The sequence below is a fragment of the Dromaius novaehollandiae genome, chromosome 2 (genome assembly GCF_036370855.1).
Source record: "Dromaius novaehollandiae isolate bDroNov1 chromosome 2, bDroNov1.hap1, whole genome shotgun sequence".
NCBI classification, from domain to species: Eukaryota; Metazoa; Chordata; class Aves; order Casuariiformes; family Dromaiidae; genus Dromaius; species Dromaius novaehollandiae.
In genome coordinates, this window is record NC_088099.1 from 151,006,032 (window position 1) to 151,150,210 (window position 144,179).

General features: G+C 39.7%; 2 protein-coding genes across 5 annotated transcripts; one reads left to right on the plus strand and one right to left on the minus strand.

The window, feature by feature from the left end:
- The first annotated feature begins 12,574 nt into the window (after window positions 1–12,574).
- EBAG9 (estrogen receptor binding site associated antigen 9) lies at window positions 12,575–33,292 on the plus strand. 4 transcript variants are annotated; one of them, XM_064507810.1, is made up of 9 exons: window positions 12,575–12,782; window positions 13,703–13,804; window positions 18,235–18,410; window positions 19,331–19,428; window positions 23,862–23,940; window positions 24,066–24,224; window positions 26,194–26,301; window positions 27,189–27,280; window positions 32,744–33,292. In XM_064507810.1, the coding sequence occupies exons 4-9, from the start codon at window positions 19,346–19,348 to the stop codon at window positions 32,862–32,864; spliced, it is 642 nt and encodes a 213-aa protein (XP_064363880.1). In that variant the 5' UTR covers window positions 12,575–12,782; window positions 13,703–13,804; window positions 18,235–18,410; window positions 19,331–19,345; the 3' UTR covers window positions 32,865–33,292. The 4 variants fall into 4 exon arrangements, with proteins under 4 accessions (XP_064363880.1, XP_064363882.1, XP_064363881.1 ...); XM_064507812.1 differs by lacking the exon at window positions 18,235–18,410; XM_064507811.1 differs by lacking the exon at window positions 13,703–13,804.
- Window positions 33,293–38,373: 5,081 nt separating this feature from the next.
- Window positions 38,374–80,646, minus strand: SYBU (syntabulin). Its single transcript, XM_064507808.1, has 7 exons — window positions 80,515–80,646; window positions 79,849–80,047; window positions 66,593–66,790; window positions 45,302–45,404; window positions 42,671–42,874; window positions 41,479–41,628; window positions 38,374–40,470 (listed from the first exon to the last, which is right to left on the minus strand). The coding sequence occupies exons 1-7, from the start codon at window positions 80,539–80,541 to the stop codon at window positions 39,357–39,359; spliced, it is 1,995 nt and encodes a 664-aa protein (XP_064363878.1). The 5' UTR covers window positions 80,542–80,646; the 3' UTR covers window positions 38,374–39,356.
- Between the last annotated feature and the right edge of the window lie 63,533 nt (window positions 80,647–144,179).

The window sequence follows — 144,179 nt, forward strand, 5'->3', positions numbered from 1 at the left end:
AGATCTTCAAACTTACCATCTTGTATCATTATTTCTCTGCTGAGTTTTTGAGGCAGGCATTGTAAATCAGAACTCATCCCTCAATGTTGGCTGAATGGCAGAGACCACACTCCTACTATTAAACAAATATTACTGTAGCACAATATACCCTATTTTGCATGCCTATAAAATAATATGACTAAGTTTTTCATGGCATGAGAACAAGTTGGGTGGCAGAAAACTATTCAATATGATTTTAGTGAGAAATTTAGCAACTGTTCCAAACTGCCCTGTGAAAATTTGCTGGAAAGAGTTACTGCCTTCCCAACAGAGGTCAACAACTCTTGTCTCAAAGTGACAAAGGTTGCTGTCTGATATGAACAACTGAGCGCGGCATGTTACTGTGGGGAGTTGTGTTAAACAGATCAGGGGAGCCTCCGTAATGTACTTAAGTGTAAAGCATGTTTGACAACATGCACAGATCCAAATGACACTAGAGTGGATTGGTCAGAGATGTCCTGATAGATCTTCTAAGAATGACGTTAGGCCTGGGTTGCTATCTGATGGGACTATCAGCAATGAGAGATGGTTTCTTGAGGAAAACCTCCTATTTTTGCTTTAACTGTAGGTTTTATTCTCAGGTGAATGGGATGGCTTTGTTTTGTAGACTGTTACCTGCACACTCCCAATTTTTCCTAATCTGACTGAGAATTGAAAACAACTGGTAACAATCAGGATTCAGCCAGAACAATATTGTTGATGATTTTTTTTCACTCTGAAAAAGAAAATCAGTGTTGTTAAGGTTCCAAACTTCTTTTCATATGCATATCATTCACTCAAAATTTCAGCATTTTCAAAGTCATGAAATGAATCTGTTCCTTACAGGGTTTTGGTAAACAGGGCCAAGGACTAGATGGTTAATGTGACAACTTAAGATAGATGTAAATTACATTAGCTGTCGGTGTATGATTTCTTTAGATGGTAGCCATATATATAGTCTAGCAGCTAATTCAGTTTGCTTATTCTGTAGACATGCCTATAATAAATAGATTCTGTTTGTACATCGGCATTGAAATAATGGGTCAGATAACAGCTGGAGTAAATTGGTATATCTCTGTATGTTCACTAGACTAAATTCTATGTGACAGTAAATTGAATAGTTCTACTGACGTCAATGAAAGACCAATAGAGAAAAGTTAGCTCATCCTCTCCTTTAGTCAGGCCCTCAGGGCTCTGAAGCACAGTTTGGAAAACAGAAGCATACAATTAATTGAAACTATTTAGATTTTAATTTGTTTGATAATTATTTCCATGTGAATACTTCTCCATGTTGACATTGTCCAGTTAAAAGAGGTTATAAAGCAGTAACATCACCAAGGAATTGTACTGACATATCAAACTTACAGTTGCCTGCCTTCACTAGAACCTTATCATTTTGCCACCATAGGTTTTCCAATTGATTCTGTATTTGTCTTGTATTTCTATTATGTTTTTTTCCTTCTTCTTCATTCACGTTTTACTGATGTAATTTTTTAGCATGGAGTTTTATCATTTTGAGAACAGGTATGTCTGAAGTCTGTTTGAATGCAGTAAGAATGCATCAGTGCTATTAAAAATTTCTTGTTGCTTCTCAGTTCTTCTTTCTGGAAGGTCCTTTAGGGTGACAGCTCTGCACTACATTGCCTGTGTCCTCATCTTCTCTTTCACATAATTGAATAGAAGTTTAGTTGTAAGGTTTGTGGCACGTGGATAGGTTAGCTCTATCTTACTTATTTTTTGACTGAGTTTTCACTGAAGCAATGAAGAATACCCAATGCAAAAGCAATGAAAACCTGCAGGCTCTCTTTAATTTACAGTAATAACTATTTGCAATTGAAATCAGAATTGTGTTCTACTTGGCCTATTTTTCTCAGCTCTTTAGTTTCTAAAAGAAACAGCTGTGGTTGCAGAGCCAAATTTTTTGCTGAAGCTCAAAATGAGGAAAAGTAATTTCCTTTCCTCACAAATAATTGTTACTTTACTGCTTCAGTATAATGAATAGGTTAATCAGCATTCTGCTTGGAATCAAAGAAAGTCTAATCTTGCTTCAGCATATTTCACATTTACCTTTGTGCTTTCCATCTGAACAATATTATTCTTAAAATGTTCTTTACATTTACCTTATAACAATTTAAGTGATTTACTAGTAGATCATTAAAAAAAAGTCCCTCTATGAAAACCCAGCTGGTTTGTGTTAACATTACTAGGAAAGAGGCTATCCATTATTTCAATTATTGATCTAGAGGTAAATACCAAGTTGCTTTTGATAAAATCTGTGGTTGGCACACTCATCGTTGAGTAATGATGAGGGCAGAGCAACCTGTCCTGTTCTGTTGGCTGGCTCCATTGAAGTGTCTGTGCACAAACTCATCTCAGTGCTCAGAAGGTGAAAGCAACACTAAATTCCTTGGAAAGCAGTGATTCTGAAATTCATGGTGAAAAGCTCATCATCTGTTTCCATATGATCTTTGCATGTATTCAAGCAGAGATGAACATAACACTGATCTTATCTTTGTCTACTGTATTGATGAGACTGATCCTCATGATGTTCAATTTGCATTTTTGAAAGGAAGCAGAAAAAATAGAGTGGTTACAGAAAGGAGAAAAAAGAATTAGGGCTAGCATTGCTCATTAGGCTCTTTACTGGAAAAAAAAACAGAGAAAATACAGTTGTGGTGCACCACAAGGTCCACAGAGAGAAAATACTAAACAAAGGGTATTTTAACAGAAAAAGATATGGACCAGTAGATGGAAATAGAAATCTGACAATTTCAATTTTTAAAAAATATAGTGTATATAAAAGTACAGCTGCTTAGTCACTGGAACAAACTATAAAGAAACATGGGGCTCCTTCATTTTTCAGTGCTTTCCTGAATACCGGTGCCTTTCTTGAAGAGCTGCTTTAGCCCACAGTTACTCAAACTTTCTGGATCAGGTCTTTCTGTGTTCCCTGTAGTTGGCAGCAGGAGCTCAGCTTCTTTCAGCTGAGAAATGAACACCAGCTTAAATACTATGAGTTTACACTTACTCTCCCATCCAGAAGAAACAGAGGTAGCCACAAAAATTTAAGGTGCAAAGCAATTCACTGGCTTGTGTAAATGGCTTCAGCTTTTCTTCACTCCCCTGTTCTGGCAAAGCTTAGCAGCATCTGAAATGTTATTTTCTAACACTTCTCAGTATGAATCCTTCAATGAATCCTAAGGACTGTGCTCCCCATAAAGAGAAATGCTGCTTTCACTAAACACAAGCAGAATTTTAGTCTCAGTACAGGTGTAATTGAGTGGAATATAATGCCCTAGGAGGCTATGAAGGAAATCTCAGTTGCAGTTCAGCATTACAAAATCTTTTAGTTGTTTGGATTGAAAAATGCTCCCATCTAGCTAACCTGTTGGTTAACTTTTTTATGTATATTTCATTCTGAGATAAGTTTCTGCCCAAATCCTGTATCAGATTGCTAATATTTGAGTAGTTCAGATTGCATTTCAAAATACCTGTTGATGCTTTTTTTGCAAGAGGGTGTCTCATTATATAGTCAATGGGTAGAAGAAGACTGTTCTCTTTCCCTCTGTTGAATAAAGATCAGAAAGAGTATTATCTATGCCTAGTTTTTACCTATTGAATGCTGCAATGATAAAGATGGCTTAAATGCTTCCTCACTGTCATGAGGCAAAAGGGGAAATTTAATAAAAACCGGAAGATGTATTCCCTGCTCATTTCCTTTCTTTAATTGTTGTGTCCCCCAGCGTACATCTATGAGGTTATGCAGTTAAATTAAAAAATGGTTGCTCCCCCTCCAACCATCCCCCTCCCGAGATCTAGATGTCCCAATCCAAATTTAATTGAGACAGTAAAGTTTGTCCAAAGCTTACACTGATTTTAGTGAGATTTTGGGAGCTCAACACTTCCAACATCCACATAAGTGCTCAGGTAAGAACCTGAGCCCTGCTTTAAAGTTTCTGATCTATGAACACAGGTCTTTTTGCTGAGTTGGTTTGATTTAAAATGGGAAAAGAAAAAGGAAGACTCATGATTTATTTAAGTTTTTTTCTGCTAAATTCTCTTCCTGACTTTAAAAGAATTCTTGAAAGGGGGTGATTAGATATGACAAAAGGTATGAACTTCTTCCAGTATTTTCATGAAGAAAAATCCCTATTATCACAAACTGCCACTGTTCTGCATTATAATGAATCTATTCCAGTGCAAAGTGTAAAATTACCTCTTCCTTACTATTATAGTAAAATATATTTGGTTTCATGTTTAAAAAAGGAAAAGAAACTTGCATCTCGCCAATAAGTGGACATTTTTCTAACAAATAGTGAAGTATAAAGAAACAAAGAACAGCTTCATGATTCCCACCCCATCCCCCCAAAATAGAAGGAAAATCTTTTCCTTTCCTTCCTAAATGCTTCCCCCAACAAAATTTCTTTACCTTATCTTTTCATGATATGCAATGTCTCTTCTATTTATCAAAATGCAAATCACTGAAATGCACACACATGCATGCATGCACATACACAAACATACCCATGTAGCTAACTACTGCTACAAAGCAATCTTCTAGAAACTCAGGTATTTAGAGGATTTGAATTCAAATGCAAACACTATGCCTAGGATCCATCTTCTATTAATTTGGTGATAGTGCACAGAAGTCTTACTTCCTTAACAAGAAACATATGGAAGGCTGCACATGTAAGTCAAGGAAAATTACTTAATGGCTATATTAAATACTACATGAGGGAAAGAAAGATTTTCTATGCAGTAATGATGTGATAAATTGGCTGTATAAAGAACAGGTCCCATTAACTTCTCCCTAATTTGCAGCTGTAGAATAGGAGAATTGTGAAGAAGACAAAGCCTAAGCTTTCTTTCCATATAACAAAGTTAGGGAGTTAATATTTTTCTGACAATTCTAATATTCTTTTCTAGTTTAGTTTATGCATCTGTTTTTATCTATTGAATTTAGCAGTAAAAACTAGAGCCAATATGGAACATAATCATCTAAAAAAGATTTTAAGTGGAGTTTAAATACAGACATCCACATTTGTTTTTTAGAAGCTGCTCAACTGCAACTACATGGCAGTTACATAAATTCTTAAGAACTGTAACTGTAGATACATTTATGGATATTGGAGTTCAGTCTATTTACAATTCTGGCATTGTACATGTTGGAGTTACCCTGTCTGCAGCAAAGTATATGCAGAGGCACCTGCAACTGGCACCTTAAGGAAATTGGGATCTAGACGCAAGAAAGGAATGCTTAAATCCCTGTGAGATCTGAATCTTAAGCACACCTATCATTTATTGATGGGATTGCATTCCTGCCAACATGCAGCAGCAGCAGCCATTGCTTTCTTTAAGATATGGCTGAATGAAGAGGAAATAGTTGGGCTAACTTGTGTATAGAGCCTAATAGGTAAACCATGTAGTCAAGATCTAAATACTAGGTAGATCAGTCTTTGGGCAGAGGCAGGGGCTCCCCCAAGATATAAAGAATCCCTCAATTTATATCTTTTGCCTCCTGGTAGAAAGAATAATCTTAGCGACAGGCTACAGGCTTTTCTGCCAGGAATCCTGGCAGAAGCCTGAAGCCTGGCTCTGTAGCCTAGTGGTTAGGTCACTCACCTGGTGGGGAGAGAGCAATCTGGGCTCAGGTACCTTCTCCCAGCATGCTTTCTATCTTTAATATTAACCCATCATCATAAAAATACAAAAACAGCCTAAGAAGAAGGAGCTAATGCTGTCAGCAGGGAGAGAAATGCAGGATCTTTTTCCCAGGAAATTTCTGAGCATCGAGCTAAAGTCATACATTCTTTATCACCTTAAATTCCCTACAGCACTGAACAAACACACACATCTTTTTCAACCTGAGGGGAGTATTCTTTTAAGATGACTGGGGTTCTGCCCCGCAAAAGATCTTGCCAACTGGCCAGGCTCCAGTTGGGAGGTTACTGCCTACTACAGAGATGCCAAAAGGAGTCAGAACTCTGGATCGTTCTCAGGGGAGCAACTAAATCTACGAAGTTCTGCAGACAGCCAAACCCCTCCCGCCTGCCCTGAGCTCAGGGAGACTTTCACACTAACTGCTTCTCTTGGGCAGCTCCTGACCACTGTTTCCAAATAAAACAGCTGGCATGTGTGCCTGTGTTCTCTGATGTCTGAGTTAACCGTAGTCCATAAACATCTTCAGGGTTCAGAAGACACAACTGATAATACAATCCAATAATGAGATTATTTTAATTCCAACAAAGTTATATCTTGACAATGTTATGGAGGTAAAAGAATCTGAATTTGAAATTTAGTCCTGAGAGCTGACTTTTTATATGAAAATACTCTTCTCCCACATTTACATCCTGCTATAAAAGCTTATAAAATTTTCAATAATGTGCTAAGGCATGTGGCCTTTTCTTCCACATAGACATAAAAAAACTGGGGGCAAAGAACAAGAATCTAACATATGGTTGGCCATAATAGGAGTTCCCATTGTAGGAAGAAAAATTTGAGCTTCAGTAGCTGAAGTTTATCACTGCTTTCTCATACAGCCTAACCCCCAAAAGGGGACCAGAGGTGATTATTTAAACTTCCAGGAAAACCAAACCCTCTAAAACTCACTTTTCAATTATGCAGTCACTAAAAGAATATTTACATAAATTCATCATGATAGTTTAAGTTCATTTTCAGAGCACGACTATTTAAATATTATGATGGTTATCTAAAGACAAACTGAGGAGTTAAATTACGTAATCAAATTCATTTCTGGTATGGAGATCAAAATAGTTCTGAAAACCTTTGCTCACATTGCTGAATTGTCTGAGTAATCTCAGATAAATTTATTTGAATATAAAAAATTCAAATTAGTCACTGTTTGTCAAGTAAAAGCCAGCTATGTGACCAGAAATCCTATATTTCATAGTGAAGTAAAAATTCCTATCGCATTTTGTAAAAATCATTACTGGGCCTGTCCTCAACTGTAGGCTAATCATACCTAGCTGACCCCTCCGGACAGTTAACAACTGACCATTGGTCTCTGACAACACAGTCAGTGTAAGAGCCATTTGGGGAGGGACTGGTGGGTCGAAGAAGGCCTAGCAATATGTCATATTATTTATGCCTTAATTTCCCAAGCTCGTTAGTAAGCCCAAATGTAGCCTTGGTTTTAACGGAAGGACAATTTCTTGTGTGTGCTTAAATGTAAGCCTGGAACCAAGAAAAACTGCCTTTCAGCCTGTGGACTGATGGATACAACACAAATCTGCAGTTTTACAGCTTCTTTATTCAAATGCCAAGCTTAACTCAAGGTCAAGTCTAACCTAGCCTTAATGATATACCCTGCGACACTACGGGCATGATCTGTAAAATATAATACTGTACTGATTTCTGATTTACTTTCATAAGATACTTCAGGAGTGTTGTAAACCAACAGTATCTTGAACTTCTCGGTATTTACCTTCTCTAGCTCTAGTGCTAATTTCAGCTTTAATCTTAGTTAGGAGGAAGTTTCATGTCATCTAGTGATCTGACATAGCTTCGCACTTGTCTTTCACCATAGTTTAGGCAGGATGCAACATAAAGGCTGATCTTATGCCCTTACTTATCTAACTAACCCTAACCACGTGTTTTTATGGTATTATTGAATAGCTTTGCCTTTACTCAATATCAATGAAAAGAGTTTGAATCAGTTTGTCCAGCCTAGAAAATATTAACCTCTAGATCTTTACTGTTAACCACAATACTCTATGAAGTCCTCTCATAATTAAGTTTTTACATTAGAAGATTAGAAGGTCCAACGCTTTGGGGGAACCAAAAAAGAAGGCTTTAATATGCAAATTTAATATCCATAATGTCTTTTGACAGTTTTGAATATAATTTCAGAGTTGTTAAAAGTGAGTTTGTTGAATTTTCCCACAAAGGCCTTTCACTGAGGAATTTCTAGAAATTTCCTCTTGAAGGGCATTAGGGAAGGCATTTAAGGTATGCTGGTAGAGGCAGCAAAGGGTACAGCTTCAGCCGTTAGGGAAGATCCTTAATGAGAAAAAGGTTTTCATGATTATTTGCCTACTTACTTGGGAAGGAGGACAGATTTTAATACACGCTAGATCTGCACAGGTTACCTGAAGGTGCCGAAATGCCACGGACGTTTAAAGAAAGGAAAGTTGTTGTTGGCTCCCCTGGGTTCCTTATGCTTTTCATTTTGAGCTTCTGGGAAGGAACATATTCCTGCAAGAGTTAACCTGATCATTAAGTATCCCATACCTGCACGAGTATCTACAATGTCTTGACTGGCCTAAACTTAGGCAGATTCTTTGGGTGATACTTTACTTAGATATTGCCAAAAAAGTAGCTGCTCAGGAATACTACAAAGGGATACAAAAATATATGTAATGATGGAACTGTCCTTTCATCTAGAGTTAAGATGATTGATGATGAATTTTCAAAGAATAAGATATGAATTCTGTAGCAGCAGTATAGAAATTGACTTTTGAATTTGACACTAAAAATCTTCAATTTTTCTGTGGTTGACACTATAAAGCTGTACTTTGACCAAAATCAAATAATCAAGATTAAAATCTCTTCCAAAAATGTGAATCTTGAGTCATGCCACAATTCAAAAATACCATAAATGAGAAAATGTACACTTTGATAAAAAGTTAGCGATTCATAGCTTTAATGAATGACCGAACAGTGAGAGATGGCACTCATTAAGTAAATGAAGCACATAAAAGGAAAAATTCATATTAAAAGAGGGATTGCATTCTTTTTATAAAGAGAATGAAGTTATTAAATGTCTTGCTTAACAGAATGTGAGTTATCAGGGATGGCATCCATCCAGTGTCTGTGGAAAATTAATCTATTAAGGGATGGAAATCACTTCAGCTATATAAAAGTGACACTAGCAGTCTTGCAAAGTGTTAGGTGATATGACTGGTACTTTTATTCTCTAAACAAAGTATTAATTTAAATAAACCTAGTTCCATAAGAACCATTATTTGTTTACTACAGCTATACTACACTCACCGTGACAATGAAATATATAAGATTTAGAAAAATCTTTTTGGGAAAACAAACTGATCCAAAGGAATTCTCTTCATTAGAGAGCTAAAGGTTAATGACATTTTCGAACAGAGAAATACTTACCCCTGAAAAGATTTCTTCTAGCAATGAAGTTATGTTTATACTATTCCTGAATTTCAAGTTGCATAATTATGCTTTTATGAGGACAGTTATTCTTTATTATCAGTCTGTCAGTTTCCTGTTTTTTTCTCATTAATGCGACAATCACATGTAAGTGTGTTGTGCATTTAGGAGCATAGTGTGGGTGGGCCAATCTGGCAGTTTTTATATTAAGTGTGGGTGTTTATATGCATATTTTAAAATGTTTCATTCTCAGCGTGGCTTATTCTCTATTGGGTATATAGGCTGTAATGTTCAAAAACTGAATGTGTTTTCTAAGGAAATGCCATTGGCTATCTTCACAAACCCAGCTGTCCCACAGTGCTATGCTCATGGTTTTGCTTTCATGTGTGAGGGCTGATGATGATCATTTTCATTTCTGCTTCTTTAGACAGAAAGCTATACTGAAAGACATAAATCTTTGCTACATGAATGGTTTTAAAATGGTGCTTAAAATTAAAAACCTTATGGCATATATTGAGTATCTTTTACTGAATGCAGTGTCTACATGCATAATGGTGTCTGGGCCTGAGGGAGCTGCCAGCTCATCCTGTCCCTGCCCACCTCTCAGGCCTCTCCCACCCTGTCCAGGCCCAGACCCCCATTTCAGCCCAGCCCGGGGCCGTCAGTCCCACAACGCCACAGCGGTGCTGGCTCCAGCCTCGGCCCTGCCCCTACCCTTGGCCCTGACCCCTGTCCTGGCCTTGGCCCATCCCCATCCCTGCAGGTGTGCCCGATGCTGGGGCTAGGGCTGGCAGACCCCGGGTGCTCCACACCCTTGCAGGTAGTAGGGTGGGCCCTGGTGGCCAGATCCAGCCCTGCTGCCCTCGGGAGCCCCTGGCACTACCGGTGCCCCAGACCCCAGGGAGCTACTCCCCAGAGGATTGTAGAAATGGATTTACAGTGTCTGTCAGCATTTGAGAAGAGGGAGATGAGTGAACCCAACGTGACACCAGTCTCTCCCTAAAAGAGCCATCCTCCTGCATCTCTCTCTTCTGTGCCTGAAGTAGCTGTATAGAAAACAGCAACCAGCAGGGAATGGCATCCATGCCTCCCCAAGCAACTCCTGGGTCAACACCTCTCTCATTACTGTGGTGGCTTTCCTAGCAAATAATTCCTCCCTCCACACACAAACACACACAAATGGGCTGGAAGAGGTTTGCGCAAACTGCACGTTTGCAAGGACCTCCGTTACCATGGAACCTACTCAGAAGATAGCAGAGGAGCACTTAATTTTGTCTTTCCCCTGCAATGGTAGCTCCCACTCCTAGAATGCTCTAACCACTCGTCAAGTTCTTCTACTGAAGATATTCCTCTCTGAATGTAAAATTTAACCCTTACTGGTGAAGGACATGAGTAAAAGTATAATTACAAGGACTGGTTTAAAACAGGTTCTAGCAGGAATTGAATCCCTACTCTCCCCACTGCCCTAGCCAGTACCCTAGTCACTAGGATACTGCATCATTCTTTTCCATTGGCCTAATGAACCTTGAACTATCCCATGTAAAGGAGAGCATGCACATGAGTTTGAAAGCATTTTGTAGCCTTGCAGCTATTAACCTGAAGGTAGGAAATATAGAGGAAGAAGGAACTGAACCCATTTATCTTCAAAAGCAAAATCATCCGAATCACCAAAGACTTTGAAGGACAACAGGTGGAATGATCAATGCTTCCTCCTAAAGAGGAGTCTTGCTTCAGTGTTTCCTGACATATTTCCACACTCAGATGGCCTTTAAGGATCCTGTTCTTTAGTACCTGAATTTTCACAAAAATTGTATAATAGTTGTGATTCCATTCAGTGGCAAGCTAAATGCTGCAGCATTCAACGCTACAGCATCTGGCTTCTTTGATGGAACTGTGTTTGCAATCTGATGGAGCTATTTCAGTGCAGCATAAAAGCCTTTCCTAACTTCAATGATAAATTCATCTTCCTGATTCAACAGAACACTTTTACAGTTCACAGAATTAAAAATCTGGGAATGTAGAGGAACGACTTTAATACATTTATCCCAGAGTTAAGAATCTCAAAATATAAATGTGAACTTGGTGTCTATCAGTACGAAAAAGAACTGGTAAAAACGCTCAGAAAGATGAGCGATATAAAGAAAGACTAATATTTAACATCATTAAATGACAGACCCATTATTACTGAAAAATGAGTATCTGACAACCTCATCAACTTTACCAAAGAACGAAAGCTACTGCCACATGGTAAGTTGAACATCTAAGGAGAGCTCTGGCTTATTTCTCTGTTTTTCATGATCAGTCCTGTAGTCTAGTGCTCAGGACAAACGAATCCCTGAATCCCTAGATATGATGGGCTAAATCCCCTGGGGTTGGCTAAGTTAGGCAGAAGATACATAATTTAAAGTGATGTGGAACTATAGAGGACTGAGAAAGGTTTTCTCTGTATTAGCTGTTAGGAAAAGTGAAAATGCAGGTACTTGCACTGGCAGGACATGTAGTCTTTAAGGAAAGATATTTAAAGTAACAAGGAACCGAATGGTACAGCTCGGAGTTGTAACAGACTTTATATCTGTGCTTTTTTAAAAGGGGCTAGGAGTCCTGGTCAGAAGGGAGCAAAGTTTCCATTTACCTGATCTACTGAGCTTGTTTAATGGTGTAATGCAGTTTGGGAGCATCCACACAGCTCAGAAAATCTTACTTTAAGTTACTTTGTATCTTCCTCCTCCCTTCTTCCCATGCGAACAGTTTATGAATAAACTATATTGGGAGGCAGGCTGCTCGACAGGCACAAGCAGCTTTTGAAGAATCTACTTGGGCAAACTGAGACACTAGCACGATCTGATACCAGCTGAGGCAACATCCTGTCAAAAACTACTTAAGCAATTTTATTTTAGTAACTTCCAAATTTATAGCACAGATGCCAGCCAACAGCATAGGAGCATGTTCACAACCGCAAGTGCAGCATACGAATAACATTACATGAAGGCCTATACTTATTTGCCCCAGCTCCCTGAAGTAATGACCCGGCTTAAATTCCTCTGGGGAGTGGCCGGGTCGCCTTACTGTGTTGAACACAGCGTGTAAATGCTAGAGCGGACTTCGCTTCAGGAGCGCCAAGGGCCTTGTGCTGCCGCCTCCCGCCCCGGGACGGAGGGCTCAGGCCTGGCAGCGCGAGCGCTCGCAGCAAGAGACGGCCGGGCCGCTGCCGCGTCTGCCCTGCTCTTCCCGCGGCTCAGCAAGCCGGGGGCGAGGCCGGAGGCGGGACAGAGCCGACGGGCAGAGCCGAGGCAGCCGGGAAGCACGCGCGGGGCGGCAGCGGCAGGCCGCGAAGCACCGGCGCGTGCCCGAGCGCCGCCGCCCCTCCCCCGCAGCCGTTAGCCCCAACGGCCGGCGGGCACGCCCCGTTGGCGGCGCCCGTTGGCGGCGCGAGGGGAAGGGGCGTGGCCGGAAGGGGCGGCCCCGTCTCCCAGGTGACAGGAGCCGAGATGGCGGCGCGGGAGGCTATGGCGGCGGCGCGGCGGCGCGCGCCGAGCTTTGAATGAGGTGCACCCGGCGAGGGCGGCGGCTGCGGGAGCGGCCGGCTCGGGCCCTGGCGCCGCGGCCCCGGAGGGGCCTCCCCCGCGCGGCAGGTGAGCGGAGGGGGACGCCGCCCCTGGCGCCGCGCCGGCTTCCGCCTCGGCGGGCGGGGCGGGCGCCCGGGCTCGGTGCCTGCGGCCGACCTGCCCGCCGGCGCTACCCCCGCGGCTCCCTCCCAGCGCCCCCCTCCCAGCGCCCCACCCGGCCGGGGCCGTGCTGGCCGGCGCCCGGGCCCGAGGGAGAGCGAGGCCCGCGCGGGCTGGCGTCCCTGGCGGCGGCTGGCCCCGGGGCCCTGCTGGGCAGGAGGGGGAGCGGGGGAGACTCCGAGCTGGGCGGCGCGAGAGGCGGCCGGCGAGTCGGTAGGCAGCGCTGGGAGGTTTGGCGCCCTGCTGGGGCCGCGGCGGGGAGGGCGCCTTTGGAGCTGAGGGGGTTTGGGGGGGTTCGTGCTGCTTTCCCTGGGTTGAGGGCTCGGTGGGACCGCGCGCTGTGCGGCTGCCTGGCCTGAAAACTTTCTGTGCTCATGCTTGTTCAGGAACTGCATAAAAACTCACGTGAAACTTGTTTAGGAAACATTTGCAGACTTAAGAATCTCTAACAGGTCATGCAAAACTTGAGTGCTACGGTCTGGTTTCTGTTCTGTGTCCCCAGTGACACTTGGGTTTGTGCTTGTCGTGTAGAATGATAAAGCAGTACTACATGGCCATGAACTCAAGATGCCAGTGCCTCAGTTACACAGCTCATGAAAAATAATATAGCATGCTGCTGTATTCTGCTGTCATTCTGAATATTTTAAAAATACTAGTGTGCCCTGTAGAGATTTCTTTAAGCCACCCTGCACAGCATGTCTTGCAGTGTATCTTGACTGTAAGCACTGAATAGTTGGTGCTTGTAAAGACAACAGATGTTGTAGGATGATTTTTATGGTAGTAACAATGAAAGTGTGTTAATTTATTGTCTTTGACTTTCCATGTAGATACAGATAACTTAAGTCCAGGATGACTATTAAAGGCTGGAACAGAGCTGGGGTCTCTTGAACTCAAGTTCTGTGGTCTGAGAACTTCTCCAGTATTGCGAAGTGAGTTACATGAATTAGTGCATTATGTTAAAGACTTCATGCAAGTGTGAACTAAGCTATAGTGTAGTATCATGGAACTGTATGACTTCAGGTATTATATTCTGTATGATGACTTTTTCAGAAGGCAGTGGCGTATATAGACAATAGATTATCAAGGAAGAATTACTGTGCCTAGGCGGTCGACATAAATATTCTGGTTTAACTAATGGTGCTGTGAAAAGCAGAACTTATTCTAATTCAGAGCAGAAAGCTTCAGGAGTTCATGTCATCAAGACTGGAAATATTTAGTTTATTGGGGAGGAAGAGGTGAAATGAGGTGGCATTACCATAGTGGTTTTATGGCTCCAGGAGTAGAGGTTTTTTTAAGTTTAAACTCCGTATATAGTAAACTGAGTGTTGGGTATCTAGGGATAATTTAGGAATGGAGAGACAAATCCCTTCCTCCATCAATTTTGCTGTCTTCTGCAGCTCCTAGTAACCTTGAAATTATTCCTGGATTCAAGCGCTCTGGGTGACTTAACTCACTTCCATAGAACATACTAACAGTTGTGTCTCCCAGCTACCACATCGCTTCCTGGTTAGGATGCTTACACTGAAAGTGGGAGTGTTAGTGTTGAAACTGTGGTTCCTTTTACTAACATCATCCTAACCACCTACCTATGGTTAGGTAAAGGAGATACCTCCTGTTCTTTTGTTTGTATTCTGCTCTTCACTGTAACCCGATAGTGCCATGGCTTCAAGATGGCCATGCTGCTGTTAAAGCTATCCATTTATCAAACTCAATGGTAAAGACATTGACCTGGTAGTTTTTTCCTCTTCTGTGTTGCCAATATTATGTTTTTATAGCAAGTGATTTTTTAAAAATAATAATTAAAAGAAATAAATTAACCCAAAAGAGGGGAAAAGAATATCCTCATTAGGATACAGAATCATGGTTACTTTTTCTGACGTGCAGGAGATGCTGATTGTGTCTTTCAGTACCTGACTGAATGCTGCTCTTGAATCATTATGCTCTCCCCCCTTTTTTAATACAAAATGTCTTTGTACATCTTGTAATATACATGATTTGGAGGAGTGTTTGTGTACCTGAAAGTAAATAGTTTTTCAGCTCTATCTACTGATCTTCATAAGATTGTATCTCACTGTAAACCTACTTTGGTCATCTTCAGGCTGATTAACAATTTTAGTACCACAAAGTAACTTTATTTTAGAATTTTATTGTTTTTTGAAATATTATTTAAATAGTATTTATTATGTGCAATTCGATAAAAAAGAGGAAGTTCTCTGAGCAACATCTACTCATTGTACAGTAACGAGCAGTGAGAATCTTGCTTGTGGCACCTTCTTTCACTCACTTAGCTGGACCATGTGCACCACAACTGACTTGCTAGCTAGAGTGGATAAAGTCCGAGTTACCAGGAGTTCCAAAGCTGCTCATGCTGCAAGCTGAAAGCAATGTCAAAATGTTTCAGTTCAATAAAATTCAGAATTCTCTCTCCCTTTACTATATTTCCTCTGTTGAGCTGTAAAATATTGTCAGGGCTAAGTTGCCTTTTTCTTCTGACTTATTTATACTGTGTTTAACATCTTGCTGCTATTGTGCTTTAATCCTTCCTGTGCTCATCTTCCATGTGAACAAGTGCTGTGACTTTCTACTAGTTGAAGGCAGTATGAACCACATCTTCCTGACTAAGTTGAAGTCCTGTTAAATTTGGGTATCTGTTACAAAAGTGTTGCACTGGCTGCCAATATTAAATTAATTAGGATTCATGTCCTGGTTTAAAATAAAATCTGTTTTAATGAAGCTTCAAAATTCCAGTTGGTAGTAGGCTTGATAAAATGTTATACGTTAGAAGAATTACATCAATCCAAATAATGAGAGATGCAAAGCTCTATCCAACTTTACAAATAGGAAACTGAGGCACCGAATATGATATGCATAAGGATGTATCAGGCTGACAGTTGACAACTGGATTGGATTTTCTTAATTCTAATCCAATGTTTTACCTTTCACTGCATCTCTTAAGAAATATTCTAGGTTTCTTCCTGGAGCACTGCTACTCTGTATTCTGTCTCAGTGTAGCCCTGTATCATATAGGCTGCCGATGCAGTTTTAGCTCCTTTTGAGATGGATCATCAGGGAAAGACTTATGGGAAGAAAAGGGGGAAAGAACCTTGTGGCCCTTCCATTTAGTATTACCCTGTTCAATTTTTGTTCCTGTTCATGAGACAAGCTACATGGCTGTGCATCCTTCCTTTCTAGCTGCTGGAGAAAGATTGACAGCTTGAGAGGAATGAACACTGTTTCACCTAGCAAGTTCAGTGTAATGGTATCAGGTGAATTAAGTTTGCACTAAGCTCAGAAAATATTAAGTTCCTTGAACATTTGCACCCATGCAACTGTTTCAGAAGATAAAATTATTACCCATTGAGAAAATTCATTAGTAAAAAGGTTATTACTTTTTTAAGTTATCTTTCTTATTCGGGAGCACTGTCCTTAGAACAGTAATGCCAGCATTTGATGCACCCTTTTAGATGCTGGCGGGAATGCTTCACTTGTCCTAATCTCAATCCAAGGAGTTGCTTCAAGATTCTTGTTACATAGTTTCTAGCATATTGCTAAGATTAGTGCATATTTACTGCTTCATATCTTAATTAGCAGTATAAAAGCTAGATATGCTGCTGCAAGCACTTTTTAAAGTGGAATGATTGCTGATGTTACTATGGCTAGCTGATAGCTTATTGTTTCCAAAACTCTGATTGTGTATCCTACAATTTCTGGTGTACAAGGCTTAATGTAACAGGGAAGACTACAATCACAGTTTAGAGAAGAGGAAGGCAAAACAGTCTTTGCTATCTTGAAGGGTTTGGCTTCGCCATACTTAAAGTACAAATATGGTAAGGGATTGTGTCTTTCTCAGCATAACTCTGAAATATCCATATCAGACATGGGAAGCGAAGGTGGGGAGGAGTCCTGAGTGTTGCAGGGAAGGGAATGAAGACAGTTATTGAACCTTGACAAAGAGGTGTATGTTGAAGGTGTACTCATTCAATGACCCAGGAAAAAAACATGAATTTTAACTTCTGGTGGCTAACTCTTGTCAGCAGTGAACTTCAAGGCAGGCCAGACTTTCCGTATGGATTCTGTGTGTTTTGTTTTTTTTTTTTTTTGTGGAATGTGTTTTTTTTTCTTTTTGTTTAACTTTATATTGAGAAGTCAATGCAGTATGCAACTCAACATCAAGAAAAAATTATAGAAGCTGGAGATGAATTGAAAAAATGTCTTATGTATAAATGACACACTTTGCTGTTGTTTAGTTTTAGTTCTGCACTTGGCTAATAAGCTTCCCAGTCCTGCAGGTTCCATGTTGTTTGTACATAGTATTGAAGAAATTTTTTAGTAACAGTTGCTTCCTAAAACAATCTTTTCAATCAATATTTCTGTTTTTAGTATAGCGTCTGCCTGGACTATCTAGTTTGGCCGCTCACTAGGCTAAACTGGGAAAATTGCTTCACTCTTTCTGGTGTTGAATATGTTTCTCTCCTGGCTCCCAGCAACAGAAGAGTAAATTCTGATTTAAAAAAGGGTGGGATGAGCCTCTAAACAACTTTTCTTTCAGAAAAGATATACCCTTATTCAGATTTCCACAGGTCACCTGTTCTTCATACCTGAAATCCTAGCTAGATGGCTTCTAGGTGTGTCTTTTTAAAGTAATAATTTCTTTGCCACTTCAGTGTTACTTTGTAATAATCCCTAGCTTTAGAATAGGGAACTGTCCATCTAATTGCTCTTCACTGTTTTCCTCACCAATTTCCATGTGTCTGAATCCTTCAGATTCTTGACCGATATATTCTTCTGTTACCTACATCACGTCAAAATTGCATATTCCAGAAGATAAGGAAATGTGTGAGCACAATACAAAATGATAGTCCTTTCTTTAAAACTAACAGCTAAATGTATTGGATGATGTCTGCTGTTCATACTTATTTTGGGGAAATTTGTCTGCTTCTTGTTTTGCTCTGGATGCAAAACAAATGCCCACTCCTGTATAAAATTCTCTGTTTTTTAGTCTCTTGAGAAATGAGATTAAGGCAAAACTAGTATTTGAAGTTGAGGTAAAATGTGTCCTATGAGGCCTTTCTCCTGAGCTACAGCTTAGTAGTATTGTCTATATCCTTGTGGTTACTTACTGACTTATGCCTTCTATTTTGCAGTAGAAGGATCTGTTTGCTTAATGGCCTTCCCATTTAATTTTCCATGGCAGAAGTTTCTTGTCTGGGCTGTATATGAAGTAATACTTACAGTGCCATATTACTACAGTGTTTAATACTAGTTATATTATCTGGCAAATGCCCACCAATTAATAAAAATAATCTAAGCTCCATGAAGCTCACAAATCCCATTGTGTACCTTTTAATAAAATCCTCAGGGCAGTATTGCAGCAGCCTACCTATTGATCTACCTTCCTGACTCTTCCTAACCTAAAGCCTGGAGTATAAAAAGTGGCTTAAATACCACAGCATATTTGAAATCAAGCTGTCCATCCATGGAGCACTCATGGCCTGAGGAAAATGCCACAGGGCTGTCGTCTCTTCTCACCAGGAGGTATGTTAAACTTGCAACGGAAAATGTTGTTACAAGTCTAGCTGTATATAAAAGCTACTTGTGTAGCCTAACTTCTTCTTCTTCTCTCTGAAATACTCACCTGTAGGAGAGGTGAAAGGATCCTAGAATTACAGCAGCTTATTCTGACTTAGTGTCAGACTTAGTGTATACCTATTTGGGGGGATCTGTTGAAATAAATGTGGCATGCTGAACATAAATTCTCTAGATGATCAAATTGACCCTGAAAAATAGCAGCCAGCATAAGTGGCATCAGCCGGAGATCAAGTTTTGCTTGGTTTGGTTTGCTGCCTTGATCCAGTCTGGCACAGAAATATTGACATAGCTAGGGGATTAACTTGTGCTGTAGTGCACAGAGGATGAATAGAATCTTTCTTTTCTGATGATTTTTCAGCAATACTGATCTCTAAAATAAGCAATGTTTGTTCTCATCACTTATTTCCTATTAAGGTCACTGGAAACTTTAAACAGCCAATTTTGGGTTTCGACTTCATGGTGGTTTCATAAAAATGTATAACTGGTATATGCAGGACTTGCAAGTGTGAGCTTCTTACTGGTCATAAGTCTATTCTCCTTGCAGTTGTTGCAGTGCTGTTGTTTGTGTGTAAAATAGATCAGCTGTACAGAGTCACTGCAGCTGATTGCCAGCAGTTCCCATTTAAAAGTGTCTTTAACTGTGACTTTATCTATGATTTTGTTCTGTTTCTTTAAAATACATTAGGTGTTTTTATTATTTACATCAGTGAAATGTCCTGATAAATAGACAGGGTGACTCTCCCTTCCAGGTACCTCTGCTGTTTCCTTGCATGAAATGCTGCTTGCTCATGAGCAAGTAAGGAAATTGGCTTTGACAACTATGTAAAGATGTGGTATGCTCAACATGTAACTTTTTTCTTTTGCAGGAAGGGGTTCTCACCATGGCCATAACACAGTTTCGTCTCTTTAAAATCTGTACTTGCCTGGCAGCAGTGTTTTCTTTCATTAAAAAGCTAATATGCAGGTAAACATGTTTTATGTAATTAGGTTACCTTTTTTAACTACAAATTACTTTTCTTTCCTTCTCACTACATGTGCCCACCTCTCTTCATAGTTCTGATTTTACTGCTAATTACCAAGCAATCAAGACAGATAAAACTAAATCAAATTCATTCTTGAATCTGCATATTCCCTTGGAGTTCAAAAGTCTGTATACTGCTGTTGTAAGTATCAGTGTATTTTGTGGCATACCAGCTTTCATAAGGAATGTTTTATAAACAGCTATGACAGGGATTAAATTTGTCTTTTAAAACTGTCCTGTGACAAACCTGAAGAAAAATTGTTCTCCAATTTTTTAAAAAGTATTTGCCAAGTGATGTTTTGTGTTTTTAAAAGGTTCAGTTAATGGCAGCATCTGCTCTGTCATCAGTCACTAACTCTTAACTATAAATATAACTGATTCTCATCATGCTTTATCAAAAAACAGTTGCCTGGAACTTAGGTTCTTCTGTCTATTAATGATTTTTTTTCCCAAAAGTTTGGAGGACAGTGATTAGAGGCTAAGAGAACTGCCTTCCTTTTACTTTATTTTTTAGATGAAGGTATCTTATGACTTACAAGAATATGTAACAATACTTTTATCTTTCTGAGTTGTGAACTCATGAACGTGGCAATGTAGTTTGTAATAGTTTTCAAAAAAAGCCCCCAAGAATTATGCCTACGTAGTAGTAGTGTTCAGCAATACCTGAGCTAGATGTTCTCAGTACTGTGCTATCATCTGGACTACTGTTTACTTCTTGTCAACGATACGAAATGTTGTTTTATGCAAACAACAGTCTGGAGAAATGCATTCTGCTTTTATATATGAAGACTACTACTTTCCCACTGAGCTTAAGGGATGTCCAAAACATGACACAAAATAGCATCTGAACTGTTTCTCTTCCCTTCACCTTTACTTGTTCCAAGAATAAGAGGAAGCTTTCAGCTGACTGATAAATTCAGTGTGGAACTACTTAACTTTTAAAAGGTTACATTTTAATGCTGCATACAGCTATATAGTTGTAAGCCTTAGTTTTGTGACTCAAATTCCAAATTAAATTAAGAATACTTGCTGCGTAAGTTCTAAAAGAAGTTGGAACACTGAGTTGATTACAACTTCCAAAACACGTGGTCCCTTAATCTCTCAAAGTATTAAGATAGCTTTTGTAAGCAGACAATTGTTTAGTAGATGTAGTGACAGTATTTTCCTTCCTTATTAAACTTTTGAAAGAACTGAATCATTGAAATAGTTGAGGGACTGATTGGGAGTAAAAAAGTAGGAGAGCTGTTCTTTGAATAATGATTAGTTAAAGGATGAAAATTTAAAATCTCTCACGTAAGCAAAGTGGATCAGGCTGGCTCAGTCCATTAATCATGGATATTTCTCCTGTTTAATATCAGCTGCAAAACAGTTTGATAAATTTTGATTTCTTGTAATGCATCACTGCATCTGAGTATGTCTGATAACCAGCAAATGTGGTTAGTATTCAATGGAAATGAGCTAGTACTTATTCAGATTACGTTGTTTAAATTAAAAATTAATTTAAACTAGTATCTGTAAAGACTGTGCTACTAATTAGTAAGGATAAAGAAAACCAAGTGGTCTTGAGAAATTTGGCCTTCTAAGCAAGAATCAATATCTGTCTAATGATAGTTGAGGTACAACTGTTCCTATGAGCCTGTTTATCTCTCTGTAGAAAAGAGATGTAGCCTTCCTCAGTGCCCTGTTCGGTGACAGAAGCTGTTTCCTTCCTCCCTCACACTTGTCACTGTTTTGGCTAGATCCACATTTGTTATATACCACTGATTGGGATCATTTTTGTGTCTTCTAGATCAGGTCTCAGGCGTAGCTGTAGAAGAGCAGTGCCACCTCTCCTTTATGAGGGTCTGGGCAAAGGTTGAGACAACTTGATTTCTTTAGTTACTAGGCCTTTGAGAACTTTGTGTATCAGAATTTCCCAAATGGTCAAGAACACTGCATGGTTTCATCCGGGCTCCAGAAAGCTGATCAGAAGCAGAGTCAGGCAAAGAAGTCAAGACTCAAAGTTTTAAATACACTGTGCCTTTTTCTGTGGCATGTGCTGTGCATTAACAGTGCTAGAGATGCTGTAAAGATCTTTGACAGGATTGAAGTTCTGGGCTTGCAGAACTTCCAGTGAGGCTTATTTTTCTTACCAGCGAACAAAGATTTCATTTGGAAAAGTCTTGTTGTAAATATCAATTCACAGAAGCTACTTAGCCTGTATGTAGACCAATTTTTTCCTCAAGATTAGAAAGCCAATGTAAACTGTTCATATATATACGAAAGTATATATAACTGCTGAAGTGGTGGCTTAAAGCAGTATTAGAGAGAAGTATATATATTGTGCAAGTTTAAAGGATGATGTTTCTAAGCTTGGATTTCTTTTAGAGATATCGGCTAAAATCTAGTCAGCGTAAGAACCAGAAGTCTCTAATCTGTTCATTCTTTTTTTTGTCTGTTAGAGAATCTAACATCAAATATATGTAATTATCTTTCGTGCAAAGGGAAGAGTAAAACAGATCTTACCTGACTGCATGTGTAAAGGCAAACAGTCCTGGTGGAAAATGTAATTGTTCACCCTTCAATAGTAGATTGCGTTTGCTGTAATGACCCCCCCCCCCCCCAAGTATTTGTGATGCTTAAATTTGGTTCTGTGTAATCTTTTTGTGTAGGCATTTGCTCAAAGATTAAACTTATGCAAATGCCATGTAGGATAGAGTTTAGAATTATAAACACACCAAGATAGTTGGCATAATTGCGCATAACTGTTTCTGAGCTACCTTCATTTTGACTACCTAACACTGTAGAGTTCAGGGGCTTTTTTGTTTTGTTTTTGTTTTGTTTTTTTATTAAAGCTGCCTCAAGACTGTTAGACATTTGTAAGTTAGTCTTAAACCTGAAGCATGTAAGGCTCTCCTCTTGGAATTCTTTTTTCGCAAATAAAATGTAACTTCTTTTTGCTTTCAAGGCAGAAGTATTTCTGTGTGACTTATTGTCTTTCCTCATCTCTACCTTTTCAATATTTCCTGTTTGGAAAAGGTAAAAATAAATTTGAGCAGTACTAAGGTACTTCCTTATTTTTAAATTAAGATATTATAAGGAAAAATCAGTTACATAGTTATGTTTAAGGCTGGAAATTTTCAGCGGATGGTCGGTCTATATTGGCACCCTTTCCCATTAGATCCATATTACTATAAAGATTTTCAGAAATCAATTTATAAAATTATGTTAAAGGTTTTCACCTTTCTTTATCCCTAAACTGAGTTTTTCAGTTGAAAGGAATAATTTCTCAATTGACTGGAGTTAATTACATAAAACTTGAAAAATTTGACATAAACACCTGATCTCCCATAAGGCAGACATCTGTTGGACTTCAAGTAGGAAAAATGATATCTGATTACTCATCAGTGTGCAGCAGAGGTTGCATTACACATGACTGAATTGTTCTGAGCTGACGGTAGAATGTTATGTAATAGTAAAAATAATGAATACACACTCCAAACTGTACTTTCCTTGACGCATTCTCCTCAGTAGTAATAAATAAATCTTACTTTTCCAAGTCGAATAAGGCCAGTTATCTGCCTGTCTTGCTATAGGACACTATGCTTCTTGCGGAAAACATGGGAGTGTCAGTATGAATTTCTTTCCCTTGTTTCATAGGTATTTAAAATACAGCAAATGTCAACTAAATATATTTTAATTATTATTGTAATCTTTCAACACTGTCATTAAGTAAATATCAAAGTGTCTTATATATAAGGTACAAGTGTTTGTCTTCAGTTAAAATTATTTGATACAATTGCTGAAACACCTTCATTGAAACAGTATTCTTTAAGTAAGTAGAAGCATTTATTGAACAGAAGCTGTGGACTTTTATAGTTTTGTGCTACCTCTCTTTAGACTTATAAGGAGAAAATGCTTTAGAGGAACTTTCAAATCAAGAAGCTCAGAACATGACTTGTAAAACACAGCTTAACATCTAAGACTAATAGAAACATTTCCCAGAGAGCTTCCAGTGGAAATGGTTATCTTTGAACAAATTTAGATCTGTAGTGTTTGCTTCTTAAGCACTGACAGTCTAAAAATTGAACCTGACTATAAATAAATGACTGAATTAACTAACTTGTCTCTGTTCAAACTGTCATGCAAATCACGGCTCTGTAAGAAATATGAAAAGTAAATCATACTTTGAAATTCTTATGAACATTCCTTTAAACTCTTACCGCTGATGAAATTCCTTTGTTTAGCAAGACTGTTATTGGCAGTAGCTAATACTGAGGTAGTTTAAGCACTTAATGTATGACTACTTTCAGTAATTCTCTTCTCAGCATTCCTTTCTTTTTTAACTTAGTGCTCATGTTTTCAGAGCTTGGAGGAATCCTACATTTTTCTTTCAGGTCTGGAAGAGGGCGAAAGTTAAGTGGAGACCAAATAACTTTGCCAACCACAGTGGATTATTCATCTGTTCCCAAACAGGTAATTGCTAAAGTTGTAGGTGACTTAGTAGAGTGATTATACCAATTCTATTGTCTCAGTAGTATATAATAAGACAAGGTTTTATTTGCAAATAATATTAACTTGTATTGTTCACTTCTGTTTAGCCAGAAGTAGAAGACTGGTCTTCATGGGATGAAGATGCGCCTACCAGTGTGAAGATTGAAGGTGGGAATGGTAATGTGGCTGCTCAGCAAAATGCTTTGGAACAAGTGGAACCTGATTATTTCAAAGACATGACACCAACTATAAGAAAAACTCAAAAAGTAGGTATTGAGCTTTCAACCATACTTAGTGTTTTCTTTGCTTTAAAATAGGCTGTAAGTAAATCATAAAAAAGGTGTTTTGGGCAAAATTAAACTGTCCTCCTGAAATGAGATTAGATGTTGATGTCTAGCTTAACAGTCCAATTACAAATCCTGACTCTTGGAGGTCTTTCAATATGTGATGCTAGTTCACGTTTACGTCTTTGGTCTCAGTGTTCCTGGAAACTTCTAAGGCGCTTTATAGTCTGAATGTTCGGGAAATATAGGGGAGAACTTTGAGAACTCTCATGTCAACTTCATTTTTGAAAATAGTACCACTGAAAGATGGCACTTGTGCACATGCCTTTCCATTGTTTGAAGAGACCCATTCCAGGTCCTGGTCTTACAGAAGTTTGAGGTAGCTGTACTGCTGTTCAAGAAAACAGTTTTGCTTTTTTCACCAAGCTATATTGGGAGGGTGGTGGTAGGGAGCTGATGTTTCAAAATAGCTTGCTTTTCAAAGATCTGATTTTCTTTTCAAGAAGAGGCACAAGTACATCTCCAAAATAGTGTTATTACTATAAACAAATATTAATTAAACATATGTTAGTTACAAGTTTAGTTTTTGTGTAGCTTTGAATCATCTGGAAAACCTTTTTCACCATGAAGGCAGTCAAGCATCAGAACAGGTTGCCCAGAGAGGTCATGCAGTCTCCGTCTTTGGAAGTTTTCAAGACCGAACTGGATAAAGCCTGGAGTAACCTGGTCTAACCTCAAAGCTGACCCCACTTTGAGCGGGTGCTTGGACTAGAGATCCTGTGATCCTATGAACCGGAGATGATGTTGGAGTCAGTTTTCAGTAGATTCAGGATCTGCAGGATTCTGTGGATTGAATTCCTTTTAGGATATTGATCTTGCAAAATCTGTGGGGGAGGGGGGTGGAGAAGGAGTGGGGAGGAGATAGACTTCTCCTTTCTATCTTATGGCATTTTTCACCAAACAGATTGAGCCTCAGATACAGAACCAAAACTCAAGAAGGGTCCATGCTCCTTGAATCCTATATATTTGGTTTAGTTTAAACACATCTCTAGGATTGACTGCAGACACATTAAAGATCATACCTTCCAACTCTGCCCTGTTACCACCTTTAAATTTGAATTTGCAGTTGTAGTTTTGCAGTGGGTGGGGTCAATATGAACTTCAAGGTCTGAGGTGAAATCTCCTTGTGCTATTGCTCATACCTATAATGTCTAGATGTTTGTACAGTCAGTGGAATTGGGGATCTACCTCTTTTGGAAGCAGCACAGACTTAAAGGAGACTAAACAAAGCAAATGAGTAAGCTCATATTTTGAGCTTAAGACAAAAAAGGGATTCATGATCTTAGCAACCATGTTAAACTTACTAATTAGCCTTTCAGCAGAAGCAGTAGTGCATATTTTTCAGTAAACCAGTACAGACCCAGTTGATGCTATAGTGAGTTATTTTCTGTCTACTGAAACTCAGATTGTCTGCACAGCAACACTGTTGTGTACCTGAGATAGCTCATGTTCCGAAGTGGTATAGCTGTTTGGACAATGCTATTTAAGGGTAAGATATTGTTCTTGAGGATATCCTGGAGACCAGATTTCTCCAGGGGAATATGTCATTGGTAAATCATACCAATACTGAGAGATGTGGCTATTGGATCTTTAATTCTTTCTGCCCTTTCTCTGTCTTGATGCAGTCATAGGTCTCCATGTCACTTGAAATAAAGCTGGCTTGGGGGGTTAGGAGGATGAAGACAAAGGGTGGTCTTAGGTCCCTTTCGCATTTGGCTTCTTCTGCGAATGAGTTGATTTAGCTGTATAGCTTCTGGGACCTGAGCAGATTTGAGACACAGTACAGGGTTGTGTAGCTGTACCTTCCTAGGTGCAGAGTATCTGATCACCAAGGAATCTGTGCAGTGCTCTAACTCAGTTCTTTTCAATCCTTTTTTTTGAATGATTTCAGATAGTTATTAAAAAACGAGAGCCGTTAAATTTTGGGATCCCAGAGGGAAACACAGGATTCTCTAGCAGATTAGCAGCTACACAAGATATTCCTTTTATTCATCAGTCTGTAAGTATGATCTAAATACTGATCTTTCATTTGACAAGTGAATTACCATTCGTTAGGAGAAGAAGGTCTGGTGTATGGGGAATGGGAGAATATCTGTGGGATATTGTAAATGCTTTTAAAATTGAACATTTGGTTCAAAGCAAAGTACCTAATCCTAACTAATTTATTCTACTGAGAAGTTTATCAGATTAGGGGATAAAAAGGTAGGAAGCCTCCTAAACACCTGCGTATTTGTAAATCTCCTAAAACAGTGGACTTTTGTGGTTTTGGATAGTAAGTTCTCAACATGAGTAAAGGTTTTTTCTTGTAATAAGGCCTTCGGCTTATCTTTTCATCTTCATTGTATGTTCTTTCCTTAAAAATATGCCCAAGACTTTAAACTTTTTGCCTCTAAACAAGGTGCCACAAAACATTTTTTAACTTTGCACCACATTAACATCATGCACATAAGGGTCTAGGCATGAAGCAGAGCAGAATAGTCATAACAGCCTTAGAATAAGAATTAGAATTATTTTTATAATGAAAATAATTTAGAAGAGGACTTGCAAGTAACGACAGCGCTTGGCAAACCAGTGGATGTACATGTTGGTTTGTCCATGGAACTTCCAGAAGTCTCTTAAATTATTTGCTCAACTTATCTTCCGCTTCCTAAAAATGCATTTCAGTACTTCCATCCATCCTTCCCCAGCTGTGAAGAATCCAAAAAGCTATACCAACAATAAGCTGAAAAAAGTCATTACTGGAACATGGTAAAACACATGGATGCTCAGAAGCACTGTCATGTGTCAAAGGTTTCTGGAGATCTTAAGCCTCAAGGTTAAAAACAAAAGTGTTTTTATCTGAGATTTCCTGCATGTGCTTGTAGAACCTTTTTTGTCTTGTTTCAGCCTGAATTGGGAGACCTGGATACCTGGCAAGAAAATACTAATGCTTGGGAAGAAGAGGAAGATGCTGCCTGGCAGGCAGAAGAAGTTCTTAGGTAAATGAAAATAGGGTAACACAGTATAATTTTTTTCTCCAGTGTTAAGATATAATAATCTTAACTTTACTATGTGTTAGACTTTTATGTTTCCACGTAAACTTTTACATGCAGGAGAGTAGGATCTGTTTTTTGTTTGTAGTAGGGTGTGGGGTTTTGGGTTTTTTTTTTTTTTTTTTTAGTGCTAAGAAAGGCTAAACAATTCTTTGGATAAACAGTTTTTATGAATCTTGTCTCAGTGTAACTGCTGCTTTGCAGAATGCATTTTATATCTAATCCAGTTAATTTAGTATCTCAACTAGTGGAGAAAATCTGAGAATCACCAAAACTGCGAATGATAAATTTAAGAAACTCACTATATAGAAGTAGCATGTTTCAACTTGATTAAGTAAAATACTTACCGCTGGATGCCCTTAAAGATTGTAACCATGTGCTGTCAACTGAAAAACAGTTGAGGCTAGAAGAAGTGATAAGTAAATGTATTCTTGGAATCCCCACAGGTGCCATTTTCTAGCCTTTTCTAGCTAACTTAGCTCACCTCTAATGCTTGTATGTAAAACCAATCATTTGTATAAAGTAAGTGTGAATACCTCATCTGTTCTTGTATTCTGTTCTTGTCACTTGGCAGTTAAGTTTCACTTCAAGGTTTCATCAAATTTTACTTGCTTGCTACATGATCAGATAACCTACATCAAATGGCTCCAACATCCTTAACTGCTTTCACTTTACCCCTAAAATCATAAATCTGTGGCCTTAGTGTGACAACTGTGAAATAAGGACATGATATATTAAAGTCACTATAGAACTGTGAATTTTTAAGAAAAAGTATTTTGCAGAAAGAGGATTCTGAGCTATTTATTGTAATATTATATGAAAAATTTACTTTTTTCATCAAGTAGAGTTAGAGGAAAGGGAAGTCACTAGCAAGCTTCTGATGAGTTAATGATCATAAACTGAACTAATTCTGATGCTTTCAAACTTGCTTGGCAGCAACTTGTGAAAATGGGGCTGTAGTGCAAGTAGTTTTTCGAACTTAATCAGATACTTTCAGGTGCATGTTCTAGTCATATATATATATATATTTTTTTCCCCTCCCTCCCACTGCTGAAACTGTTTCAGGTTCTGTCTTGCACTAATGTATCATAAAAGTGCAAACCATGTGATATGTCTGAGTGACATGCCTTTGGGGTGATTTTGTTCCAAGGACAGTATTTTTTTCCTGTGAGGAATATGAACACACTCAGTAAGATCTTTAAAGTACAATACACTGAGCCTAGAATATGCCTTTCATTTTAGTTTGTCTGGTGCATCAATAATCCCCCCCCTTTTTTTTTTTGGATTGAAAAATGAAACTGCAACTACTTTTTGCTAGCTATGGATTCCGCACTATTTTACTGAAACTGTACTACATTATATTAAAAGTGCTTAATTGTTTTAAGACTGTAAAAACAAGTACTCAAGCTTGCCCAGGCATGGACTTGTCATATAAAAATTAGCTACTAAAAGCTGGTATGCGCATGTGCCAATTTATCCATGTTGTGGACTCTTATGGGGTGGTGAAAGGCACATTGTTTCCCAAGTGTTAGGCTCATGCTCTAGTACACTGAGAGATACTCAGATTTAGAGTTCTGGAGATCTCTTATGGAGGAATAGCAGTGAGGTTTCATCCAGACTTTGTTTTTGGAAATGTCAGTTTATTTGGTTGAAGCTCTTCTTAATATTTCAGTCTAGCATATTTTTACTATTAAAAGTCTTCAGCTCAAGTGGTTAACTTTCAGTTATTCAGGGAGGGCAATTTTCTACTTGTTTTAGTAGGGATGTGTGAATATATATACACACATGGGTATGTGTTTGTGTATGCATGTGCAGATATTTCAAGTAAACAGAGCAAGAGCATGATCAGAACTGTAGCTATCTCTATGACATACCTCTTGGCCAGCTATGAATGGCTGTCTCAGTACAACTGATCACTGTGAGTTGTATCCCAGCTGTGAAGTAAAAGCTTTGTTTAATTCATGACACATTACTCAGATTACTGCATTTTTGTGTAACTGAGGAAAATGCAGGCAGATTTTTAGCAAGAGCAATAGGAAATATCTTCTGGGTTTAGGATCTCTCTTAGAGTAGAGACCTGTGGTGTATTTGACTTCTGATGCTTAACATGCAAGAGTTCATGTTACTTGACAGGCCTGACTCCATCTTCAACAGACTGCATTCAGTAGGAGATCTCAAGTCTGTTCTTAATGCTGAAAGACAAGTGTCTTGGCCTGTGAAATGCTCTGATGCTCTTAGACTGATGGTTGTTCAAAGTCTGCCTAACCCTCCAGCAAATGCTAATACTAAGTTACTCCAGCAGTGCTCGTCAAGAATGGGTGTGTTTTTTAAATAAAAAGTAAGGATCTCCATTAGCTAGGTATATCTAGGTACCTATTGGTGCTTGGTTAATATTCAAAAGTGTCAGATTGGAATAATTCTTTGTGTAGTAATGGAGTGGTGATTAATCATACTAAAATGGACTGTGACTTCTTAAAAGGCAGGAAGGCTATATCCTAAGGCCTTCTCTCTGGAGATTTAATATATATATGGTAGCTGAAAAAAAGCCTGTATAGCAGGCCAAATGCTTCCTGGAAATCAAAGCATGCAGGTAAATACTAGGAAAGACAAGACTTAGGAGTAGGCTGCTATTGCCTGAGAAGTTTGTGTAGTCTGCTTTTCTTCAGAGCAGGGTCTGGGCTGGATGCACTGAAATTTTTTCTAGTCAATGGGTGAATCAGTGTGGTAGACAATAACCTGGCTTTTCATTTTCTTTAGAATTAATTGAAGTTAGTTTTTCTTTAAAAAAAAAAAAACAAAAAACCCAAAAAAACCCCCTACTATTTGTAGAACCTATTCTTTGTCTGTGCCCTTAGATTCTCTAATACCATTGAAGGTTTTTTCCAGCAGGAACAACAGCTGAGCTAATCGCTCCTTGGCTTAATAAGCAGCTATGTGTAAAATAAGACATGTGTGAAAATGTTTTTTTTGCTTTTTTTTTCCTGTTGAAGTGAAAGAGTAAGTTATAGGAAATCATTCATCTCAGTTATTCAGAATTATACAGTAATTCAAAACACATGGGGACAAGAGCATCTTTCCACTAACTGTGTTCTGATTATAAAACACAAAATGTATAAAATTATAATTAGTGTTCTACCTCCGCTAACCAATGAGAGATTTAGTTTTTTGGGTATAACTCATATTATGAATGCAAAGCAAGATTAACATCAGTGGTGAATACTTTTCCTGCGTTAAGCAACTTACATCATTCCATCTTAACTGTGCTGAGCTCCTTGCTCTGGAAACCCCCAGAAGTGAGGCAGATATGGGTGTAGTTCATTATAGGTACTTCACTGAGAAATGAAAACTCCCTGAGCCTGAAAGATACTGAGTTTATGTTGAAAACAGTAGGAAGTTGGGAATGGAAATTGGTGTTTTGGATAATGATCAGCTAAGTAAAATGGTAGCAACAAGGTAATTATTTATGGTAAACTGTTTATAAACATTTTTTTCTGTTACTGTACATTACACTAAATGAATAGGGGCTTCAGTTCCTGTATCTGAGGCGTGGTGGAGGTCTCTTCTCATTTGGATGCAACTCATTTGGATCTAAGTCTAGTAATATTATTCAGCCAGCAGAGGGCATAGAAACCACTTTGAGGAATCTCCTCTGTGCAGAGGAATGCCCTGTGGTCTGCAGCTTACAGAAAAAATAATGATCTGCTATGACTTCTCTCACTTTACAAAAACAAATGAAGAGTGGCATTGCTTAATGCTGTGTGTGTGTGTGCACGCGCGTGTGTTTTTGTTTTGTTTTTTAATGAAACTCCACTGTCTCGACATGCCTGATTGCATGTGTTGCCTTTTCACCACTTCTACTGCATCAGTTTGGATGTGGATGGGATATAAGAAAATCTGCTGCTGTGAAGTGGCAAATATGTTATTCTGCGTGCTAAACTGACAGCCTTGTCAACTATCTGCCTTGGAGATGGCTGGCCTTCTGGTGGGATGCAGAATAGCAGGTCATGCTCTCAGAAAATGTTTGGGCTTCTATTGACTTCAGTGGGAATGGGAATTAGGTGCTCACATGCCTGTAGATTTAGATCTTGATACAAATGACCCTCCATAAGAGCAGAGCAACTTAATAGAGTATAGGAAAACTTGTAGTCTTGTAGTTTAGTACTTGTAGTAATGAACTAATGTAAACCACAAAGCTATTTAATAAGTATAATCTCTTCTCCCTCCACTACTTACCTCATATGTAGGCTTTATACCTTAATATTTCTAAGATTCATGGCCCAGTTTGGCCATAGTTGGGAATCTACAAAGAAGGTTGCCTTAGGTGATGATGATTTCTAATTCTGTGTATTACACATTTGAGTGGAAATACACTGATAATTTAAATTAATATGTTAAAAGGTAAGTGCCTTGTCCATTAGATTTTTAATTTTCTTTTAATGACCTATTTTTATTCTTACTGAGTCAGTGTTAAATGTCACCTTTTCAAATTAATCAAGCTTCATTTTTATTTTTAAGCCATCTGGCAAATTTTTCATATCTATTGAACTGAATCCAGAGCAGGATTGACCTTCTTGCACTATTTTATGACTGCTTGTGAAATACAGGAGGGAGCTACAATCCAGTTGCTGCCCCTGTGCCACACAATGATGAGTTCTAGCTGGAGTGGGGGAAATAAAGTGAGCGCAGTCTGGTTCTCTAGTTAGCTGTGTGTTTGTTGCAGTTGAAAGCTATTTCTGTGGACAGATCCTTTGAGCTGGCAGATAGTAATGTCAGCAGTTTGATAGCAGTGACAAGAAATAATGCTTAAAGAATACACAGCTGAAGACTTCTTTCTTCAGCTTTTATTTCCTAAAGGGTATTGTTTATATTTGTCCTGAGCAATAGAGTACATCACAAATCCTGGACAGGGGAAAGGGAATATTAGAAGTTAGCACCTCAGGAAACAGGGAAGTCTTTGTAGCACTTGCATTACAAAGAAGGTAGTTATTTATGCCTTTGCTTGAGACAAAGGGGAGACAAAACTCAATGTTCTAGGCAAGTTGAATTGTGTTGGTCTAAATTTGAGGAGATAAGTGTGATTTTGTGACTCTTGCAGCTAGATGGATTTTTCTAAATAGCTTTAAGCCTTATAACCCTCCTACACTCACACTGGTTCACTTATTTATTCTGAATTTTTGAGAATGGAGTAGCTTTTAGATGATAAAATATTTGAAGAACCATTACTGCCTTAGATTAATCTGAACAAAGGACAGGTACTCTATCACAATAAGAATATTCTAACTGCAGTAGACTTTGAGGCTCTGTTTGTATTAGCTATAATAGTCTGTTTAATGGTAGAAACTTAAGGTATAACTATACTGAAAACTAGACTCCTGTTTTTAGCAATTCATTTTTTTCCTCTAATTGCAGACAGCAGAAGATGGCAGAAAGGGAAAAGAGAGCAGCAGAACAACAACGAAAGAAAATGGAGAAAGAGGCACAAAGGCTAATGAAAAAAGAACAAAACAAAATTGGTGTTAAACTTTCCTAACAGAAACCAGTCATCAGTGGCAGTGCCAGTGAAAAAGAGAATTCCAGCTCTACAACATATGCATTATTGGTATTAATTTAAGTATTTCTAGGACTTCAATGCACTGCTTGGTTTTAATGCATTCTTCAGGTCATCTTGGAAGCCAGAATTCTCCTAAAATACCTTGAACTACTAGTGGACAGATCTTTGATGGGGTGGGGGGGGAAAACCACACACAAAATCATGCCTTGATGGAATGATGTTTCCTGCAATAGCTCTATTTTGGCACCCTTCTCTGCAAGAAAAGTGATTGAACAGGGATGTTGATTGAGAGACACTCTTAATGAACAGCTCAAACTTAGAAAAGGAGTGTAAATATTCAGTGGTGGGGAATCTACTGTATTGTCTGTGCTTACCTGAAATATGTAATTAAACAGTTTTAAAGAAAATTTTGGTTCATGCCTGATATAGGAATGTCTGATTTTGCCTTTCTTATAAAAGTATTTATAAATGCTTCAGTGTTTTCTGTGGGCAGTTGTATTGACCTGTGCAGAAGAAAGTGACTTGTTGTGGATGACCAGATCTGCTGTTGGTAGAGCATACTGTGGTAGAGGACACTAATGGAATTTCTTGTCACTTTGCAACTTGCAACTTCGTATCCTACCATGCTTGTGTACAACACATTGTAATGGCTGCACCTAGTGGCATCACTATACAACAGTGGTGCAGTCTATTTACTTCTTGTGAAGGTTGAAACAATCAGTATAGGGGAGTGATTTAATACTCCAAGTCTTAATCACTGTTTGTATTGGTAAATGTATTTGTATTTCTAGCACAATTTCCTTTACTTGCTAGGGTTAAGAAAATAATAAGCACAAAGCATAGGGATTTTAGGTAGTGTGGTTAGGTAGTGTAACTGAGATCACTCGTGCCCTCCCTGTTGATGAAGCTGGTCTGGAAGTTCTGTTGAATTATCAGCATTCCTCAGATTCCATTTTCCTAGTGGTAGATGTCATTCGCAGACAGGTAAACACTTAAAACATGTATTTGCACAGGAATTCCTCTGGGAAAAGTGTGCAAGGTAAATATGCAGTAGAACACAACAGTCCCATGATCTAGTGAAGGAGGAAAAGTTGATGTTCACCAGGGGAAAAGGTGTGTTGGAGGAGGGGAGCCTGTGTAGCTCTTAATGTTCAGCCCAGAGCTTCAGTGAGCATCTCCTGCATATACTATTGCACAGGTGTGATTTTTTTCTGTCAATTTATGATTCGGTTATACAGGGGGGTTTATTGTGTGAAAGACAGGCAAAGAGAGCAAATTCTCTCTTTGAGATTTGTTTCCTGGACGTACAGTGAACAGTAAAGTTGTAAAAGGGAGGGAGGGACTAAATACACTCCCTTGCAGACTTGCCAGATGCTCTTAGAGCAGCTTGGAGGTTGTCCGACTAGATCATGTGTCCCTAGAAAAACAGAGGTTTTAACCAAGTTGTAAGCGGGTTCTGACACAAGTTTTTTTTAAAAGGTTGAGAAAGCAAGACAGAAAACTTTACCTTTAATGGCCTCGGTGATGGAGAAAAGTTTAAAAAATGTTACGTCTGCTTGTCCTGTTGCGACAGAGCCTAGATGACTGTCTTGTAGCTTCTCAGCTAACTTGATAGCAACTTTCAAGTTTGAATGAAGTCCTTTTGGCCCTGAGGAAAAACTTAGATATCTCACAGCTTTCTTGAGAGTTTTAAAATATGTTTTAGAAAGCAAAAAAGGGAAAATTAACTATAGAAAAATAACTACAATGTGTGTATATTCTGCACAGTTTTTCTGATTGAAATAGGAATGGATGGCTAGCAACTGTGCAGACTTTAAATAGCTATATGGTAAACCTACTCGTAGTAAACACCTCTAAAGTATCTTAATGGTCTAATGAGAGATAAGTAGAAAGTCTGTGAATAAGATTTTTTTAAAAAAAATCTGTGTCTTTTAAAATGCACCGAAGAAGTGAGGAGGTACAAGTTGCAATTGTTTCAATATTGCTTTTACTTGAACAGGGCAGGAGAAAGTAGATTTAGAGAAATCTGTATTGCTTATGATAAAACTTATTGGAAGCTACATCTCATTAAAAAAAATTGAGTGCTTATTCTTGCCACTTCTAGGAGAGTACAAAGTAGATACTAATAAATATTCTCTATTTATTGAAAAGTAACAAATCATTAGCTAGTAAGTAATAAATTTGAAACATGGGCCCTGAATATGTTATAAAAGTGCTTTTCTTCTTTTAGCCATCAAGTATGTCAAAAAGCATTAGCTGCCTTTTCCTTATTACATGTCAGCCCTCTTGGGTTGATTTCCCTGCCCCCCCCCATGCCCGCCCCCCCAACCCCTGCTGCATACTGGCACTGATTTGCTGTTCTTCCCTGCCATGTACCTCCCCATTTTCCAGTTCCAGTCTAGATAGCTGAGCACTGCTGCTCTAGAAGTTACTCCTGTCTCATCTGCCATATTCCTGTATGTCCTGGCATAAAGATAAGAATCTGCTGTTCTTGCAGGTATTGTCTTGCATATTAAAAACCCAAGTGCTGTTATCTGTTTCTTCTTCTTTCTTCTACTAACTGTCCCTACTAGCTGCTTTTTATTCTCAGTGGATGTCAAAACATTTTTGCTAAACCTTTATATAGCTGCCCCTCTGACGATATATTTTCCTCAGTTTGAGTTCTTGTGGGATCTTGTACAACATTTGGATACAGTTGTTTTCATTCTTTCCTGTTGCCACAGCCTCCTTTCCCCTCTATGCACGTAGCCTGTTTGCCATTTCTTTTTTTCCTAACTAGAATCTGATCTTGATTGCTTTCAGTGTTATCCTTGACCATGCAGGACTGACCTGCTGTGACTGGAAAATCAATCATTCTTCCCTCGACTGTGCCACCAATGTTTGTATTTGAAATATCCTGTGCTCAGTTTATCTGTCTGAAGGGTTTTGAAGTAAAATGCTTGTTTGTTCTACTCACGTAGGACACTACATAAATAAAACATGGCCTTCATTTTAGTACATTTCTAGAGCTTGGGATTTGGGAGATGTAATGATTAAGTTATTCTGGGGAAAGGGGAGGGGAAGTTAAGAGTTTTGTGAGTGCGGACATAGGTAAGGATACAGGTGAATCTTTTGTGGGAAGTTGGACAGTCCTGAAGCTTGAAAGTTTTCTGCAGCTTAGGGATGTGCTGGGAACCTCTAAGCTGTATGTTAAAAAGTATTTTCTGTTCCTGGGTTGGAAAGTAAATGGGATTATTAACAGAATTTGGTTCAGCTGGGGAAGGAGCTGACTTGGTTCCTATGCTATCTTGCAAGCTTGAATTTAAGCACACACCTGCTACTTTACCCTAAGTCTATGAGCTGCTTGTCCTCCTGGTCTGTATGTTTTGAGGCAAGATTTTTCAGTGCTGTATGGGTGTGAATGTTTCCTAAACTCAGAAGAAAGGATAGATTTTTTTTTTTTTACTGACTAGAACTGTTTGGAGACTGATGGTCCTTCTAGCTACTCTATACAGCACTCTGGGGATCCAGCTGACACATGACTAACACTTGAGCCAAATGTTAGAGAAGGGAAAAAAAAATTAAGATGGTCTGTCTGCTACAACTGCTGGGATGTTCTCCTGTGGATTGAGATTAAAAAGGCCAGTTCCCCAAGGTCTGGGGCTGGAGCTTGGTACTTCAGGCTTGGTACTTCAGGCCTCTTACAAAGGCCATTTTGGGCTGTCTATATCCTTGCAGTATGAAAGAGGAAAGGGGGAGACTTGGAAGGGATCTGAATTTTGAGTAGAGATCAGAGCAAGGATTTTTATTGCTCTTGTGATGGGGACTCTGTAACATAGTTAGAATCAACATAGTCTGAGCATAGTTAAATACCTTTTGAGAGAGGAGTGAACAGAAAGATTTTTAGGGGTAGGAAGCAACATTGATGTTATTCTAGTGTTAGTGCCTTATATCTTGAACAACACATTTACACCGCTAAATGGAGCCTGCCAGAATCATGGTTTAAAATGAGTTCAACCCCTGAATTTTTAAAATTTAAATGTATGGAGCTTTGTGCTGCTTTGCCTGCTTGCTACAAAAGAAATCTATGCAGTTGCAACTGAATGCCTCTCCTAAAACTGAAGATTATTTTTCCCCATAAATTATTTTCTATTTTGCCAGCACTCAGTGTAGATTGCTTAAACAGTAGTGGAGGTAAAAGATAAATCCAAAATTGTAGTAGAAATGCTAAGAGAAAGGCTAAGAAATTGTTCTCTTAGCATTGAAGAGCTGTATTTTGAGGTAGGAATAAGACTTTTTCCAAAATGTTTTTCAGTCCTGAGGGGAGATACTTAGGAATGACATAATTCTGATGTTAAGTGTAGAATCTGCATTAAAAAAACAAAACAAAACAAAACACCTCTTTAAAGCAACGGTGACCTTTGGATACCTATGCATTGTGGTAGTGGTATAAGGCAAATGAGCCAGCAGGGACCCAACTGTGCATGAGAGCATTGAAGAAGGTGATAAGCCAGAGAGGGCAGAACGCTCTCATGGCTGTCTTCATGGACTTGTGCACAGTCATACATCACATAGTCTGTTGGATTTCCTTACTATAATCCTTAAGGAACCCACTTAAATCTTTGTTGCAAACAAGTATTTCAGAACAGAGGTATCACAGGGATGTAAAAGATCACTAATACACTCCTGTAAGCATCTGTGTGTGTATATGTGTGTGTGTGTGTGTGTGTGTGTGTGTGTGTGTGTGTGTGTGTATGTATATATATATATCTTGAATGCCAGTTATTCCTGCTCCCTTGTGGTTTACTACTAACTCCCTTGTTCCCAACAGCTGCAAAGCAATGCATGAGCACTGTTGGGCTTTGCAGTACGCCTTCTGCTCTGCGCTGCACGGGGGAATGTCATACTTGCTTTGCTGCAGGGGAAAACAGGAGGACAGTGAAGCTTAAATGTCTAGAGGTATTGTTGAAAGTCTGTGTGGAGCCGGACTAACTGGATTATCATCTCCATGTCATGTTGCCGTCCTCTGATCTATGCACAGATCTCAAGTTTTGGACATGGAGAATTTGTGCTTTAATGGCCACAGTACATCTCGGAGTACGTACTGAGACTGCGTGACTCAGCTATGTTAAAAAGGCTTTCTGGATTTTTCTAAAATGCCAGGAAGACTGATACCCTCCTGGGAGTGCAGAAATAAAAGCCTACAGGTCTCCAGAAGCTTGTGCTGGGTTAAGGATGAGGCCACTTGAATCTGCTGATGCACTGCGTGGGTGAGTCAGAAGGGGCGGCTGTGGCTCTGCAGACAGCACGGAGCCTTTTCTCTTGCTGAGTGCTTCCACTTGAAGCCATTATTAGGTTTTCTCCATCCAATTCTGTTCTCAGGGTACTGATAGCTCCTTACGCCCCCATACAGTTCCTCCCCCCGCTTTGTGTGTGCCTGTGTGGTATCCCCACCAGGAAACTGAATATTCTTTTTATTGCTTTTGCTACAATAAAATACTCTCCCACGTTTTTAACATGCTTACTGTATTTGTGATTATAAAGGTAATTTACAATAAAGCAATTAAATAACCAATAAGTTAATACACAATACATTTATACAGAGTATTTCACAGGGCTTGAATGACTATCAAGTTCCAATACATTTAAGACCTTAAAACAACATTAATATTCAAAGTGTATCCACATCCACATTTATCATTGTAACAAGATTCAAGACTCCCAACAACTTATATTTTTGGTTACAGTCCCTTTATACGCACAAGACCGGTGGAATGCTCGAGCAATTGTGTAATTTAAAAGAGCACTACACGAGACAGGCATAAACTATGTGCTGGAAGCTGTCTTGGAAATATGAATTTTCTAAATTGAATTGACAATTCAGACGACAAATGGAAAGCGCTAGCATGCTTTCAAGAGTACATGTGTGATACACTTAGTGGAAACAAGTCTCCATGTCACTTAACACTGTAGTTTCACAAATGTTTTAGGTTAGTGCTGCCTATAGAAAGTTCCCACCCTCTGTGGCCATTCGTTCCTTTAGGCAGCCTTGAGCCAGCATAGGGCCTTTGTACGCTTGCTCAGTGAAACAGCCAGGGAAACGGACTGACCTTTAAAACTAATTCAGCAAACAAGCACACAAAAGTGGTGGCCGTAATTCTCCTTCATTTCCCTGATCGCTTCTCACTGTGCAGATGTGGTGGAACACAGAAGACACCAGCACAGGGGAGGGACATGTGGCTGGGAGCAGGCAGGACTATTTCTGTAGGCAGCGGTATTAGCCTGTGCCAGTTAAAAACATCTTGTGGAGCTACACGGTTCAGCTTCTCTGTTTTGAAACAAGGAACATGTTTCGAACCAATTTACAGTGCAAATCAAATAGTCAAGAGCAAAATAATGGATTCTGCCATAAAATACAATATCTTTTTATGATCTATCTCAACCTTCTTTCCCTTTGCCTCAGCCAATTGGTGCCTGGTAATAGAGTGGGATTTAGGTTTTGATATTGAAAGGTGTACGACGTAGAGAGTGCAGGGCCACCAAGCAGCAGCCACGAAGCAATGCTCCGATATTATAAACGGGATCTGTTCCTCCTCTCTGAGTACTGAATGCCCACAGGATAGTTGGTACAACAGGGGCTGCTACAGCTAGAAGATCTACAAGGAGATTGCTACTCCAGTATCTCTTCACAATTCCTGTCTGAGAGAAAGTATTGACATACCCAAAAGCTTCATCATGAGGGTCTGTAAAATCAAGTTCTTTCATGAAACGGTTTTCATTAACTCCGCAATCCACTTTGCTGCATGGAGACTCCATAGGAGACAAAAGAATGGCAGAGTTTGGATCACTTGGAGTTAAGTCTACTACTACACCAGAATCACTGAAGCATCCAGAAGGAAATTCATCCAATTCCTTTAGTACAGAAGCTGGGCTTAAAGGACTGCTATCTTGAGATCTGAATATGTTTTGAATGAGCTGCTCCACATCAGGGCTATAGGGCACCACATCAGTCTGGATGGCCTGTTCCACCACCATGTTGTTGCTGCTTTCCTCCTCTTCCGGGGAAGACATTAGTTTTTCATCAGGAACATTTTCAAACACCTCTTGATTCACAGCAGGACTGAAGAGAGCTGGATCACCCAAGTCAGAAGTTGTGGTGGTCAAACTCTCTTCAAACGAGTCAGTCCCGTTAGCTGTGTCTTCACTAAGAAGCAGCCCACTATCTGCCATCTCCTCCAGCGCTTGGTCCTCTGTGACTAGGCTGTCTGACATTTTGGAATACAACACTAACGACTTCCCTGGTGAGCCACACATGTACTCCAGACACTGCTCGTCCCTCAGAGAGCCATTCTGCGCCATCTCCATGCTCTGAAGCAAAGACTCCAGTTTCTTGTTTTGAATGTTTATGTCTATGAAGTATTTCTGAATGCCTTTGTCTTTCTCAGCCAAGCTGTTTTTCATGGTTTCAATAACCTGCTTGAGTTGTTTAATTTCCTTTCTTGCTTCCTTTAAGGCCAGCTGCGCCTCCACACGATGACACTCTTCTTCAATCCAGTCTTCCCTCATGCGTCCCAGCTGAGCCTTAAGCTCTTCTATTTCTGTTTCCCTGTAGCAAAACAAAAATGTTGTAATAATTCTGCTTGGGCGTCAATTAAAGAGTCAAAGAGAAGTTCCCCCGAGCTGGAATGGCTGCGCTGCAGAGCTGCTCCAAGGAGGAGGCAAATTCCTCTATGCACCATTTAGTGCCACTTCAGAGAGAGAATTGGCAGAGGTGCAAGGAGGCTGCCAAGACAAGCTGGTTAACTGCTCTCTGGAGTCCCTGACCGCCCCACTCAAGCAGCACATGCCTGCTTTCCATGTAGGCAGCTCTGCATGGAGCAAGAGGCTGATGCCTTGGCTTGCAGGCAAGTGGGGAGCTACAGCTCCTAAGTGAGATCCAGCCCTTACGAATGCGGAGGTCAGGCTATCCTGAGCCAGACACGGGGCCCCTGGGGGTCCCAAGAGTCTGCACTGGGATTCTGCTCAAATGCCTCTTTTTGCCTGATTGGGGTTCTGTGTGATGGAGACCCAAGCCTCAATCTGCACTTTTTAATTAAAGAAACTACATGTGTTGCTGTGTAACGCACATTGTCACTCCTTTGCTCAGCATCAGTACAAAGGTATGCTGTGCAAATTTCAACCTAAGCAACAAAAACACAGGCAGGCACATGGGTTTGTATAAGAGCTTTTCTTTCACTGACTGAGGTGGAACAGAAGACTGAGGTGATACATATTTGCAGGCATGAACTGTCTTCTGTATAAAAGGTCCTGATGCTAAATCCAACTGATAAGAAATGTCCTCTTGAAATATTATTCTATTAGGCAAGTTCAAAGAAAGGAAATGAGCCGATCATATTCATCAAATTTATAACTAAACTGAATAGTACATATTCAGTGAACAGGCTATGAAACCTGAAATGCCTAAAAACAACTTAATCAGACTGACCATATTTTAAATTCCTTAGTTAAAACTTCCGTGAGATGAAGAAATGAAAATATTCAGGATTCTCCCTCAAATCATTCCGAATAAATCTGACCCCTTCTTTATAACTCTGATTTCAGAAATGAAATGTACCTTTCTTGAAGTTTGCTCTCAGATTCCTTCAACTTTGTTTTTAAATGTCGTACTGTAACTTCTTTCTGCTGCAGAGGAGTCAAATACTGCTCTGGATTTGGTGGCTTAATGCCATGATTCTCACCACAAGACGTGTATCTCCCTGATCGCCTGAAAATTAAAAAAAAAAAAACCAAAAAAACCAACCACCACATAACATCACTCCGACAGTTCTTTAGTTTTGGCAGAAAGAAAGATATCACATTGACTGATACAAAGCTGAGTTTACACTTGATTCATTTTGAGCTTCTCTCAGCATCAGCACAAGTGACTCAGCCTGGCAAATCAAAGCACTCGAGGAAACTGCTGATTTGTGGCTATAGTAAAAAATTTACTATTTATTGTACTTGGTTTCAGTGCAATTACATCAAATGAGATATTTGACTTTAAAATACCTAAACATCCTCTCATCTAAAATGGGTGGAGTTTTCAACAGCAGACAGCAAGGACACTTGCAAAGGCACTCTTACTTACTAACTAAGTTAGTGTAACAATTCAGTTTAGATCCATGTATGAAATATGAAATCAAGCACAGTGAAAGTAGTTTCATGCTATCTATCTCAAGATATATATCTGGCATGCCTGACAGTGAGTTGCCTGAGGGACAAAATGAGAGAGAGAAACAGCAGCAGAATGGAAGCCACATCCAGGTGGCAATTCAGTCTCTGTGATACGTGAGACCTCCTGTGGAGGTATCTGTTTTCTGTACGTGAAACTGCATTCTTTAGGTAGGTGCCTAAGGCTAAGCAGGGTGAATTTTTGCATGAGTATACACTCATGCAAACCCTACTACATCCAAAACTCTCTGAAGCAAAATGAAGCCTTTTATATGAAAGAGCCACTAAAGCCACATGAGAATTGATGGTATGAAACCACATGAAAGACCCTGCCTTGGAGTGAAAACCAGCTACAGGAGACCTTTGACTAAAAGTAGCACTGAGTTTTACAGTGCTGAAACAATCAAAGCTTTCACACTAGGAGAAAAACGTGGGACGGAGAAACTTGCTGACTGTCCAACAACCAATATGAAAAGTCACACCTATGTTCAGGAGCAAGATGACTTGCTCCCCAATCCAGAGAGCTGATTCCACATTTGAGGGTGGAGAAGGTAAGTCAGTGCACCGAATACTGGGAGGATGAAATAAACACTTGCCTCATTACTGGGCTGCTATCACTTCCTTTGTATGAGCCTGAGTTACTGCTACTGGCTGAAGAAGCTCCATAATTCTGATGGATATTAACAGGACTCAGCTGATTTCTGCAGAGTGTTGACAAAAGGTCCTTTTCACGGGAAGTAGGTGGACTGCCTCCAGACTTGTAGGATGAGGATCCATTATTCCGACCATAAGAGCCACGACTGGAGGGGGGACCAAAATGGTTAAAGCATATTAGATAATCCCCATCACACAACCCATTGTGTGTCTTATTTTAAACACAACTTTGTCTATCTGTCTAAAACAGATAAATAACAGTGAGTGCCTGGGAAGAAAGAAAGTCTTGATATCCTCAGCCACTGCACATTCTTTCATTGACTGTGAGGGTCTTAGTTTGAATTACGTGATCCAGGGAAACCTCTGGCATTTTCACATTTCTCTGTTTATAGTACAATTTCCAGTGATTCCATCAGATCATCCATGTTCTCTGAACCGCTGACTCCTTTAAGTAACTAGAGGACTGCAATCTTGACTAGTTCCAAAAGACTCACATTTCAGCTTTTCCCTGCCAGGCCTGCAGAGAGATGCCTACCCTTGGAGGCTGAAGGAGGGTTCTTGTAAGAGTGCTTTCACGATCCTCAGCAAGCAGCTTGAGGGATCACAGTGTGCAGCGGAAACAGATTTTGTTAGAGCCACTGTTCTTTTGTGCCTTTGGCATACTGGGTGCTTCAGCTGTCATTGTCAGCTATTCATTTTCTTAGATATAGTTTGAACCCTACTGAGAGAAGGCTGAAATGGTATTAAAATAGACAAAGAAAAGCACAGCTCTTTTCTTTCTTCCAATTTCTCTCATACATATCTACCTTTCTTTTCCCAATATTTATTAAATAATCTGATTGTTAATTGTGTGTGGTTGAAAGCAATTCATATCTGAACTGTTCAATGGCTGCCCAAAAGCTATGGCACTCTGAAAACAGCTTTTAGAGGTGCATTTTTATTTTGTTCAGTTAATTTGCTTTCCTACTGTGCCTCTACTTTCATTTTCTCTCATGGAATTTGTTGTACTAAACTGTAATAAAGGAAAAAGGGCAGGTTTCAAAAAATATGGAAAAAGGCAAATCCAGCCAGTGAAGGAGAAGGATAGAACATAAAAAACAAAATACCATAGAATTACAAAGCAAAATCTCGTCTTAAAATTGTCTGAACTGGTTTCCTCCCTTCTCTGAAAATGGAACACTTTATAAGGAACAGATGGTTGAGTGGCTACGCTGCAAATCTTCATCACAGTGCTGTGGTTTGGGGGATTTTATAATTATTTTACAATAAAGTGCAGGACTGTGGTTTGTGACAATACGGAAATGTTTCATAGCGAGTTAAGTCAAACAGTTAAAATGAATGTATTACAAAGAAGACGTCTCTTCATTTTGTACAGTACAGCATCAATTTTTGTGTAAGGCAGAATCTGCACATAATGTAATAACAGCAATGCATTTGGAGAAGCACTATTATAGAGGACTTCTAGCCAATTAAGTAGGGCAGTATGGTCTAATTTAAACCTATATTTAAACACAACAATATATGCAATTACATATTCTCTTACTGAAAAAGTAAAGGTCATTTTAGGACTTCATATTATATTTAGTGCTGCTTTTTTCACAGCCAGTACTTTACTAGTTAGATTTATTCTAGAGAGAGCCTAACTACTGTTTATTTTTCTAACAGTCTCATGACACGGATAGGAAACTCTTCATTAAGCATCATTCTGCTGATCCCTGTACACTGGGGCACACTGTGATCTTGGAGAAGCCTGTGTGCCTTGAGCATATGGGTATCCTGCTGTCCTTCCCCTGCCGCCTGCCAGCTCCACTCTTGTGATTGCACAAAGGGCAGGAAACAAATCTTTCAGTTTGAACTCTTTCCACCCACTCAGAAACTGCAATCAGCAGGGATTGCGTGGGCAGAGCACAACGTGCACTGCTCTATCCAAACTCCCCAGTATTCAGAAGCAGTTCACATGTGCTATGGAAAAAACTAACAGAAATCTTTTATGAAATGTTCATTTAGATAGATGACTATGATTTTTTTTTAATTGTGTATAGGTTACTCATATAAAGGTTAGACACAGGTGCTTTAGAAATGATCATTTAAGGCAAAATTATCAGCTTCTTCCTAGGAAAAATAAGCTCATGACCTGTAAAGGTGTATGCTGAGCTGACAATTTACCACAGAAAAAAAACAAAGTGATATGACCAGAAGGTTAAGGTTAATCGGTTAGAAGCACTGCTGTTAACTAACATATATCCAGCCGTCTCCCCCCCTATTCCAGCCAGTGCCTTTTTTACCTTACCTGATCGAATCACAAATGCTCGTTATGAATAAATAACAAAAAAGTGCCAGTTAGCTGATCTTATGGCATATTGACAATTTTTGTTGTCCAAATACAGCATTTTTGTTCTCTCTCATATCGCAATTCTGATTGGTGTAAGTACTGCCAGAGAGCACACTGTAATCCAAATTGTTTTAAAACTCACAGTAGTGATATTATATGTATTAGCTGCAAGGCATTACAGAGTAGTCTCTCTCTGCACTAAGCAACCCTTGAAATATATAGCACAAATTGCTTTGCTTACTTGCGAGAAAAAGAAGATCTTTTGCTTCCAGCAGCAGACATATGGACTTCAGGAGCTGAAATACTGCCTGTGCTGCTTGAAGAGCTAAAATCAGCTTCACTCCCTGGAAAGGAAAAGGAAAGGGTAAAACACGATGGAAATTTTAACTCGAAGACTGTTTTCAGAATAACAATGAATCACAAGCATCCTTCCTTTGTCTGTCTTGTGTGAATTTTAGAAGTTGCATGAATTTTCAAACATCCCTGAGGACAAGCACTGGACATGTTCCAGATTTTCAACAATTCCTCAGAACTGGCAATTCAACGAGAGTAGAAAAAAAATTGGGCAGAAACTTCTTCTATGGAAACCATTTTAGAAGTAGGCTAAAAGCATTAGTTATGACAACCTGTTTGCTTTCTCACAGTTATCAATATACGAATGAGGCTGCTGATAGGGGTCCTTCAAAAGCACAGTGATTAAGAACATACAGTTGTTACTGCATTTCTCTTTTTTTAAACCACTGGGAAGTACCACTTACTGGGGAGAAAGCTTGTTCTTTTCTGCTTTCTCAGATGATATATATGTATATAGGTTACTAGAGTAAATATATGTATATATATTTATATATGTGTGTATATATGTATTTAGATTTTCATGTGGCACAGAAGCATAGTAAGACAGTTCTAACAGATTTTAAATAATCCAATAATAATGCGTGGCTCTCAAGTGCTTCTTGGGTGTTAAGCCATACTATCTGATTACTGACTGTCTATGGATTACAGCTTTTATTTTCCAGGCTCTGTTATATACACAAAAAATGCATTCCCTTTGCTGAGGCCAGAAAGTCTTATCATCTGGAAAAAAAACCCTGAAGAAGTTAGCTTTTTTAAATCTCATTTTGTCACTCAAATGGCAAATTTTCCAAGCCATATCCACGTCTAATGCTGCAGAGTCACAATGACGGATAATAACGTTATTTCAGGGAATGGAAATAACTTTCTGACACACTTTAACAACAGCTGGTCAGCAGGAAGAAACATCATGATTTACATAGCATCTTTCATTTGGGAATTTCAACGCACCTTGCAGCCATTGACTATCCTAGCATTACCCAAATCACACCCAGAAGTTGGGGAGGGGATCTGCCCAAGACCATTGAGCACGTGCATGGTGCCCTGGCCCCACGAAGGTCCCCACGCACAGGCGGATCCTTCCGGGGCCACCTAGGAAGCCAGGAGGAACAGCAGGAGGCCACCGAGGTGATGAGGCCAAGGAGGTGGGCACCTTGCTGCCCTCCCAACGCAGGGAGGGACACCTCCAAGCGGGGGCAAGGCTCCCTAAGGAAACTCATATGGCAGACTTCCTGACAGGGTTTATACCCTGGTTAGAGGCTTCCCAGCAGTTTGTACCCTGGCTCTCCCACGCAGCCCCTGCCACCCTTTGCTGGCTGTGCTGAGTGGTGGCCCTTCCTGTGTGTCCTTCAGAGTTGCCTCCACCACCCTGCACAGAAATACCACTCAGGTGAGCAGTTGGAGACTTATCACAGAAGAGCTTCTTTTTTTTTTTTTTTTTTTTTTTTTTGCTATAAACCACTTTTCCACGAGGGGGAGATGCAGCTACAGCTACTGTGATAGCCACCGTGACAAATAAAACCTCTAAGTTCAGAGATAGTTAAATCTTTAGCACAGCTGACTGGCACATCTCAGGCTCCTGAACGCTCTGGACTGCAAAAAAAGGCATTGTTAGAGCATGTTTTCACAGACACAAAACCATTTAGCAAAAGATGTTAGCCGCTTATGGTCACAGTGGTCTCAGAACATACATCCTCTGATTTAACCCAGTAGAGTTTCCTAATTTCACAAAGTCCAAGTGTCAGAACATACATTACTCATTAGTCCAACCTGTACATTCAATCTCAAATACCAACTGAGAAGAATTGTTCTCTTTTTGGCAAGGAAAGCACTGCCCTTCCTGTGATGTCTTCTTGGTTGTTTGAGTGCTGCAGGATTCGGCAGGATCAAGCTGGTTTTACTGTGTTTTTTTTTTTTTCCAGTTGCAAGTCTATGAGATATAAATCAGATCACTTTTGTTTACCCTTCACAGACATGGAAGCGAAGAAGTTTAAGAAACTCAAGAACAAAACCAAACTCAAGCTATTTCCAGTTATTAACTGGATGCTCTTGCGATGACAGCACAGAAGCCCATTACAGAGGAGTCACCAGAGGAAACACATTTCAGAGTCGAGTCTTGGCTGTCTTCATGCTGAAGTGCTCTAATTGAAAAAGCAGTAAAGACACACATTGTTTCTAGTTATTTAACGCTCTACAACATCCCGACATAAAAGGTATCTACAAACTACAGTTTTTGGAAGGGAGGAAGTCTTTCCCAGCTAGAATTGTGGGCAGCAGTAAGGTTGCCTTCCAGATAACCCTTGGCAAACACTTCTGCGGAGGGTGGGAGCAGGAACAGAAGCAGCTGGAAGCCGGAGGTATTGAATCTGTTAGTGGGGTGTGATGAGAAGTCTGTGACAGAGCGGAGAGTTCTGCCTATTAAATAGTAAAACTGATAGACCAACAGATCTCAGAGGAAACGGATTTTACAAGAGGAGTTTGATCTACATCTGACCCCTGAAACAAAATCTCTGGCTACAGCTGGTCTGTACCCGGGTGTCCTAGAGGAACTGCAACACTTTGGTTCAGAATGTCTCAGAAGGCCAAATTACCTTCACAGGAGGCTCATGTTAGGTGCAAAGCTGGGCACCAGGTGCAGAGGGCAGCCTGAAGAGGCTGCTTTCACCTAGGAAAGTATATTTTGGCCTTAACACAGAAACACAGACACATACTCTGAAACACAGAGTACATAAAGGCGGCTTTAAACATCAGCCCCTTTTCCTCTGTGCTTCTTCTACCTCAGCCCAGCCCAGAGTATTCCAAAGTCTAATTTCAAAACAGAAAAATGCACAGCCTAGTTCTTGAAAACGGTATCCCCAGGATCCAGTCTTACTGCTTTTAATCAATTCCATACCCGCTATAACATCCCTGAACAACCAGACCCATGGTGACCTGTGTCACTACAGTCCTAACCAAATAGGAACCACATGCAAAGATAGGGAGGGCAGGGCAGGAGGGCAGCAACAAAGCCACATTGGTTCATAGAATATTTATATCATGTCTGCAAATGCAGATGGCAACTATCCTCTCCTTGGGGAAGCAAAATGACCGTGGGACACAATGTCTGACGCTGCAATAGAGTTCTCCTGATAAACAAAAAACATCTAACAGATTAAAGTCCATACAGAATACTGTCTCAGTATCATGCTAATCCCAAATTTAATTTTACAAACAGGACCTGAACAGGTAAACATGTCACATCATAGATTTCATACCTCCAGTGTTCGGGCCCCCAACACATTCCTGCCCTTGCGAGACGCCAACAGCTTTCCCAAGCAAAGCACTGGCTCCTACACAGAGAACATGAGCCCGAGCAGAGGCTCATCTATGATTAAGCAGACCACAACATAATCAGATCGTGTTATTGAAAGCATTTCAAGGCAGCAAGGCTTAATAACAGCCTCTCCCTGACCTGTTTGGCTTGGAGCGCGGTGCCGGGAAGGGCTGCCAAGGCAGGTACTGCAGATAAGGTTTAGCAGAGCCTGGAAATGCAACCAGCTCAATTTCTGAGGTTTCTGAAAGACTGAAATACATTTGAAACAGGAACTGCTTCTCTGAAGCAAGAATTAACCTCTCTGGCCCCAACCCCGATAACAGTTATGCACATCCTTAACACTGAGCACAGGAGACTACTCATGCTTAAAATTAGGCAGTATATATTTATAGGATCTTCCAGAACTTTTTGTAAATTAAAGAGGTCACAGTTAGTATTCCCAAGTGTGATAGCTGATGTTCAAGCCAGCTCTCATGTAAAAATGCTTGACAGTAATGTTACTAGGAGACTTTTAAAAATACTTTCTCCCATTTGGTAAACGTCTCTATGTAGAATAAGGCATTTACCCATACATAATATAAATTGTAACACATCCTTGTGGGTAAGTATTACTTCCATCTTCCAAATATTTTAATGAAGAGATGAACGTCCTTGTCTGACTAAGAGCAATACAGGCAGGAGCAGAGTACGGCCGTTCCCCAGCCGCTCTCCAGGCTGTCCACTACCCAAGGCAGCCTGTTGGCTATTTTTGTTGCTGTGACAATGTGATCGCAAAAGCTCACAAATTCAAACAGCAGAACAGCTTCAGAAACAGCATTAACCATGAAAGACACTGACATTTCTGAAAAACATACTCTTCTGTCCTGAACGGCTATAACACTTGCTTTGCCCTGGTCTGAGATTTCCCCATTTTAGAGGATCACATTACCAACCCCTTCCTGCAAGACGCCGCACGTTGAGCTGCCAGCTTCAGAGCTGTCTCGTTCGAAACTCATTCATACATATTCTTCCCTGTTCTCAGCACTGGAGCCCCAACAACCTGCCGGCAGGGCGGCTGACGTGGGAATCGGCGCTGAGGGAAGTGCTCGTGCCCCACGTGCAGCGTCCGAGGCTGCGGGGCCACGGCTCCGGCCTTGGGCTGCTGGGGACACCCACGGCCCTCGGAGCCCGGGGAGGGACGAGGTGACAGCTTGCGCTCAGCAGTGGTTATGCAGATGGACGGCCAGCACGGCACTGTCACATTTTCCAGAATCTCTCCTTGCCTTGAATGGAGGAATGAGGTAGTGCAGCACGTAGCACCGTCCCCACGCTTTACTGGCAAAAGGGACACAGCACCAAGCTAAAAATACGCTGTGGACAGCATCAGGCTTTGTGCTTTTAGCCTTCTCGGCTTTTTGCTGCCCTGACAACGCTGTGACCGTCACACGGCCCTGGCTGAGACGGCGGGGAGGCGGAGGCGTGCCCGGCGGGGCAGAGCGTGTGCCGTGCCGGCCTGCATGGACACGGCAACGCAGAGAGGGAGGGAGGCGACAGTCTGCTGTGCACGGCTTCTCAGCGCGCTGGGCGCTGGGGATCACCGACCTGGGAACCAGCGCGTTCCCGCCGGAGCCCTGCAACCCACCGCGCACCCTAGCACTAACTACCAAGGGCAGATTTGCCAACCTGTGCATGTGGTTATATTACAAACACTGCATATATATTACACAATACATATATTACAACTACATTACAAACTTGAGGGGTTGAGCAGAGGGAGAGGGAGCTCATTGTGCAAGGGCAGTGGGGTCTCCAGGGATGCTGGTACGTGTTTATCCAGCTGGTGCATTGCAGCCATCGTGCCTACGTCTGTGAGCGCAGAGCAGCCACACCTTTAACTGCGCTGTTCTCTGAGAATAATGATACGCTACCGTGATCATATAACACATATAATTAGCAGCTTTTACAGGTAGAACAGGCTAGATGTTTTGGGGACACCACAGCAGGCTGCAAGCATGGAAGTGCCACATCATATACATATGTGTATAGAGACAGTATGCGTATTCCTCACACGGAGACACACAAACATCCACACGCATGCGGAGTGTGCAATCCAATTCTACTGCTTCTAGTCATTACGGACAGCCCAAATACCATGTCATATGGCCTTCTGGCCTCAGATGGTACCAAAATTACACTTGTACTTTAGCATTTAATATCTTTCCTTCTTTAAGAATAAAGTTGGAACTTTTTCACACGCATTTTACTGATAAGATTAAAATACAGAAAAAAGGGGAAAACTTCAAGCAATATTTGTAACAGGCACATTGACAGCTGATCAGCAGAACTGGACTTCCAAAACTCAGGATTCTTATGAACTTATTAAAATCTAGCCATATTTTGTATGTCATTTTTATTTACAGCTTCAGTACTGATCCATAGCTGCCAACTTATATAAACCACAGAACTTACTTGTCTTGAAACTCTATAAACAAGGACTCTTTTATATATATATATATCAGTCTTGATGCTGGGTTTTGCATTTAGTCACCCAATGAAACAGAGCTGTAAATAAAACAGTGCTGACAGAGACAGCTTGTCCTCAAGATGTAAAGCACTTAAATTCTCTGAGCTTACTTGCCTTCAAAAGCATCCTATTACAGGGCAAAAGGACCAAAATATGCATACACATTCACCAGCCCCATGCAGCAAATAGGGAATTAAATGGCGCACTGCCTCTGCAGATAGTTTTCTCTAGAGACCCCAGCATAATAAAAGTCCAGCAAAGCCATGAGAAGCAGCTAGAGAAGTAGAGAGGATTCACTTGTACTGTACACTATTGAAGGGATTTGTATTTCTAAGCGATTTAGTTTCATTTACCTTGAAACCTTTAACACAGAGCCACATCTTTAGTTCTAACTTTTCACAGCATAAGTAGCGTCTCCAGGAAATATTAATGAGGCTCCCTTTCGACTGAATATTGTTCCTGCAAGAATATTTCTGTACGCAACAAGCAATCCGAATCATTATTCACAGACAGCCATAAAAGTAAGAAAAAGGGGCTGGAAAGAAGTGATGAGCTTGCTTTAGTATTTCAGGCTTTTTCTTCAGATAACACCCTTAAAAATGACTTGTTTCAACGGCAATGTCTCCCGCCAGGAAATGTACTTGCTTGCCAGCGTGACGCCCATAAGGGGTCTTGATTTCAGTCCCAGGTCTTAGACTTATTACGTATTTGACTTATTATTACTATACTTGAGACTTTTACCTTAGACTTACTATTAGATTTTATATGAAACAGTAATCAGACACAAATAGAAATAATCCTGGGAGCAAGGAACAGGACACAGGAACCTCCCCTGCACGTGGATGCTCTGATCATTGGGCTACAGAAGCTCCTGCACGTTCTCTTTCTGCCCGTGTCTCATACCCTGCACTGCTATGAAGTACATGGGATAAGCTGGGGATTCCCACTGGGTTTCTGTGGTTCAGGACCTCTTATGAGAGGTGTGGATTTGAACTCCTTTGGTCTAAGGAGGGCACCGAACTCAAACCTTTCTCATGGGCAAATGCTCTAATGGCTTAGCTGTTACACGAAACGTGGAGGTACCACCAGTGCTGGCCACATTTTGAAGGAACAAAAAGCGCTGGTTGCCAATATTCACAGACAAGGCCTAGTGGTGGCAAGGACGTTTGGAGTGAATTTGAGGCATATGTGGGCACACTCAGGACTACAAGTAAGTGGCTAAGGCCGGGAGCCACCCCTCTCTGCCATTTCCTACAGACTGTAGAGGGTTTTTTGGCTTGGTGTGCTCTCAACTATGAATCCTGGCCTTCCCTCATAACGTAGCACCCCCTCACCAGATTGCTATCTGTTTCAACCAAAAGTAGCTCAGATCTTCTATTTACCACATTTCAGCTGATTACATGGTCCAGTAACAGCTGGTGACTTGGGAAGCTGGCAAAAGTGCAGTCAGAAGGGACATGGAACAAAAATTTCAGTCCGAGTCCCCATAAATTATTCTAGCCTGCTGGGTGAGTAGGTTTCCAGCTCGACGTCAGATAGCAGATCTCAGGCCCAAACTGCAATATAGGTCCAGTTCCCTGCATTCGGATCTGTACTCGAGTTACAAATGATCCCTTCAATTCACACTGCTGGTTGTATAATCTAAACTAATTATTACTTTTGATTTTTGCTCATCTTGCTGGTTTACTCATCTTACTTTCGAAGAAGGTTTGTTATCAATTAATGTAATCAAATTTTTCTCATCAAACAGCTTTCTGATCTCATCTAAATCTATAGTCTTGACAGTAATCTGAAATACATTAATGCAGATTATGAGCACTGCAGATCTCAAAATGAATACAGAATATGGGTGTATGCTGTAAAAACACAATCAATTAAGCCTTTCCTTAAACACACTTGTCACTACAAACTAATTACTGATACTGGCTGAGAGTCGTAATGTCTGTTCTGCATATCACTATGGTCTAGGTTTGTATTTTTCTTGATTGTAGTCATTAACCTGACCTGGGTACTTTTTTACTAGAGTATACAATTTGAGCTGTTCAGACAATACTTTTAAAATGGCTCCCATAATTTTCCCCTTCTCAGCCTGAAACGACCCTTGTGAGGGGGGAACATCTGTTCACAGAGCAGAAAGGAAGAGTCTGGGGAACTTATCTTCCCGCTCAAACAAAGATGCTCTTTGGATCAGAGATGGAGGGATGCTACTTTGCTGCATCAGCCAGTACCATATGTATTCTCTTACTACAAATGTTGAGACTGGACGTTTGAAAAATACACTGATAGTGACATAACATCATACTCAACTTGCATTTGACAGTTTTAAAAAATGTGTGTGTAAATGCACCTATACACAGATGTCTTTTATGAGTGAATGTAACCTGTCACTTCAGGAGAATTTTTAATATACCTGACATGGTGCTATTTGGTCCATTGCAAGGGAAATGAACAGGCTGGGCAGGAGTATTTTTAGGAGCTGGAAAATGTCATCTTTGGCAGGGATGACTTAGCAGTACCCAGAAAGGGAGTGAACTTCATCACAGCCTGGGAAAACACCCTGACCCTCCTGTCGCTTTGGTGGCAGATTTTTAACAAAGGCCCTTCAGAGGCTCATTCAACACATCTTCTAAATCTGGTTCCAATAAGCAAGGAAGAGAGAGGCTGTCTGGTTTATAGCAATTAACTATACATGCAAGCATCCACAGTATATATGCAAATGCAAAAAAAACATACGCTAAATCTGATTCAGTTGAAAGCGCTTGCACAATCACCCTTAATATGAGACATATGGGTTTCATTATAATGTAAATAAAACATTTTTAATCAGTTTGACGTGATTTCAACAGAGAAAAAACAATGGAATGAGAAACATATTTGAGAGGCAACTAACTAAACAACTCTGCAGTTCCTAGGACAGAAAGCAAAATTTGTCATAATCTAATCAAACATTTACTACAACACACACATTGAAATGATTACAAAAACTAATTGTGTTCAAGTGGCATCTACTGAAAAGAACAGCAAAACCCTAGCCTGTATATTGATTGGTAGCCTAAACTATAATTTTTAAAGTAAGAAAGTCAAGGTAGTTCCGAGGCAAAATGCTTCAAGTTATGGCTGCTGTCATTTGCTAGTTTTTTTTCAATAGCACTTATCATCAAGAAGCACTAATTACAGACATGGAAACTGTGCTTTTCAGCTTATTAATCCTTGAGGGTTTGTGGTCGCACTGTATCCTTCTGCCAATTCTAGGAAGCCATCACTGCCTGCTCAGTTCCTGGATTTCGAAAGCTAATAGCTTACTATTACTTACAGAATTTCAGAAGTGAGGAATGAGATCTGTAACAAATTGCCTCAATATGAAACAAAGACAAGGCTCACAATATTAACAAAACAGGAAAGAAAGCCTGTAGAATTTTCATTTCCTATATATATATATATATATATATATATATATACACACACACACACACAAAACGGCACATATAAGACACGCTATCATAAAGTAGCTTTACCATTTTGTTATTTGCTGGTTCGATGAGCAGTATCTAAAAGCATGAGGATACAAATGCATAAATACTGCCAAACTCCTGGACCCAGCAGGGCAATTTCAGAAATAACGCTCTCCCCAGCTGCCGCCTGGAGGCTGCCCAGCCTCTCCCCGTCATGTCACCGGGGCGCAGGCTGCAGCCGGCAGCAGTAACCGGGCGAGCGCTGGGGCACCCGTCCCCTGAGCACCCGTGTCCTCTGCTCTCACCCACAAACCCACCCAGGCTGGGACACCTGCCTCACTCCTCACTTCCACACGGGGAAATCCAGCACCTCTGAAGTGCCCACAGCCTCCCTCTCCACCAGGAGACCCTGCCCACGCGACGACACGCGGGTGCCCGAGCGCACACGACTTCTGCTGCAGATGTTCCACTTCCCATCGGCTACTAAAGACGTGTTGGGCAGAGGAACGGGCTTGGGAAAACTAAACTCTACAGTCTAAAGTTCAGGGAATCTGGGAAAATGGAGAATTCTATCTGCTTGTTCTTCCAGCTGTTAGTTTTTATCTTTTATTTCGGTTTATTTATTGGAACAAGGACGGGAAACTTATTTCTCCTCCATCCTAGGCTCTTCCTCAGCTCAGAATAGTAATTTAGGTTGAGAACCAAAATGGCACTTACTTATCTAAAACATAACTTCACCAGTGTTTTGATATCTATGTACATAAAAACAAGTAAAATACCGCTACTTAATCAGGTCAAGGGTCCAAAATGCCACAGCCCTCTGCAAAGGTCTCTTTAGTTGCTTATGGTTGAGCTGCCATTTTTGATTCCAGTCATCATCAATTTAGCTGATGTCTTTATAACACAGTGAAATCAAATAAGTGAGCTTTGCATGACTGAAATAAAGACATGCCCTTAACTTCCCATGCCTACATGTATATATAGCTATAAAAACACAAAAAATTTATTGACACGTCCACTTAGTACTGCTCTTTTAAAAGTAAGCACTCTGAAGGAAACAAATATTTGTTAAAATACCCAGTTTGCTGAGCACTGAAAATGTTTAGGAACTGAAGCCAAACTTGGCCAGAAAATGGATAAACAGAATTTTTTCCTTTTTGTTTGAAATGATGCTTTCATTTTGAAAACTGCCAAGTTTTTCTTTCTCTTTTACAAAGGATGCTAAAACATTAAAAACTCTTCCAAACATAAATTCTAATTCTAGTTTGAATATCGTCTTTGTTCAGTCTGAAACAAAGGTTTTCTTTACTGTTTTGATTTGGCAACAAACCCCCAAATCAGTTATTTGCACAGCTCCACTTTGAACATAATAAGATGAACAAAAAAGAAATACTGGATGTAAAGGAAAATAAAAAAAGGAAATAATCTATCAATTCTTGAGTAAACGTTGCTCAGAAAACAGTTTAAGTCCCAGGATTCTCATTAAAAAGGCATTAATAACCTGGAAGAAATCCAAAAAAGGTCAACAATAATGATAATAGGATTACAGAGCAATATTTATGAAGGGAGATTAAGGCAATGCAATTTGTGTATCCTAAGATAAAAAGAAATACTGGCAACACTGTGTTTATCATGGGGAGGAAGAATACAGCTGGAAAACTGTGTAGAAAACAATGCAACAGCAACACAGGAGCCTTACTGTGATGCACATTATTTCATGAATAATGACTTGAAATAAAAACTGAAGGTTGGTGGGAGTTGGGCACAGTAAAATTTAGCTGGAGCATATTCAGAATACTGTTAATGTAACTGGGGAATCAGAAAGCTATTTTAAACATTGACATAAATAATAGAGATTGCAATTTAAAAGCAGAGCACAAAAAAAAAAAAATCTCCTAAGGGAAGACTCCTAATGGCCTCTTATGTATGCACAGTATTTCTTTACAAGTAGGTGAAACAGGCTGAAAACCACAGAAAACAGCCAGGAGGAACAGAAAATTCACTGGAGTAAATACACAAATTGCATAGCATGTTCTAGCTCACACATCTTTTAGAGCAAACACTGACTGTGTGCAGTGTGTATGGCAACAATTTATTTTTCTTTTTTTGGGGGCGGGGGGGGGGGGGGCACAGAGGACCTCATATTCCATTCTGGATTAACAGAGGGTAGAAAACCTGCTTGAATACATAAGATTATTTTTGACTAAAAATGACAGCTGTTGCCATCTTCCACACGTGCCTCAACTCTGAACCCTAAGCCCTGTGGCCATTCTTATGCTGGGACTCAGCTGCCGCCTGTTCCTGACGCAGGACCATGTCCCAGACCTCCTTAGGAGACCTGCCCCAAAAGGCATTTGGAGCTAAAAGATGATGTGATGATACGTGTCTCATCCTGTGCAGCAGCCTGTGGCTGTGGCACTCCCTGTTACGGAGCCTGCCTATGGTCAGAGAGCAGCTTTAAGGACCAGTGTGCAGAGCACCCTGGAGTGAGAGTCTCCCGTTAAAGATGGATGTCCCATTTTATGTAAAACTAGAGCAATATGAGCATAATTAATGGGCCAAAGAAAGAGGTTACTTAATTACACAAAGTAGAACAGCTCCCATGGGAGAGTGTGAGTCCCCTCAGACTAGCAGCCTGGTGACTAGGGCACTCTTCTCACACGCGCTGAAGTCCATCGTCCAACAGAGGCACAAACAGATGCTAAATATAAGCTTCTTTCCCCTCTCCCTTACTGAATTAGGTAATAGGGGTCCCTCTATTTTTTGTGAGAAAGGACATAGGCACTGAGCTCCAGAAGATGATTTGTGCCCATGACACTTGATTGTGGGCAGTCTGTACTTCCAGTCCAGCATTCAGCAGTTACTTATCTTTGATAGGTGAGGTTTAGGCCTCTGCCCTTTACTTGCTATTTCCTCCAGAAAAAAAAAAAAAAAACCAAAAAAACCCTGTGTTTTCCTTTGCTGCTTGCTGGCTTCTTTATTAAATATGTGTTTTTCACCTTAATGCCGGGGCATTTGGTGTGCCCGGAGAGGGAATCTCCCGAGCAACAAGAGATGCATGTTTTGGGAGTCTACCTCCCAACCACTAACTGCTTTTGCGTCTACTAAGCAGCACCTGAAAGAGGTTTTAGAAGGTGATGAATCCCAAGCTTTGTGATGCAAAACTAAAAAAATGGGGTTTTTTAGGCCAATATAGTGTAATTGGAACTTGCACATACAAATTCAAAAATACGGAACACTTTGAAGTCAAAACACTCTATGTAGCTGCTACTTCGCCTGTTTATGTTTGAAATAAGTACTTGGTTATTTGAAGACATTGTCCATAGCAATACAAGGAAATTTGTTTAAATTTGAAGTTTATATCTAATATATATAAAATCCAAATTAAAAAATAGTGATATAGTAACATTGTTTTAAAAACTTTATAACAGTCTTTCACTCAAAATATTTATCTATCAGAGTGATAAAGCACTTTTTTCACTTCAGTAGAATTTATTTGGGTTAGCTCCTAAAAATACTTCAACACTGCAGTGCTGAACTCCTAGGTGTCCTGCTGACTAATGAAATTCTCACTGCAAAATCATACACAGAATTTCCCCATGTAATATTGGCACCTGAGGCAGTGGTTCTCAGAAACAGGACAAATGGCAAATGCTTAAGCTTATCCGGGATGAACAGAAGAAGAAAAGGCATCTAATTAGACCTACTGACCTTAACAGACATAGGCATCAACTTCCAAGTGTGATCTTCAATCACAAACCTCATTCTGCAACTGAATACCTAAGACTGACCTTCCTTTCTGTTAAAAAAAAAAAGGCATCAAAAAAAAAAAAAAAAAAAAAAAAGACTGAGCTTGGCTCCAATTAGGACTAACAGCACAGCTGTCGGAGACCTCTTGTAGGATACTGGAAACATGGGTGGGAATCGTCTCACTAACTGGAGACGTCTCTAATGTAGGCACCTATATCTGGGACAACATTTAGTCAATGGAGTTTTTATCAGTATAATCAGAGAGTGCAGTTCGTTCATCTTCTCTTAAAGTAAATGTTCAGAGCTGGTCAGAAAAATTGCACACTAGATTCACTGATGTTATTACTTTTATCTCCTTTGAACCAAAACAGGACCTTAGTCAAATTGCTCAGCAGAGACAACTACAACTACATTACAGATGTGAAAGTTAGGCCAGACAAATTACAGCCCATCACTGCTCTGCCTGGTTTGGCTCAGGACCATGACCTCCCACCCCCCTCACCTCTGAAACAGCCCCCACAATCACCAGAAGAGAAAACGACAGATTTGCCTGTTACAGCTGTCCCACTTTCTGTAAGCAGTTCAAGTCATTGGGCCAGGGAAAGACACTCAGGCTCCATCTGTAGTCCAGACCAAAAAATAATCTAAGGAGAGCTGTAGGTTCAAACCTCACCTCTTCCTGAATCACGCATATTCAGGGATTTACGCGAGACAGGCGAGCCCCACCAGGATCTGTTGGCTCAGCTGGGTCTGTTGACCCAACGGAGTGGGACTCATTCCAGAGCTGCCGCAGCGACAGCAGCCGTTCCGGAGCGTGCGGGAGGAAGAGGAGCAAAGGGCAGAGAAGCAGCACACGGTCGGCCTCCATGGCAGTGCACCGTGATCTACCGAGGTTTGAAGCAGCAACTGCTACAACACATAGAGCCCTTGCAGGGTGATACTATCCATGCTCAATCCTAGGATGTAAGATCTGAGAATAGCACAGACTTGTACCAGAACACTGCATCTTTCCTTCTGAAGGGCGATATGTGTATTTTAATCTCCCTGTGAAGTATACTCTCATACTGTTGTATCCATGGAGACGGAGTCTTTAATAACTCCCTGTGCTAGCAGGTCAAGTAAGCAAATCTACACAGCTCCATAGCAACTGTCGTGAAATTAAAACGGATCCCATCAGTAAAATATGCAGGAGGGCTCAGTGCATATAGATATATTATCTGGGAACACTTTTATTTAAAAAAAATCACCAGCAGCTATTTTGAAAAGGCCCAAAATGAAGAGCCAGGAAAAGGGAGGAAAGCAAAAGTAAACAAGAGAAAGGTCAAAAACTGCCACAGCTGTGTTTACTAGATTCTATGCTAGAAAAGATCTCAAACAGTATTGTCCCCCAAAACATTATGAAGTGCAAATATAATAAAGGAAAAATAGTGACACAGAATTCTAGAGGAAATAAATTTTGCATACCACGAGATTTGAATGTTAGGATGGGTACGATGTCTGCTTTTGGTCTACTATCAGATATGGTACAGAAGTAAAACAAGGCTTATAACAAGTACTTATGTCCAAGGCAGATGACATATATACTCAAGCACTCCCTCCCTTCTCACTGCCAGGACAATGTTCTAAAAAGCAGACAGAAAGCCTTCCAGAAGCACAAGTAAGTGACCACTGTGTATCTGTTCTTTTCCAAATACTGAGTTGCTTAAAAACATCTAGTGCTGAAGTTAAAGCCATCCTTACCAAGTTTAAGTTACTTGGGGAACCTGAGCTTTGCTCTTCCTGTTTTCACTTGCAAACTCTTCTGTATTATTCAGAGAATTTATGCTTTACACTTATAAACAAACACAGCCACGTCAAAACATTATTTATTATTAGATCAAATACTTTAAGGAGAGACAAAAGAAGAGTCTTACTTACGGTCACAGGCAAAATGTTCCATCATTTGTTATCAGTTTACTTCACTCCGGCTATTTTCAGAACATTTTTTTTGTAAGAAAGATCAATTATTTAAGTTACACTGAATCAGATTTAGCTCATTTCCTAATTTCAGTATTCAGATACATTTGATACCAGCCACATATTTAATTATTTGAATACTTCCAGGAACAAAGGCACCCATCTTCTCATCTTCGCTGCACACGTAAAGTTATGACTGATTGCAGGATGGGAGCATGGTGTACTCTGATTAAACCCTGCATTTACAACTGGATTAATTCTTCTTTGACATACTCTTCTTCTGAATTATCCCCCCTTCAAAAAAAGTACAGGCTTGGAATGTGAGTAATAGAGTACTGCTAAATAAGTGACAGCAGAGAGATACATTATACTGAGTTTTTGTCATCAGCCTCACTTTTGTACAAAGCTGCTTTTAAAATGAAGCATACCAATTTATTTTCGAGATCAGGCAAGGCAAATTGTTACCACCAAATACATACCTTTGCTGTTGTTTTATTTTTAAAACAACCGAACAGGGTGACTTTGCTTTAGAATATAGTTACATATATATTACACAAGCAGCATTTTAAAAGGCATTTCAATGTAAGAGGTAAAAGTACAACTCACAGTTATAAAGAACAATGAATCTCTTTGCATGACATCGGCTCTATTCAGGTTAGCACATTCTGTACCTTTGTTCCTGTATTCTGCACCTTTGTTCCTGAACAGTGGGAATAACAGTTCCCACAGTTGGCAGAAATTGAGTGCAGAGAACAAACAAAAGCTATGTGAATACAAGATACAATGTTGTTGTACAAATGCATCAATAAAACATGTCTGTCTAATATTTTATCAGTCTCTCCCAAGATAAAACAAAGCAAATCCTCTCATTGCATCTATCTGCAATCAGAAAAGTAAAGTTCTTCAGAGTAAGCTGTATTTCCAAATCTACCTCTAGGACAATCCTCTCCCAGACCTTATACAGGAACTGATCTGTTTTTAAGTGAAGGACATAAATATACATTTGAGTCAGATATTATTGTTATTCCCACATTATCTTACTAAACTGAGGTACTGGGATGACAAAGGATCTGCAAAATTGTAAAGCCAGGTCTCAGTAATATAAGCTAAATGAGCAAATTTATGTTTTGTTTTTAAAACAACAAAATAAGGTGACTTTGCCATTAGAATACAGAGACATCAGTTCCTGGTCACTTAGTATCCTGGGAATCTAACGCCCAGGTGCCCGACCAAAAGAAAAAAAAAATCAGCAGGAAGAACACTACGGTTTAATAGCTAGATTTGCATTTCCTGTCTAACCTGTTTGGCTTATCTACTTCTAACTATAATATTCCTAGATGCCCAGGAAAATCATCTTCCTTGTCTCTTTTTTGTTAACTTTGCTCAGCTCTAAAGCTAATTAAAGAGGCATCCCTGCCTTCTCAGTGTTCACAATCCATTTAAGGTCAGGACAGGTTGCTCTACCTGTCACTTCAAAAAACCCTAACAGTCCTAACACTTTCAAAGATCAATCTGTTTGGACTGGGACATCCTACCCCAAGACTTACCACTTGTGACTTGAGAAGTATACCAGGAAGAAGTGGAAAAGACCATAATGGCCACATGTGCTGAGTACACCTTTACCTACTGTGACTGAAAGTTAAATGACATTTTTAACTGGTGATTGTTAAGATGACTTTTATTTATTCTTTCATTTCTATGAACTCAGATACGAAAGTACACAGATATTAAACACAGAGAAGGAAGATCACAGAGTGTGCGTTGCAACTACTGAACAACAGATCTGGGCAACGCACTGTGTAAAGGAATAAAAGGCTAGGCAACAAAGGTAGGTGGTCTGCGTGGTTAAAGCCTCTGAGATTTTCCTATTAATTTGAACAGAATGAAGCTTTAATGTCTGAATTCTGAACGACTACCATTCCTGCAACGTAATCCATTGCAGTTCAACTGCAGTATAATGCAAAGTGTTACTGGTTTAGCCAGATTCAGTAATAGATGGCCAAATGTTCTATCAGCAGTGAAAGAGAAGAACTTTTCTGTATAGTCTGCTGCTACCTGGGTTGGTTATTACTGAACAGAGCTGTGAATGATGAACAGCCAGACTTTAAAGGACTCTGGGGCTGACCTTAACTGCTGCTCACCTAGGATTCCTCTAATGCAGTGGTGTTTAATCTTTACTCTGTAGGCCCATAAAGGTCTGAAAGCAGTTACTTTAACAGGCCTGGGACAGTCTTCATATCTCACGTTTTAATGATTTCAAGTGAAACTTTAGCCATTCAATGGACTCTGAGAGATAGCTCCAACACAAACCTCACCCAGATCACTGAGGCTGCCCATGACACCAAAAGCAGGAAAGCAAAGACCAGAACGCCTGCCAGAAACGCTGAACACAGTTGATCAGGTGCCATTCTAGAATTACAGACATTTAAAACCACAAACAGCTTTGTGTTGCTTTAAGCTTACAAGCCTTTTAAAAGTTATTGAAACAACTCACGCCTGAGATTCCTTCCTTTATCCATGTTTCTCTGTAAGTTTATCATGAATTTCCAGCTTACTCTGAGCAGTCTTAGGGAAGTCAAAAAGTGAGAGGAGAAAGACTGTCAATGAAAGCAAAGTAGTTCCCACTATCCTTAAGAAGATTTGAACATCAGCTGCAGGAATTCAGGATTAGAACAAGAATGTGAATACACAGAAGAGCTCATGTTCCTATCTATACATTTACAGGAACGATAGGTCTCAGTACAGCACCTCGAGACAGAAGTAGCGCTAGTATTAATCAAGTATTCTATATACCTCTCTGCTGGGGCCATTTTTCTGCAACAAAATTTCTGTTGCTTTTAATATTGCAAAAAGTGAATCACATCCAAGAGAGGGATTCTTTCTAAAATCCTGAAATTAAAAGGCTCATAACTTTTTACTGGAGCAGATATTATATTTATTCTATAATGTACTTGTCCTCTCCATCCTTACTAGGGAAAGCAGTGACAGATTTTAAGCCAATGCTAAGTGATAATGTCAGTTTAGTCTTTTCAACTCATTTTGAAATTTATTTTGAAATTCATCTATAACATTGCTGTGATCTAGTTTTAACACAGAATAAAAATATTACCAACTATCACAAATGAATAACATTTCTATGATCATAAAACTTTCAGAGGTTTAGCAAGATGCAGCAATAATGCATTCTAGGATTAAGTATGGTTCACTATGCTGACATCATAAATTAGGAATGATACTCCAGATCCAGTGTGTTATTACTTTGAGAGCTGAATATGACTTACATCCATGTAATGATGTCTTAGGCCGTTAGAGAAGGAAAGCTATGCTGTATTTGATATTTTTAAGCATGGAAAAGAAAGATGAAGTGATATTGCTAGAGTAGCAAAAAACACTGGAGCTGAGAACAGCTTAAAAAAGTCCCATGGGTTCATTCTCAGTGCTATCCCACTCTGACATTTCCTGAATTATCTAAATATTTGCGTGAGCGTTACTTCTGAGATTCAGCATGTTCTAAGAAAACAATGCTGGAAACAGATAAGTTTTCAGTAAAATGGCAGGCAGTGTGAAGGTGCACACTGATTTATGCACTCACCTACAGAACTGTAGCATAGGTCAGACTCTGTAAAAGAGGGTGGTGTACTGGATGTTTGTCTTTTACATTTGGCTCCTGCTATGCAGTCATTATCACCAGACCTCTCTAGGTAAGTACTATGCCAAGATTATATTCGTAAATCAGCAAAGATTTTTGGTAGAGAGAAAAATACTATGCACAGATACTTTGTGCACAATTCTTTGAGGTATCCAGCTGAGGTATACAGAAGCAGTTATGTAACGGCATGGATGTATTGCTGCTCTCTCCTCCCACAGCCCACTTCCCTTCCATTGCTCCCCTGTTACTCTCTCCATGTTTTGCTTAATTATAGTGACTTCTCTTTGCACAAGGACTATATATTTCTGACTGGGTGTCCTGCCAGGATTATTTGTGCATTCATGCACAAAAAGGTCATAAGGAATGGAATGGATCCACCTAAAACCAAAAGATAGGAAAGGAAGAGAATTACATTAATCCCTGTGGACCAAAGTGAAGAAAATCAGCCCCAGCTATCTCCCAGCTTCCCTTCCATTTCAGGAATGCCCTTCTCTTGTGTCAGCTCTCACATTGACTAGAATGTGATTTTTGACAACTTTATGCTAGAAAAGGCATGAGGTAATTGGTAGGAGGAACTCCGAAGTACTTTGAGGTGACTATGTATCAGACCTACTATAAATCAGAACTACTTCCTGCTCTGAGAGTTTTGATAGATCCCATGAATGATATGCTTGAACTCCAGAGATAATTTTTCAACCTTAGAGATCAATCAATAAAGATGTACTAACAGCTACAGAATGGTCAACCTAAAAGAACACAGCAATATTAAAAAGAAGTGACATAGATGACAGAGCTTCAAAATGAATGGGTGAGAATGTCAGTATGTCAAGCTGCCTAAAGAATTTCAAAAAACCAAGTTGCCTTTGACTTATCTGGATTGACGGACTTTTTTTTCCCATCTAAAGTATATTAAAAATTCTACTCAGATTGCCTTTGTTTCCCCCTTTCAGCCTTTCAATTTACATTCTTGCAACCTTACTCATTCCTCTACCCTTTTTCATACTCAGCTGAAACTGCTTGGGAAGTTCCAAATAATTTAGTGAAGACGGAGATATGAAAAGAGACACAGGTATACACAGGCCAAATTATTACAGAAAACTACTATCTATAAGAAGTACGGTTTAAAAACTACAGTTCTTTTAAAAATACAGTTCTTTAAGTCAGTTCAGAGATTTGAATCAATTAAAATGAAGTTGACTTCTGACTATTAATGCTGAAGGCTATTAACTCAATATTATAGTTTGATGTAGTGTAATAATTGAAAACAATGAAGTTACTTAATAAGAGAGTGCATAACTCTCTTCCATGAGTATAGCACCATTTAGCAGAATAAACTTTCAAAATCCTTTCTTCACATTTTCTTAGGCTACAACTGTATTCACATACAAATTGGTTGTAAAAGTCATGCTTGCAGATTTGACTGCCATATATTACTTCCACTTCATTCCACTCTCATTAGATTCCTTGATTTAAGTGGAACACAAAACAAGATTTGCAAAAATATAATCAATAGTCCATTCTGCAGAGTAATGGGAGACATACTAACATCCAGTTCAAATGGGTACTATGAAATAAGCTGAAGAACTTTTCAGGGTTAGTGATAAGTTAGATCCAGATAGCCCTTTCAATGACAAAGACGGTGAAATATTTTTGTGCCAGACTCTCTACTGTTCCTGATTCCAGAAACATGGTGATGGAAAATCTGAGCTGGCTCCAAATGAAAACAGCTAAATTGTTTCCAGAGGTGAAATGGCCCTAGAAACAGCATAGCCATGAGCTATGGTGTTGCTAGGCCTGAGCTCCAACCTGAGCGAACCAAGCATGTTGATTCCAGTTGGCTCTGCACAGGGTCAAAACCTGGTCTGGAACCTTGATTAATTAAATAACAGCCCAAATATCCTGCCTATTTGTAATTCAGAGCTGACTGAACATGAATCACAAAAATATTTTGTATCTGCCCATTAAAATTACACTGGCTTATGAAACCCCAGGATATTTAGTCTTGGATGTGTGACAAGCAGGTGCGGATATAACTGGTGGTCCAAGGTGGCTCATTAGCCTGAGGCAATCTAACATGTTCTTGATTCAGACGATGCACCATGGATCTACATCTGCGTAACTCCTACATTTAGACTGGCCCTTATCTTGCCTTGGTTTGACATCGACAGAACCATCACAGCTTCGTAGCATAAACCTTAGGCAGGATCTAACCATAAATCTAACATCATTAAAAGACTGTAATTCTTTGTTTTGCTAGTAAGAGTCATCTGTCTTTGCCCAGTAAAATATGTGTGCAATTACCATGGAAGAGCAGAAAATCCAGTTCAGTTGTTACTTGGCATTACCATCTGGCCTCATAAAAGAAAGTGAAGATGTCAATTAATTATATTTCCATGTTTTCAAACCTTGCAGGTGGCTCCACAGAAAGAACCCAATTATATACTCCCAATATTAGTTGTGTCACATGTAGCACAACACAATGTATCTAAACACCCGCAGCTACATTAGTCCATTAAAGAGCGTAATTAAAGAAATGAAAGGAGCTATGATATACTTACCGGGCTTTACAAGGCTTGTCTTTGTCTCCTTCTTATATCGAGCCACCTGCAGGTTTCCTTCACTCATTGTCCCTGCATGAAATTTCTTTCTGGTGAAGTCTCCATCGCTACCAGTGCAAAAACTGATTGGAATGTTTCCAGCATCAGAAGGAGTCTTAACTGGAGACACTGACTGGCTGCTAGGACAACCAGTGTCATCTGAAAAGAACAGGGAAAACACCAAAATTTCTAACAAATAAGTACATGAAGTTAGCAGAATAAAAAGTGCCTGGGCTACAACTCTGGGCTACAACCCTTCACAGCCAGAAACAGTTATCTGGTCTACAGAACCCTGACTCTGAAACTTGAGGGGGCCCTCATTTACACCAGTTTCTCCTGCTTTGTGAAAAAGTGTCGGATAACTTAGGGCAGACTAAAATGGTACATGCTTATTTCAGTAAGTCTGACAACATGCAGAATCAAAGGTTACATAAGGAAAACTCAGATCCAAGATAAACTTTTGACTTAGCAAGGTAAGGGAATATTATGGCATGAATGTAAAGAAATACACATAAGAATGACCTGTGTCACTGTGTGCAGACTGGACAAAAAGCAAGCAGGGGCCACACACTTTCCTTCAAGATGTCTTCCCATCTGAACCATGACAGAACAATCTACACTTTACATGCACAAAGTGAAGATTTTCATTTAACTGAAACTAATAAAGGTTTCTTAAAATTGTTTTTTCTTTCAAAGAAACTGTGATCACAGAGCTCTTTCATTCACAACAAGTAGGTGTGTGTTATCTGATTCTAAAAAGGGTATACTATGCACTGTTTTTTAAAGCAGGATTATTTTGAGGAAATACCAGTGCTACGTAATGTCAGCATTCATCTCTTGGAATAAACCATAATTTCTAAGCTCTGGCAGTACAAAAGCTCACACTCCTAGTAATGAAATACAAAGCTAAAAGTCAGTGTCAAGATAAAATCCACGCACCAAAAAAACCTTCATCTAAATCCCTCCAGAGTAATCATATCTTCTGTAAGTCGTGGTGGTTTTAAAGCTACATAACAAAAACAAACAAGCTACCCTGACACTGGGAAGCCTTGAATATTTACTCTCCTGGAGAAATGTAATTGTTTACTCTTTTGCAGGACTAAGCTGAAGCCGCTATCTGCACTATGCAATTGTACTCTGCTCCCAGTATCTTTACATAAGATGAAGCTCTTAAGTACCTGCAACTGAACCAAATAATTTGCATGACCATATTTCACTCACAGCTTCCATCCTATTCATAATTCAGCTCAAGCCTGATCTTGCAACGGGCTCTGCAGACAGGCTGAAGCCAGTACATGACTGCAGCTTTGTGAGGTAAAAGGATACTCTATGACTGCACCATCCCCTCCCGCCCAAAGAGAAGCTTTTGCTATTAACTGTTGCTCCCTCAATGCAATTAAACAACCTTTCATGAGAAACAGGTTTTCCATGGTTACCCTGCCTTATCAAATGCTCTCATGTCTCCACCTATTTGTTCATACAACTGCATTCTGCATTCTACTTCTCATTTCTCCATATTCTTCCTCTAAGTCTCAGCAAATTATTGAAAAGTGCTGATTACCCAATGCAGGTTATACACATAAGTATAACACAGTAGCCAATAGTCTGAGGTACTTCCACTGAGGCTTGTGCAAACTTACAGGAATGATGTCAAGCCAAGAGGGCAACCAAACCTACTCTAATAATTACCTCCAGGGCACAAAGGCAAATAACAGTGCAAAGCACCTAATCCAACTTAATCACATTTGATTCTTTCAGCTCAATTAAGCCTATGAGGATCTCCTTTTGACATGTTGCTGCTATTCAGAATTATTTCCTTCAAAAATAATGGGGAAGGAGAGATTGCTACTCAGGTTTTCAGTCCATCCCCACATTCACCTTGACTAAAGCAGAATTGTTCTCCACATGATTTTTGTTTACTCTTCGTCCTTCCCATTCACATCAACATCACAACACAACACAATGCAGAGAAGAGAAAAGAAGGCAGTTTCTTCCCAGATCAGTGCCCATTTCCCTCTGTTAAGGGTTCAGTAGTCTCTTCTACAGGCTGAATGAATATTAGCTACAGGGCTGTGGATCTACAGCAGTGCTGAGCAAGATTTTGAATTATAAACAAATTCTTTAGCTATGTCCAAAACGCCTTCTCTTTAGAAGTGCACAAACATTTATAATCAACTACAGTATATTTAGAAAAAAGTGCATGTTCATGGAGTTCATTGTTTCATATGACGTTTCAACTTAGACATTTCTCTATGTGGTATTACTTTCAAAGCTTTGTGTTTAAAAAAAGACAAGGAACCATTTACTTCATCTTTCCACCTATAAAGTCACTGCCATAACTGGACAGCTTCTGTTGACCTTACAGATGCATTTTATATGGGAGACTTTATGTATAAATAACTCCAAAGCTACAGGGATGCTACATGGAAGAACCTCGGGAGCTGATAAAATCTTGTTTTAAAGTTTTAGTTAGAAACAATGAAAGTCTAAAATATAGCTTTAAGGATTAGGGCATTAAAAACAAACGCATAAAACTAATTGAGATGAGAAAATAGAGTAGCATAATAAAGCATTCAAAAATAAATAGTTTAATTACCAGTTAACATTGCCTCTGATATCACACCAATGATATTGTATGATCAGATTTTGTCATATATGTACATACATATACACATCCTATATATATGTATATATCCTCATTGTATGCCTAAGGACTGCAGCTTTTGTTGCAACAGGGCATTTATTAAAGGAATAAAATGAACCTGGCATAAAGAACAGTAAGTCTTTTCTGCTCATATCATTTGCGACCTTTAGACACACCAGTAACAGGCTAAGCATTTCCACTCCAGCTGAAGCAAATGAACGATATTATCATACTCCTCTTTCCTCTTATCATTTGTTATTTTTAATATAATGGATAACTTCTTCTACGTGACACGAACCAGAAATACAAACAAAATAAATTACAAATTTTCTAAATCTAGGGCACGTTGCCAAAGAAACATTTTACCACGCATGTAAATACCAGCTTTCCGTGGCGCCTTTCGAAGAATCAAAATGCTTACTATCACAGAAAGGAAGAGCTACACATGAAAAACCACAGCTCACCACCAAGGGCAAGAAAACCTCTGCTGTAAACTGGAGGGATACATCGCTCAACCAACTGGCAACTGACCACCCTGCTACAAGAAAAAAATAATGTAAACCTCAGTAAACACTGCGGTTGCACCCAACTGCTCAACGCAACTCAAACAGCTCTTGTCTTCATTTTTTCCCTGCTACCAAAGCCTTGAAAGGTTATTGTTTTATCTAAAATTTTAACATTGTAGCTGGATTCTCTGCAGAACAGCTTCAGATAAAACCTCCATGCAAAGTTTCCTCCTCTAGACAGGGTGAGGGAGCCTCCCTGCATGTCCAACCGGTAGAGCCAGCTTCCATTCTCCACACGGGCTTTGATAACCAGGCTTAAAAAGGGGTTGATCTTAAACTGCTCACCGCAAAGCATACAACACTTTTTTTCACAGAGAAGGAATGTAAATGAGATAGTTTGAGTTTAATATTTGCCACATATATATATACATACATACATATACAGACATATATATAGGCTCCTCCAAAACCCTGTTAGCAATCCTGAGGGAAAGAGGTGAAAGCCTCAAACTGCCTAGAAATAGGTCAAGATAAGGAATCTACTTCCAAAGTGGGTTACTGGGAACAGAAGCAGATGAGCCCAAAATGGAATTTACTTTCTGCTGAACACATGATGTGAACGTAGTTTTCAGTACAGTCAGATAAGGATTCATTCTTGTAATTCAGGCCCCCTAAGGATGTCAGGCCAAGACTTCTTGGGAATACTATACATACACCCCACTTATTTCCACAGGCACTTGGGTATTAGGAAGGTAGCAGAGAGAAAGCTGGCAAAATCTGCTATGGAAGTCACTACTTCTGATCTTCCTGTATGGTTTACTTGACAAGCAAAGGTAAAATATGTAAATAACATACAATGTCCATTGCTTTCTTAGCTATATTCATGGTGTTTTCTTTCACACTGGCCTTCTAAGAATGCTCTGGAACTGAGTTTTCACTTTGAACATCAGCTGGATTTCATCACTGAGACTCTCCGTCTAACCCCTCTCCCAGATCAGATACGCTTGCCAAGTTCAAAGCCAAGTATGGGAGAGTGTCTCGTCAAACACGCAGGATCAGATAGGAAAGCTGCTCACAGCACTGTGACATTTGCATTCACAGACTAACTTTCAAATATTAAAGTCAAAGAACAAACAGTTTCAAAGGTAGTAACACTCCAACCATATAACTCATAGACTTTAAGGCCGTAAGTGGTGACATGATAATCTCTGATTTTCCCTGCACAAAGGCTTTAGAATTTTCACTAGAATATGCTGTAGAGCCTTCTTCTGGAAAGCATTGCCTTTTTCTCCTGAAGACTTCAAGTAATACTGTATATACACCATCCTTTCTTAATCCATCCAAATAATTAATTATGCTATCTCTGTGGAATCATGGTCCCATTTCTACTTTCCCTCCTAGCTGCCAAACTCAGTTGTGCACTTCTATGAGTCTGAACTGTCCGTCCCCTAAATGTGCTCTTTTCTTTTGTCAAATTTTTGTCTTCCCTTGATCAATGTTTAAACTATACGTAATTTGTACTTCCGCTATGAAATGCGGATTCCAGAATTAAACACACAATTCTAGCAGAGGCCTTAATAGTTCAGTGTACTAAGGCAAAAATGATTTCTGTAATTCTGCCTGATATTCCACTTTGTCCACATCCTAGGGTCTATTAGTCTTTGTAGTCATGGCTCTGCACGGATGCCACACTGTCATTATTTACAATGAACTATCAAGTGATTTTCAGAACTTCCCAGGATAATCTCCCATTCTGCTGGTCTACCCAGCTTTTTTGAGCCCCTAAATGTTGCTTTGGTCTTCTTTTCATGAATGTTCTTGTAAGAGAGGACTGTGTTGTGTGCTAATGAAAGCTGCTGACAGACATCAAAGGAAATATACTACCTAAATTCTGTATGAAATTGAGAGAAATAGCCTTCCTCAGAAGCAAAGCCTATTTTAGACTTCTCCAGAGAAGCCAAGTCATCCCACTACTCTGAATCACTGTCTGGAGGATCTCCACCCTCTCTATTGACTGTGTAAGGAGCCTAGAGTAACTAGCACTCTCACTTAGGCAGTTATATCAATTAGGGGGAAGGGTTTACCCCTAAGTTGAAAAATGTCATTAATTGGAGAATTGCAATGTCACTCTGGAACATGCAATATTTTTATCTGGAAAACCCTGAGGGCCAGAGTAAAAGAGAAAGAATGAAGTATAAAGTGAAAGGCCAAACGGAAAAAGGCAGAGTTGGCGTATATTCACATTCACAACATAAACAGGTAGGAATCCAGCTCCTGTCTAATTAAGGTACTCTGAATGGCCTTCTGGAGGCACCCACACCCGCCTACTGACTATTTAGGGAGCACAGTTTAAGGTAGGAAGTATGATTATTCTACTCAGTTTTTATTTGTACTAAAACACCTCATTTTTTATTGCAGCCGTTCCAATAGCTGATTTTAGCTACTCCATAAGATTAGTCATCTGCTACTAGCCATTTCTTTTGTCATCTGCAAACCAGCAAAGATTTTATAGTAACACTTAGACTGTTCACAAATAATTTCACTAAAAGTGGAACCCTAAAAATTCCACTAGTTTTTGGTCCTTCTGATCGATCCTAACTTCATTTTACAGCTATATTTTAAGATCTACCAGGGGTTGGTATTTAATAAAATTAATCAGGATATCATGTGGTTCTAAGGCCAAGATCTTGCAGGAAACTGAGCATACTAAATCAGAGTAGAAGAGCAAACAAAGCTATAGCCTTGTCAAAAAAAGAAAAGATGTTTATTTGAAGAGCCCTACTTCTATGAAATCCTGCTAAGCAAATTAATTCCACATTTAATCTCTAGGTCTCCGCAGACAGAACTTGAATTAACTCTGCTCCATTTTGTCCAAGGCAGGCTAGCAGCTCTACAATTCCTTTCGGTACCCTGCAGAGGTTGTGCATCTCTGTCCTTGTGGGTTTTCAAGTTTTGGATAGACAAAGCCATGGCTGACGTGATGCAGTGCTGACAACAATCCTGCCCCCCAAAAGAGGTTGGACTAAGTGATCTCCAAAGGTCCTTTGCAACCAACGGTCTTACGATTCTACTTTTCTTCTACATTTTGTGTATATTCGAAGTTTGTTCAACAGTTGTGAACCATTTTATTTTCCGCTGGTCCATCTTTCAAGATGGAACTACTGATCTGAATGTTCCAGTCACAAAAACTAAGCCACTAAAGGACAGTAAAATCAAGCCTGAACACCTTCAACTCCTTTCGATTGTTACCTGAATTCCTATCATTAGTACATAGGCAATTTTTAAAAGTTATTCTTTACCAGCCCCTTTGGGCTTGCAGTCATCGCATCCAGGAACTGATCTGTCACCGCTTAAAATTCAGCGAGAGATTCTCTCCATGCACTCACCGGACGGCATAAACAGTAACAGGTTCAGACTTTGCAGAAAGGAGAGGCGGAAGAAGGTGGATTATCTCCCTTCTAAAGCTTGGGCATCTTTTACCAAGCAGTATTTCCCACAAATATGCCCTTAAAGGTATGAGCTCTTGACACCTGACTGTACAATAGCTAAGTTGCACCGAAGCAGTGAGCTTTAATAGACTTTGGCAGCAAATGCTGCCTTTGCTAATCTTCCATCATTCTAGCTGAATGTTTCACTAATAAGCACGGCTGATGTGAGTTCTGGGAAAACATCTGTAAAAAGCCTATATTGTGGTTTACTGGCTCTGCCATTGCATTTACAGCATAACTAATGGTATTAGTACAACAGAACAAAAGCAGCAAAGCTTACTAATAAAAACACCAATAAAAAACACTACTGTTACCAGGAGTGCACTGTGATCAGGAATGGCATAGCTCCTAGAGGTTTTCATATCACATCATAGAAAACAGTTGGATTTGTTTCAGATGACAAAGGACTGAAAATCGATTGAAAAATTTTAAAGAAAAGTGCTAACTAAAGGGAGACTGTTTTCAGCCTTGGGAGGAAAGAGTCTGAAAAAGAGACAGAAAAAGGTCCTGGCTGTTTGGTGTTTTTTTTAAGCACATCTTTGAATATATCAAGTATAAGTAATAGTACCCATTGTGTATCAACATTATGTGAAATATATATACATATAGATGTGTGTGTGCGTTTTAATCCCATTATGCAGCAAAGGAGGAAACCATAAGTTTCTTGGAATTTACCATTTTTGGAAATAAAAATCTTAAATAGACCACACAGAAATTTGTATCTGTTCCTCAAACAGTACAAAATATTACACTCTTTTTTTTCCTCATACAGCTCTGGTATAATTCTGCCTCATTGGCTGACAGCATATGACTGTGACCCTCACAGCTTCAACATCATCCCATAAGTTTGCACTGTTTGCTTCCTAATGATGCTTGGAAACCATATATATTCTGTCCACTGTTGTTTTATCCGTATTTTGAGTACTTAAAAAAAAAAAAAAACTGTCCCAAATTGCCACTAAGAATCACCATAGGACCCACTTACTGTATTTGGTGAAGTATACAAAGTCAAAACACTGTTCCAAAATTTCAAAGACATATATTAACCCTACAAATGTAGGGTTAAAACAGGTCAAGTAGAATGTCTTTTAAAATATCAAGATTCTCTTTTAATACAACAAAAAAATCAAAGACTTCTGATTAGATGAAAGCTTCATTTCCACTAGTGGCAAGTTTTTTTTCAATAGGCATGACAATATTCAACTTAATAAAAATTTGCATTAAAACTACTTTAAAACAAAAGTATTTGGATTATGCATTGGTGGCAAAGAAAACAGAGCCCATAGCTTAGAATTAAGTCATTACTGTCATCATCATACACAGCCAAATGTGACAAACTGGGCACCAGTAAGGGCGAGGTACGAACTGTTCTCAGGACACAATCCAAAATTTGCCAGAGTCGATGGAAACTCTTCCAGCGACTTCAGTAGGCTCTGGATCAGGCTTTCAAGATTCACAGTGCTGACAGATGTACAAAAAGGTGACAACAAACATTCAAAAGGGCAAATGTTTTTGCTTCCAGATGCTGTTGTGTGGGGTGGGAACAAAAGGATAGTTACGTAGTATGGAGGAATAAATAGTGTGGTTGAAAGGCAAGCAGGAAAAGGCCAAAAGTCGAGGCTTTGCTTTTTAGTACCCAGACACTTTTCTGATTTCCATGTTTAAAACACATCTCTGCTATACAGAAAAAGAATTGGTGGTTAACAATATGAAAAATTACTGCATATAAGTATGCCCAGCAGGAAATTCTCCAAGGAAATTGCAGTGAGAAAAGGAAGCCTGACACCAGAGCACTGCCCTTACGCAAAAGCCGTAAGTGCATTTTTAAAAGCGGATTTTGTTTCGGTGTATTTTGGAAAACATTACAGTGTTTGCTAACCTGCCTTAGAGAGTGCTGTACTGGGATCCTGCAAACAAATTCAGAGTCGGAGAGGAGCTCTGCTTCAGAAGTTATTGTTTCAAACAATGGCATAAAGAATTGTGGAAAAATGTCATTATCCTCTATCTTCTTCTATGCAGAAACATCGAGTCAAGCACACATGCTTTAACAGCATTGCCTCCAAGGCTAGCTGGTTTCAGACACAGCCTGCTTCAGTGCTCTAGTTAGAAATTATTTACCAGCGTGACAGAAGGTACAGCAAGGTCCAGTAACATAGAGCTTCACCGCACCGGTACAGATTCCCCTCTCCTTTGATCTGTGCCTAGCAATACAGGTAGTGCATGCGCATTGGTTTTAATAGGCCTGCGTAAAGCCTGCGTGCCTTTTTTGACAGATGCACTCTGAACTCAGCCTCAGCATCCAACAACAGCTGAGCCAACTGCGAAATAATCTCCAAGTGCAAGCGGACCACATGGATGAACAACCGAGCAGGATACAGCAATAGAGAACTTCCTGCTGCAGCGTTTACACCACAGAATTTACAATGTGGGCACATTATCAAAACATATTTACTGTGCTATACATGCAAAGAATGAGGGAGGAAGACTTTAAAATCTTCATACCAGAAGAAAAGGAGGTCATGAAATAAACACTGAACCCAGATCTTGAAATTTGAAAGCAAAAGTAACACAACAAAAAAGAAAAAAGGAGCTCAATTTTAAACTCCAAACCTATTTTTGAAAACTCTGGCAGAGTGAGTCATAACCATTCATATACAGAGATACTACTACTGTAGTACTATGTAGTCTAGTTAAAAAAAGAGATTTGCAACTAAGCCTAAGAAAAGAGGAACATATTGCCATTGGAATGAAACAGCTCCTCTAGCTCACAAAGTTTTTTGCTGAACTAATTATTAAATGCACAAGTGCTTCTTTTAAAGCTGCAACCTCTTTTAAAGCTGCAGTCTCAGTTAACAAACCACTTCTGCACTGTCTCCAGAAATCCGGCAGGCCGGCTTCTGCAGAAGGGCTGAAGAAGAGGTTGAGCATTGTTAAAGAGGTAACATCTAAGAATTCTTCCTCATAAGAAGAAATTTAAAAGCTGAGCTATTCTGAGGTAGAGACTAGAAAAAGGTAAAGCCCAAACTGACTCTCTTTTAATATCAGAAACTAAACAGACTATTGAATGTAGCACCTCTAGACCAGACGCTACTTTCAATCCAATACAGTAATTTGCTTGATATCAAAAGGCTGTGTACACAAAAATCAAGGATAACACCCCCCCAAGTATTGCATCCCTCGCAAGGCAAATAGTGTTGCTGAAATTACCATGGGGAGCCTCATTCTTTCTCAGAGCAGCTGGAGCAGCTGTTCAGACATGGATCTGTGATTGAATTATTTGTGTGTGATGTTTAAAAATGCACTCTCCTCCCGACTGACAAGGTAGGAATGTCAAGCGGCTTCAAAGCCAAACGTAACTTATGAAGAAAACATGCATGACATGGGGAAACACTCAGTAGCAGTCAAGGCAGACGAAGCTGCTGGAAGAATGTTTTCTCACAATCTGACATACGAGTTCTGTGGCTGACGTCCAAACTGAAAGAGGGCAGAGGCTGAGGAAAGAGAAGTGCTCCAGTGTCAAATGACAAACAGCACCCTGACCCTGATGTATTAAGATTTTAAAGAAGGCTTATGCACAGTAAATACTGATGAAAAGATTCAATTTGCCTACTCAGTATTCGGAAAGCACCCATGTCCATTTGGCATAAACAAATTATATTGAAAATACATTTTATCAAGAATATCACAGATAAAATAGATTAACAGACTCACCATGTTTCATATGGACTTAAAAAACAAAACTGACACAAAGTCAATTGTAAAAAAATTGACTAACACTATCACCCGAGTCTCTGGTAGAGTGTCACACAAGACAACAGAGGAGCTGATCATGCCAGAACTTCTCCTCAGTGAGAAACTAGGAAAAAAAAGCCTAGGCACCTTCTTCCTACTGCTGAGTGTTATTTTTTGCTGCTGCCACCATGTTTACAGAATCATTACCGTTCCTAAAAGTTCTTAATTCATTTATTTTCCTGTATTTTGCCTACCTAAAACAACATTAACGTTACCTAGAAGACATTGGTGCTGTCATTTAAGAAGAGAAGAACTGAAAGCCTTCTGGTACGCACTGACACCGAAGTAAGCATACGAGGAAAAGGAGCCAACTCTAAAGCTCTAGGGAATCAAACAGGAGATATATATTTAGAACAGACTGAGGAAGAAAAATCAATTCTATTCGGGGGAAAAAGGAATCTACCTATCATAACTGCTTGCTGTCAATACTGAAGTTAGATAGCAACTTTTCAAGAGAAGGATCAAGAAGAAAGGAATTATTCCAGCTGCTGATTCACACTATCTGCTGGTTATCAAGAACCTTTTGGAGTTTGATGCTCACTACGGAGGTTACAGCAAAGACACTTATCCATATGCTCAAGAGCTCTTCACACTGCCACCACATTATCATTCATCACAGTATTCATTTGTTCACCTCTCCCAAATTTATTACTTGCTAACTTTATACACACTTGCTGCACATGTCGCTTTTCAATTAAGATGTAAGTGCCTACCCAGGCTCATATAGCTCATAGGGGAGAGAAAGGTTAGAGGGCTGTGGCCCCTCCATTCACCTCTCCACACAGCTCTTCCCCATCCCCTTCCCAGCCATCTGCTGCTGCTGGGATATTTCAGTCTAAATTAGACATGTCATGATAAAGAATGGTCATTAACGAAAGAGAGAAAAGAGACATCAGAGAATGAGGACATCAAGTAAGTGATTGTTATACCTGCATCACAGTAAAAAACCCAAAACCTAGCAAAAAAAAAAAAAAAAAAGAGAGAACGAAGAGAACGATAGGTGAGGCTTGGCTGACTCTTAGCTCAGTAAGTTTTGAAGACCACAGGAATCAAACTGGGTACTGCACAACTGTAGGGGTGCTTCAGGTAGCAAGAGAACAGGCACAAAGCTGTTAGCACGGGAAAAACAACAAAAGAACAGACTAAACCACAGCAGGTTTAGGATGTTTTTTTTTCTAGAGTAAAAGGTGAATAAAAGGAAGTAAAAATATGAACAGTTGTGCTTAGCAGAAAGGTTATGAGCACTGCATTATACTCATGAAGACCTCTGCGAATGCCAAACCAGGAGATAGGGCACACCCAGAGTCGACACGGGGCTGCTGCTAGTACCCCAGAAGTAGCCTGTACAGCGTAGCGCAATAGCAAGGAGCACTACAGTAGACTATGCTGAATAGATCTGAAGAACACAATACAAAACTAAAAGATATCACGAAAAAGAAACTTCAGTAACCAGGATAAAAGACTTGCCAACACAGACAAAAAAAGATTCTGGAGAAAAAAAAAGGATCCATTTTGGAGAGATCATAATAAAGAATGTATTTCTAGAAAGCATCAAAAGATTTTAATTACTTGTTTCTTTTGAGGGAACAGGCAAACTCAAATAAAAAAGGTAAGATGGATGGATTCACGAGGCATGGGAAAGAGACTTCAATGTTCTTCCAACCTGAGCTGTTTGTTTAATGATAGCTATTGTTCATTAAACAATAAATAACCGGACGGATCGTTCCACTGAGTCTGAATTGTAAAATCAACCCAGGCTAGGAAAGAAATACTAGAATCAGGGAGGGACATTGCGTTCCTTATCTAGGAAAATTCACTGTTCTTGTACATACTGTTAAACATATTGCTACCGGTTAGAAGAAATAAAGAAAAAAATCTGATACACTATAGCAGAGAGAAAAAGATGAGTATTTCTGGCTATATTCAGGTAATTTAAATACTTCATGCATAAACAGAAAGGAAGTCCAGGAACTTGCTCTGCCATTTTAACTACTACAAAAATATTTGTTATAAATGAGATTTTGAATCAGATGAAGAATGTAATGCTCTCTACAGTACCAGCTGTTATGACCAAGTTTTTAATCACCAAAATATCTTTAAAATTACCACATACATGCAGTGCCCAAGAAGTACCTGACCCGACCCTCAAAGCACTTATCCAGGTGTGTAACTTCATACGTGACGAGGAGTCCTACTGAACTGCAAGGTGACTCACAGTCGGTGAGCATCCAAGCGGGTCATGGCTAGACGAGGGACCTAAACTGTGCTAAACTCTACAGAGAGCAAATGTATAGTGTCAGCCATTTGGTTTTCTCCCTGACACAAAGGGATATGCTCTTTTTAAAGAGCAAATAACATTTCTGTGTTCTACAGTGGTAAAGTGTGAATTTATTTCTGAAACATCACCTTTCCACTGCACTCTCTGTAGGGGAGACCTCATGCTCCGCTCACGTCTAGATAAAGACTTTGTGGCGGCAGACCAAGTCCCCAAACAACCAACATCAACTTCCATGTAACAGCGGTGAGAACTTCGCCTACAGATTTTGCTCCGATTCATGCACCGAAACCGACGTGAGATTCTACAAAACCGGAGTGAGTCACAGTATTTGACCTACACCTGCTGCCCTTAACCGCTCCCTAACGAGCAGGGGCTTCCGCGGCTGAGGGGCTTCTCGGGTCCCCGCCAGCCGCCGCCGCAGTGCCCCGGGCAAGCGGCCGGCAGAGCCCCGCACCCCCCGGCCGCGGCCGCGCAGGAAAGCGGCGGGGCCGCGGCGCCGCCTCGGGTACCTGAGCAGACGCTGTTGCTGCTGACGGTCCTGGCGGAGCCGCCCGAGGAGCCGGGCGCGTTGGACTCCCTGCTCTCCTCCTCCGAGAAGGGCGACTCGGAGGCGGGCGACACCTTCTGCGGCGGCGGCGGCTGCGGCCGCAGGACGAGGCGGGGGATGCGGCTGCGGGACGCCTCCTTCTCCGGCGGCGCCTTCTGCTCCTTCGCGGAAAGCCAGCGCACCGCGGCGCCGTCAGGCCCGGCCGCCGGCGAGCGGGGGGCGGGCAGCAGGCGGCCGCCGGCCCCCGCGAGGCGGCGGCGGCCCGGCCCCGCCGGCGGCTGCGGCGGGCGCTGCGCCCTCCTCCCGCCCCCCTGCGCCGCGGCGGGCGGGCGCCGAGGTGGCCCCCAGCGCCGCGGCCCCTGCCCGCGGCCAGCCCCGCGCCCCGCCGCCCCCCGGCCGGGCCAGCCCCCCCCCGGCCCCGCGCTGCCGCTCCTCGGTTCCCGCAGCCCTGCGCCAGGGCGCTGCGCCGCTCCGCGCCCCGCGGCCCGGCACCGCTGCCCGCTCCCCGCCGCCCGGATCCCCCCGCCCCGCTGCCCGCTCCCCCCGGCCCCGCTGCCCCCCGCCCCGCTGCCCCGGCCCCTCATGCAGCCCCGCCGACCCCCCCCCCCCCACCGCCGCGGCACCTCACCTTGCCGCCGTCGCGCAGGGGCCCCATGGCGCCTCAGTGGCCGCACGGCCGCGGGCCGGCACCTGGCATGGGGCAGAGGCAGGCGCTGAGCCGGGGCCGCGGCTGCTGCTCCCGCGGCGGCCGCTGCGCTGCGGGTGGCGGCGCGGCGCGGCCCGGCCCGGCCCTGCCCGCGCCGCCGCTCCCCGCCCCGGCACGTGGAGCCGCCGCCCCCGGCCCTGCCCGCGCCCAGCGCCGCCGCCGCCGCCGCGGGCGGGAGGGAGCCGAGCGCCGGGGCCGCAGCGCCGCCGGGAGCCGCGAGCCGGGAGCCGGGAGCCGGCCGCGCCGGGCGGGCGCAGGTGGAGCGGGCGGCCGGGCAGCCCCGGCGCGCGCTGCCTTGGCGGCGGCACCAGGCCGGCTGCGTCCCGAGGGCGGGTGCTGCCCGTGCAAATAGAGTGGCTTATGTCACTTCGTGGACAGCGAGGGGCGTCAGCTCCCTCCTGCTCCTCGTTACTCGGCCGCAGCCTTTTTAAAGCCCGTGCAAAACCTTTATTCTCAGGAATACAGGGCACAGCATGTGTAATTATTGCATTGTCTGCCTTACCCTTCGTCATGCTAATTGCTGTTGACCCTACCTACGGTTAATGTACTTATATTAACATCGTTCATCTGCTCCCCTGACACTGGTTGCACTAGTCAAAGCACACGTAGGCGTTAGCAGGGCTGCGTCAGGACTGTGTGCATAGCTACACGGTGGGTGGAAAGGACTTCTCCTGGAAAAGGCAGGGAAATTCCACGTGTGGAGTTCACGTGAGCTTCCGCAGACTGTCTCCTCACGGCACTTACTGCACTTGCAGAAACTGCGCTTTCAGCAGTAGTGTTTTAGGGCAAAGGTTTCCCTTCGCTTGGTGCAAAAGGCGCCATTTCCGGTTGGGAATTTCTGGTTGCTATTACAGCATAAATATAAAATGCTGTCTGAAAAATAATTAAGGTCAAATGCATCTTTTTCATGCAGTGTTTTCACTAACAGGAAGGGTGATGCATTTGTCTAGTCCTCTAACAGGAAAGAGGACACTGGTGAGTATTATCACACTGTTCCATATAAAAAAGTTATAACGACTAATTTATTAACCTAGTGTTAGTATTAGAGCCATTTCTTATGTACAGCTAAGTTCTGCCAAAAAAGAGATACCATCTTCTTCTCAGTCTCAAGACATCTGTAAATCAAAGAGGTGACATAGTTATATTTATAAAAATGCTTAAAATTCTTGAATAAAAAATGCTGCCTGCTTATCGATAGGCTTCTAAGCCCTAGAGTACATTTTCCTGAGACATAAAAGAGGAGGAAGTATCCTAGACCTTCCCCTCCTCTTCTGAGACTGTTCCCATGGGAAAAGGAAAACTGCAGATCACATATGTACACCACACAGATTTGCTCTGCTGTTGAGGAGAAAGCAGGGCGTCTGAGAACGCAGGCTCCTCCAGTGAGCCACGCGGCACGTGTGCGGTGGAAATTTCCCATGCGCGCCAACAAAGCTGTTGTATCGGTGGAGACCGTAGAAGACGCTGTGCAGCAGCACGGCCATTGCCATAGTAACTCAGATAGAGAGTTGATGGTGATGATTCGATTGTCGGAGCCTGCTTCATCTTTTTCTATTTGGAGCTCAAATTTTTGCCTTGCTAAGAAAGAAGATGTGAAAAGTGAAGTCTTCAGGCTGCCTCAAGATTCATAATGAGATGACATTCCCTTTTATCTCCTGTCATATTTCTCCTGTCATATTTTTGCATAGAGGATTTCTAGCCTTATGTTAAAATCATTAAAAAATCATTAACTTTCAAGCAAAGATTTTTTTTCCCTAGCAGTGCATGTATATCCAATAAATCATCAAGGAATTAAGTCACTTTTAGCTTATTAAAATATTTTTACTGTGCACTAATCATCAGTGTTGGGAGGAACACATTCTTGCAATGATCATGTGATAGCACGCTTATTCTCCTCTCAATGTCTTTTACAAACTGTAGCTATATTGCTACATTGCATTTAAAACTCATTTTCACAATTAGCATATAGCTCAGACTAAAACCGTATTCACTGTGGAAAGAAAAAACACTGCAGGTTTTCTGAGGGCCTCAGAAAACCTACAGAACACAGTATCTTTTTATGTTTGCTTTTGCTCTGCTCCCTACTGAAAAATAACAGCGATACAGGAAGTCGCAGTGGCCTGCAAATTCAGCAGAAGCGCCTCAACTCCAAAAGTTGCCAGGGAAAGCTGGGCACTAAGCCAGGCTTTTTGGTTGGACCTTATGCTTTCCTGAAAAGGGAGCAAGGTAGATGAAACAGTCTGTGCTTTATGCCACTGCTGCCCTTGCTCAGATGGTGTATGTGTTCTTCAAGAGAAAGGTTGCAAGGGAAGGAGGACAGAGTATATCGTGACGGATCATAAAGCACATTTTCCTTCCCTTCCCATGCCTGTGCTCCAGTCCTGCTGCTGCCCTCTGTACCTTTTAAGTGGAGGGGAGAATGTGGTTCTCATTCAGCAGAGTTTTTTTAGCTAGCAATTGTCTGTGTCCTTTAGTACAGAGCCAAGGGACTTGGTGGGTAGCTGCTTCTGCATATGAACTACTAAGAAAAAAGCTTCAACTGATGTTTTTACAAAGCTTTCTATGAAATCTGTTTTTGTAAGATTATTTGTTCCATCTGATGGTACGTTGAATCTGGACATCTGCAAATGCTGTTTTTCAGTTTGCCTACTTGCGGTGTAGTATATTTGCTCTTGAGCTTTCAAAATAACAGCAGCAGAGAAGTCAGACCAGTAAAGATCTCTAGTCTCCTAACTGAGTACCCAAATACCTCTGTGCAGAAGAACAAGGCAAAAAATCACCAAGGGGAGAGTGGGTCAGAACTGAGCAATAGGTACAAGAGCACCTTTGCATCCTTCAGCACAAAAAGCTTTTTCATGCTGCCAGTAGAGACCAGGTCTCAGCTGAAAGCATGTCTGTGGTACAGTCTTGCATGCTGTTTTTCTGATCCTGTGAATATTCATTCATTCCTGTATAGTGGCTCAGCTTCAGCAAGAAGGCTTCCACTCCTCACTCATTTTACTCTTTACCTGTCCCTCACATAATGGAAGAAAGCAGGACTTCTAGGAAATCAGAGGTCTCAGTCTCCCCAGGTGGTGAAAGTAATGGAACCTATACTTTGTGTTCCCTTTTTTTTGGTGCAGTAAATATAAGGCTAAACAACCATTCCTGCCTTAATGCATTCACAGAATCATAGAATGGTTGAGGGTAGAAGGCACCTCTGCAGATCAACTGGTCCAACCACCCTGCTCAAGCAGGGTCACCTAAAACATATTGCACAGGACCCTGTCCAGGCAGCTCTTGAATATCTGCAAGGATGGAGCCTCCACAGCCTCTCTGGGCAACCTGTTCCAGTGCTCTGTCACCCTCACAGTAAAAAAGTTTTTCCTTACGTTCAGACAGAACTGCCTGTGATTCAGTTTGTGCCCATTGCCTCTTGTCCTAACACTGGTCACCACTGAAAAGAGTCTGGCCCCATCCTCTTTATGCTCACCCTCCCTTCAGATACTTATACACATTGATCAGATCTCCTCTCAGTCTTCTCTTCTCCAGGCTGAACAGTCTCAGCTCTCTCAGCCTTTCCTCATACGAGAGATGCTCCAGTCCCTTCATCATCTTAGTAGCCCTTTGCTGGACTTGCTCCAGCAGCTCTGTATCTCTCTTGTACTGGGGAGCCCAGAACTGGACACAGTACTCCAGGTGGGGCCTCAAAAGGGCTGAGTAAACGGGGACATTTACCACCCTTGACCTGCTGGCAATGCTCTGCCTAATGCAACCCGGGATACCATTGACCTTCTTTGCCACAAGGGCACATTCACACTAAACATTCATCCTTGTGTATCGTTGCTGTGTTTTATGCTGTCATCGTTTCCTATTTGTTGTTGCATGTGCTTGCTAGGCTTGGCTTAATGGTGGAGTGGCGTGCTCCTGTACTTAGTTTATTGGCTGTAGAGGATGTTAGTCCAAAAATGGGCTGGCTCATTGCTCAGACCAAAACAATTCCATGTTTTTATAGAAGTGAAAGCACCTGTGGACATTTGGGATAAAAAGAAGCACTTATGTGCATTAGGGTTAGGTGGCTTTCTTGCAAAGTTATTTTGGATCACAGATTTGGACAATTTCTGTGCCTAAATCTGTTTAATTTGTTTTCAAGTGCCTGGGTTTTTCCTTTAGGTTTAGCACTGCACTTTCAGAGGTCAACACAATACAAAAAACATCTTATACTGCTTCAGGACCATAAGCCAGATTTTGTTCTTGATTCACATCTCCGTCTGAGTTCAAAACAGATGCTGAATGTGTCATACAAGAGAACTGCGCTCTGTAATTGTGGCATCACACAATTTAATTAATGCAGGCAGATAGCTGATGGTGCTTCTCTCTCTGTTCTGTGAAGTATCTCTGTTCTGCCAGCTGAGGCCTATGATGCTTTGGCATTTTTTTCCCCGGCCAAAACTTGAAAATGATGCTGAAATTAGGTTTGCAGAGTTTGGGAGTGGGTAGGTGGTGGGAAGAGTACATGAAGCTGGGGAAAAGTGTAGGAAACACTGCAGATTGTGTATATTAAAAATAATTGAGCCTGGTGATCTTATTTAAACATTTACTTTCTAACTAACTGATTAATATGTCAGTGAGAAAAAACAGTGAAAAACATTGCCAGACATACAAGGTTGTTCATTTGCAATCATGTATATCAGTAGGTTAGCAGGGAATAGGGTAGAGATGGTGAATAGATTATAACTTGGAGAATTAGAAGATTACAAATAAACCTGCATTTAAAAAAGTCAGAATCAAAAATTTTTTGAATAAAAAGCAAAAGATTGAACAAAAATATTCACTGAATAGCATGTATCTATATATTTAATATTTATAAATGCTATTTTCATATATTCTATTTTGATGAGCAAAGAATAGACACTATTTCTGCTCTAGAAATAAGGGGTGCAATAAAACTAAAATCCAAATGTGTGTCTTTCTAACTGGCCTTAGTTCAAACCAGTTCACATTCCCTGAGCTGAATAACATCCTCTAGTTTGATTATCAGATGTGTTGATCCTGTTTTCCATTCATTTAGGTTGGAGAACATATCAACAGATTTCACTTCTTCCCAAATGCTAAAAAGAAGATCCAAGAGAACATCAGCTGGAGCTAACCATTTTCATATCAATAGTTTATACTTAATGGTCTTCAGAGATTTACCTGAAGAAGTCTCTCATCGTCTTGAAGAAATATTGGAAAATCACAGAAAGATAAGAAAACTACAAGTATTGTTATAATCTATAGAAGAAGGCAAAAGAGAAGCATGGCTTCATGTCAATCCTGGGCAGAACAAGAGAATAAGCAATGTGGGACTCTGTAACACGAATTAGAAGTTAAAAGTATGATTAATAGCCATTGGGATATCTTTATAGGACATACATCTTGTCAGAAAAACTATTTATATAGAGCAAAGAGTAACAGTTTACAGACAGATGCAAAGAAAAACATCTGGGACAAAAAATAAAGGCTCTGCCAACAGGATAGGAAACTGTTCTGGAAAGCAATTATGAGAAAAACACTTTAGAGCCATAATGGTTATATATCATAATACGAGTTCTTAGAGCACAGCTGTGGTTAAAGGAACTAATGCCTAAGAAGTGCAATATTTAGCTGAAACAGGGGAGCAATCTTGTGTGTGTACACAGCACAGGCAAGACGGCTGCTGGAATGCTGTATTCAGTTCTAGGGGAAGAGTTCAATGGAGGTGTTATTTTTCTGCAAGACATTTGTTTCATCCAACTTCTGATAAATGTTGTGATCTGTTTGTACTGGACAGATCTGTGTCTGTACTACTCAGTGAAATGCAAGCCAGAAAGCAACCTAAAGCACCGCAGGCCCTCATATGTTTGTGTAGCAGCCTATAGAGCTTCCTGGGAAGGATTTGGGTCACTTGTCTGACCTGAGGCATCTGAAGATACTGCATGAAATTATGAGATCTGTAGGGGCAGAGTCATGGCAGGCAGGCACATCCACGTCTGTGGCCACACTGGAGAGGGAGCTGTGGATAAGGACCTGTGCTGAGTGATTGCCTGGACTTAAGCCTCCTTCCCCACTGTGTTCCCGAGCTCTGCCAAAACTCAGGAGTAAGCCCTGTACCCAAGCAGTCTGGGAAATATAGGAAATTTGGGCTGAAATGTAATTTGGATCTGCTCTTAAAATACAGTGTTATATTACAAAATCTACTTAAAAAACAACTGCTGGACGTTCTTACCACAACAGGTACTCTCATCAAAGCCTATTATTTTGTAAATGTGTGGTCCAAGTGCCACAGGAATATCTACATATTTCATATTACAGCTGTGCCTGAGCTCCAGTAGAAGGAAATCTAACGTTTCTAAACGGATCCAGTTTACCTAATTCATAGAATGGCTTTATACAGCAGGGCACTTTGATAATCTCTGTGGAGAAACTGCTTGACTCAGTATCAAAGTTTAGGAACAGCCTATTTATGACTCCTGAAATTCAACCAGCTGGACTGAGTAGCAGTAGCTTACTATCATTTGGATTTTCTATACAACATCAACTTTAAAACAGATTTGCGGTAGAGCTTGGGATGAGGCTGTGGTGAAGTCCTGAATAAGATGATGGTGTGCAGCTATTTCTGCTAGATAAATCCTGATATAATTAATAATTCAAGTTATTTGGGGTTTAGTAAGTAGTGCAATATTGCTGAAACATGAATTACCCAGGAAGACAGATTGTGCTGAGATGGCCACATACATAATGTCTTCTACCTAGCTTTGAAAGCTTGCTTTCTTTGGAGCAAATATTCTCCACTTCTTCTATCTTCATTCAGTGGATATCAACCAATCATCCTTTAAACTGGAGGATATAGGTATGGTGGATCTGACAGAGACATTTTTCATATTAAGTCAGAATGAGTGAGAAAGTAAGTAGCAGTTGTATGTAGCAGTTAATCACTTTCTGAATGCTGGCTCTCTTGGGGTTATCAAGAACATCAATCAAGTATCTTGCCTCAGTTTCCTCGGTACCTTATGTATGTTTCTACAGATAGAGCATTTGCAGTATAGAGAGAATGGAAAAAGCATTTGACTGGGAATCTGGACTGAAGCACCACTTTGAGAGGAATAGTTGACATTTTCAGTTCTAGCTGCAGACAAGTGTCTCTTGATGAATATACTATTTGTGAAATAATTTTTATGACCCCAGCTTGGGTTTCTCAGAGTGTTTGCTCATTTTATCTTCCATGCCTGGTTGGATGTCTCCATTCTAATGAGTAGAAGATTTATTTCAGGGCTACTTTTATTCTGTCCTTTTCCTGTGGATAGAGAGTCTGATTTCAAATTCTCTTCTATGTGGGAAAGACAAAGGATGCAGTGATACCTGTATATCAAAAAGTTCCCCAGGAATTGAAGCATACTCTTGCAGAGGTCTTTAGGTGAGCTTGAAATTGGTTGATGACATTTAATATGGTTAAGAGGATAAACTCTCACTGACCTGGAATCTAACACGCTTCTTGTGAGCTCTCTGCTTTGAATCAAAGTAAAGCTTTGCCAATTACTACATGCTTCTGGCAAAATGTAACGATTGGAGCTAGGACAAATTTCATCAATTTATGGAAACACTCCCAGAGGAGCAAAAGGCGAGATTAGAGGCCATCATGGTAGAGAGATAGGTGAGACCTAGAACTTCCTCACAGGCTCCTTTGTATGAGCCTGAAAGAGCTGTATGTGTTATAGCCAAATTAGATATGATAAAGTAGGTAATGATCAGTAGGAAGTCCCTGGCGGGTAGACAGGAAAGTAATGGAGAAAAGGATATCTATAGTGCAGATGTGATACAAGACACTGCTGGCCAAAGTAATATGATTTCACATGCTTGGTGTATGAAGCACAAATCCATCTGAACTGCCACTGGAATAAGAAAAACAATATAAATGGTATACAGCGACCTCAGTATCTGTTCAACTTAAGAGCTGAGACTGTGTAACCAGAGCATTGTAATATGAGCTCAGGAAACAGGATTGAATTTGAACCATATTTTACAAATAACAATAATGAACAATGGTCAAAACTGAGGCTTTTTTTACCTTGATAGTGTCCTTTTAAATGACAAAAATACAAACAATAAACCCTCCAGCCTCAAAGTAGACATTTAAAAATAAGAATCTTACACACAGCCTTCTATCTTAATTACCATATTAAGTACTGTATTAATCCCTCTGGGATTGCTTTCATAATAAAATTAAGGATATGCATGCATTTATTCAGTACTGAGGCCCTGTATTGAACAAACAGAAATTTATATACGGGTATCCATGTATAAATTAGTTCCTGAAAACATTTCTGTCAAAACGTGCAAACTTCAGAATTTGTGTCAACAGAACCAAAGAGGAACCAGAAACATTATGAACCCTTGTTTATTTAATCAACCGATAATATAATGTTTACATTTTGGTTCTATCTTTCTGAACCTGCTCCTACTTCTACCAAGTTGCTCGCAGTATCAATATGTGTAAGCCAATGATCATATTATAGTTACTCTCATTTACCTATCCTTTTTCCTTCTGTTTTTATTAATGGTCTTGGTTAGACACTTATGGCACAGTGGCCTCCACACAGGCATTTGCAGTGCAAGTTTAGAGCCTGAGAGACTGGCTGTGGGCAGGGACAAGGCCTTTTTGTCTATTTTTTCAGTGTCTAGTGCAATGTGGTCCTGAGCAGGGCCTTGGAATGTTACTCTGCTAAAAACAGCAGGTGATAATGAAAGTTAGTGATAAAGCTCAAATGCCTTTGACATTGGAAAGATCTTTTTAATGCCAGTTTGGCTATAAATTCTCTAAGTAATCAAACAGATTGATGTAGTCCTTGGTAGCTTTTAAATCCTTTCCTCTAATGCAGAATAAAGATTTGGGAGAAGTGTGCTGGTGGTTAGTATGTGTGGTTCCTGACAGGTACATTACTGCTTGAAAACATCCCCAGTGTGGATGAGTTCTGCTGTTACTATACTCGTATTTCCTTTCAATGAGATAACTGTGCTATCTGGGACACTGTAAACGCAAATGTCACCTTTTTATCTAGGCATCTACTTTCAGACAACGGGAGTACTATGTTCCGCATGCCTGTCAGTAAATAGCAGTGACACTGCTTTGATACAAAGGCTTACAAAGTTTTTGAGAACACTGAGTAAATATGCAAAGGGTAGAAATGTAGTGCTCCATTTCCAGGAAAAGATGTGTGTTTCTAGGGCCCCTAGAGAATCTCATTGTTCTTTGGAAAAAATCAACAAGAGAAAATAAGATTTTTAATGTTCATTTTGCGTTTGATTTGATCATTTTGCTTCTGTTACCAATTCATAATTTTACTTACATTTGTCCTAAAAACAAGCAAGAAAAAAACCCAAGAAAAACAAGAAGAAAATATTTGCTACTGATCTTGAATTGACAACTATATAAACAAATTATTGATTTACACTCTGCCTATTTAGTTGAAAGAAACCGATCTGGTATAAGCTGTGAATTTACATCATGCATAATAGTGAAAAACTATGTCAGCTTCACTTACCTTTTCGTTGGTACTCAGCTACGTTGCGGAGCAGCTACATTTCTCTCTGAGCAAGGCCCTGCACGATGGCAAAGCTTGTGCTGAGATATGCTTTGGCTCGAGCCGTGTTGTTCCAGAGCCTGCTGGAGGCATCCAGCCAGCACTGCCCGGCCGCACATGTCTGACACCCAACCCCTTTGCTCAGTTTAACTGCTAATCTGACCAGATGCCTCCTAGGACTTGAGCGTGGGGGGAGCAGGGGTACAGGAGGACAGAGTCCCCTTGTGTTTCCTCCTAAAAACCCTATATGAAAAGAAGTGGGAACCCACTTGGGGTTTTGCTTTCCCTTGCAAAAAAAAAAAATAGCAGCCTTGTTAATCTGGAACAAACTGGGAAAGGAGGGATCTGTGCAAGTGTAGGGGACAGAGAGGAAGCTGATCAGAGTTAATTTTGTGTCTTGTTCCCCCCATAAACTTCAACAGGGATGGGAATGCTGCTCTCCTTGGGTGCTGTGCTGATGGGGACAGTGAGCTCGCAGCTTCGCCTACTGCAGGTAAAGCAGATGGCCTGGGAGCTCCAGTTCAGGAAAGACTGAAGGACCAGACCCCAATTATTTCTGAAATATGATTCAGTCCTTCAGTCCTCATACGTCCATAATAACCAGTATAGCTGAAAGCTTAGATTTTGCCCTTCAGTTCCTACCTGAAGTAAAGGCTAAACACCTAAAATCATCTACCAGAGAATTCTTCTGTTATATTAATTATACAGCTATTATACTAAGAGTAACTTAAATAGTTATCAGCCACCTATTGGTGATATGAATATCAGAAATTTCAAAATCATCATTAGTAATAACAACTGTTATTAAAAATTTTCTATTTTCTATTTTCTATATTTGTTCTCCTGATTTCCTTATACTTTGCTATGCTTATCTAGAGCTAAAATGATCCTTGGATCTTCCAAATGAATTAAAAGTTTTGGGGAGAATGAATGAAGATTCAACCCCTTAGTTTCAAATGCTGATCATTTTTCCTTTCTAAAAGTGTATTAAATGGATTTAAGCAAAGTAAATGATAGTTTGTTTTTTATTATTCCATATGCCCCTCAATTTTTAGTTGCTGTCCTGGATATATTTAATACAAGTTTTTTGCAAGTTAGCTTGAGAGACTATGGTTACTGCTTAGTGGGGGCTTGAATCTGAGTTTATAGCAGTCAAAAGCACCCATTGAACCCATTACAAGTATTAGTCTGGAATCTTCATGGAATGCAGATTCAACCCGTGTCCAAACAAAATCCCATAAACACGTAAGTCAGATGCAAGAAAGTTTACTATTAAGTTAATCAGCAGTTATGCACTGGCAACTCTGCAGTGTTGGGCCCCAATCTAGTATTAAAATTACATTATTGCTGTAGGATAACCTTTAAAAATTCTGCATAAACAATGCTCAGATAACACTCCATATTATTTTTTATGCTATCGGTAGAGTTAAAGGAAACATACTTCTAGCTTAGACCCAAGGGAGAACTTGTGACAAAATGAAATATAGCCTGCTAAAACCTACTGTAAGCAAATACCACAAGCTGTGCCAAACAATTAGAATAGTTTCACTATAAAAGTAACACCAAATACAAGGAAAGGACTTGCATATTTCCATCACCATTGTTTTTAAGTGGTACATCCATGAAGAAGGGCAGTAATCATCTGGTTAAAAAATCATTAAACTGTCATCTATTCTTTCAACTATTTTACATAGACAGAAGCTTTAGGGACTTAGTGGTTTTTATAAAGAAAAATGGGTCTGAATATCAGATCTGTTTATTAATGCTACTTAGGAATGTTTAGAAACCCTGCTGTTATTTCAGAATTTCAGTTTCATTAATGTTTAAACACTAGTTGACTCCTCTGATCCCGTATGGATACAAACTCATTTTCTACTCTTCATGTAAAAAAACTGTGGTGTAATGCATCTGCTATTTGCAGCAAAGCGGCATAAATGGGATTAATATTTACTTCATGCCTAGTACATCATAATATTTATAACTGCATAAATGGATTTCTGTGGATACCTCTGCAGTGGCAAAGTTATACATACTTACAACATCAGGGGAGGGGTACGTGTCCCTGTATTAAAAACAACAGCTTCAGATGCTCTTTTGCCAAAGGGTAGTATTGTACAGTTGTCCAAGAAAAAAATAGGCTGACAACAGATCTAGGATCAAATACTCCTGGCTCAGGGCCCTTGGTGCAATTTCTCATCAGATACTCAAGCCCTTTTTCAAATACACTCTGTTTCTGTAACCTGACCTCAACCTCCTGAGAGAAACTCCCTTATCCACTACAGCACATGAAACTGGAAATGACTAGACTATACAGAGCATGATAATGATTAGGGAATTTATCTTTGTATTTTGTCAAACACACTACTAACAATTTTGATTTCAGAGCTAAGTTAGACTTTTTCTTTAATGAGTCCAACTGGGAGTCATCACAAATATTTGATTTTAACAATGTTTCAACAAGAGTAGACATATTTCAAGACGTATTATTCAAAAGTTTGTTTATTGGTTTATTTGCAGCCCTGAATTTCATATATTCGACTATATCCTCATTTCTACCTTACTATTTTACCTCACTAAACTGTTTTTCATAGTCTATGTCATCAGTGTAAATCAAAAATATCCATACATTGTGCTATCACCACACTAATTCCACCAAAAGTTGCTTCCACTTCGGCTGATTGTCTGTGTCACTTAACAAATCATCCATCTGCAGGGCTGCCTTATTTATCTTCTCCACAGAGCTGTGGCATAGAGTAAATCAAGAGTATGTATCTCAAGAAGGAATTCCCCCTTTGGAAGTGGATCAAGTACTATTATTAGTAAAAACCTCAGTGCAAACTTGGGGCTTGCAGTCCTACTTTATCAATAATGATTTATTATTTTCTTACTGATGCTATTTTCAAGCTATAAGAGAAAGCTGAAAAGAGCCTTGCTTGCTCTGACTTTTTGCTCCAATCGCTTTCTAAAGTTAGTTTGTTACAGTTCCTCCAGTGACCTCGACTAACTTTCAAAATCACACTAGCTTTTATGGGTACTTTGGCATGGACCATGAGATGACCTAAGCATTTTAATAACCTCACTGAAATAAACAGTTTTAACAGTACTTCTGTCTGCCAGCTCCCTGTGACTCATAAGGCAGTGTACTGAAATTGGAAGTGACGTACAGTGCTTGAAGAGAGCAGATCTTTCTTTCTTTCCAGGTTAAAGCTGGTGCCATCTCCCGCCAGTCCTACAAGTTTATTACTGAAGCCCACAGCAAAGTAGAAGAAGTCATTGAGAAGTGTGCTCCATGCTGCAATGTATTTCAGGTTTAGCAATGTTAAAATATGAGCCAACAGTAAGAACTGAAAATACAGAACCTGCTGCATGAAAAGGACAATTTCTAGTTCTATAGCTGGACTGATAATATTAGTAATTCCTCTCATTTTATTCTAGTTATATGTTCATGTCCAAATCTATACCATGAGAGCTTCTCATTTGGCCGTGTGAGGTATTTTCATTTTTGCTGTCATGTGAACAATATCATACAGTTTGGTAAAATTCTGTCTTCTGTTTGCTTCGATATCAAAGAAACCTTGATTCAGAAATATGAAGCTTGTTCTCATCTAAGATAAGAATACTATGGGATTTTTCAAATCAAATAGTTTTTGGTGCTTTTTAAGAAATATCTTCTGAACAGCTCCACTTTCAGTGACAGGCAACTAATAGCATCAGTGAAGGTGTTGTTATTTCTTATTTCTCCTGTTAGAATGTCATGTTTTGTAGACAGAGAACAATTAATTACATCTATCAGTAGATTTATATTGCAATAGGTTACAGATGCAGTTCATACTCCCTGACTTTTTCACTATTCTCAGATGATGTGATGTCTTTTCCAGCTCTTCTTTATGATTGTTTATTTCTGCTTTTACTGAAGCCCTCATAATCTTTCCCCAGCTCCTTGTCAGTAGCCACTATTCAGCTCCCAATAAGACTGAAAAAACTCCCCAATATGAAATCATGCTTGGAATTTTTCCCATTCACAAAGTGCTTTTAGATTAAAGAGCCTGACCTCATCCGATATCTGAAATTATAGCTACATTAAGGAAACCTGAATTCATCCTGTTCTATGCAACAAAGAAATTAAAAGATACCTTATCCTGTATGAATATATCTCCTATATATATAATCAGGAAGTTTGCGTGGAACTCAATTAAGCATGTCTAATAATGGGACGTTTTTTATCATCCTCCTGGACATTCTGGTTCCTGGTGGAAATCATTCTGTCTTTGTATAAATTCTAAATGCATTTGAAATATTTTAGGTGTCATAGATGGCATCTTAAACCTATTGCTTCTAATAGTGATGTTGGAGAAAAGTGAAAGAAGCCCTGATTCTGTGGGCATTTGTGTGCTTGCATATGCATACTACGTATAAAGACACAGATGTGTAGGTGTCTGGAGACACTCATACGTTCTGTGTCTGTACTTAAGAACAAATCAGGTTTCCTCCTAACCTCAGTGTATTTCTTTTGGTTTTCTGCTTTACTGAATAGAAAATAGTGCTGGATCGTGAGCATAGATCACATTTGGGGTCTATACATAAATGTTCTTTGTTAGTAGTAACCATAATTATTCTAGCAGTATATGTGTGTGTGTGTGTGGGGGGGGGGGGGTGGGATGTGAAATTCCATGTTTTGGAGTGAAGATACTCTCTGAGTGTTAAGAGTAAGAGGAGATATCTCTTGGGGGATGGATTATCCGTGCCTTAATATGGGCTCCTTCTCACCTTCCTTTGAAGCATTTAGCAAGCTACTGTCAGAGCCATGGCGCAAAGCTGAGTGTACCACCGGCCTGATGGAACAGCAGCTCTTCTGCTTCTTTTCTCTTCTAACAATTAGCAACATTTGACTATAAAACCATATATTACAAGCATAAAAACCCTTTTTGTTGAAGAATTACACTGGAAGGGGAATTAATACGAATTTGTCTCCTTTACCTTTAGATTTACGAATGGTAAGAATTTATATCCTAATCAAAAGTAATTAGAATGATTGAATGATTTTTTTTTTAAATGATGTCTGTCAGCAGTACAGAATTAGAGCTGGAAGGGAGATCATCCAGCTCATTCGCTGGGTTCAACTATAACTGTGTTGGGTCTGGAAGATGCATGTCAAACTTGCTGTTAGAAGTCTCCAGTGATGGTTTCCATAATCTCCCCAAATAAATTATTCCTCCATCTTTAATTATATTTCCTCACAGAAATTCTTTCTCTGTTTAATGTGAAATTCCTGTGCTAAAGTGTGAAATTGATTTCTTCTTGTCCTGTCCACTGCAGACATGAGGAACAAAGTGTCCTTTTCTTCTTTGTAGTAGTCTTTTATGCACTTGAATATTGCCCTCTACTCATCTCTATGTATATCATCTTCTTTGGGATTAATATCTGTATTTTGTCCAAAATTGTGATTAGAAGCCCTGTTTTGTAGTCCCCTCGTCATACTTGTAGTGGTCCTCTGGACTCACTTCAGCTGGTTCAGCCCGAAGCGTGGCACCCAAGTCTGGAAACATTGCTCCAGTTGAGCCCTTGCAAACTGAAGAATTATTTCACACGTCAGTGTCTGTAGAAACTGTTACGACTTTTTTTTTGAGTGGAGATAGCTTGGGTTTTACAGTAATCCTGATCCTTTACTACAAAACTGCTTCCTAACAACTTCTTTCTCATCCTGTACAGCTCATTATTCCTTCAATAATTTTCATTTATCCTTTTTGAAAAGCATCTTATTATACTAAGATGATATAATTTGTTAGGATGATTTTGAATTCTAAACTTTCTTCAACATACTGACAGTCCCATTCCACTTGGGGTTGTCTCCACATTTAATAATATACTCCTTGTTTCATCATCCAGGCTACTAATGAAACTACTTACCAGAACCAGGACAGATCCCTGAGGACCCTACTGAAACATATGCTGCCATTTTTACAGTGCACCGTTGATAACTATTTTCCAGATATGAATTTGTAAACAGTTTTGCACCCAGTCAATGTTTTCATCTCTATCAAGGGTCCCTAGTTTGCTTTCAGAATGCAATGTCAGTACAGCGTCAAAAGAAGTACTAAAGTCAAAATATATGACTTCAACTATCTCTCTTGCTCACAAGGCCTCTTACCCTGTCACCAAGGAATTTTTATTGGCTCGGCATAATTTATTTTTAACTAATCAATGCTGGCTGTTCGTCATCTCTCTCTCTTTTGGATACTTACAGATAGTTTGTGCAAAAATGATTATTTAGTTTAGGACTGAGGAGGGAACTGTGGTTAGACGAGCACTGTGGCTTGCCCCCATGTTGAATGTCAGCATATATTATCAGAACAATACCTAAGTCTTCAGGTTGCTCTTCTTCAGGTTGTGGTAGGGATCATCGCTGCCATGAAGTTTAAGAATAGGGATGTGGCTGGTCGGTGCCAGTCAGCCTTTCTGCCAGGGATGGTTTCTTCGCGTGTTTAATTCTCTGCTTCAGATGCAACTTCAGTCTTCTTAGCCTGTTGCTTCCCGTTTCTAATCTGAAATCTTTCACAGTTGTCACTAGTTGCTAATCTCATGATCACATGCTTAGCAACTGATCTTTTTTAGCGAAAAGAAACTTAGCAACATCATTTGTTCCTATCCACTGAGCGGTAGGTGAACAGTTTGGTTGTTTTCCCCTCATATTATTAAGGTATTCCTAATGTCGCTTCTTAGCTGCATCACTTGTTTTTCACTTTTATAAAGGTAGTAAGTTTGTCTTGCAATTAAAATTTATTATGCAATAGTCCTTTTCGAGCAAATTTCTACTGAAGTGTTGGCTGAAGTGTTTTTATTTTCACAAAACATGACCACTTAAAGTGTATATTCATGTCACTCCATTTTTAAAATATAACCTCTGATAAATTTATTTTAGAGCATGGGCATCTCACAGATGAGAACAAATACCATGAAATTATATATACTTGTATGTATATCTCTGATCATTGTTTTTCTCTAGGAATAAAGTGTGTGTGTGTGTGTGTGTGTGTGTGTGTGTGTGTGTGTGTGTGTGTGTCTTTAATAATAAATTCATCAACATCAAATTTAATGAAACTTTTGTTGTATTCTTGATTTTTACCACTTAGAAGAAAGAAAAGTGGCTTTGGTATTATGTAGAAAATATATTGAAATATTTGAAAAGACAAAGTAATTCATAACTCTGCTCTCTACTGCATAGCATTATAAATTACATCCATTAATATGACATCAGCTAAACAGACATTTCTGTGAGGTTAATAGTTGTGATCATTTCTCTTATCAAGATCAGAAAAATACACTGTCTTTAGATGGGTGGCTTCTGGCAGGTACTATTCTGATCTGATGTGAGAAATGCAGTAAATAATATGAAAATTGAATACATATTTTGAATATAGGGAATAAAGGTATAAGCTGAAATGGCATACTAAAAGAAGACTTTCAGAGTTTAACAGGTGTAAAAGTGATCATGTACTATGAAACTTTGTTTTCAAGTAAGTATTTATTATCATGCACACACTTAAAACAATAAAAAGCTAAGAAAGGCCATGCTAGATCAGGCTGAAGCCCTATGTGACACAGTGGATGCATGAGAAAGAGCATAAGGCAGGATAAGTATGTAGTAATACTTTTGCAAAATATTTTCCCAGCCTTTGGCAATTTGTAGGTCAAGAACTTTCTGTAGTAGGGTGATGTCACTGTATTTTATTGGCCTAACTGAATTCTTGTCCTATGAATTTGCCCTGTTTCTTATTTCTTTTTTTTTTTTTAAACCCCTCTCTTTGTACTCTCAAAATCCACCATGTTCTGCAGAATGGACTTTCACAACTTAATCAGAACTTGATCACTTCTTTTTTGATTTTTTTTTCTATGATATTTTGGCCTGATCACTCAGCACTTCTGCAATAGTGCTTAGCATTAGAGAATGTTGATTCTGCAGAATAACAATGAATCTATCTTGACAAAATCCCAGACCTGGAGAGAGTTAGTGTATCTTTGCCTGCACTTGCAAGCCTTGAAAGGGACAGAGTGGGCAACAAGAAGTCTGAAGGAATGAGGGACTGAAGTAGAGATGTGGAATAATAGAAAAACAGAGTAATTTTCACAGAATCACAGAATGGTTGAGGTTGGAAGGGACCTCTGGAGATCATCTAGTCGAACCCCCTCAAGCAGGGTCACCTACAGCAGGTTGCCCAGGACCATGTCTAGCCAGATTTTGAATATGTCTAACAATGGAGACTCCACGGCCTCCCTGGGCAACCTGTTCCAGTATCTGGCCACCTTCCAAGTAAAAAACTTTTTCTTATGTTTAAATGGAATTTCCTGTGTTTCAGTCTGTTGCCTCTTGTCCTGTCACTGGGCACCACTGATAAGAGTCTGGCCTTTTGCACCCTCCCTTCAGATATTTAAAGTCATTGACTAGATCCCCCCACAGTCTTCTCTTTTCCAGGCTGAAGAGTCCCAGCTCTCTCGGCCTTTCCTCATATGAGAGATGCTTCAGTTCGTAAATCACTTTAGTGGCCCTTTGCTGGACTCGTTCCAGTAGCTCCATATTTCTCTTGTACTGGGGAGCCCAGAACTGGACACAGCACTCCAGATGTGGCCTTACTGGTGCTGAGTAGAGGGGAAGGCAGTACACCTTCTGTTTACTCCTCAACCTTTTAATGCTCAACATTTTAATGCTCTTTGGTTTGCATTTGGAGCAACAAAATTACCCAATAAACTGTTTTGCAGACTTTGTTCTCCAGCACCCTCTCCTGGCTGGCTAAAGAGTGGCATTACAGTCTTAAAAGATACAAGCTATTTTGGCAGAGGTAAGAATGACAGACCCCACCTACATTTTGAACAGACAAGGTAGGAATGAAAAGGATGAGAGAAAGTAAACGATTTTCCTCCTTCCCAGCAACCTTGAGCCTGTTTATAGGATATGAGAGGAGTTAGATTTGGCATAAATCGTTACTCATGCCTAGCTGATAAGGCTGTGCCTAGGAAATGAAAACCCACAATTACCTTTTCATGTGCTGACAAGCAGATTGAGAACAACTACCTGCAGTACTTTGTGTAGCCACACTTCTGGTGTTCCAGAGAAGAGCACAAGTCCATCTCCTAATCCATTCCTCAGCTGTGGAGCCAAAGCCCCAAGTCACTAACTGCAATGTTTCCCAGGGGAGACAGCGCAGGGCTTTTAGCTGCGATGTCTGGAAGGAGAGGAGCAATAAAACAAAAAACGTGTACTGCCAAAATCAGTCTCATGCTTAACATGAATAATTTCTACAAAGTATGCACAGTGGAGAGAAAAACACTTTCTATTCAGGTCACCACTCATTTCACTTACACATATGCTCCTGGAACACAATAATTGTGTTAGTCTTTCATTACATCTGAGGCATATGAATACTAAGATGCCATGAAATCAAAGGCAAGACTCTTAAGATCAGGCTGTTTTAAGAAAAGGTTGACAATCTCTGTTCTGTAAAAATGTATCAGAAAAATGAAAGTTACATCTTTTTTCATGACTTTAATCAACTTATTTTGTGAGTATGTTTATAGTAGGGATGTCTACAAAATATAAGATTGAGTGAATATGAATAAGTGCGTAATTTTAGTCATGGACATTAGGTATATTGCAAAATTGTAGCAGATTTTTTTAAGCTCTTTGACAATCATTTTCTCATAACAGCAAGAATGAAATAAACGTAAGCCATTAGTTTACAGGAAGTATACCACCTTTGATTAGAAGGTATTTAATGTACATAGAATATTGGTTGGAAGAATAGGATACAAAAAAAAGAAAATATTTTGCTTGCTGAAATGACACCTCAGTGACATTCAACAATTACAGCCATCAACTGAGCCAGTCAGGTATTACCTCAACATGTGCTGTGCTAAGCTTTCACATGTCAGGTTGGTTGTATGTAGATGCATAAGTATAAAACCTGTAAATAACTTTTAAATGAAAAATAAAATAATAGATCTATTAAAATAATGTATTTATGAAGATAAATACAGCTTATGTTGACAAGGCATTATAGCAGTCAAACTTTAAATCCTGTAAATCATTACTGCCATTTGAAGCAAATAGTCTTATCACTTTCGGTCCCACATATTTCAGCTACTTCACTTGTAGTTATTTATTTTACTAAGACTATGTATACAGGACTCTGCTTTTAGATGCTATATGCTTTTTGCACAGCCCCAAATGGATAGTCCCCATATATTATGCATAGGGACCTACTTCACGGAGGTGCAAACAGCTGCTTAGCTGACCAACAGCAAACATTGAGGCTTGGTTTTACATTGTGCCCTGCTGTATGACCACCAAGCCTTCTTCTGATTGGAATGTAAGTGTCTTACTCTAGGCTGTGTGGGGCATACCTAATGGAGTTCAAATCTGGACACTTGTCTAAAATGAACCTTCTCCCCCACAGCTTTACCCAGTGGTGTTGTCAACACATCCTCCTCATACTCTGTAATTTGGTTTGAGGTGGATGATCCATTTCCCTTGAAGAGATTTGAACTTGCTAGTGAGGAAGATAAACTGAGCACAAGTATCTAGAGCGGAAATATTTCAGTACTTCCTCAAGAGTACGTAAACACCATGAAAATAGGGAAACCAGGTCACCCCTTTCCCACCTGACTCCATGTGATGATGCTTATATTCACCCCATGGCCCAACAACTTTAACTGGTCTGAGAGCACTGGAATAGCTACACGAGGAAGAACCAAGAGACCACACTCCAATGCCATTGAGATTTTCCAGGGGGAGTACCCTTGATGCTTAGTGTGGAAAAGGAAAATGCTCAGAGAATCTCCAGCCCTACTCAACAGCAGTAAGAGGGCAATGGCATACAGGACTCCTGAGCGCCATGTGATGCCAAGGTGGAAAGGTCCCTCAGGAACCTCTGCTGCTAGTGGGGGGCATGCTGTGTTGTACTTATGGCTACTTCATTCTACATCAATCCTGACAGAATTTGCTTTAGACAAGGGCTTTTAACTGCAACAAGAGCAAGAAAGGTAGGTCAAATGACCTACAAAATGAGGTTATCAAGGACTGTTTTTGAATTGAGAAGTGGGTAAAATGCAATCAAGGTTTTGTAGTTTTGTTTGGCAGTATTTCTGTTATTTTGTCTTAATACAGATCTAGTGACTTCTGTCACAATTACTGTACAGGAAATTTTGAAACTGAAGTAAAAAGATTTGGATCCTTATATTCTTGAGTGGTTTGTGTGACTTGTCAGATCTTAATAGAATGTCTTATAAATACCTATATTAGAAGTATATACAAATGTAGAGATAATTGAAGCTGGTGTAAGAAAATTATTTTTTTTCAGAAGCATTAAATTCCTCCTTCACTCAAAGTAATTATAGTCACATACTAATGTCTCCAAACATATTAATCTGAAATTAAATCACACCGCTTGTGCTATATGAACAATGAGAAATAAAAGCATTTTTCATAATGCACATCTATTTCCAGTTAGAGAAGCTGTTCCTATGTGGCTAGGAATAAGAAACTTCTTGTAACTCATTTATTAGTTGTCCTTCAATCTGTGAGCTTCTTTTAGAGAAATTACATTTTGTTAATTGTGAAGGAAAAGGGAAAGTCTCTTAAAGATTTACTTATTCAGGCTTTAGAGAGACAAATGCAATTGTCCAGAATGCATTACCTCTAGGGCAGTCTCAAGGAACCAAGGTGGCCGCAACAACCGCTCTATAAGAAGTCGGGCAGACATTGTTGACCTGAAGAGCTCACAGAACAGAAAGACTCTTATTCCTTGAAGAGCTGCCCAGTTGCTGCCTTCGCAGCCTTCATTATCAACCTTGAGCTACCAAGGCTAATCATTCCTGGTGGGCAAAAGCACTGTTCATTGATTTATAAGAATCTGAAATTTCCTGTGAATTCCACTCGAATTTTTTTTCTATTCAGAGTAAATGGAATAATTAAATATACATGGAGAACAAAGTATGGTTAGCATCAATTAACTTGATCATCTACAGCACTGCAAAATTTCCTCCAGCAGTAACGTTACTTTGCAAAAGCCTTCAGTACAGAGATATGGGGCAACTCTTTTCATCCTGTCCAGTGCTGATAGGAAAACTGCAGTGATATCATTGGAGTTACTATAAAGCATTAAATATCAAGTTCTATTTTTAAGGCTTTTTAAACAATACTCAGATATATTACACCTTGTTTCTAAATCCCACATCTGTGTTCAAATCAAGAAATTGCATTAATGCCTTTCAGAAACATTGCAGAAAGTAGGTCAGAATACATGCAGTGCTATTCTATATTTTGCAGAATTTAATAGTATAATAACGGTTTTCAGGCTACCACTTTTGAAATAAATTTACTGAATTAGCATTGAGTGATCCATTCACCATAGCTGTATAGGTAGTGTAGCATACAGCATAGCTGTCACTGTAGCTCATGTGACTTGCGTTACTGCTATTATTGAGGCTTTATGTCAGCTTCATGAATGTCATTAACACGTCTATCCTTAACAAGATTTAATGATCAATCATCTTCCAAATCTTAGTATTCTACAAAAATGTAGTCACCCCCTCAATTTTGACAACTTACCAGCATAGTAAATTCTGGTAATCTTATAGATAATTTGAAAGGATTTAGAACTAGTTTACTATTCAACTGCTCTGTTTCTAGGCAAAGGAGAAGGCAGCACAGTGTTTGAGTGAAGGCTCTACTGTCTTCAATATTTACTGTGAAGTACATGCTGGCCTTTTGACTATTGTGCTCACAAATTGGGGGAAGGGGAAGCTGAAATATGAAAAAAAGAGACATGGATATAAAAGTATGATGACTGCTGCCTCTTAGCTTGATGGTTCACAAATCCACCTGGGAACTGCAGGTTTAAATTCTCCTGCACACCTGCATACCTTACACTTCTATAGAGACGGGCTTAGGTAATTGATTGCCTATTTGGGAGGTAGTCAGAAATTTATTATTTCCTCAGATCCTCAGGTACCTGCTATCTCTCCCAAATGTTCTGAAACTTTCAGTGAGAAAGCATCCATGGATCCTTCACTCCTACTGACCGGCACAAGCACAGCCATCTGAGTTTTCATGGAGTGCAACTGGTCGGTGTCTAAGACCTCATGGGTTTTGCAGACCACAGTCTAGATCACTGGCTCTGAGGCCAAACTTACTGCAACATTTCTTCCCTTTGTCCCCTCTAATATATCCTGTGGTGCAGATGATCAATGACCTTAGCTAGGACATAGTAACCAAATGCCTCCTTTGTCTCAGCTGAGGGACTCTCCCACATCCGAGGACAGGATGGCAATTGGGTGCTATGGTAATCCTCAGCTGGAGCTCTCCCAAGCCCTTTTGCCATAGCCACTCAATCTGTTACCAAATGTTAATTGGGGCTGGAAAAAACAAGCTGGCCTAAACAAACAAATTCATTTCCTGAATTATTTCCCAAACTGTTTGTTTTCTTGAAGAAGATTAAAAACTGAGGGTCAGACTCTCTCCACGAGTGGAGCTGAGGACTTGAGGAAATCAGTTCCCTTGTCTAGAGGCACAACTTTCAGCAGAAGCACTTAGGGCCTGCTGGTGCATAGTCAATGCAGTCTGAGTCATTTTTTTTTTCTTTTATGCCAATTCTTTACTGATGCAATTTTGCTGCATTCATTGAGACTACTCAAAGTCTTCGTAGATGTGAATGAAAGGAAAATCATCTCTTTTGAGGTTTTTTGAATCCATGGCATACACAAATGACACAACATGGTATTTATTAATTGCACAGTTGTATATGTATTCAGTAGGTCTTAGAGAAAACCAATTACCATTAATTCTTTCATAAAAGCAATATCCTTAGCATGATAATCCCATGAGAAATAGTTAGCTCTGAAGCAAATAATCAACATTTATAGCCTCAAAGCCCATTATCATTAGGTGAATTATCATTTAAACACCATATCAACAAATATGTTCATCAATGAATATTTATCAACATATAAACACATCGTGTTTAAACACCTGTGGTCCAAGAGAATATATTATGTTGGCAGTATTCTTCCCTGGCATCATGCATAGCAGTTTCAGTTCATAACAAATTTATCCTCTGTCCTCTTACACAGTTTATATGGCAAGTACAATCCACCTATTTTTACAAAACAAAACAAAACAAAACAAAACAAAAAAACCCACCCACAAAATACCTTTATTAAAGTCATTGAAAATGTGTCCACAGTATGATAAACTTTCCAATTGCTTTGTATCACCAATCATTTGCTTTTATTGCAGGATAATTGTCTTCACTTGTGGACAAATCTGAAACCGGTGAAGTTAACCACAATTCCACTGACCTCAAACTCTAATTTACCTGTGAAAATACTGAAGACTGGTGCCAATGAAGTCACCATGGTTCTGCTGTAGGCACATTTTGCACTGGGTGCCAAAGGTCTAAACTGAGAATGAATTTTCTAAGATTGCACCAGGTGTGATAGACAGTTTAGTTTCACAACCTGACCTCTCCTGCTTTCCCATTTACAGCAGAGGCTGAGACGTGGGGAACAGCATCTCCTTACTGCCAAAATTGTGCATACTGCTGGTAGCTGAACAAAATGACTGTCATGTTTCTTCTTCACAGGTGATGAAGGAAATTACCCCCACACTATAACTGGTGCTTTAATGGTCAGGGTAAAAGAAAGGGGAAAATATTGTAAATTATTAGGGGAAATTAAGGCAAATAAGCATGGCAGATCTGATGGGGTGTATTTCCTGCTTATACTCTGATTATTGGTAAAACTATTTTTTCCTTACTGAGAATCACATGAGTTTCACCATATAAGGATGTGGTAAAGCATTTCAGTTATAATCTCAAAGCAGGTAACCTAATCTACAGAAAACCTTTTGTTAGGTCTTTTGAAGATCAAAGATATATGTGGTTTTTGCAACAAAACTTAAAATAATAAAGAATTATTTTTGGGATATAGATTTCATAGATCCTAGATACATTAAAGTGTCCATTCTGTACAACATACAAAACCAAAAACTTGTTCATACAGAAATTTTATTTGAATAATCCTCTTTATATGAGCCAGAAAATTCCAGTAAACATCAAATGAAAATGTACATATATATATATAAGAGTATTCAAGGTCATATACTTCCTTTGCTTATGCTGACTTCAGCAGGGCTAACTGTGGAGTGAGGCACAATTTGAGTATGGCTCAGTGGATCACGTGGCTGTGGGCACCCTAGGCTCGGGGGGCTAAAAATATAAATGATACTTTCATTTTTTGTATGAAGATAGCACAGAAAAGGAAACCCAGCCATATCTGAGTGCCAGCTTATGACAGTAAAAACTAGGGCATCTTTCCATAAATTGTAGCACCTACAATGTATTCAAAATCATAAAATTTTCCCATAAAAAAGTAACTGCTCTTTCTCTCTTCCTTGTAGCATATTTACCACTTAACATCAAGGAAGAAGGTAATGTCAATGAACGATTCGATACAAACCTAAAACAGATCAAGTCAAAAAGAACTGCATGTACTACATGCTGCTCGTCTCAACTGCACACTAAGCACTATGAAGACCTCAAAATCAAAATCAAAATGATTTGTCACTGCTTGTGAGCCCCCATCTCCACAGAAAAGTGTGCTGCCTTGCCAGTTAGACCACCATACGGCAATTTTATCAATTAAGCACACTTAATATACCCATTTAAGCATTTTGACCCTTCAGAAACTATGACTTTGACACTATAATTTTAAATATGGAGGGTTTTTTTTTAAGAAAAGAGTAAAAATGTTTTACCTCAAATCAAATGATTATGTACACATTTTGAAACTCAGCATATTTTTTAAAAAAACCCTAATATTTATATGGCAGACCTGTCAGATAAAGTTATATCCTATTGCAAAATTATAAGGCTAAATAGTGAGATCCTTAAAAATATATATAAAGGGAATCAGGTTATTAACTGCTGCTTGTCTGTCAGACACTTGTCTAGTTATGCTGGATTGCACTGCAAATCTGGGCTCTTTATTACTCACGTGTGAATGCTGTTTACACTGACAGGCTTAAAATTAGTTAGCCTGAAAAGCTCTTTAAAAGGCCAAAAGGCATCCAAAATGATAATTTAAGGATTATTGTCACAGTCAAAGATTAAGACTTCTGTCTTACTGACTAAAATCATGCATGCTGATTTCTTGATTACTGTATTATTTTGAAGCTATGAACATGAAGGATTTCCAAAATTATTTCCCTCCCACAAACACTATTTTCTTAATCTTTTTAGTACTGATTCCTGGAACAAATCCTGTTGATTTGACTCATGCGAGCAAGCAGAGCTTGGGCCAACAATGACAATACAATAAGAACAATAACACTCCTTCAGACTTTAAATAAGAAAAGACTTGCCTTTTGAGAAGAAAGGATGAGATAACAGCAATAGCTGTGTTCTTCTTGAGGAACTCTGCCTTGGACACACGGATAAAAGTTCTTTCTTCTTGATCTGGACCTAAAGAATGAAGCAGTTTAAATGCACTTAGCATGCAATTGTTGTGCCCTTTCCAAAATAGAGAACAGAAAGACATGCACTAAGTCGTATGTTTCAGAATTGTCTCTTTGTTCCAGGCAGAATGCTAATGGAAAAAACTGCTACTTCACACTGCTCCCTTTACTTTGTTGAACAATGATTTGATCTGACAAAGAGCTTCTAGCCAAATATCCTGTTAAAAAAATAAGATCCACTATGCTGCACTCTGTCAGAGTGAATTTAGACAACCCCCCCCCCAAGCAAACAAACAAATAAGCCCCCTCCCTCAAAAAAAACAGATAAAGGCATGGATAAATGAAGATGAAGAATATGAGAGGATTATGGTCACGGTAGCATTTGTTGCCATTCCAAGAAATTCTCCTGCAAAGCATATTCAAGCAATGAAAATAATATTTGAATATTGCATAATTCCTCCCGTTTCTTAACATGCTCATGTCAATGAAAGTGAACCTGTCTCTAAGACTAAACAGTTTGAATCAGGCATGACAGTACTGTTTGTGAATACTCTATACCCTTTGAGAGGGAGATATATTGTTTAAAATGAAAAAGATGCATAAGTAGGAGTAAGGAGATGAACTGAAGCCAAGAAAAATATAGTGTAAAGTTAAGAACACTTCCCTTTAATGAAGTACGTGACAAGATTTGGGTAATTTGATTCTATGCAGCACAAAACAGTGGAATCTGTTTTGGACAATGCCATCTGTCCCATGGCAAGTGTCACAGCTGGGACTGTGAAAAAAATCAGTCTCTCTGATGAATCTAGTCTTATATTTTGAGCAGAAGTAAGTTGGTTTCCTGGACATTCAGTTCCACATATTTTGACCTTTTTTGACTCTTCAGTAAACATCCACAAACTCTCTGTTAGAAAGCAAGAAAAAAAAGAGTGAAAAGTGACTGTATCAAATCATAGAATTGCAATGGAGTTAATTTTTATCTTACTATCTAGGAGCACTCCTAAAGGACCCCCAGGGATTTTGAAGGCCTACCAGATAGGTTGTTCTTCTATGGCATCTCTCTTTGGATTTCCATCTTGTTTTCTTTGTCTTGAGGAGTGCTTTTCTGCACTGCTTATGAGTGTGCCTGCTTTACTACCATTATATGCTTCTCATTTATGTCTTTTTCTCTGGCTACTTGCCAACCACAGCACAGCTACCTATGTCTCATTTGCCTGTTTAATAAGCTTCCTTCTCAAAACTCTTAGGCTCCCCATACAGGGCACCTATAGGATCTTATCATGCCCTGTGGAAGTAGCAGTTATCTTAAGTGCATCCTTGACTCAGATATTTAATTTTGCCTTCCTCTGATCTCTTTGAGCTACCTTACTACTTCCAGAAGCAGAGGTGTTCTTCCTGTTTTCAAGAAAGAAAGTGAAATCTCTTTAAATCTACTGTTAAAAGCAGCTAACTGCCAACTAACACTTGATAACAACAACTCAGACACAACATAAGTATAATTATTTATTCTAGTCCTACAGCAGAATCTGAAATTATTATTGTGAGTAATCATTGCAGAAGTGTGGCTTTTCTGCTATTGAAGAAAGATGGTTTATTCTGGTGTCATCAATATCCAGATGAATCTGTTTTGGAAAGGGATGAGCACTGTTCTAGTGTGCTTAAATTTTAGGATATTTGTATAACAAATAATGTTCTGATAGAGTAATTAAGATACTTTTTTGGTCAGTACAGGTGAGATTGTCTTGCATTTTTTCCTCCCCATTTTCTTCGTTTGTGTGGTTAATAAAATTTCTAAGTTTTGGTATGCCAGAAATGTTTAGCCTCACATGTTTTGTCGAATTATAAGAGAAAGAGTTAATACTGCTGGAACTCAGTTTTATACTACCAGCACTCAACACCAGCAGCTTAAAAGCTAGAGAGACAAAAGAAAAAAATAAAAGTCACAGATTTAGCTGCTGCAGCAGAGAAATGAAACGTTCTTTACCTTAGGCAGCTTGCAATAAGGTGGAAGCATGGTATAATACAGATGGGAATACTAACCCTTAAGGAACTGCCTTTGCCCGGCACCTGTTTACGTGCGCTTTATCCTGAAATCGGGTTCCGTGGTGGGTCCGGGTCCTGCTGCAGCACCACGGACAGCGCCACCCGCCTCCGCTGCAGCACCACGGACAGCTCCACCCCGCCGACGGGGCGGTGGTAACTCGCGACGCTCCGGGCAGGAGGGTCAGGCAGAGCCGGGTTTGACAGCTCATGCTCGCAGTGAGAAAATATTAATGCAGTGGCCTTAGTTATATCCATTTTGTCCCTGAAGTACGCGTGATGTATGCATGCAACTGCCATTAGTCCTAATGGGATGTAACCTAGACTCAGGTCTTACAGGAATTGCACTTATGGGTAGTGCATGATTGATGATAATGGACTCGCCTTTCTACATACCAAATACAAGAGCTTGAAGTGCTTAGCACCTCTCTGAATGCAACGTCGAGAGAGCTTTTAAAACAGCAGAAGACTAGCATAATACACCAAGGTATTTGTCCATTCAGCGTTATATTAGAGAAATCTGATACACAGCACAGCCTTAGTATTTGCCTTAGATGAGTCAGGCAGTGTGCAATGTCCACAACACATAGGCTCAAAGGGTAAACAGTATGAATTACAAAAATGGAAAAGTATGTGCAAAGAGCTGTTTACATCTGGTCAAATCAAAGGATTGAGTATATACACTGAATAACAACAGTTGTGATGTAAGTGACAGTTTAATAACGATAATAAAATATCATGGAAACATATAATCTTTCTGAAACTTTTTGGATTACTCCACTGTTTTTCTGTTGCTTAGCGGACGTATAGAAAGACTCATGTTTTCTCTAAAGCATTGCCTTTATTGTATATACATCCTCTGGCACATCCATGGGATGAAGCCATGATTTCCCTGCTTGCTAGATCTTTTCCCCTGCTGAAAGATCTGATATCACGTGTTCATTACTGCCATATCACATTTTCAGAGTGATTTGAGCCCTTTCATCTAGAATAAAGTACTACCCAGGCAAAAGCTCAAGCAAAAAAGCAATTCTTCAATACCCTGGTCTTCACTCTGTGGGGTTAAGCAGTTGTAATCAAAGTAAGGTGGTGGATCTCCTAAGGATTGAATGTGCACCTGCATTTGAGATTATTTTTGAAAGTGTTCACATACAGGTTAACTGGGTTTTCATGCATAGGGTTATAGTTGCTTTGGTTGTGAAAGAAATGCCTTTCAGAAGAGCAGACATTTCTCTGAGCTAACATGGTGCATCAAGTGCTGTTCATAAAAAGAAATCAACATATGGCCTACTTTTCCGTTCAATGTGTTTACTAAAATGTTATTGGAACAAAAACAAAAGGGAGACAGTTCCTAGCTGTTCGTACCTCTCTCTTACCTGAAGCCATCAGCTACTTAATTCCTCTCCCTTTTCCTCTCACTGCAGCTCTCAAATATGTGATATTTGATAAATGTACATTGTACTTGTATGTTTATAATGGCAATATTAAGTTGAATGTACATAATGCAGTTCACAGAACTGGGTGGATAAGGCATCCTGTACTTAGGCATCTTAGATAGGAAAGAGATAATTCACAGTAGTACAGTTAAAAGTGTACATATGTGTTTGAAGCATCAGTTTGAGTCTCCTGAGCTTCACACAGTCCCCAAATGCACTGACACTGGTATTCTTAAACACAGCAGTGACATGGTACTTTAACAAAGCAGTGTCTCTGCACAAACTGAAAAAAAGCTCAATTCATTCTATTATGTTTGCGAAGCGCATAGAACATATGAGGAGCAGAGACAACACACACACCCTACCAAAGCTCCTGTTGCAGCTGTGGAGATGGCAAAATAAGCTGTTAGGCAGCCATGCTATCACCATAGTAACAGAAAGGGAAGGATACCAATTCGGTATTCAACATGCACTCTTCCCATTGCTGTGCAATCTCTTGCCTCAGGATTTTTTTTTTAAGTGCAGTCTCCAAATAGGGTAGCTAGAAGGTGCTAAAACACCTGTACATGCACAGCTGTAGTCCTGTGCTGTTGGGGAAGACTGAAGAAAACAATGGAGAATCTGATGTCAGAATGCTAAGCTGTCAGAAACGGGGGGTGGGGGGGGAGAGGAGGGGGAGGTATTTGCTAAAGACATTATTTCTGTGGAATAAATCCTACACTTACTGAATAATGGGTTAAATGATACTATAATGCTTTTAGATTCTCTCTGTCTGTTATGGTTCCCTCCCCACTCCAGGAGTTCAGTTGTAAATCTTCAAATTGCTTAGTGAAAGGAGATGGATTAGACTGCAAGTTACCCACAGCCATCTCTGTGAAGAGACAAACCCGTTGTTTTTCTCCACCAAAGAGTAAAAATGGATTTAAATTAATTTACATGCAAATTTAAAAGGGGAAAAGATATTTTTGAAACAATATCTAAAAAGCCCTCAGTAGTTTGGAATCTGATTCTTTGCAAGTGTGGTCTTTACTAGCAGTCTGCTGCGTCCAGTCCCCACCCATGTATCAGCTTTCTCTGCTTTGCTCGAAGCTAACTGGTATCCAGATTACTACGTCAGTGTAAAGATGAACTATTGTGCACCTGTTAGCACAGACTTAGTGTCATGAAAAACACAGCTTCTAGGATGCAGGCAAAGTGAGCCTCACCATAACCACTACAGACCATGCTGACATACCAAGAGACTTTCCCATATACTCCTCCTTGGTTCCTGGAATAAATTCAGGTGCAGGTGCCACACTCTATGCAACACACGAAAGTGAGAGGCTTCAACTGTGTGTATTTTTATAATCTGTGCATAACTTCTTTTTAACTAAAAGCAGCAAGTGGTGAGACATGAAACTGCATGTCTTAAACTAGTGAGCTGAATAAAGCAGATGATTCTGAGCTGCTGGTTTTGATATTAATATTTACTGACAAGTTGGTTACACTACACAGCAGCGCTGACCTTATTATGCCAGTCTCATCTTCAGGCATTCTTCGTGCAGCAATGAGGGAAGAGGGCAGGCTATTTTTATAAAATACAAAATGGACTCAGATCACAGTGCTCACTGAAGCAAACACATCTTCTGATGACTTTAAAGGAACGGAAAAATAAAGGTAAAAGTTTTTCTTTAGAATGTAAGAGAAAAAACACTACTCCAAACATTGTGCTGGAGTATAACTGGGACATATATGCAGCAATTATGACTGAGAATGAGAATGAGTAAGATATCTGCAAATAAATCCCTAAGCCAGACATTATTAGTAGTGATATAAGTAGTGAACAAAGACATTTCACATTGACCAATTATTTTTACATCTTTTTTAGTGGAGAACATTTTTGATGAGCTTTTAAAAAAAGCACCAGGTATTCCTAGGTTACAGAGATTTTTCAGTTCTTGTAGAGTACCTGTTCTCCTTTGGTTTAGCTCCCACTGTCTGAAGGCCCTTTCATCACCCCTTTGAAAAGGGTTCATAGCCTCAAGCTGCATCCCACAAAGTTTACTCCTGTCTGAGAAACTCAGCATGGATAAATTCAACTTCTGACTTAGGTCCCTCCTTCTGGAACAGACTCACAGAAAAGATAACTAGTGGTAAATACAAACCCATTCACCTGAAACTAGTACTCCAGATTCAGATCAGAACATGGAATGCAAACTATCATTGGTACTAAAAGAAGATGTTTTTATTTCCAAGAACAGCAGGAAAACATTCATCCTCTTCCTGCTCAGCTTCTCTATATCATGTGACAGTACAGTCTTGTTTAGGAGAGTTAGCAGAGATTCAGAATAATTTGCTAGACTGTTTTGAATACTTCTCAGAGGGAAGCATAAAATGAATAGTGATGGAAAATTTAACCTTGAGGATTATTTTACTTACAGAGTATTACAAAGATTAGCTACTTCTACTTAGTCCTATTAAACATGTACATGCAGCTAGATTAAGATGGCATAGACTGGTGGTGATACAGAGATACCTGAGCTCTACTACATATGGCAATAGGACTGTTATCAAAATGACAAGTGTTAGGATAAAATATGCCAGTGAATAAACAGGTGGAAACTGAGCCCAAGCTGAAGGTTGAGCTGGGGCAGGATGCATTTCTGGACAGTGTAGTCTCAGTGCAACCTTTTTCATCAGAAGAAATGTACCTGTGATTGCCTAATTCATTCCTCCAATGAAGACTGCTGCTGGATTCCTCACTGACATTAAATCTTTACCATCCCAACTTGAGTTCTGCTTTTCACATTTCTCAACAACTGTAATGTGATATTTAGCAATCTAAAGCCTCCAGAGCTTAGGAAACTCCAGCTGGTACATTAGCAGCAATGGCTGCCACAAACACATCAAATCAGTTTCCACCCAGGGCTGGCTGTCCACAGAATATCAAATCAAGTTTGAAACCTTGGTCCCTTATTTTCAAAGTACTAAACGGCTTGAGATCTAAAGGTCTAAAAAGTCATTTAACCCTCTAGGCTGAATACAATGACTGAAGATAAGAGAACAAGCAAATGACACAAATTAATTACTGATGCTTAATACAATACCAGAAGAATTTGTGTTATGGAAGAGGAAGGGAGACTAAAAGATATAGAGGTCCTTGCTAATAATCTCAGCAGAAGTTAATATAAACAACTACCATCTCTGACCGAAGCAGGTCTCATGATCATAACTGAACCATGCTTGTAAGAGGTTAGCTCTTTCATGGTTTACCTTATACTTTAGCTGTAGATGGAGGATTTCAGCTCCCAGAGCTGTCAGTCTGATATTTATCTCAATGTTCCATATCCATTAAGCTGTATTTGATACCTGCTTGACGGTATTAGCCTGACAAAGTGCTCTGAAGGCTGACTGATCTTCCTGTTTGACTGAGAAGCATCTAGCTCAAGTGCTAGCCAGGTGCCTTTATGCACTGCCTTGGAGTGAGCTCTCTAAAAGATTCCCTTCTCCTCCTGGGGCTCATACCACTCAGTATTATCCGGGCAATCTGAGAGACAGTAGAATTATGTGTCTTGGCAATTGGTGGTAGGATGTTTCCAGCTGACAGACCCAGCCTTGGAATGAACTCCTTTTTTTATGCACTAAAGAAAAAAAAGATAACCTGATTTTCTGGAAACTTCAATTATTTGACTATTAAAAAAGTGGGGAATCTTCATTTATTGTGAAGGTTAGAAGTTAGGAACTGCTGTGAACCTGTTAACTTATGCTTTGGTGCCACTATACCTGGACATCTTTTCATAAAAAGATAGAGGAAAAAATGACCATAGAAGCACAGACTGCAAAACAGCCATGTGATAACAGCTTAAATTAAGTTAAGAAATAAAGTGACAGAAAAATACTCCTTCCTTCAAGGCAATACTTTTAATTCAACTCACGTTTTACCAATTCCTTTAATACCAGGGGAAATGTGGTACGTGTACTCTTTCGATGTCAGATGCAGCCCTACCTGGACTTGATGAGTATAGTCAAGAAAGGAAATTTCCTTCCTATTTTGTGTTCAGGTTTATGTTAGAAAAATAAGAAACAGAAGAAATGTGCCCTTTTTCCAGCCAGCTGTGTGAATTCACCTCTCTCTGAGCTGTAGTCTCTTTGAAAGAAACTGTTGCTTGGCTTACGTATATTTTGTCATGACTAGTCTGGGTTCCTGGGCTTTTTATGAGAAGTGATTGTGGTAGCATGATAGGAGTTTATAAATTTTTACTAGACTTCAAAGAAATGTAGACACTGTTTCTGAAATCAGACAAAGAAGGAAAAGAGGAATAGGGAAACCACAAACTGATCAGACTTTTCACCTGAGAGATATTGCATCTTAGAAGATGGTATTGTTTCTGAGCAGAAAGTGTAGCCCATCTCTGTAACTGAAACCATGTCTGACACAACACTGAAAACAAAGCCCCAGAAATGCCTGCTGGCAATTCCAGGGTGTCCATATGATTTCATCATTCCTTCTCTGCTTACAGAAGGCAGGAGCCCTTCAACCTTTTCCTTTTTATTTTTTCATTATCGTACAAAATGCCTATGCTTTGTGCTGAGAGACCTTGGATCCACCCTCACATGCCATTGTATTCATTACTGAACATCTTAGGTGTGTGGAGGGCATCTCTTCCTTTCTCCACAGTAATCCTTTTTGTTCAGGTGCTGTGTAACGTGGAAACCTCAGGGGCTGATAGCTCCTGACATGGGCCTTGCTGTGTCAGTCGATCTGAAGACATCCAGATTTGACCCAGATAATCCTCTTACTGATTCTTCTGTGCTGATTTTTGTAGACAGCCAGCTTGTTGCACTAGGGCTTTTATTTCTACTCTGAAGCATCATATCAGTTCTGCATAGTACCTGTAATTTTATTCATTGCAGAAGAATTTAACTTCCCAGATATTTTTCATTCTGAGTAAATTCTATCTTGTAAGAAATATCAAGCATTTCTTTTAAGTTATAATGTGACCTTCCTTGATAAAGTGTTTGTCTAACTTCAGTATTGAGTACTTCTGCTCTTACATTCAAAGTTAATAGGATACAAGTAGGGTAGCAAGTATCAGCCCACAGATATATCTGTAAGTTCCCTGCTCTTTACAGCTTCAATAGAATCCAGAAGAAATAACTGACAGTGAAGTAAACAAAGATCATAATCATTAAATCATCTTGCATTTTTCAGAGTTTTCCCTGAGCCTGTCATGGTGGCTGTTTTTCAGGAGAGACTGTATTTTTTTGGCTTCCAGGAAGATTTGCTCCCTAATTTTCCTTTGGACTGAGGTCAGGCAAACTGTCTTCCCAGATTTTCCTTCTTGCCCTTTGAAGATGGATGTGACATTTTCCTTTTGCAAGTCATTGAGGATTTTCACCTGATCATGACCTGTCAGTGATGATTCTGAGTGGCCTTGCAATGACATAAGCCAAGACTGATCCCATCCTATGGACTTGTTTACATCCACTTTGCTTAAGTGATCCCTGATTTGATTCAACAGGCCAGAGACAGCTGTATAGCAGGAAAGCATCATCTAACTTGTATTTTACTATGAGACCACTTCCATCATTTTTATTGCACATTGGGGCTATAAAAATAGCTGTAAATCAAAGCTAGTTAATAAGCCATTGAAAGAGAGGCAAATTGGCTTATCACAGTACTGCACCACCACCTTTAGAGTAGTGAACATTACATTTAATCTGCCACAGATTTCCTTTCTTCTAAATTTCTGAACATATTTTTGTAATTTGAATCTTATTTCTGGAAGCTGTAATTAGACAAAACAATTATACCTGACCCTGAATTATTCAGTAACTCTCATTCAGTAAATCTGATCAGAAAACAAGTGTATTTCAATACAGAAGATAGCATGGACTTTTGAAGGAGGGAGGACTCCCTCCTTATAAGACACTTCTTGTGTCTTAGCTCACATCCCAGTACAATGAATAAAATTTAAAAAAGATTATTCAATAAGTTGTGAAACATAAAACTATATGTCATGCCTCACAGGACAGTCTTCTAACAAAACAATGTGTTTGTCAGACTGAATTCATTAGTGTATGGTGATATGAATATAAAACCATGTGGGGCATAAAATTCTGATTTATATGTATGCATTGACACATATTTCTATTTTCGCAAGAAATTCAATCTTAACTATATAACTTCTTTCCAGTCATGTTACGTGACTTGTTACATGACATATTATTTCCCATTCTGTAAAAATGAAATTATATATAATTCTCCGTGATTGTGATTATTTCTATATTTGAAATGAGCACTGCAAAACTATTTTTGGATTTATATCTCTCTTTTATTACTATAATGTCAATGAAGCAATATTCAAATTTGATTCTAAGATTAATCTCTTAAAGCTGTAGCAGCTGCATTCCACTGCTTTCTAATTTCTGGACATCTTTACACTTCATAGTGTTCATATGTTTGAATTTAGTTTCACTTGTAAAGAAAAGGATCCAGTAAAAATGACGGTTTTGAATGTCTGTGTTGCCATTAAAGAATCCTCAAAGTGCTGTTTCTTTGCTACAATAAAGAATATTACAGACCCAGTGAAGATAAAGGCACAATTCCATATATATCTCAGATGTCTGAAGCCTGACAAATTTGGAATAAAAAGTGTCTTGATCAATAAACACCTGATCCTGAGTTGCTTACATCTGCAAGTTTCACTGTCTTTGATGCAGAATACACCTACATTAGCAACTGTTGTGATGCAAAGAGGGAAGGACCAGGATTTGATCTGGCATGTTCATTATGGTCTAGGACTGTGTTCACAAATTCTGCATCTTGCAAGAGCAGTTCACACCAGCCATTCACACCGCATGTATCTCTTAGCTAATGTGAAGCAGATTTCTGTATGGCCATCTCAGATTGCCTTGCTGTTACTAACATCATAAGAGAAAAAAGCTGCTGGAGAACTTCAAAGATGTCCTTTCCTTCCAAGAAAGTTGCCTTGCATGCACATTAGAAATGGGATACTTTTCCTGGTACACTAGTGAATTACTTCAGCTTCACCAGGAAGGGAACCACATCTAGATTGCCAGGGGTGTACTTGAGTGCATACTGCATGACTCAATTATAGATGAAAGGCAAATTTGCTCCTAACAAAGTCCATCCGATAGATGGGCTATTGTATAGTGGATATATCCATAAAGTAGTTGTCTAGTAGTTCATTTCCAGTCTCCTAGTCTGAGCCTTTACATAAGCCTTTGGGGATCCAGCAAGTTTCTCTGCCATCAATTACTCTCTACTCTCCGCTGCTGACGACCACAGCTCCTTCCTGTGAGACAGAAGAATTCCTACAAGTTACTATGTTCTACTTCCTGTGTGAGAGCTGTAGTCACTCCCTACCCTACTTTAAATTAAGAATGTCATTCAGTTCTTCCAAAGAAAGCAGAATTTGGGGTTGAAGGTCTAGGCGATTTATCATTTACACCAATAGGTCCTCAAAACAGATACTTAAGCCTTGAGTGAGACAGAATAGCTAGCAAACCACTGCCCTCAGAATTTCTTACGGTCTATTCCCAAAAAGGGTTGGTTTCCCCGTCTGAGGACTGGGACAATAAAGGACAGGGCCACAAAATTTTCTGCCACACCTGCCAAATTTGAGCTATCAGGGTTCACTGTGTGATTTGACTCATGGATGTCAGTCACAAAACGAAAATCAAGATCTAAGAGTGGACTGCATTTAAACAATCTTCTCTCCTTTTCCTAGAGGTTAAAATAAGCTTGGATCATGGTTTTTTTAGGGACTGAGAATCATCAAAAGGTAAAATTAAGCATCTTCTAAACATAACGACTTTTACCAATGAACCCGATTAATTTTTGTCTGTTATTTGCCATTTGATATGGTGTTAGTGCCTATTAAATAAAAGATAATCACACAGTCTATATTATGCCCTGAAGGACATCACTATGAGGCTCAACTGGGTCACAATTAGAAGCAAAACCAGGCAGAGAGATTTCAAACTAGCATAATTGGTACTCCGGTTACTGAGTTCTAGAGGAATTTTACTGGCAGTCCCTCCAAGCCAGAGGAGGGCCAGGATATCAGGAGCTGCAGCAAAGCACATAGTCAATCCGATGAGGTGCTGAGTTCCTTCAAACCTTGTAGGCATCAGTTGTGTTTATGGAGAACCCTTAAGCACTGCACCCACAGGGTTCAAACTATAAACCCACAGGGTTTGAGAGCTTAATAGCATGTATCCAGGAGACAGTATTGCAGATTGCAGACAGAATAGGTATTACTGCTCTTTATTACTCTCTAGCAGAAATAATCACTCCTCTCTTCTTCTGCAATGCTCCTGCTCTCCCTCCTCTACGTTGCTCATCACTTTGACAATGTTCCTGAAGAGCAAAGATTGTCTTTCTATGGCTTTGTCCCCACCGCCTGGCCATGATGCAAGCTGGAGTAATACAGACAGACTCATACTGCTCTTGCCTTACTGATGGGCTTTAGCTCAGAAGAAAAAGCTGGTTTTAGATTTTGCTCATGTGATAGTATGTCAGTGAGTAGATAATGTAGCAGTTGCATGAACCTGTTCTGTTTCTTCTCACTTCTTGCTCATGGAAAAAAAGTACATTCAGGTTTGAACCTCTCTCCCCTCTGCATCTCAAAAGTGAAATCCTGAAAATCTTTTTCTTAATTACGTAGAGAACCCGGTTTTATGCCTAAAATGATGGTTACCTGTGTTTACTTGAAAATGCCCAGAAAACAGTCCAAATTTACCAGGTGATATCATAATGAGGGCTGGGATCTGCTAAAAATCACCTGGCTTCATGCTTTGTTAGAAACAAGCAATTCTAAGGGTAATTTACTTATGCTTCCAAATGAGAACAGATGCTGACACCCAGAGGCAGCATAATGCAATGCTTTATGCATAATGTCTCATGCAAATGTGAACACTGAATGCATGGCAAAAGGAATTACAGGAATGGATTCAAAGCAATCTGATAACACATTTACATCCATAATCCAGGGAGGATTAGCATAAAAAGTTAAGAAACAAAACTGAGAATGGAAGGGGATAGTTTAAAATTAGATGGCATGAATCCTTTAAAAGTCCGTATTACTTGATGATGGTAAATGTTACAGGCAACAGCTGCATCTTCAATTCTCCTTCTGCTCCATGGAACATTTTCCTATGCTGCCTCAAACCAATGCCACCATTTTCTTCAAAGCCCTCTGCAAGAGTGCTACATGTCCGAAGAAAAACACCAACCACTTTACAGGGTTTTATTAAAGAGAAATTATGTGACTACTATCATTACTGTCTATTATACAAAGAAATCTTATTGGACTAACCTTACTAAGGATGAAAAGAGAAGCATTTAAATGTTAGGGAATGTAAAGTTACAAGTGTTTTAATTCACAACCTTTTGCTAATTTCCATAGTAGATAATTTTTTTCCACAGGGCCCCAATTTCTTTCTTATTGCCTGGCCCCAAACCTTACTATTACAAAGCCTAGTTTAAAAATAGAGCCATAAAAATATTCCTTATCTGTTCATTCCAAAATCATCTTAAACATAAATGAATTTAATTTCTGTGTACCATATACCATTTCTGTGCCATGACAGGAATATGTGGTATTAATCCTATTTTTAAATCTTTTCACTTTTTCACCAATGTAACAGGGGAGACTGTGCAGCCTCCATCCTTGGGATATTCAAAACTTGATGGGACTCACCCCTGAGCAGTGTGGTCTCTCTCAGAGCTGACCCTGCTTTGAGCCGGAGGGAGGACCAGAGACATCCAGAGGTCCCTTCCAGCCTGAGTTGGTCTGTGGTTCTGCACTCAGGAAATTCAAACAACAATATCACAAGTTAGGTGTCCAGAAAAATAAAGAACAAGCAATTTGTGACTACTTGAAGAAAGTTTGATTTAACTAATTTGTTCAGCACCACTCTGGGACAGAGGTAAAGGAAAGCACTCAGCTACTTTAATCATAAGACCATCTTATCTCTTTCTGTAGCTTGAGGCAAGAATAATCTAGACAACTACCTTTAAGCCTGATGTTCAATCAGCATGGGAGACTGTAAATATGAGAAAATTTTAGACCATAGTCCATGAAGAGACTGTATTTCTAAAAATACATTTGTCCACAGAAGCAAGGATAAAAATATAATACTTAATAAGCATTTGTTGCTTTGCCTCATGTTTAGTTGTTTGTAAATTAAAATCTCTGTGGGCTCGATGGTCTGCAGAGATTTGTCCAAAATATTGAGCAGTCCTTGCATCACAGAAAAAGTGAGGACTGATCTAAACAAGAGTTTTTTTCTTCCTGTTATCATAAAGAGCCTGAGTGATGCTGTGTGCCTGTGGGAAGTATACACGTAACCATGTAATTAATGACTATGTCATAATGCTTCAATTCTGGCATTTCCTAACTTCCAAGTGTTTCATTTTATACTATTAGTAATGTTTTGATCTGACAGAAATGCTATCATGTAGGATGACCGTAAATGTTGGAGCTATTTAATTCGCTGCACAGACCTTCAGGGATTTCCTCTTCCCTGCCTTTTTTCAACAGACTGTTCATCTTAACAGCATCTGACTTCAGTGTCCCTGGTCCCACTGTTCTGCCTGCATGAATCTGGCTCCTACAGACGTGAGTTGTGCTCAATCTCATCTGCCCTGCCAAGAAAAGGAATTTCTTCAATAACCTTTACCAACACCAGGCTGTGTGGATAATGCAAGCTATCATTGCTGACAAGCAAACCAGCAAGATCTGTGGGTCTGATGTCAAATGCTCTCCAGAGATCCGACCTGGCTTGCTAGCTGAGATGAAGCAGACTGGGGTGTGGGACAACATGCTGCTGGATGCAGCAAACTGGCTGCACAACCACATCTTCATTTGCTGATGCTGGTTACCTCTTGCAGCTGAGGAAGAGCCAGCCTGCGGCACCGTAGCTGTGGTGTGTCTGGAGAAGAGGCAGCCTCTCTGCGTAGCAAAAGGTGTTACTGTGTGGTTCCAGCTGCAGAGGAACATCTGGCTTGCTTGACAACCATAGTCCTCTGTCGCTGCTCCCACCCTTTCCTTCTGTCCTTTCTTTTCCTGTGACAGCCATGGACAATTCCTCTCATATTTGACAGGGCAAATGCGTTGAGCTGGCTCTGTGTGTGCTCCAAGCAGCAGTCTTGCTCCACAGCTCCCTTTCCTGTTGTCGCTGACCCTCCTTCAGTGTTTCCAAGTCTGCCTATGGCAGCTTCTGCTTCCTCCTCACCAGATGTTATTCCTCACACATTGCTTCATCCTTCCCTCCTCAAATAATGATGGCAGGCAGACAAAAGCCTTCAGCTATGCTGGCCAAGATCTAATCTCCAGCTCGGTGAATTGCCGACATAGCAGTTTTCTAACCCAGTCTTTTCCCTCTTCTCACTCCAAGCGTCTTCCAACCTGTAGACAGGAACATTTTATTTTAAATTTGTCATCAAGTTCTGAAGAAAGGATAGAGACCCTGTTACCTCGGGTGTCCCTAGCATGAACTGGGGAGATGCTACTGATGCTATAGATACTCCACCTAGTGATGCTAGAGAGGCTAGATAGTGATGGGAACAAGCTCATAAGTGCGGGATGGGGATGAGGCCTTCGTGCTTGGCTGTATCTCAGTCTAGACAGATAGTTTTAACAAGAACTGAATTAACTTTTTCCTGCCACAAGATGGCACATGGGAACAAGACAACACTACAGGGAGTGGATTTAACAGAACAGTAGATTTTTCTCACCTTTGAGCCAAATAACAGTTACTGACAGTGATTCATCTACCTTGTGGGCCACAATAGGATCTCCATGGCAAACAAAGAAATCTTTTCACTGAGGTTGAGGGGAAGCAGATGATGCTCCAGGAGACAGCTGATGCTAAAAGAACAGGATAAAAACAGCTCAGACTACTGACATTAAGTTTCAGATTAGCATTCTGACTTTTAAAATACTGATCCTTGAAAGAAATACATTTAGTAGGTATGAATTTTAGACTCTCTTTCAGATGCAGATATGATTATAGTAAATGAATGATTGGCTGAGGGTTTTTTTTTACTTTTTACATCTGTTTTTTATTACCTCAAATAAACGTATCCATCAGGATGCCATCCCTTTCCTGAGGCAATATGTGGTTTATTTTTTCTTCTTTTTTGCTCTAGTTTCATTTGCTTATTATAGATCATTTCCTTTCTCCCATCTTAATCTAATAATCTCTTATTCTTAGGTGCATAAAGGCGTAGAAGTCTTCCCCTGCTCCAAGACCTGCCCTGATTTAGGCATATAAACTTGCCATGAAAACATGACCTTTACTTTGTTTGGCCCTGATTTGTTCTGTGAAAACCAGTTCCCTTGCAGTGTGGCATCTGACATCACTGCTAAGGAAGTTGCTTGGTGTAGCGCTCTCCGGGAATTGAGAGGTGCAAAGACTAATGCTGGGCTAAGTGGCAGTGACACATAAAAAATCTTGGAAGTAATTTGCAAGTCAATTTTCCAGCCAATTGGTCTGCATGACTTACAAGTGTTTCCTTTATTATTTTATTTGAGACAAGGTGGGGGCTCTGTGTAGATTTAACATCGCTGTGAAATGTAAGCTGTGTAAGATAAAATAATACACTGTGCCTTAACAAGGAACTAAATAAGATGTTAATCTGGTGTCTCTGCAGGGCACAGGCCCATTGAATTGCAGGTGAAAATCTATTAGGCAGTTAGAGTAGCACTTAAGTCTCTGACTACCATCCAAAGTGGTCTTGATAGAGTGGCCACTGCTTCATGCCACACAGGGCAATAGCAGTGTGCAGAAGTGAGGGATGGGGATGTAAGGGGACATGTTTGCTTTCAGATCCTCAGCTCTTCTGCAGAACCTCTCTCCTTCCTTGCAAGATGTTTTTGCTCTTTAGAAGGTTTTACTGAAGAAATTCATGATACAGCGGTTGCACTGCCTTGAATAGAGCTTTCCCTGGAACAGTGTTCACTGAAACAATCAGCATCCTTCCTGCATAGATGGTAGCTTAGAGCTGTGGTATTTTTGCTTCTGCAGCTATTACTGCACATAATAGTGTATCACATGCACCTTAAATATGTCTATCTATTAAATCCATTAGAAGACTGAAGCTGTTGTCAGGGCACTGCATGGGCCAGGGGCTCCCAGGGTTGGAAGGCTCCCAGTGGGGCCAGCCCTGGCCACGAGGACCTGTCCCACTGCCACGGAGGGAGCAGGACACTGGGGGCAGCTGAGGCAGTCCCAGCACTGGGGGTCAGTTCTTGCTGGGGTCTCCCCAGTGGGAAAGGGGCGCTCTTGGCTGCACCGGCTTGAGCTGCAGCAGCCCAGAAGGGATGTGTTCTCAGGGCCCTTGCAGCTGTTAAAAATCTGATAGCCCTATCACTAATTTAGTCCTATTATTTCATTGCTTGGACTAGCTGCCTCTTGGTTTTCAGTAGCATTTAAGCTACTGATTTTGACCTAGTAAGCCCTATATGGTCAAGGGAATGCCTGTTTGAGAGATTAGTAGTGTTGTCATATGGAGGTTGACTGGAAAAATAAATTCCATCTGGCAGAATACCTTCCCATCTGAAGGCTTGAAATTTGTTTTGCAAGCTGTGAAACAAAACAGTCACCTTTAGAGTTCCAGATGACTAACAAACGGACCCTTGAACAGCCACCAATGTAAGAGACTCCGATTTCCAAACAGGCAGAGCAGAAGTTAGAACAGTCTCTTACATCCCAGCTGTGTGGTTGGCAGACCAGGCTGGAGAGTAAGCCTCTCTTCAGCTTGCCTATTTGAACTCATCTGCTCTGTATAAATAATTAAATATTCATTAGACATTTGAGCAATGTAGCACTTTCCTAATCCCTGCTCTGCCTGTTTCACTGCACTGGTTCACTTGCGTGGGCATCGCAGTTGCAGCCCCAAGCCTGTGCAGACATTCTCAAGGGACATTAACATTTAGATGGAAATAATGAAAACATATCCACCTTTATGTAGGAAAAACTGAGTTAAAAAAATCTCAAGGATATTTTAACATGATGGCCCTGAGATTAAGAGTTGGAGAGTGCTAGCAAGAAAATCTCTTTTCTCTGGAAGCCTGCCTTGGGACCATCTTAACATTTGAATGAAAAACAGCTGGAGTCTGTCAGTCCTCAAAACATGCTCTACTGCTTTACCTTCCTGTGCTGTAGTGGAAGGGTAAGAATATGGAGGGATAGACTGTTTTGTGGAAATGGATGAAGAAACTGTTTCTGGATGTGCTGTTTTCTTGCAAAGTGATTTGGAAAAAAAAAAGACAGAAACATCTACAGCTTGGAAATAAAGTTTGTTTAGGGTATTTGCTGATTGATATAGCCTTGCCAAGTACCAAGGAGTAGCAAAAAGTATTGATTTCCTTCATCTACAGATGTGCAAACATCTTAACATCCCAAACATCCTCTGTTGTGTTTCCTATTGATCTGAATATTTAATGTGGGATTTCTCCACAGTGTCTCAGTGACTCAGTTCATGTAAACCAAGAGTTCTCCGCTCACCCTCTTGTAACTGAAAGGTTATTTTATTTGAATTAAGTGATTACAGACACTGAGGAGAAATCAGTGTGTGCCTTTGCAAGCTGATTCAGAGGAGAAGTCAAAGAACTCTCCATACACTGTGAGCTCCTCAATGAGGTTAATGGTATTTCCCAGTTCATCCCCCTAGCATCCCCAAGAGCAGGCTCCAGGCCACCGTGGATGTGTCATGACTGCAAGCCAGGGTGTTCACTAGGGCCTTTCAGGCATCAGTTCCCATAGCAAAGATTGTCTTCTATGCTTTTATTTACAGTCACACTTATATGCAGGAAGTAAAAGTACGACTCAACCCCCTCCCCCCCGCCTTGTGATTTAAGGGGGATATTAATTGATATAGATATTGCAAGATACTGCAATAGATCAGACATCAGCCTGCAATGGCTTGGCCAAAACCACGACCTCATGACTATTCATATATGAGATGTGAACACAAATATTTCAAGCATGGTGGACTTAACAATCGCATTTATATATAGATATGTATATATGATGTGAGTCACATGAAATAACATATGTACTTGTATACATACACACAGAGATATATATAATATATAGACACATACACACACACATATATCTGGTAGGCATAAATTATATATATATATACATACACAGCTGTATGTATACAGGTACATGTGTTATTTACTGGATTCCAGTCATAATAAATTTAAACATTTGATAATCATATTCTATTCAGTAGCCATTATTCAGCTCTTTATTGTCTGGAGACTGATCTCAAGAAAAAAAACACACTGCCCTTAGTCCTTTTCTTCCAGGCTACCTATGGAAGATAACCAATAATGAGGTAAAGAGCCTGATTTCTGAGGTGACTCCACATAAGCTGTGTACTAAATACTCAGTACTGAAGTGTGAATAGCCAGTAATCACTCCAAGCACTGCATTACAAACAGGATTTTTAATGGCACTGCTATAAACTCCTGCTGATAGTAGTTGCCATCTACTCAGACTTAAGCAAATTCGATATGCCACAGGGGATTTCTTCAGGAAAAAGTTCTGAAATCTAGTAAATTCTGAAAGGGCCAGGCATAGACATGTCTTGTCATTATATTCGCCCTGGTGACAGAGGCATCCTTCTCTTGGTTTTTTAAATATGGAACTATAGTTAAAATGAACCCACAGAAAATGTGAATGAAAATCAGGTTCATGTCTCTTCAGCAGCGATCAGTTCCCACACTTCCACACTTCAGATTTTGTGCCAAGAAAAGGAAATGCAATTTATTCCTTTTGGGAATGCAGAAAGAAAAAAAAAGAGAATGTTTGAGATCATTTTCCTAAGGAAAGACAGTTAGGGGACTTCTTTGTCTGTCTGTCTGTTACTGACTTTCATCCATTAGCTTTTGAATTCAAAGGTTAATTTCAGCTATATTTAATAAGACATTCCACTCCCAAAACTTTGGTGAAATATGATGGCAGGGAAAGGAGGGAGAGAAAATTAGTGTCTCTGGTGAAGTAAAGGCTTAAGTCTGACCTCAACAGATATTTCTTTTGTGGTTTTCTCGTGAGTCATTTGACATGTTCATACGACCAGGCAGTCATCACATATGTGGCTGGAATCAGCTTGGAGTTAGGAGAAAGAGAAGAATTGTGGGAGCATGAATGTGAGGAGAACAAGCAGAAATTTTGTTACATGAACTGAGGAAATTAATCTGTAGGAAGACAGGCTGCAATAGTTACAAATGCTCAAGGAACAACATTTTCATCAGTGATTAATTAGATGATTTTACTTATCTGTTGTGTGTGTGCCCTTTGCAGCACTAAACTGAAGTGTAGACAAAGCTCTAGCTTTAGGCTTAGAGATCACTCAGGGAAGTTTCCTTATGTAGGGGAACATGAGACTAGCTGTCAGGTGAGCCCACAACATCTGCTGTTCTGCCTTTGCATTCCCTTGTAGTTCAGGTCTAACAGCTACTTCTGGACTCTAAGGTCATGCAGTGAAAGCAATGCCTTTAGAAAAACATCTTTCACAACAGCTAACATGACTAAGACACTTTCACTGACGCCCTTTATCAATTACATTTAGATACTGGACCTGGACCATTTACAGGGGAAGTATCCTTACACTTTTTGCCTACGCTATCTCCCAAAAGATAGCTTTGCCTAAGATATAAAGGACAGGGTCAGACATATCTGGTTATAAATCTTGCTCAGTGGTTTGTAATTGTTTGGGATTGAAAAAGTGAGACAAGCATTAGTCTATGCAGCAAGGTATGTTAGCAGAAAGAGACTTTGGATAATGTTACCTAAAGGGCTCTGCTGCTGGAAACCTATCTATGGTCAATGGAAGTCTTACCGGCTGACTGCAAAGAGCTAGTTTCAGTCATGTCACAACTGTGCCAATGCCATTTAGAGCAAGATTAGTACCTATAAGAATTTATCAGGACAATCATTTCTATTAAAAACTACAGCGTGTTCTTAGTAATATAAGGAAGAAATTTATCTGACTTCTGTGAGACCATCCGCTTGACATTCAAGATTTTGACACCATAGACTCCATTTATACTAGTAAATCAAGCAGGCCAAACTTTATCCTTTGGTTGTGAGGACAAGTGGCATTGCATATCCCATATCTGTTCATCTAAATGATCTTCTCCCCCTATAACTGGATGGATAGGCTGGTCTATATAGCCTATTGAGAAGGCCATCTGATTTATGCTATTTCCTGAAATGTGCTCAGACATTCATTTTCTGGTAGCATATCAGCTGGCCAAAAGCATGCCGGGTGCATACCAACAATTAAAGAGGATCATGTGCCAGCATTTTACCGAGGCTTTGGCCTTGCTAGGTCTACTAGTATAGTAACTTTTATTTTCTAGGCTCATCACTTAACCATGACAATCATTTGAAAGACTGAAGCTTCACTTAAATGATAAACATACAGCTAGGTGCTATTCTTTAGAAGGAGCAATAAATAATAGGAACAGTGCAGAAAGGCCCCTGATGTTGGCTAGCCACATGGACCAACGGTACCACGATATCATTTAAAAAATCTTAGAATCCTAAGGTAAACCTTCATCCTGGAACTATAAATCAAGTCCATAATCTGTTACCCACCGTCTTTCTACAGCTCATTTAAATATAGCATCCTTTTGCATAACAGATGCTTGATCATGTGATAAACACGTGTGTAGCTGCTGGATCTCATTTCCCTGAATTTATGTGACATGCCAAGTTCACTTTTTATCACACACCTGTAAGCTGATCTGAAGAAAGGGCTAAGATATTATGTGCAAGAGGATTATGAAGTGGGATTATATCATGAGGCTGACACGTGTTCAGTCGTGTTCAGATTGGCAGTGTACTGGATATGTTCAACTGTTTGACAAAGAGACTGCCATTAGATGTATTCCTTACGGGTTCCAAAAATGTCTATGTAGTGTACCTATGGAAAGATTGCTACCCTTGTTCTATCTTGGCTATTTAGAGTTTAATTTGTACAGAACAGAGATTTTCTGTTGCTGCACAATGCCTGACACAAAACAACAGGGACCAACCTAAGAAAAAGCTTTTATGTAGATCAATAATTACAAATAAACAAGTATTGACATAAGACAGCCAGACTTTCATATTTTGACCCAATTGCTTTAGGAGAAAAATCTAGTTAATATGTTGTGAATCCCACATGCTAGCATTCATACAAAGGAAAAAGATAGATTTATTTAAAGACAGTAGACTGTTTGGTGTGACACCAGGGTTAAGAAAAAAAGCCTTCTGCAAGACAAGAGGCAGGTGTGTTCTGCAGGGAAAAGAGCTCTAATGAGGATGGTATTTTGAGTGGCCTGCTTAATTCATAATATTAATTAAAGGAGTTAAGAGCACAGGGAGATAAAAATAAAACATTTTTCTCAGCTGCTGTCACAGATGTGAATCTTCATGCTGTAAGAACACTTTAACAGATAACACACAAATACAGAGATGGCAGCAAGTGCTTGGAGCCTTGTTTAATTGAACAGCTGTAGAAAGGCATCCCTGGTACATTTGAGGGGTACTGCAAGGTCAAACTTAGTTTCTCTAAAAGTGTGGTATATTTACTGATAAAAGGTATTTTTCAAGGATAAATGAATCAGAAGGATAAAGTTATATTAATGTCATTCTTAGTACACATTTCAGTTTACTCCAACATGAGACTCATGAATAAAATGCAGAAGTATTTTTTTAGGCTTTTTAGTAACCAGCCTTGCAAGAACTCAGAGATGAAGGTACATTCCATATAAAAGTATTTAACATCTTATAATTCAAGAGCTATCTCTAATTACATGCATCAGAACTCCAGAACATTTCTATTGTAAATGTGTAATTAATTTGCATACTAAAAATATTTCATGTCCTAAGTGTCTTAAAGCTTAATTATTGAGAGACTGTTCCACAAACACAGGATTCAGGAAACAGCCAGAGCTGGATCAGAAAGGTACTCTCTTTTTAGATTAGCATGAGAAATTTTAGGGAGATTTATGCTGAGCAAAAAACCACTTGGGAAAAAAATGGCTTTTACAGTCAGACTATGCCTTCCCACATGATCATTGCTATTTGTATTTCAATAGGGAAGAGGCAAACAATAAGCATCACACGGCAAGAGTTTATCAGGTCTTTTTTATTGAAAGCTGGAAAGAATGTTGGAATATTTCCAGCCCTATGTATTTTCCCTGAATGGAAATTGAGGTCTGTGGTTCTTTGACTGACATTCTTCACACTCCTGACAGTTGCACAAATGACACCTTCAAATTAAGCCAAAGGTAAGTCATTCTGTCTGATGAATAATATTAGTGCTTTCCTAAAATTACCCCAAATTCTGTTTTTTTTCCCCCAGCTGAGACTCAGGGGCAACACATTACTGACTCCTATTTCCAAAAGGATCATTCACTGTATTGGCCTTGTCCTCAGAAAGCACTCAGCCAACCTTTGAAGGGATGCAAACAGAAAAAAGAAGCAGAGACGAAGCAAGAAGCTCAGCTCAGATGACTTCTGGACAGGGAATCAGGTGAACAGAGAAAGTAACCGGGTTTCTTGTACTGTTGTTCTGTGCTTCTACACATTAACTCTAGACACTGCTTAGAGTGGCACTTAAAAGATATTTCACTCCGTGTTTGATAGCAGGAAAAGAAGGCCTGCTGGAGTAGGAATATGGGGAAAGTTAGTCACAAGTTTTGTGAGAGAGAACTCCTCTTCTGCTCACCCTGTTTTACCAGTGATCTTTTCACTGTTCCTAAGGAATGGTGCAAACAGGATTTCAAAGGTGAGTCATCCTTTTCAAATGATGAGTTTTTCAGATATCTGTCTTCACAAGATCCCCATTATCAACCAGTGGCATTACCACTTGAACCATTTTGATGTTGAGACCTTTTTAAAGTGGATTTTAAGAATAAGGTAATATCTGTTGAGGTCAAGATCGAGAAACATCTTTATCTTAGAACTTAAGAATAAAGTCATATCTGATTAAAGTAAAAGCAAGTCAAGTTTAGCTTTTCCTTAGGAGACAATAAATGGTGATGTTCTGCAGACAGTGCCATGCTCTTATACCTCTGTGCAGCCTCATCAGCGCTATCTGGGACTCTCTCCATAAACACTAGCTTGGAGCTCTGCAGTTAATTTTTGTGCAGATCTGCTGGATAATATTCCTGAGGTCTGTCTGTTCAGTAGGAAGCATAATGCCAGCTTCTCTTCTGGGCCAGCCAGATGCTGCACATCTCCTCTGAATTGAAAACTGAGCCAGTATACAGCAGCTGTTCCCTGAAGTACAGAGAAAACATTAATAAACACAGAGTTTCTCACTAGAACTGAGGAGAAAATCCCCAGTGAAATTTTAGTGAAGTTTAGGAAAATGCATTGTGTACTTCTGTTCTAGATCTGGACTTTTGTCCATCACATGAGGAGCCTTGCTGAAGAGTAATCTTAAAAAAGCTCAAGCTGATAACTCGAAACAAATCAAATATAAACAAGTAATATTATTGATCAGATAGTTAAGATTACTGTGTGTTACTTGACTGGCTGCAGAAATGGGCTGCTGAGAGCAGGCTATTTCTAAAGAGCTAAAAGGACACACAAAATCTTTGTGGAAGGAAATCAGCTGCCTTTGTTCTAGCCCTCAGTGTTATTAACCTACAAGGGGGCACATCACAACTCCTCATGTCTCCTCACATCCAATCAACTAATGGCATTCAATTTGGCTACAAAGTGAATCAGAACAACAAACAACAGAATAATCAAGGTGCCACATTGAGAAGATGCTTGTTATCCTCTCAGTGAGCCAAGTCTAGTTTTGTGTCTTCTCCCTAAACATATTTGGCTGCAGCTGATAAGTGTTTTGAACACTGACACTTAAAATCTTCTAATCTTCAGTTAGAGCAACCATACCATCAACAGCGTTCTTGAAGATTTCTAGGCAGAAATGGATGGATAATTATACCGACCTAACTGGGGGAAAATATGTTTGCACCAGATACTTGGGTTTTTTTCCCATTGGTAAAATAAATGAATAGGCAGTTCTGAACTGAATAATTTTTTTCTCAGACTCAAATTTAATATTTTGTTGATTTTGAGCTTCCTTCTTCCTTATTTAGATGTTAAGTTTGGTTTTGTTTTAATTAAAGTCCATTAAGAACACCTTTACCATTAAGGTATACTTTTATTATCACACTTTTCTCCTCCAGTTTTCTAGTAGAAAAAAATATTGTGAATTCACAAAGAGTTTAAGTTTATCTGAACAGACTTTTTGTTTTTCATCAAAAAATTTGCCCATCTCTACTATTATATCACAGCTACTCATAATATCACCTTTGGTATGTAATTCTGTTGCATTTATTTTTATATAAGAAGAATAATTTCAAATTACTAGATATTTTCTGTCTGGAATGCATATAGTGCTAATGTCTCCATGGTCAAAGACATCATCAGTCAGTTACTGTAGAAAATACTGCAAAGGTCAAAGCTACATAAATAGACTTTTGTTAGTGTTCTGAAAATCCTGGAATTTAATTTTCACAGAAAGAGAATCAAGAGGAAAACATGCAACATGCATGTGTTTCTTAGACTGGTTATAATAATAAAGGTGCTAAAACAGCATATGCTCAGATTATTTCTGATGCCTTGTCAAATGATGTGCTTTTCAAAATCTCTTGGGAGGTGGTGTTTCTCCTAAGCTTTTCTTTCATGGCTGTCAATTTGAGGAATATTATTCATGTAAGTAAGTGCTGCATCTGCTGCCTCTATGAATTTGGGATATTCCCTGTTGATAAAGAATTTTTGTGTAATTAGCCATTTAATTGAAAGCTGAAATCAGCAGCCGTGTTTCATATTCTGATTTGCTGAAACCAATGTGAGGTGAACAGTTCTTGTTTTCCCTTGAAGAGTAAGGGCCTGGCCAGGCAATGGCAGATGTCACTGAAGTTCGGATCAACAAAACGCCTTTATCCGAAGGAACCTGTCCTGATGGCCAATTCACCTGATAATAGCAAATTATGCTGTACAACTTCTAATTCCTTTCTTTCTCACTTGGCTGTTTGGCTGTAATTCTTGGGATCAAGGAGCAGGTGTGCATTGCTTTGGATCTGAGATGGGTGCTACTGTTCGAAGGCTAGAACTGCAGAGAACGTACAGCGCCAAAAATTAAATATTGCAGTTGTTGGCCTCTGTCATACAGTGCAGGCCCCTGTGTTAGGCGCTCATGCCCAGAGGGATTATGTAAAAAGTACGACAATTCTGAAGCCTAGTTTTAGTGTGTTTACACCCATAAGGCAGATTTATATCTATAAATCTCATGGACCTGATGACTCTTGTCCACATTTCTGCACAGTGGCATAGATTTGGCAAATAGGATGTTTTGGAGTTCAAGGGACAGCTGGGTTTAAAATAAAAATTTTGGCCACCAAGCCCAACTTTCAGTGTTCAAGTCCCAGTTTTTTGAGACATCTGGACCCTTGTCTGGACTACACGCAGAGCTCAGAGCATAAATTACAGATCTCATGCTGCCCAGACTGGGCTTATGTTCATATGCAAGGACTTGAAACTTTCCACTCCCAAATCCTGTTCCAGATAAGATAAAAGTTCATGGGCAATATGTTTACATTTAGTCTAGCTTATGAAAACAATTATAAAAGCTTATAAAAGTTGCCTATACAAAGCACTATAAAGTATTTGATTTTTTACATAGATTAAGCTTATAAGGGGTTCTTAGACCTTCATTAAAATAGAAAACATATAGCACAAACTGCTGTTTTTCTAATTGTGAATCATTTCTTATGAGAAAATCTTAAAAGGAAGTACATGGAAATGAATAAGAAATTTGGTTATGAAGAGTCATACAAAACAATGAGATCTTACCATTTCACACTTGGTATATTTTGACAATAATATTTTGTTATCTTTCATCCAGAGGGAAAATATAAACTGTATTGTAAGGTAGGAGCTCACCCAGGGATCTTGCCCTACTGTGCTTTCCTATAGCAAAGATATTTTGCTATGGATCTTTGCTTCTCTTCAGTTTCTAAATCTAGTTTATGAGTGGTTAAATGAAACAGGAATATTGATCCTAAATGTTTCTGAAATATTCTGGCATTTTTCTGTTCAGAGGCTTGTGGGATGTTCTCTGAAATCTTCACTAACTATAAAAAGGAGAGCTGAATTTCTTTCCCATAGGCTCTATGGTGAAAAAAGGAACTGTTACCAGGTACAATCTTCTTACCAATGCAAATGGAAAATAAATTTAACTGTTGCTGAGTGGTTTAGGGGGATGGTTTGTAGGCTGAAGAGCAATAGCTGGCACAATCAAGGTATAAACCAAATTCTTTCCTTTTACTTCCTAGGGAAGAACTCTAATATGCAGTTTTTCTTTAAAGGGTAGGTCACAGCTTCGCTACTTCAAGCCATTGTCTACTTCAAAAAAATATGGTCTCTTATCCTAGGGAGGCCTCTGGCCATGAATAAAAATATTTTTCTTCACAGTACAGACTCTTAGATACCCACGAGTCCAGGTCACCATGAAATCCTGTACCTGCAATCCAGCAAGTGCAATGACTGCTCCTGTGCGTTAAATAAAATCATGATAACTAAGACATGGTAGAGATTAAAGGAGTTTATACAAATATATCCAGCAAAATGAAAAAGAAGAAAAGCTTTGGTACAGGAAAAGAAAACTCCCAAATTCTAGGGAGATTACTTCAGCTGCTACTCTGTGCTTACTAGGATGCACAAATAACCAGACAAATGAATGGTTACATATCAAGATGGTGGGCAGAATTGAATGCTAGTAAAAGTAATAAACAAGTAAGGCAAGGAAAGCCTGATTAAGAAGTACATTTAAACTTCTAAGCACACACGTAGATGCAGAGTTGGACACACAACTGCCATTGTATGCACGATGCAACACACAGCATTAACAGACATTTTATATCTCGTTGTCCAGCAAGAAAGGACTGTCTTAAAATTCATTAGAGTGGTTTCAATGTGTGATGTGTAGCTGTGGTTTTACTGAACTGATGAGATTAATCAAGGAAAAAGATACAAATAAGCTTTCAGATTAGGATTCTCATTGCAGGAACTCTATCAGTAATAAAAAAATTCATTGTAATAATTTAGGCTGTTGAGAAATAAAAGTGGCAAACCAATTAGATACTGACACATTGCAGACAAAGTTATCAGTAGAACTGTCCTTTCATTTACATAGATACAATGAAATACCAGTCTTCATCCACTGCAAATAACAATTGTTCAAACTTTTCATAAAAAGACAAGAATGTCAGGGTGAATTTAGCCTTTGGTACAAAATGTCACTTGTTTAAATAGAAATCTTTGTTTAATAGAAAGTGAAAAGGATACTTCTCCTGATGGAACAATTCCCAGTAAAGTAGATAAAATATTGTTAGTACACTGCATTTAATATGAACTTAGAAAAGGTTGCAGTGACAGTTGAAAACTATGTGCCCAAATAGATAGCAGGGAAAATAATAGATAGCTGGAGAGATCAAGACTAAGCTTAATTAACCTGAAAGTAGAACAAAAACACGGGCGCTATTCTTATTGACCAAAAGACAATGTTGCAACCATACCACGCTGCACCTATAGACATTCCAAGTTAAGATAAATTGAGTTGTTACGGCAACCAATGGCATTTACGTTTTCTGGCAGATGTTCTTTTGTTAGCTCAATGATTAATGACTTCCATGACAATGTTCATATTGTTTAATATATGTCAGGGCCTGCACATCTCATCTGTGTGTATGCATCAAATAGAAGCATTAACGAAAGCTCTGTTACTTGACACAAGAGACAACATCAAAATAAAAAAGAAGCGTGTATCATCTAATGAGCACGAGTTAACTAACAAATTTCAGAGGAAAAAGATTGAGTATGGAAGAGCCAATATAAGATCAAATCCTGTGTCAGGCAGTGAGGAAGGTCACTTAGACGACATGTAGACTAATGAAACCAGACCATGCAGGAGTCATTCTCTACTCCTCATGACAAGTGGGATTGCTCAGCTCTGTCCATCCAATCAAACCTTACCTCCAGAACAAGATAGCCTGGTCCCTAGCACTCCTGTGAATGGTTTCTGGCTTGTGCTAATTCCTAAGCCCTCCCAGGCACTGTCTGGGAGAGCGCGAAGGGGAGAGACCAGACACATGCCAGGGAGGGTGCCATTAACGTGGATGGCTGTGTGCCTGCACAAGAACTTGTGCCCTGGCACTTTCAATAGACTAGTAAAAATATAGCTTTAGTGTCCAGAAAATGCAAATTTTCACACAGATCACATGCAAAGAAATGTGATAACTACTTAAAACAGCTCAGCCAAACAAGCAAGTTGATAGAGAGCCAACCCAGTGACAAAGATATTTCGGCAGTTCCTTCTGCGAGCATTCGAGGCCTGACTAGATTTAAGCTATAGAAGGAGGTTAGTATACAACTGTAAATGAGTTTATAAAAGAATAAATTGAAATAAAAAACAACAGAAACCCAAAAAAGAAAATCTCCTGTAAGAGTGTGAGTTTGCAGTATAAAGCTCGCATGATCTTGTTCTTCTGAACTGGACACACTGGTGAGCCACTCAGGTGCTACTGAATCAGGATTTGCCACATGGATCAGTTTCTCACCACTAAGTGACCTGCAGAAGTGTAAATACCACATGCTTCTGAAGAAGTTTAAAATACCCAGTGCCAGTTGAATATTCCACATGGTGCACAGGAGGAAATATTGCTTTCCTCCAGATTTCCAACTTGGATACCATCCTTGTTTCTATAGGATGAAAAAATGGTCCCTTTTTATGTTGTTCTCCTAGAATGTGATTTAATAACAGAATAACAAGACTCCTGTAGTTTATGTTTCAGGTTAAGGAACATTGTTGAAGTCTGTGTTGGATGGATCATGTAAAGCTCTGTGGCATTACACTGAGTCTCCTCACTAGACATGATTTTTTTTTTCTGTTCCATAAGCATAGAACAATATCCCTACAAAAGTAAGGAATCCCAGTGCCCTTTCATAGAAACTGTGAGCTTCAAGGCACACTACTAAGAAAATGGAATGTTATTAAATGAACATTATTCATTTCTGAGCACTACAGATGCACAGAACTATACAACAGCAAAACATTATTGTTATGTGTCTTGCATCCAAAATCTACATCACATTTGCTAAGGTTAGATGAGTAATGTTTCCAACCTAATTAACCAACTAGCACATATAGTAAGTTAGATCCCTCTGAGATTAGCATGAAAAATAGCAGACTGTTGCCTGTTGCAATCAAAGAAAAGAACACAGGATATGATTCGTAGACATGAATGAGTTATTGTCAGTCACCCAAATTTCAGGGATTAATGCATGAAAAGGATGAATATGTAAGAAAGTGAAAAATACCGACTGCAAACTGAATTCTTTCTAGCAACTTGATTTTTCACCAGTCATGGAATAAATATCTCTTTTGGGCTCTCTTAATCAACTTTCACTGTGTTCAGAGAGTAAAAACTATAATCCATGGATGATTATACTATTATTTTTGAAGAGTGGTGTCTCTGGTATTGCTTGCAAGACTCTTCTCATTATTTTTTTTCCTGGCAACATTTATATCAAGTGATTGCTGCAGTAGAACGAAGGGAATAATAGCAAAAGTTCACCTGCAGGTCAGCTTTGAATACATATTGCTCTCTTTCAATGATGCCTTATTGCAAGGCTTCTAGTTTGACATCGTCTGACTACAATTAACCCCAGATCTGTGCATGGCCAAATCAATCAGCAGGACAAATACGAGCCAATCCAGGTACGGTTGCACAACCACAGTTCAAATGTGCATTATAGGACTAGCAAGGTTCCTTAAAAATGCCTCCATCATGCTGTCACTTACGCTAGACTTTGTGTGTTCACTTATTCCTGATCTGGCCTAGGGACTGTGGGACGCCAACTATGTTGCTCTTAGGGATGCTTTGGGCATCTCCTTGAAGGCAAAAGTTGGGTGGAGTCTACCCACAGTAGGGGTGGACAGTCTGTTTCCTGACTCAGCCACCACCCAGGAAGCAGACATATCAAATATTTCATGTCATACGAAGCTGGCTGCCTTTTGCATTTCAGCAGAGGGAATGATGTGTCCCTTTCATCTCCCACATGAACAAGTGCAGCATCAGCATCCTGGATCCAGGTCTGCTGCAAATGTGCAGTGATGGCACAGCTGTACCCAGACTCCCGGCACGGGCAGCTCACTCTCCTGCCCACCATGTTCCACACGCTGTGGCAGATGGCAAAGGTGGAGGTGAATTTAACAGAGGCTGAATTGTTCACATTATGAGGGAATTCTCGATAGTATTTCCAGTGAACAGCAACCTGCTTTACATAATGTCTAGGTTCATGTGGAAACTGCTGATTGTGTTGGCAAGGTGGAAGGGGATGTTCAGATATGGAAAGAGGGTGATATTTATTGATAGTAGTGTGAACTCACCCCTTAATAATGGTGCTAAGCCACTTTTATTAAAGCATTTTAATAAGATTAACGATATTTTGGCTAAGTTGGTGCTTGTTCCCCTGCTATAAGTGCATACCAAGACAACAAGGAACACAAATGCCATCTAAAAGTCTTGATATCTGTTAGACTCTATCTAAAAACAACTGATGCTTTTGACTATTTACTGACTCACCACATCGCACATGTATTTTTCCAAGGGTGTTCTGTGAAATCGTGCTGAGTAGTTCCTCTACAAACAGATACTGCATTCAGGAGCTGACTATCTATTTTTAGAATTTGATGCAAAGTACTTCAGTTCTAGCATGAGACTAAGGTGCGGATCTGAACTGTGAAAACATTATTTTTCTATTTATAAGCGAAATAGTTATTGCTGTTTCAGTTCAAATCTAGAACTTAAAAAGTGGCTCATGAAGCAAAATGAAGAGCTGACTTAGGCAGCTTCAGGTATTACTGTGGTGGTTTTTCTCTAAACCAGGGCAAATATTTTAAGAAGTGCTATTTACTGTTCCAGCTGTTCTCAGGTATGCAGATAATGCTCCACAGATCTGAACCTTCCAATCAGCGGACTCTTATTGATTTCACAGTTTATTGGTTTAACCTTTATGTGATGATCCAGAATGAAGAGCAAACACAAACAGACACGAAATCCCAAACTATACATTATTCGTGTATCCATTGTTTAGGTTTTAGATACTGACTCTGAACTCAGGTGTTTAAACTACAACATGGGTTCTGCAGACTAGTATTTCATAAGTGGATATTTTACAAGTGCCAGCTGAAATTAATACAAGTAGTTATCAGCTTTCACCACCTATTTTTCCTCTAGTCGGTTGAGAGGCACCTCTCAGACAGCAGAGGGCTGTTCATCCTGACCTAGGATAAGTTCCTGCTCTTTCCTTTGATTATTGAAAAAAGATAAACAATGAATTCAGACCATATCTAACTCCTACATGGCTGTAAGTAGGTCAGATGAATCCCATTCATCACAGCTGGAGATTCTGAGAGCTCACATGCACACTTTGGATTGAAAAGGGCAAATTGTCTGTATTCTCTGACATGATCTGTAACATTTGTGAGATAGATAGGTGTGGATTTACAGGAAGGATATCAGTGTCTGTCATAGTCAATTGTCTTTGATAATTTTCCTGGGTCTTTCCTACTGGGACTTCTCCTAGGTCACTATGTAACAAGACCAGGTCACTGACTGTACCATTTAAACATTTCATCAGCAGCATTCCTGAAGAGTTCATTGTGATTCCCTGGAATAAGAAAGTATGATAATTTGCGAGCAATACAGAATGGAATCTCTGAAAATTTAAAGCTCTCCATTTACTTTTGGCATAGGTAAAGCACTATCCATTTACAGAAGTGGATTTTCCAGTAAAAAGAATGCTACTCATGGGAGCACTCTGACGTGAGCGTGGTGGAAATGTGTACTGCATTGCCATGTGTGCTTTCCCAGGCTGTGGAAAAACAATTGCTTTTGACTAACAAAGACTACTCTAGGTAAGTAGTACCTGGCTACAAAGATTTTTACAAGAAAAATAATGCTGCTTCAGGAGAAGTAATGGGCTTGGTATTTCTTCCATAAGGATACAAAATAAGGATCAGAGTTAAAAAAAATCTTCCTTAAGAAAGATTTACTATTCTTCACTTGCATCCACTTATGTGGTCTTCCTCTCCTTATTCTCTTCTCCGTCTTTTCCCATTCACCTTGTCTTCACCTACACATGGCCACTACCCTGTGCTAGAGGCTGGACACAGTGTAAAGACATGATTTTTTTTCATTTGGTCCCAAGAATTAAAAATGTATTTTATGTCTTACAAAGAAGTCTTTCAATTTGTATTTTATGACTGCTGTTGCGTCTCCATATCCAAGGGTAAAATCTGAAGGCTTCTAATCAAACATTCATGCCACCAAATGTTCTCTTCTATACAGGACTTGATATGTTCTGAAAAAAAAATGATAGGAACCTTTAAGAAATTTGTTTACCTTTTTAACTTTTAGAGGGCAAATATTCTCATAAATAGTGAAAATTAACAAATATGAGTTTCTTGCAATTTAACTGAATGGCAGCATCTGACAAATCCATAGAGATGCTTCTCCGAGCATTTTTAATGCTTTTGCTGGATGTTTAACTTTTATTTTCTTCTTTAAAACCTCATTAACTTAATTCTTTCAAACTTGATTTGAAAATCAGAATATGATTTGTGTACCTTGAACCTTTTTCCCCATCTTTGCAGCCCTCTCATGGTTCCAAGTACAATATAGCGTTTGCTATCAGTTTGGGTAAACCTTGTCCGAAGTCTGAGAAATACTAGAGAAAGACAAAAGTCACCAGGCAGTCAAGGGACAATCTGGAAAGAGATAAAGAAGAAAAAGGAAGGATTCTTGGATAATACGAGTTTTAATCAGGAAACTTTGGATGAATGGGGAGAGAGTACTTAGTATATAGAGAATGGGCGAGTAGTCCAAAAAAGGAGGCACAAGTTAATAAATCTAATGAATTTCAGGAATAAAGATATGAAACCAAAATAGGATAGGAAGAGGTCTTGATGCACAATCATTGGAAATGATAGGAAGACTACTGCTAATATCAATAGGAACTATTTGAACAGGAAGGAGTTACAAGGGAGAAGACTGCTTCATTATGAAAGCTAAAGGGAAAGGGAGATGAAATGAGAACTGGAAAGAAGTGGAGATAGTACAGTAATGGGTGTTATAGGTAAGGAACAATAAAGGCTTTAAAGGTCTAGGACGGTTTCGTGTATCAGAGAAGAGGCTAGCACACATCTCTGATGTGCATGGTTAATGCACAAATATGCATGGTTGTGAAGCTGAGTAACTGAAATAATTGTGTCTGATAATATGTACCAGATCACAACCTAGGAAATAAGCATTTGGGATATTGTTCCATCAGTCAGCCTTGCTGTTCTCTATAGGAACAGGTTACCCAGAGAGGTTTTGCAGTTTCTGTCCTGGGAAGTTTTCAAGACTTGAGTGGATAAAACCAGGAGCAAGCTGGTCTGACCTCATGGGTGATCCTGCTTTGAGCACACTGTTGGTCTGGAGACCTCCTGAGGTCCCTTCCAACCTGAATCATTCTGTGATAGCTACCACTTCCAAAGCTGTGCCTGCTATCCTATCATTTTCTTTGAAAGGAGACCTAATTATGTGCTCCTTCTGACCACCATAGTTACAAGAAAAAAGGGAAGTCTGCAACGTTTTTAACCATTCATCCAATCTCCATTACTTAAGGGAATAAGAGTTTCTTGTTTAGCATGAGTATGTTTTCAGCTCCCAAGGGATGACAGCCTGTATTTCATACCAGGAAACAAAGACTCTCTCTCAGAGAAAAACATTTTTAAAGTCTTACTCTATCATGCAAACATGCAAAAATGTCAATAAAAAGAGTATAGGATAAACATCTCAAGTATTGTCAATGCCTGACTCAACCAGAACGTTGCACACAATAACTCTCCAAGAACTCAAACCATGTGGTTTGCAGACATACATTAGTTTCTTTGGATGACAGTGATATGAGGAGAACAAAGGAAAGATTAAAAGGTCTGGTAATCTGAGAAAGAGGAATAAATGATTCACATTTAGTATTAAAATCACTTCATTGTTCATACTCTAATTAACTAAAAAAAGGCATACAGAATAACATGTGAGATTTTACAAAGTTCCCTCAGATGAGCCACTGGCAGATTCAGTTTTGATTCTTCTAGAAAAGTTTCTGAGGACCAGAGGTTATGAATATCCTGGGTCAAGTTTCAGCAAGGCAGTGCCTAATGAGCCACCAAGAAAGGCCAGCCACTAATTGCAGAACTCCGGCAATTTGGTAATACAGTCTACTACTAAGATTATTTCAAAGTTTGCCAAAAGAGAGCAACCTTTTGAACAGTGCAATACATATACATTCTACCACTTTTTATCTCTAACTGTATTATCCCTTGATAAAGATCAGTAATTTTAACTCAGATAACTTTATCAGAAATCCATGATGGTCTTTTTTTTTTTTTTTTTTTTTTTTACTTTGAACACCTGCTTCAGAAGACAAGTGAATACCTGAAGAACTCTGCTTTCATTAATCCTGGGCACTGCTATTCCAAGGAAAAGCCTAAAAGTATGAATGGCTGGACTCTAAAGATATCATTGGGCCCTAAAAAGAGATTAATCATCTACTAAATTTGTTTTTAAACCATCATATCTGAGTGCTATCCAATGATTGCTTTGCATGTGATCATTCACTGGAGCAGGCAATAGTCCTTGTACTGTCACCCAGGCACTCAAACCAGGGCTCCTGCACATTCTTTGTCTGGCAGAACAGTTTCAGACAAGCCTCTGAGAGTTAGTTTGGTACCTAGACATAGGCAGCATTTAAATCAGATTTATATGTATGGGTCCAGTAATGGGTCCAACTTCTGGCATTTCACTTTAAATATTTGATAACTCCATTGGCTTGTATCTGTTTTTAAATTTTTGAAAAACTAAATTTCATCATTTGGACATGCATTTTAATGGATTAACCTTCATGAAGAAATGTAGGGAAGTGTTTCTGTACTCAAAGTTAGATATATGTCAAAATAGCTAGGTGATTCAGTGTCGTAACTAATTATTAACCTTCTTTAATATATATATTGGGCATGCATTCAAAACATGGATAAAAAAATAAGCTTTAAATATCTCTAAAAGCCTGGGACTTTGAGAATCAAGCCTTCAAGTCCATTGTACAAGACATGTAGAGCTGACATTCTGTGTGCCACTGAATGGCAGGGTTTGAACCTTCGATATATGCAATTAGTAATCTACTCAATTGTCAATGGCAAGGGAGGAGCACTTCCAAAGTTGGATTCATCATATCCTAAGGTGAGCGTTTAAGAAAGATGGAGTAGGCTAGCCTTTGCAGGTGCCTCTCTCTCTTCTTAGGTGACAGTAGGAGCCTCAGTAACTAGTTCAGCACTAGTCGCCCACTGTAAGGACTAAAATTTCAGTCTAGCACCAGGGATTTCTCAGCATCACTGCATATAAACATACCAGGATTGTTCTCTGATACTGAGGTCACCTGGAATAAAGTCGTTGGTATTATTACTATCGAACCTCTTTTCACTCCAAAATGGCACAAAATGTTTGCAACCTGATTGCTGTGATTAGCCCCTAGACCTTGCAGGAACTTTGTGGGAGAGTGCTAGTCAGGCTGCACCAAGGGTGTGCCAAGGGTCATTTCAACAATTTAACAATGTAGAGGATTAAGTTCAAGCACCTGGAAGTGCTCCTTGCACTGTTAAAAGTACTGATTTAGAGACAGCTGGTGACAATAAACGATGGAGCTATATGCTTTGGAACAAAGAGGTCTTCTGTAATTACAGGAACTTAGGCAAAAGAAATCTTGTGCAGTGGTATGGAAGCTGTTAACTGTGGGGACTGGATCCAGGGACCCGTGTGGTCTTTTCCATGTCCATGTTCTATTTATGTCCAAATTTTTATGGGATGAAAGAAATTTCTCCAATAGAAAATTATGGCAAAAATCATCTTTTCCAAAATAAAACCACTTTTTACTGGGAAAAGTTTTCATTCAGAGTTTGCTCTTGTATACTTTCCTACTTTCCTACTAGTTCTGGTTGGTGCAGGTACACAAATGTTGACATATTGCTTGAAAACATAATCTCTTCTCTGGAAGTTCTTAGCAAAACCAGAGTATTGTATTTCTAGGCAACCAATTTTCAGACACCATAGATCAAGACAGTTTGTGTTAAATAATGACCAGCAAGTTAATTTCTTAACTTTTTAAGTTTCTCTAAACAGTAGTTACACTCCCACTCACTGCAAGATAAAATAATTATCTTCCTTAAACATTTGCATTTATCACTTATTATGAAAGTTTGTGCTGTGTGGCTCATCTGAATTAGCGCATGGTAAAAATTACTTATCCAGAAACACTGCCAGTCATCAGTTCATACGGCTTTTGCCATCTGTGAAAAAAGACGTATGTCTGGAAAGAAAAGATAAATATGACTCTTAGGGAAAATTTAATTCTAGATTTCTCTCCATAACAGGATAATTTAAGACTAGGAAGGTAAGAGAGCTACTGTTGGTATGAAAGCCAACAGGTAACAGGTAACAAGTAAAGGATGAGGGGGAAAGGACAGAAACGAGAAATGAGAATAATAGGAAACAGAAGGGGAAGCAATGGTACAGTAAGAGAAGGGCTGGTGCCGAGGACATCCTCTATTGCACACCCACATGCAAGTCTGTTGTGCTCTGCTGCTCAAACGCACTTTCTTTTTCTTCCTAGAGAAACTTTAAGAGAGTCTTTATGAAACTGGTGTTTTATTGAGTCAGCTGAACCAAATGTTTTTTAAAAAGCCACATGAATTCCTGCCCCTTTTCAATTATTCAAGCTACAATGTATTATTTAGTGTTCTGTGTGTTCATTTGTTTTAGGGCAATCAATCTATGTGTATCAGAGAGATGACATTCTTATTCAAGTGCTTTTTTTTAAATGGTTTTAAGA

Bases quoted from the DNA above. Each gene is read 5' to 3' on its own strand.
- EBAG9 (XM_064507810.1), top strand. From the start codon at position 19,346: ATGGCCATAACACAGTTTCGTCTCTTTAAAATCTGTACTTGCCTGGCA. The intron at 19,429-23,861 runs GTAAACATGTTT...TTTTTCTTTCAG, and splicing joins ATTAAAAAGCTAATATGCAG to GTCTGGAAGAGGGCGAAAGT. The intron at 26,302-27,188 runs GTAAGTATGATC...GTCTTGTTTCAG, and splicing joins TTCCTTTTATTCATCAGTCT to CCTGAATTGGGAGACCTGGA.
- SYBU (XM_064507808.1), bottom strand. From the start codon at position 80,541: ATGGGGCCCCTGCGCGACGGCGGCAAG. The intron at 80,048-80,514 runs GTGAGGTGCCGC...CTTTCCGCGAAG, and splicing joins CCCTGCGCGACGGCGGCAAG to GAGCAGAAGGCGCCGCCGGA. The intron at 41,629-42,670 runs GCAAGTGTTTAT...TTTAATTTTCAG, and splicing joins GATAGCAGCCCAGTAATGAG to GCGATCAGGGAGATACACGT.